At 41.6% G+C, this 144179-nt stretch overlaps 1 protein-coding gene across 1 annotated transcript; it reads right to left on the bottom strand.

Annotated features, from left to right (window-relative positions):
• Positions 1-7653: 7653 nt before the first annotated feature.
• Positions 7654-113484, bottom strand: fat4 (FAT atypical cadherin 4). The gene is made up of 17 exons (XM_078260055.1): positions 108223-113484; positions 60828-60959; positions 54679-54940; positions 53595-53945; positions 49874-50796; positions 48004-48178; positions 36366-36546; positions 32941-33191; positions 28246-32595; positions 26590-26694; positions 25903-26210; positions 20844-20929; positions 19298-19477; positions 18715-18839; positions 16131-16348; positions 12969-13230; positions 7654-10386 (listed from the first exon to the last, which is right to left on the bottom strand). Exons 1-17 carry the CDS (start codon positions 113323-113325, stop codon positions 8477-8479), a joined length of 14922 nt encoding a protein of 4973 aa, XP_078116181.1. The 5' UTR covers positions 113326-113484; the 3' UTR covers positions 7654-8476.
• Between the last annotated feature and the right edge of the window lie 30695 nt (positions 113485-144179).

Below are 144179 nucleotides of genomic sequence, written 5' to 3' on the forward strand. Positions count from 1 at the left end.
AAGTCTGCAAGGGAGCTGGGCGAAGAGGGGATCAAGCGTGCTTCAAGAAAACGAAAGATAAAAAATGAAATCATTTAATAAAACATAGTACAAATACAGTACAAATTGTGTCTAACTGAGTCTGGTCTGGTAGAGTCTGCGCCCGCTGTTTTTTTTGTAAGTGGTCACAAGCCATAAAGGTTGGGAGCCACTGGTTTAATATTTAGCAATGCATTGTGTTTAATGAGATTATCATGTGTTTTAAGTTAAAATCTTAATCTGTAAAGTAACTAGTAACATAAATTACAAATACTCCGGGCGCCTGGGTAGATCACCTGGTAGAGTGCACACCTATAAATAGAGGCTCAGTCTTCGACGCAGCGGCCCTTTGCTGCATGTCATTCCCCCCCTCTCTCTCCCCTGTCAAGTCTAGGCTGTCCTGTCAAAAATAAAGCCCTAAAAATGCCAAACAAAAAAAATCTTTAAAAAAATACAAAATAATATGCAAATACTCAAGTAAAGTCCAAGTATGAACACAGACTCATGAGTCAGTGGTTGAGACGCAAAAACAATTTTTCACTTGGTCAAAAACAAAATAAAAAACAGGCAAGCGATCATAATGAACAAAGAAAAGCCTGTTGACAACATAGCAAAGGAGTGAGTGCTGGCTGGGGAGTATTACTACGTTCATAGACATCGGAGAAACATTTTTCCGAATGAAAACGTCACCATTCACGTCACTTCCTGTGGGAATCAGAGGTGGGAAACTGGAGCTAGATTTTGCTAACCGAGTTTCCCAGTTGGTGACGCGTTGTTGACAACTGACGTTTGATGTAGGCGACTTTGGTTCACTGAACATATTTCAAAGACAATAAACTGTTTTATTGTGGACAAACGCCTCTGTCAAGAAACATACACAGACATAACATGTTTCAAATTATTCATAAATAGGCTCATGTATAAAAAAACACCACCTTATCCGTGTCCTTTCCTGTCCGTTGTCCTGCAGATAACACAAACAAACACCTGTCCATGTGCTGTTTCTATGCTCGTATAAGAAAACAGCAGAAAATCTTTTGTTATTGTGGCCTCCATGTTTTCACACACCTGATGCTCTAGGCTACGGCCAACCGTTGGTGGCAGTCATGCAACAAGTTGTTATGCCAAACGCCAATATAACAGAAGAAGAAGAACACGCTTCCCGACCATGTGAACGCTGGCAGTCGGAAAAACAACGTAATCACAGGGGCGGTGCCTGATATTCCCAGGTGGCATGAACGCAGCATATATGTACAGAGGCTGATGACAAATGTGGAGCAGGTGTGTAGACAGGTGAGTCCACAGTACACTAAGGACAACTGGTGGCCAGGTGAGGAATAGCAGGGTCTAACATGACAGGAGAGGTTAGTGCTACATTACATACAGGTGCTGGTCATATAATTAGAATATCATGAAAAAGTTGATTTATTTCAGTAATTCCATTCAAAAAGTGAAACTTGTATAATGTATACATTCATTCCACACAGACTGATATATTTCAAGTGTTTATTTCTTTTACTTTTGATGATTAGAACTGACAACTAATGAAAACCCCAAATTTAGTATCTCAGAAAATTTGAATATTGTGAAACGGTTCAATATTGAAGACACCTGGTGCCACACTCTAATCAGCTAATTAACTCAAAACACCTGCAAAGGCCTTTAAATGGTCTCTCAGTCTTGTTCTGTAGGCTACACAATCATGGGGAAGACCGCTGACTTGACAGCTGTCCAAAAGACGACCATTGACACCTTGCACAAGGAGGGCAAGACACAAAAGGTCATTGCTAAAGAGGCTGGCTGTTCACAGAGCTCTGTGTCCAAGCACATTAATAGAGAGGCGAAGGGAAGGAAAAGATGTGGTAGAAGAAAGTGTACAAGCAATAGGGATAACCGCACCCTGGAGAGGATTGTGAAACAAAACCCATTCAAAAATGTGGGGGAGATTCACAAAGAGTGGACTGCAGCTGGAGTCAGGGCTTCAAGAACCACCAGGCACAGACATATGCAAGACATGGGTTTCAGCTGTCGCATTCCTTGTGTCAAGCCACTCTTGAACAAGACACAGCGTCAGAAGCGTCTCGCCTGGGCTAAAGACAAAAAGGACTGGACTGCTGCTGAGTGGTCCAAAGTTATGTTCTCTGATGAAAGTAAATGTTGCATTTCCTTTGGAAATCAAGGTCCCAGAGTCTGGAGGAAGAGAGGAGAGGCACAGAATCCACGTTGCTTGAAGTCCAGTGTAAAGTTTCCACAGTCAGTGATGGTTTGGGGTGTCATGTCATCTGCTGGTGTTGGTCCGCTGTGTTTTCTGAGGTCCAGGGTCAACGCAGCAGTCTACCAGGAAGTTTTAGAGCACTTCATGCTTCCTGCTGCTGACCAACTTTATGGAGATGCAGATTTCATTTTCCAACAGGACTTGGCACCTGCACACAGTGCCAAAGCTACCAGTACCTGGTTTAATGACCATGGTATCCCTGTTCTTAATTGGCCAGCAAACTCGCCTGACCTTAACCCTATAGAAAATCTATGGGGTATTGTGAAGAGGAAGATGCGATACGACAGACCCAACAATGCAGAAGAGCTGAAGGCCACTATCAGAGCAACCTGGGCTCTCATAACACCTGAGCAGCGCCACAGACTGATGGACTCCATGCCACGCCGCAATGCTGCAGTAATTCAGGCAAAAGGAGCCCCAACTAAGTATTGAGTGCTGTACATGCTCATACTTTTCATGTTCATACTTTTCAGTTGGCCAACATTTCTAAAAATCTTTTTTTTGTATTGGTCTTAAGTAATATTCTAATTTTCTGAGATACTGAATTTGGGGTTTTCATTAGTTGTCAGTTCTAATCATCAAAAGTAAAATAAATAAACACTTGAAATATATCAGTCTGTGTGGAATGAATGTATACATTATACAAGTTTCACTTTTTGAATGGAATTACTGAAATAAATCAACTTTTTCATAATATTCAAATTATATGACCAGCACCTGTAGAGTGAGAGATCAGGGGACTTATATCAGATGAGGAGAAATCTAAGGAAACTGGGATTGGGTGGGTTGGACCAAGAGGGCTTAATTTAGCTGATTTATTTTTAAAATATCAAAACCAGAGGTAGTTTTAATCCCATGTGTGTCCCATAGTATAAATAGAAACTAAGTTAGGTTATACAAATTAAACCTAAGTTTAGAAATTGGTTTAAAGCATCAATTATTGTTTTTGGGGACACTTAGGTGCAGTGGAACAAGCTGTAAACACAGTATTATTCATGGTCACTGTACTGAGTTGAAATTGGGAACAGGTTAGCAAACAATTAGTGTGTTTACACATTCAACAGACATTGAGCAACATTTGCATTCATTTGGAGATGTGTTTCAGGTTACCTGGATAAATAAATATATTTCCTTCACTGTCGCTCTGAGTTGGTCTCGACAAACCCTGAGGGAAGCATCAGGATCTTTAGCTGATACCTCCTTCGCAACTGATTGCTAACATTGTCTGTCTGCAGATTGGCGCAGGGCAGATAGTGTACAGAGGGTTTTTAGAGCTTTTTGGGCTGAAAACAGGGTCGTTGAGAGCCATAAGACTGAACCAGATCAGTAAAGGGCCATTAAACCAAAACAATGAGCTTAAAGATGCTACAGTGCTCCGTAGATATGAGAGAAAATGCAGAGTCGGATGATGAATCTCTGTGGGTTTGTCACTACAAACGACCCATTTCACATTTCACATTGTCATTTGACCTGTTGTTGATATAAAAATATTATTAGTCCAGCTTTTAAGTTTTAAGTTTAACGAAATTGTAAAATAAAACATGATTCAATCCAAACTTCAAGTTGATCCTGGCTGGTTCAACCCACCTACAGGGTAGACTCCTGTGTGTTGCTCATCAAATCCATCCCACAAGTCATTGTAAACAATTCCAACTTCTGCCTGGCCAAAGCAAAAGAAACCGGTGGGACCAACTGGGAGAGTCCTCTCTTTCCCAACGGAGCGGCCGCTCTGCTGGTTGCCAAACACAAAGTGAGATAACCAGCGCTTAAGTCAGCAGCATCTCCCCGAATTAGAAAACAAAACAAAACTCTGAAATTCGCTGAGGCAGCAGAATGTCACACATGGGATGAGAAACAGATGGGTTTGCCTCTGCGGAGCCTGACAGAGCGACTCCCCGACAGCACAGTGACACTCGAGCCAGAGGTCTCATGATGACGATGTTGTCTGTTTAGCATCCATCATACACTTCTATAAATGTTCTCAAGCTGGTGGCAACCAGAGCCCTGCTTAATCCCAGCCACTCGATGCTGGGGTAAAAACCGCAGAGTTTCACAGTCGGAGAGGAAGAAAGGCACTTCTTCAAAGATGGGACAGCCATTGTCCTCACACACACACACACACACACACACACACATACACACATCTATCTTTTTCTTTCATTTCTCAACAGCTCCGACTCGCTGGAGCTTTCATGTGTGTTGAAAGGCACCGTCTGGCTGCAGTACACACAGCATTATGGAACATTTCTCGAAGACGAGCTTCGCAGCTTTGATGCACATGTGAAAATGTAGAGCGACCCCAAGATCGGGTGATAATTTGTGGAGCGTTACAGTAATATTGTTTCACATGTAAGCCCTCAGAGGATGCAGCGGTGATTTGTCCATCAAGCTACAGAGCCATGTGACGACTCTGCTAATGAGGAGAGACATACTGAGTGGTCTGCTGGAAGCTGAGGATGTGGGAGTATACTGTACAGGGGCAAGAGGTGTGAATACTCTGACCCCTGACATTGAAAAATAGTGACATAGGCCATTTTGCTTTTATGCTTAGCCAGAGTGCTGCAAGGCTTACTATGCATGTAGGGACATTACCTGTTACCTCAATGATAGTCTATATCCACGACGTTCCACTTCCGGGATTGCTCCAGTGCCGCAGGACATTCAGCCGGATCACGCTCTTTTCGCCCGGATGTCCCGTTACCTTCCGCTTTCTTTGTGTTGGAATTTTAAACTCTGAGGACTATGGTCAACTGCTCCTCAGATCTCTGCAGGGTAAATCCAGACAGCTAGCTAGACTATCTGTCCAATCTGTTGCACGACTAAAACAACTTTTGAACGTACACATGTTGTACCAAAACAAGATTGTGATTGGTTTAAAGAAATGCCAATAAACCAGAGCACGTTTTTCTCCCATTCCAGATGCTGTGTGGACAAGCCAGACCCTCCTCCGCAGCGCTGTGTAGGAAGGTCTGGCAATGCGAGACTACCTTAAGGAAGGCTTTGCTGAACTGCACAGGTCCAACTTGACAGTTGCAATAGGCTTGGATGATACTTGTTGACCGTTTTCATTTTTTAAGGTGCACTGGCTGCTTCTAATGTAAAAAATTACAGCTGTAATTGTGAGGAAAATCTTTTTTGGGGATCAGGAATGATAACTTTACCATTCAACGGTAAAATGACAAATCTGCAAAGGAAATCAGCTAGAGTAAAGGAAAATGAATTGAATTAAGATGAAGTTCACTCTCACCTGCCTGTTTGTGCACATTCACAGTCAAATCAAAAGTCGCTTAAGGTCAACAAATGAGAGAGTGAAACATGTTCTTTGTTCCAGCAATGAGTGTGCTTTTAATTATAAGTAATTTAAGTGAAGCTCAGGCAGGCGCTGTAGCTGTATGAGGACACTGGGGCTTAGAATAATCAATCTTTATAAACAAGCTTTCGGGAGGATTTTTGGGGAAGAACTTTCTGTTTCAAGGAAGTCACTCGCAGCTCAATGCCACATCCTTTTATAAATACTGGGGAAACTCTTAAGTCAACATGGAAATCATCTTAATGGGAATTGTGTTTTGATGACATTTGTGGACTCAGAGGGGGGAAAAAAGTCAGCACTCCGTAGGAGCTCCATGGGAAATTGAACACCGGCTTTTTCACACTTTCATTCAAGATGAATATGTTTAGTGTGGAGATCTGCTGAACACATTATGGCCGACTTGTTGGCACCACACTTTTTGAAATCACTTTGTTCCAAGCTGAACTCTGCTTCTTCGTGATTTTATAAAGCACAGACATGAAAAAAAAATGAGAACCGTAATCACGTGTGTTTGTGCGCTGTAGCATGTTTCTTGTGTCATTACTAACACAAATAGCGTATTGCTCACTGAAATCGCGCCATTTGAGTCGACAGGAATAACACACGCTGTATTTTTCTAAGGGCCATGTCCTACAATGTAACATGCAATGTTCGCACTTAAGATAAATACTGCAATTAATCCTTAAACACATCATAAGCTCCTCTGCCATTCGCTGCAAGTCCAGCAGCCATCTGGGTAATATCCAAAAACAGCACTCCCCCCCTACTCTGCCCCCCTAAAAAAGTCAGAAAGACAGATGCATGTCGGTCCTCATGAGTGTTTTACATCCTACCATACTGTAGAACAATGTGCCCTTTGTGTATACAAGCCTCTCCTGCTTACCTATTGGGGGGGGGGGGGGTCGCTCCTGGAGTTGCCTCTGCCTGATATCTTTCAGATTCTGCCATGTCACAGCAGAGAAGATGCTGTGAGGTTTATTTGAATTCATCTCCTATTTACTCGCCCCACCACCCACCCACGCTCTCATTATCATTGTGAGTGTTATTATTATCTCAGCATCAGCATGTTACAGCCTTCCCAAAGAGGCTCCGGTCAACAAAGCTCTCTGCAGGACCGAGCCCCTCCGAGAGCTCCTAGTAATTTACCCAGATTCGGGCTGTCACTCTACGCCGGGTTCGCGGCTCCCTGCGTTTTCTCTCGTGGCCTCTCTCCTCTTGATGACGGAGAAGATAAGCATGTTACATACCGAATCACTGAGCTATGACAAAAAGGGGTTCTGCTCAATAAGCCAGATGTAAATAATTGTTGAAAGCAATATAGGGCCCTGCGTTGCGGAGGCCGCTTGATGTTTTGCTTGGCTGTGTGCGAGGTGGCTCAGTTTCATTCAGTCCTGAAATGCCTTTTCAAATGTGTTGTTCAGGCCCAGTATTATTTAAAGACTGCACAGAGTGAGCCTTGAATATAAAATATCTTACCCCCCAAATGATTTGGGATGGGAGGTAATCTGAGCTTGAAGGTGACCATTTTAAAAAAACTGCCAACGCTTACATGCATCTAAATCAGTTGCTTAACACTGCAGGAAAGAAAACGTTTCGAAAGCAGCTTTTAAATAAATACTTTTTTTTATTCTGTTATTGGCTTTTTACAGGTACAAAGCATACAACATGTTATAGTTTTATCAAAAGTGGAAAATACTGATGTTACATATGTAACAAATGTAAAAAATAAGTCTTCAATCTTACTTTCCCCGAAAGTAAGAACAAACATTTCAGCATATGAAAATATCCATAAAAACACAACTTAAGTAATTTAAGTTAATAAACAGTACAAAAATGTAGAAACCATATGTGTCAAAATAATTGGACAAGGACACCAACAACAAATGACTCCATGATTTCTCATGAATTAAAAAAAATGTACACATGTTCATAGTGTTTTAGTTGGGGTCATGTTTATAGGATCCATACATCATCATCATCATCATTATGAAACGCTTGGCTGGTCAAAAAGAGCAAATCTGTGACAAACAACACTATTCCCCCCCCCTCCCAAAACCTTCTCTCCTACTGAAGGCCAGAAAAACAGAAGAGGAGATGTGCTCCCCCATACTGAAATCCTCAAATGTCTGTAAGGCAGGGGACTTGATTAATCCTCACTCTTGGAGCGTTTAGCCAGTCTTCTGTGAGAAAACACACCAGGGCAAAGACAGAGAGAAAATGGTGGGGGGTCTGCCATACCGTGCTAGCAAAACGGCATACGTACTTTCACACCGAGGGCTGCGGACTGTCACCTACAGGTGCAGTCAGATCAAACACACATGCTTCCTTTTAAGTCGATTAAAAATTGACCCCTAAAAAGACGGAGACCGGGAGTTTTCTTTTGCTCCACGGCCCGTTGGAATTCTCTTCCTGTGAGTGTTAATATTATCTACCCTCTTATCTCTCAGCTGTAAATGTGACAGACGTTTTAGGAACGGAGAGGCAATACTGGTAATACAAAACAGAAATGTTTGATCAAGATAATGTGAATGGAGCTTTGCAGTCACTAAATTGAAATCAGACATGGATTTCTTTTTTTGTCTTTTTTTGAGCCTTTCAGTGTCAATGGATACTTTGTAATGAGGCCTCAAAGGCATGAATGCTCAATTGTACAGTTGACTCTGGACCTAGAAAAGACTGGTAAACTATTCCAAGGTGGCTAATGACAAAATCTGTCATGTTACAGGTGCCATGTTTCTGCCTTACTGCATTGAAAGTCGTCTTATAATTTTTTTATAACATGAAAAAAAAACGTGTAGTCCGATGTTCTCTTGAAATATACAGGTTTTTTTTAGAGAACATCACCATATTCTACAACATTGTAATAAATAGTCTCATACATATTGCTCAGCTTCTCCTTCGTTTAGAATGGTAACCGAGCCATCCCCACTGTTCATTTCAATGTCTCTTGCTGCCGCATTCTCGGGAAGCAAGGCTAAGTCCTTGAACACATCTACATAATGTCCAAAGCCGGGGCCCCAGTTCAACAGATTGTCCCAGTTGAAGCCCCCAGCTTGCTGGCCCAGTTTGTGGGGCAGGGTGTAGTGCTGCTCAGTAGGAGGCATCTGGGGAATGCCAGGCCCTCCTTCTGCCCTCCGGCTCGAGTACCGCCTCTGCTTGAGCCTCCCACCGTAGTCCTCGTCGTCAGCGTCTGACTCGTTGACTTGCGAGAGCTTGGGAACTCGGGAGCTGTAAGACACCGGCTTGTCCCGGTCATACTCCATCTCTGAGCAGGTGAAGGAGTCATGTGAGTCACTTTCGGAAGAGGACTCTGGGGCAGGGATGCCATCAGCGGGGTTGCGGACCCTTGACAGCGGCCTGCGGCAGTCCTCCTCTGAGCTGGAGCGCCCGTGGTCAGCGCTGCAGATGCTGGGGTTGCGTGGACGCGGAGTGTTCAGCCGCTCCACTTCCTCTATAGACAGCCCCACGGGAGGCCCCGTCTCCAGGGGGATCTGCTCGATCGGCTGCTTGAGCCGACTGCCAGGCCTGGATGTGTGGCTGTGGCTGGCCATGGTCTGCGGACTCTTGCTGCGCCTCCCCAGCCGGGTGGCGTAGTTGAACATGGGCGGTGGCTGGCACATGTCGTTGTGCAGGTCCAGCGGGCTGCCCTCACGGCGAGCTAGGTTGAGTTCTCTGGTTGGAGTGTTTCGGTAAAAAGAGGAGGGCTTGGTGAACGGGGCTGGAGAGTGTCTGGAGAGAGGGTTTGGGGTGGGGCACGCTGAGTGGGAGTGGCTGAGCGGGGTGGACCGCAGTGCTTGGGTGTACTGAGGCTGGTAGGTGTAGCTTGTTGCTCCGAGGGGTAAGGGAGACTGTCGGGCGAAGCCCAGCGGGCTGTGTCTCTGGATGGAGAACTTGGGCGTGTGGCTGCGGAACTGCTTATAGTGTTGGATGATGTCTGCATCTGAAGGGGCGATACTGCTGGCATTATCTATGTCATAGTGTTCAATGTCTGCCTCTGGGCCATTACAGGGGACGCAGGGAGCACTGGGGACGGTCTCATTGCTGTGGGGAATGTCTGTTTCATCATAGATCAGATAAGGGTTCTCCCTCTCAATGATGTCCGGTTTGGGGTTCCCTTCTGGTTGTTTCCGTACCGTCATGTCATCTCCGTATGGCGGGATGTTATCTGGGTCATCGAATGCTACGTTCTCGCTACCCTTTTTCTTTTTCTTCTTCTTCTTCTCCTTGGGTTTCTTCTCCTTGGCTTCCTTTGGCACTTTGGTCTTGTTGCGGCCCTTGCAGTGGTTGCACAGGATCAGGCTGAGCACCACCAAGGCCAGGACGGTGGCACAGCTGCCAACAATAGCAGGCACTGCCCAGATGGGGAGGACCATCGTCTCCGCTGTTGGGCTTGGGCTGCAGACAAACCCGCCGTTGTTGGCTGACTTGCAGACATTACCCTGAGGGCATAGGACACCCAGACAGGCCACCAAGGTCTCACAAGTCTTGCCTGTGTAGAACTCAGAGCAGATGCAGGTGAAACCTGAGCGGGGGTCCGGCACACAGCTGCCATGGTTCTGGCAGGGATTAGAGCTGCAGTCGCCAGGTGGAACACACTGGTACGTGTACCACTGGTTGACGCACATCAAGCCGTCCCAGCATGGGCTGCTCTCACACAGGTTGGGACCTCTGCAGCCGATCTTGACAGACGAACTGGTCTGAGTTAAGGTGACAAGGCTGTGTTCTCCGGTAAATGGCAGGTTCTCCCCATTGTACTTCACATAAGCCAAGCAGCCGTCGAAACCTGTAAATGAATAAGAGAGAAAACCAGTTCAGATAACAAGAAGCAGCCATAAGCAGCTAACAAGGACATAACAGTGGCCTGGAGGGGAATGCTTTCCGATTGCCACCAGACTGATTGGTTTTTCAAAATGTCTGCCAACCCATGATCGCTTCCTTGTAAATAACAGGAACTGGGAGCTATAATCAGAGCTAAAGCAATTTTGTTTAGACTGATAATTGGTTCAAGCTTAGGACAACAGCAAACAAAAAAAAGAGACATTTCTTATGGAAAGCAGCTCCTCAAAACAAATGCATGATTTTAAAATCAATCGCTTGCCATTTTGAAAGAAATATGAAATATTTTCTAACAGAGAATCCATCATCAGAGCCATTATAGCTTCAAGACAGACATCTGGGTTGGATGAATGTCTCTGTGTCTAATTTAATCTTTTGCTTCGTGTGTTGCCTGACAGCACTGCCTCACCGATGTAAATAGATTTTTATTGAATTTATCCCAGTGCAGATTAAATCCATTTGTGCCTTTTCATTATTCCTAAAAAAAGTGAGTACACAAAAGAACCCGACTGTTCAGACACACACTGAGGTAAGAGTTGATTAACAGTCTGCAACAGATCTGCATGCTCAGAATATGTTTGTTTTATGTATGCTCTGGTTGTTATGTAAGAAAGGTCAACAAATAATTCAAATGGCTCGTTTTTTTTTTTTTTTTACCATATTAGTGCATAGTATTAGGTTAGTTTTTCCCTTCCCTGAACTTCTAAAATTTACTGTGTTGCATTACCTCCCTCTGGAAACCCCCTCTTTCACCTTTTCCAAACTCTTTCCCAGCTCATGTTAGAGGAAATCTGATCTTTGATTTAAGTCTAAACTCAGATGAGAGTCCATGGAAATAGGACCAAAACACCAAAAGTTCTCAAAGACGGGCGTTCCAAGATAAAGTCAAATTAAATTAATATTAGTTATTTTGTCCATAAATGATACTCTGAAACATGTATTCAACTAATGTGAACTCACAGCAGCTAAATCTCAGCAGCTTCAGATAGAAACAGATCTCAGGCCAGTTTCACAGAGTCTTGTTGGACGGCCACCAAATATGGTCAGCACTTTGAGCAGCAGACTATCAATTCATTTGGGGAAAAAAAGAAGGTTTGTACTGGGTTTATAAAGGCTCACACGAGCATGAGTTCTCTGTCACAGATAACTACAGTATTTGCATGTGCACACAGGTAGAAGAGGTTTCCATAACATGTGAAAACACTGCTGCGTTAGTAATTTACAGTAGGTGAAGAGTGGGCGAGTTGTTTTGGTCAAACGCCAGTTTTTGAAAGCTTCAGCATTTGTGTTTGACACAGCACGTAAATACACATGTACTGTACATTCATAGAGTGTACATTCATCAAGGGTTTGACTGTCATAGTTAGTTTTGGAGAGAGCAATATCCAAACTGAGATGTTTTAACTTTAAATATGACACATCTCTTGTCAAAACTACAAAAATATTTTCTTGAAAGGGTAGAAAAGCCTCTGAGACAATGTTTAGATTATCATCGGAAACTCAAACTGTACTTCAGAAATTCTTTATGGTAGGCTAGAAGCTAGCAGCTCCTTTAAAGGAACACGACCCACTCACCACATATATTATCAGATACGCTGAATTTACACTGAATTAAAAAATGACATCATGTCCATTATGGGCACAAAATATATGATTTCCTTGGGCACTGCAACAATCTCTCTTATCAACTCTTTGTGTAAGGAGCAGTTGGGGGGTTGACTGGCTTGCTCAAAGGCACCTCAGGTGTACCCTGGAAATCCAGAGTTCTTGCGAGAGCACAATTTGAATTTGCTCAGCGAGTCACTCTGGCATTGATTAATGATGCTCATTAACTATGCTCTTGTAGCCGTGCTGCACCAATTACATCGGTGTATCTGATATAGGTGGGCCAGAGGTGAGCTAAACAGATGACGACAGTTTAATCTACCAGTTAGCTCCGCTGGTAGCTAAGCGTATGGGACTCTAGATACGTCACCATGTGTATTGTTGTGATTGGTCATAGTGTTATCCAATTACGTGCAGTGAGATTTTCAAATGCATGCTTGGTGCCGCCCCTCGAGTTGGGCCATTTTCATTACTCAATGCCAGACCCTTAACCTTTCGGATTTGGGTCTGGATTTCAAGGCTACATCAGTTGTAGTAATGAGAAGGGAATCTGCAGATTATTATTATTATTATTATTTTTTTTACAGTTTTCCAGGTGATCCAAAATGAAAATCTGGGGAATTTAGTGGACTTGTTTTGTTAACATTCTGAGTTTTATTTAAAAAAAATAAATGTATCTGCGTAGAATCTGCGGAAAATCCGCACAATAATCTACGAAAAATGTTGCGAATTTGTCCGTCCACAGATTCCGTGTGGCCCTGGTGATGAGGGAGACGCTGACGCTCAGGGATCACACTGGCAATCACAAGCCAGAAAATAAGGTTTTTTAGCACTCAATTATAGACAGAAATTACCTGATCTGATGACCTACTATCCTAATCCTCCCCAACCCAAACACATGATAAATACACCGTTGAGCCTCACCTGCTGCAGTTTTCTGCTGAGCAGGTCCGGGTGGGATCCCGCCCAGGGAAAAGATTAAAACGCTGAGTCCTCCAAAGTCCTGGGTGGCATGCTGGATGACCCTGGGGTGGCTGCCGTCTACCTGGAGCACCGTGGTGGAGCCGTTCTTGATCAGCTGGAGTGTGTGCCACTGGCCGTCTGACAGCACCGCCTCTCCCACGGTCCGCTCCACCTTCCCCCCGACGCCCGCATCTGAGACGTAGTGGATGTTGCCGTTCCTCAGCTGAGAGAAGGAACAGAGAGTAAAGTATAGCGATATGTCTCGATGTTGAATTCCACATTAGACATCATATCATAAATTAGAGATGAGTAGACAGACTGGATAAATCCATGAATCTGCATACTCTTATAATTCTTAATTTCTTGCGTAAAGAAAATAATGTTCCCCGATGAGTCGCATAAACTAGGGTTTAAAAAGGAAGTGTTTCAGATTAATGCAATGACTTATGTCAGCATCAATCATGGGCGATGAGAGGAAGTCTTCTCTCAGTCTCCCCAAAACTACCACCACACTGCTTTCCGAATCTGATGTTGAGGTCAGAAATGCAGCCTGACTCTCGTAAATCTTCCTCCCGGCGGGGACATGCTGCAGTTAATCATGTTCTCACGACTTGTGTTCAGCTAATGATATTCAGCCAGATGATGACCAGAAGCTTGCTTACAACAAATTCTGAGAAAACATGCTCATTCAAACGCCCACTGGTGAACCCCTCTTTCCAGAAAAGAGAGGACACAGTGCGTCTTTAAAAGAAATGAATCAAGCTCACTTTGGCATGGACGACAAATGTGCAGCTCACACTGTGTATGGTAATCTCATATGCGTACTCCCCACTTTCGATGGAAAAGTAATCCTGTTCTGCTCTCTTTTCAAAACCCCCCGAAAAATCAGCAATGATAAGTAGCTTCCGGAAGAATTGATTTAAAATGGGAAAAGCGGAAAGCTCCCCAAGCCAAAGAAAACTAGGTGCTCCAAGTCTGGAAAACCAATCATGAAGTTTATCTATTAAACATCTTTAAACAAGTTTTTTTGTTTGTTTTATATCTCAGTATATATAGTTCAGACTCTCAACACATGTACATACATACAGTATGTATTCCCATGCTGCTCTTCTTTTTTAGGTGTCATGGTACTTATAACACACTCCACACTGTTCAGGAAGCTGTGATGGTGATTCGATGAGCACCAGAAGCTGCTCCGAGCCGGAAAACAAAATCATAAGAGAGAAAGTCTGATACTAAAGTGGGAAGGGGTCGGTGGTGGTGAGGATGAAGGGGGGGCCCAAAAGGAAAATTGAAGAGGATGAATGAGCGCTTGGGCCTCTTTGGGCAGCTGCCCAGGATCAGTCAGAGGGAGGGGGTGCTGAACAGGATGAGAGGAGAAAAAAAGGAATTAGACTAAAGGGAGGTGGCTGAGAAAGACCCATAGAGTTTGCCTTTAGTAGGCGAGAGTGTGTGGGGTGGTGACTGGTGTTGTAAGGGGTGAATCAAAGTAAGGAGAGCTGAGAACATGTACAGACACTTACGTGTGTACACCATCCTGTTCTAAGCTTATATACAAACATTCCGGCCACCTTTCAGTGTCAGCTTACTGTATGTTTGCACACACACAAACCAACGCACGCTCATGACTGCAAATGCTTTTGGTGATGCAACAAATCATCTGGCAGCCATATTACAGAACCTCAGCTCTGTATGAATGGATGAGCCAAAGCTGATTTGTGTATTGGCACTGACTAGAAAGTAATCATGATCTAATTATGATTTGCACGTTCCCTAATGAGCCTTCTAAGTCTGCAAGTATGGCTCGTGGCTGATGCTTAATATTAACAGCGGCTCCTCTGCAAAGTTAGCTGGCTAATTAGCAGAGTCACAATGCCAAACTAAGCTGAATCTTCTCCTACAACTTGTAGTGCTTTTAATTTGGGGAAATGCCACTATGTGTACAAGGGGACATTTCCTATGCCACAGTATCCAACATTTGAATAGAAATGTACCTTAACAGAAAGTTCACGGCGCATTATTTTGCGCTGAGCTGAACGGGACCTCAGTGATGAACGTGGTTTAAGGGAGAATTGTGGCTGAGTGTGTGTTCGAGTGTTAGTTTCTATTACTATTCTATTATTGTTTGTTAGGAGCTTTGTCTTCCACTTTGAGGAAAATGTCTTTGGCTTCACACAACATTAAAAACACTATACTACTTATGGGGACCAACAGCAGGAACACATTAAGTACTGGGCAGGACCTTCACTTACCTCAACTGAAAGAGGCCGGTATTTATAGTTTGACAAGTGTATTTTAATATATTTTAGTAGGAAGCCATCCTATTCTTTCATCTGCTCCTGTTGGTTATATTAATTTCTTGTTGCTGTTGTGTGCTGATAATGAAAACTTCCTCCAAGGAACACTTGCAACAGTTCAGGGCTTTTCACTGCCTTGAAAGGCTTTTATTGTGAAACCACTACCTGAGGTGCTGCGTTTCATTATTTAGAGGTGGTCTGAGTCTAATTGCATAACAGTGCATGAGAGAGAGAGAGAGAGAGAGAGAGAGAGAGAGAGAGAGAGAGAGAGAGAGAGAGAGAGCAGTGTTTCTGTTAAAAATAGAAAGTATACAGGTATGTATACGAGTATCGGAATGAACATTATGATGAATTTACCATGTGAGCCAGTGCAGTACAGTCTGGATAACAACGATAACAATACTCTTAACAATATTCTGCACTATGTATAGTTATTTTTGTATTTATCCGTGTCACCTCCTACTGTGCATTATGCCATTCCCTATTTATCGGTATCATATTCATCTGTATATCTGTATATGTTATCCCCACCTGTATATAAAAGAAGGGTTTATAGTGTACATATTTACCATCTATTCTTTTTTTTTCTATTCTGTTCTATTTTTTGTGTATTTTTCTCTCCTTTATATATTTAATGTGTATTTTTTTCTTTTTTGTTGTGTTGCATTGAGCTGCTGTGACGAGTGAATTTTCCTATTGTGGGGTCAATCGAGTCTATCTTATCTTATCTTATAATTTTCATACAGACAGCAATTATTTGAAAATGTATCTTATGTTTCTCGGAGTGCTGCCACATGTCACCCCACTCTCACTTCCTCTCTCTCACCTTCACAGTAGTGTAGTTGCTGCTCTCCTGCACATGCAGCAGAGTGCCGCTCTTGCTGCGCGTCCTGAACTTGACCTCCAAGCTGCTGGGACTGGCGGGGTCAGAGGTCGCGCCCTGCAGTGATTGTCTGAGAAGGACGTCACGTTTAGGGCCCTGCTTCAGGGAGTAGTCCAGACGGCCAGTTCCATCCAGGGACAGGGCAGTGTCTGCTGTCATGTCTGTGGGAGTAAGATAGAGAATATCCTCAATCCTGTCTGACTTCACAGACATTTCACAGGCAGTTGTAAAACTTATATTTCCACTCCGGTGCTGGCGGGCCCTCAGCGCCAAATGATTTTCCTAATCTGACTGCCATAACCACAAATTGGTCCTTTCATTATCACCAGTGGTTACAAATATCTGCCCATAAGTGAAAGATATAGGTCAATGCACAGAACAGCCTGTGTGCCATTGAGCTTGATATGAGTTTTGTTTGTTTGTACATTGTAAAATGATCCATGGAATTGAAGTGTTTTTTGTTTATAATGATTTCCATTAAAACTATGTTTTGTGTTTGTGCCATTGTCCTTCTCCCTCACCTAAAATGCTCTTGAATAGACTGCTCAGTGCAGTACAGAGCAAAATTGTATGGTCATGGAATTTGCGGCTGGATTTAAAGTGAAGCAACGCATTAAAGTGTCAAAATGTTGTGGGAAAGCAGTTCAGTGAATCAGCGATCAGTGGATTGTTTACATCTGTGAAAACATTTTGCATAAAATTCAACTTTGGTGAACGCTGACATGCAAATTTGTGCAAAAAAAAAAGATTGCCGACTTGAGCGGAAACCTAAAGCCAGAGAGTTGAAAACGTCGTATCTTAATTGCTGCGTTGGACTAAGACTTATATATAGTATAGTATACACTGTTTTTCACAAAAAGACATGTGAGGGTACTGTTAGGATAATTATTTATCAAAGAATAGACAGAATCACTGAAGTTCTTCTCAAAGTTCATTTTTACTTGTGCAAGCAAGGAGTCAGTTACTAGCCTAGAAATCTAGTCGCACCCTAGTGGCAGCAAATGTAATTTGCAGCCAGGGTCAGTCTAGCAACTCTCCGTTGGCTTGCGAGCTGGAAAAAACAAATTTTGGTCATGCCAATCACATTGTGTATAGAGTTGCTTAACATAAGGATGGCAGAGTTGTGACGATTCAGCGTGAATTCCCTGCTACTTGACTTGGAGTTAAGCACTGAAGTCATTCTTAAAAAAGGAAGATGTGTTTGGAGTTTTGACGACCGTATATGGCAAAAGTTTAATCTATCAACTAGCGTTGCTCTGGTTGGCTATGAGTGCAGAGGGGATTTGAAAGACAACCGTTTATCCCGCCCCTCGGATTGAGCCCTGCCAATGGTGAGTTCCCAGACCCAACATCTTGATGTGGGTCTGGCTTGTCAGGCTAGTCAGTTACAGCAGTCACAGCAAAGTATATACATGACTGAAGAACCTTCAACAGCAGCTTTTCTTATGAGTAAAATGCAGTCATAATACAAAAATCAATGTTGTGTCTTATCTCTGGTCAGGCAGGACATCTCCTCTGCCCTCAGGATCATTCTGTTCTTTTCACATGGTCAGGATTATCTCGTGAGAGCGAAAAAAAAAACGGTATTTTGTCTTAGTTGTTACCATGCAAACAGTTTAATATTAACAGAAAAGAAAAGAGTAGTCATCATTTTCTAACAGGTACAGATCCATCTTTTTGATAAACTGGCTAGTACTTCACCAGCCAGCCCTGCAAGAAGTCGCTGTAGTCACCAAGCTTCTAGCACCCTATTTTGCTAGAACGCAAGGATAAAATTCGCTAAGCCACCGGGGCTTTGGGATGGGTAAAACTGACTAAATTTACTGTAACCACAAGACCATAGTCAAGATGACTGGCAGCGTCTAAGTCACACCACTGGTATTATGGCTCAAAATGTTGACATTTCTTATAAACCTCATTGCTTCCTTCTGAGAAGAGGGTGTTCATTCCCTGTGTCATTCCCTGTACTTCCTGGCATCACGTTCATTTTCTCTTTCTTTCCTGAAGAAGAAACACATGACTGAGAGACTACGGTCCATTTGTATTAGAGGGAAAGTGCTGTGATCCTGTTTCATGCCATAAAGCAAAGCAGCAGATTTCCCACAAGATCAAACCAAATGGCAAACAAAGAAAAATTAAGTGTGGATGTTCCCAGACGTCTTGAGCAACAATCTTGTTCTCAGTTACAATATGAAAGTTTCAAATATAAATGTGCTAATGATTATTGGTAACATTGCTTAACATACTGTTAGTACAGCACAGCACCTTAAACAGTCGCTACATGTTTCTGGCAGATTTCGTGAATCTCAAAGGTTTCTCAGACTGTTTCAGACTCTGACGTCGATTATTGATATAATGAAACACACAAATGCTTTACAATGAAGCTCAGAACGCAGTGATGTGGCCTATATTAAGCTACATGGTGCAGTTTGATGACTCATGAGGGAGAGGAATCATAAATAATCATGATAGAATATTACTTAGTAAGTGCAGCCTCAGCAATAAAACTTCAAAGGCATAGTCTTACATTTCTCACAGAATTTGCCAGTGAAACCATCTACGCACTGGCACTGCTGCCAAGACCAGTGGTCCAAGCAGGTGCCCCCATGTCTGCAGGGGCTGGCGGTGCAGGCTCCTTCCAGTCTTGGACATCTACAGACACAACGACAAACACAACGTCAGTTTGACAAGTCAGCCGCACAGTCGGCAGCCGGGGGGTCCGCCGAAAAAAAGAAACTTAAAAAAAAAAGAAGGGGCAGATGAGCCGTGATTTCTCTCCCCGTACTGCAATACAAACAACCCATAAAGAACCCCAAGAGAATTAGCATATTAAAAGATCTGTTCTCGCCTCACTATTCACCAGCAGGACAGAAAAGAAGAAGAAAAATGTCTGGAGTTCTGCAATTGGTTTCCTCCGTCAAAAATCTGCCATTTGTATAAAAAAAAAAGAAGAAAAAAAAAATCTTTAAAAACTGTCTCGAGGGTTTGGGAGTGTGAACAGATGTCCCACAGCGAGAGTCGAGGAGGTTAGAGAAGACGGACAGATGGGAAGAAGAGGGAGATGATGGAGAGAGGGTGAAAGCGGGAGTGGAGGGTGGGGGTATGCAGACCTGTCAAGAATGCCACGCGATGCCAGCGCCTGACTGGGCTCCAGCGGGCGGCCGTTGACGGCGAATTCCATGATGCAGCCGACAAAGTCGTGGGTGGCGACCTGACCGCGCCGATGAAGGACGGGTTCTATTGACCTGACGCCTCCGACCGAGAGCCTGTTGGGCTGCACGTCCAGGATCCTGGACACACACACACACACACACACATGAACCAAAGCACACAAAGACTTAAATGCACACAGGCACCAAAGTACATATGCACAGAAATCTAAAAGCTTACAAATGCATTCAAGTATGCGCATGTGCATGCACACTTGCACGTGTGCACGCATGCACGCACACACACACACACACACACACACACACACACACACACAGAATGACACTGCAGGTCAGCGAGTTTTACGCAACTACATCGTCCCAAGACCCTTACAAAATAAACCTTCTGCAGACCTCTGTGGCCCTTTTCTATTTGCCAAATCACTCTCTCTCTCTCACACACACACACACACACACACACACACACACACACACACACACACACACACACACACACACACACACACACAAAAACACATGTACAGTGTCAAGTGTTCACCCCACAAGGCCTGGCTCAGAGCTGTGTGAGGCAATGAGCATCCAGTAATTTAATGAAGTTTTACATCATATATTGCATATTTACAACAGATGACTTCATGTTTGCATTGTCATTGCACAAAAATGTATGAGAATTGCATCTTACTTGTTAAGCAATCTGCTTTCATTCAGATAATTTGACAGTCAGGCAGTAATAAAATGAGCAAAAATGAAAAAATGAAACATTCTATTCTCGCTCTGAGCTGCGTCAGATGGAAAGAAACAAGGGAGACCTTGAATGAACGTTTTAGGGTTCAAGACTTGGTATTGCTGAGCTCAGCTTCAGGAGCAGAATGAACCTCTTTGACAGAGCCAAACTCAGAGGTCACCACCTCAGTGGATCATAAGATCAATCTGAGAGGCTACCAGATGATAAACAGGATAGTTCAGGAGAAAAAACACCTCTACTACAAAATAATAGGATTCATTTTTTATCATACTTTCACCTGATCTTTTTTTTTCCCTTTTCCTTTTGAATTACTAGATCATTTTACCTCTTTAAGCCTTTTTAAAACATATTCACCTAAAACAACAACAAAAATCACTCATGTCACCAGTGGGAAACAGCCAACCAGGGACGAAGGGTCACAAGTAGACATAGGTCATAAGACAAATTCAAATTGTTGTCAATTCATAGTGTCAGAGTGCTATATTCAAACAATAACTACAAATTAATTCAGCTGGTGTGTTCAAACCAGGTGCAGAAAAACTATTGGTTCTGTAATACTTTCCATTATTTTGCCAGACGTGGGAAATTTTATTATGCATTGAGTTTTCCAAGCCTTGGACCTGAAACTTTCAACACTATTTTAATGTATACAGTTGGATCATAGAAGCAGAACATCTGTGTACTAGGTGTGTGTGTGTGTGTGTGTGTGTGTGTGTGTGTGTGTGTGTGTGATTTACTTACCAGTCAGTGTGTACTGCCACATTGCTCACAGCACAGTAGCCTGGTTCATGGTCATCTCCACACAGATCCACAGTCAGGGATGCAGCCTACATGATGATAGAAACACACACACACACACACACACACACACACACACACACACACACACACACACACACACACACACACACATGCATGTCACGTGTGATTGTCTTTAAGACTAACAGCTGTGAAGTTGCACTACCTCAGTCAATGATTGCTCATTTTAGACTTCATTTTTACATCTTTGACTTAAAACAATATCTGGTAGACTGTGGTTGACATAGTTGGTTGCAGTCACTCTGTTTCTCCCTCTTTGTAATCAGCGTCATGTGGGAATGAGTGTCACTTGTACTGGTTCAGTGCAAACACTGTCACGGTTCACTGTTCTCTTTCAAATGTCGCTCAGTTAACTCGAGTTTTAGTTTTAGTTTCAGTTTCAGTCAAAGTCAGTGGGTAGAGCCAAATAAGATCAGTTTATTGGGAAAAGTAGACTTATGGTGGAGTTGCCCTCTTGCTACTAACTGAGGAAATACAGGCTTGCAGCCTAGCTGGGCTACTCTATACTGTAGATCTAACAATAGCTAATCTAGTTAAATAGCCAAATATTGATCAAAACAGATATACGATCATTTTATTTTGGGTCGTTTTCCGTTTATTTTGAATGTGGGAGAAAACCAATTGTTTAAACTTGGAGTCCTGACAACTGCGTAATAACAACTTACAATTTTATCTGATCTCAACACATTTTCTCTTCTTTTTTTATGTGTTAGAAAAGTCAATATTTTTAGGAATCATGTAGAACATAGATGCATGCTCATTTATCAAGGCAAAGAACAACAAACATTAGGTAACAGTGCTAGTATATGGATTTTGTTACAGAGCCAGAATAGCTGTTTCCCCGTTTCCAGTCTTTGTGCTAAGCTATGTTAGCTGGTGGTGGTACAGTAGCTTCATATTTAGCATAGACATGAGAGTGGTATCAATCTTCTTATGTAAGGCTTTGCCAGTAAGCAAAAATGTATTTCCCAAAATGTTGACATATTCCTTAATACATTGTGAAAGATCTAGTGAAGACTACAATGCATGTGTCACAATGAATGACAGTCACAGAATGTTACCACATATGCGTGTTTATGCTTATTTTTTGATGTTTTGACAGCAAAGGAGGACTGGATTTAAAAATCCTCAAAGCATCTTGTTTTGCAAAATTATTCCCTGTCTAAAGATCTTTTTATTGTGTGCACATCTTTTGGATTAAAAAAACCCATGTTTCTGCCAGACTAAATATCTTCTTGTGCACTGCAGCATAACTTTCACTCCAGGGTTCTGGTTCAACCCATTAAGGGTATTTCAACCGCTACAATTACTTCTCCCTGAGTATTTGTGTAACTAAGTTCGGTTGTTAGTGTGAGCTTTGTCCACCACATGGTATATAGGCCAATTCTTTTTCATCAATTCATCACAGTGGTTGATGGGAGAGTGGCATAAAAAATGCCATACATTACTGCAAAACATTTCCTAGTTCCTGTTAATAGTACTAAAGCTTTTGTCCAGATGTGGATTATTCTGTTGCTCTCTCTGTGCTCTGAGAGGGAATGACCCTTCTAGGAAGAAAAGAAATGGGCTGGTGAGGAAAATGTCCGGAAAAGTGTGTGAAAGTGTTGAAAAACCAGGGCAATCACGCTCCACCTCTCCTGGATCTTAAGTAAACACGGACCACACTGGCCCGGATCTCCGACACAAATCATCCAGGAGAGCATGACCCCGCCAAGCGCGCACACACACACACACACACACACACACACACACACACTCACAGTAAACTTGAGTCACACGCAAGTCAGACACATGGACATGTACACAGAACCAAGTCAGAGTAAAGCACACACACGGTGACAACAACAAGACGAGGAACAACATGAGTAATTTTTCTCAAACACATTCGTGAGTCTCTGAAGCGCCATAAAAAAAACGTCAGAACCACATCAACATTTTATTAATCTCCGGTCTTTTCCTGTGATCAAAGGCTACTACAGCCATGACTTCAATACAATGCACTCACTGTCAAGTGTCTCACACTGTGGTGGAGAAAATATGTATCTCAAGAAGACCCTCTTGGAAATTAATACCGAAAGTAACACGAAAAGATGAGGAGCGTGTTTTTGTGCTTGGCTAACACTTAATGTGAGGAAATGTGAAGAAAGCGCCAGTGGAGATCATTGTTTTCCCCATGACTAATATAATGGAGGATTGCTCTTTGTTGTGGTGCAGGCACTGAGGAACTTCTTTTACGCATTTGTTTTCTGCTTGTTTCCAGGACAAATAATTTGGCTAATCAAAAGCTTGATGATTAGCTGCTGATGCTAATCATCTACCGCAAGTCCTGATCTGTCAAACTACATTTGCAAACCTCATTCATAGAAGATTTGGTTGTTTGTACTTAAAACCCTGATTTCAAATAAACCAGTTATGCTCTTGCTTAGATGTTTTTAGCTGTGATCTTCACATTTACTGTCACATGATTGTTGTTACTGTCACACTAATTGTAATAAATGTAATTTCACCAAATTTTCTCTAAATTTAATTACATTTTCTCCTACTCTCCCCTGTGGTATACAGCCGTGCAAATAGATTTGTTTTTTTTGCAGAGATTTTGAGATTTCTGCCGCCACCCCAATGGGAAAATTGATTATTCTAATGGCCATATCTCACAAACGACTCATCTACAGGTGGACTTTATCAAGTTGAATCAAGGGTTTATGGAAGGTTTGTACAGGTAAGGTAGGTAGGTTTGCTGAATCCAACTTGGAAGCTCATGTAAAAAACGTAAAGGGAGGTTTAGGATGAGACTACATAAAGGTTCTTGTCCAGTTACGCAGGATGATCCATAGATGTAGTGTGTAGTGTGTTAAGTAGTTTTAATTGGGAACTATTGACCATCAAATGTGCTGTTGTTTTAGGGAAAAAGTTCCAAACGTCAAACAGACAAAGTTGGTGACTAGCTGGTGAATACATTGGAGCATTTATTAGGTAAGACGACAGATATTTCCCTCAGGAGGTGGTGGAGACCGAAACAGAGCTAAAAGGAGAGAAAATATTGGACTTATATTCACCAGGTGGACTTCAAATAAATGCAAATGATGCTCTGTCTGCTGGATGTGTAAGTATGCAACTGTTTGCTAATACAGTAATTATATCAATGTCTGTAAGGTGATAATAAATCCATGTTGTGTTTACAGCTTGTTGCAATACTCCCAAGCACATGGCCAAAAACATTAATTTAATGAGTGCAGGTTTAAGCAGCAAAATTGACACAAAAATGTCACAATTTTAATGATAATGTCAGTCTACAGATTCATCCCATTTATTATTAGACACAGTACGCTCACGCCACACACTGGCTGCGTGGCGTGAGCGTGGTGTTTCTGTTGCGTGTCAGTTGCGTGGCGTTTTCTATGTCTTTGCACCAGAAACATGTCTGACGCAGCGCTGCTGCTGCTAGTCTTGTCTGTACACATGTATGTTTCCCATTGATAAACTGCACTCAAGCTGTAGTATACTCCATGTTAAACATAAATATATACTGATTTGATTACAGCAAAGACAACGTCGGCAGTATTGACGGCAAAATAGGCTACAGAATATTTCGTTCTGTATTGACAGGTGCAATATTTTAAAATCGATAATTATTTATTATTATTTTTTAATTTACATTTATATCTGCATTTATGTCAAAACCTAGAGACTTTGAAACATCAACATGTCATTTATTAATGTGTATTTGTGTCAAAATGACATATAAACATATTTTCCTATTCTATTTTGTCTGGAAACGCTTCCAACACGCTTGTGTGTCACGTGAAAAATAGGTGTCGGTTCTATTTCTAGCATGCACGCGTTTTCGGCGCGGCTCGAGCCGCGTCTGAGACGTGCGTGTCACGCAGGCAGTGTGCAAGCTCTAACCTGTTAACATGGGAGCCGAAACGCCACGCACCCAGTGTGAAGCCGGCCTAACACAGCTCCTGTTGTACTGTGAAAAAAACTGTCTGTCTTTTATTGCATTTGACAATTGAACAGATTTGTGCGTTGATTATAGTCATGATTGGAACAGTATCTGTGAACTTTCTGCTCCCTCTGATTACTTGGAGCCTTCATGACAAAGCAGTGCATGACCATATCCGTGGTTTCGTGGTGTGCTTTAGAAATTGGCTCAGAATTCAGAGGGCAGAAACTGAGAGCAGACCTCAAGCCTGACCACTGAAATGACCCGCAGCACCCTCTGCAAACATAGTGATCAGGTTTACTTTACACCGCCTGAGGGAGTTGGCACTTGAGGCACGACATACACACATTTCTGTTTCATTCTTCAAGAACCCTTACATGACCACCTCTGCATAATATTCACAGGGCACTATATGTAGACAGAATCACAGTTCTCAACGTGTGCTGTATTCCTTTCCATCCCTTCACTCAGCACCAACTCAAAACTGACAATTTAACGATTTTACCAGCTTCCTTTGAAACTCTCAGCGCACGGTGGGAAATGACAGATTTGAAGTCCAGCAGGAGAGCTACATTATAGAAGCTTTGACAAGGCCTGGTTGGATTTTTTTCCCTCTTTCCTTGCCACTGCATTGCTGGCAGAAAGAAGCCTCTCATTCAGAGCACAGGAGACAGAGTTTCAACCTTCAGGGCCATTTTGGATCCTCGTATTGTAAATCACAACGAGCAATAAAATATAATTACAAACCATGAAAACCATAAGCTGAGCTACCCGTGGTTTGGGGGAGTTTAATTATCATCTGATGGTGCAAAAAAGAATATAAGGCGAAATTTGGATGCAGGTTCAAGCTATAAAAGCACAAGACATAAATGCTATTGATAGTGTAGCACACGTAAGTCCATAACATGTGGCATTTCTCAGATATTCTGCAATGCTTTTGCTATTAAACCAAATCAATGAAAAGTTTTCAAGGATGCATGATGAAAAATGTTTAACGTGTGAGCTAATTTCTACCATAAAAATAGACGTTCTTACCATCCCAGCTCTCCTGGCGATGACAGTGTGGAATATACCATCTGAAACTTTTATCATGGTCATCAGTTTATAAGTTCCACTTCCCAAGTTGAAGGAGAAGCGCATCCGTCCCTCGAAAATCTCCAGTGCCAGGAACTCCGCCTTGTCTCCAGTCTGGTTATCGTGGTTGTACATAAGCAGTGCGTTGCTCTTCAGGGTAGCAAACTTGATATATATGTAGTTATTGTTGGGATCCAGGGACGGAAACTCCATGTAGGAGAGCTCCTCAAAGCCATAGCTGTTAAGCTCACAGTGCTTACCGAAAACCCCTGAGGACAAAAACAGACGAAAATAGGAATTAAAGGAAGCCAATGAATGATTCACAGTGCTGCTGTAATAAAAATATCTACAGATAAAACAGAATCTTTATTGAGCGATATTATAAGTTCTGTATTTAGTAGTAACAAAGCAGAAATCTCTACTGTCAGGTCTTGCATTTTTGAAAAGTTCTTCTTTTTGCTTATTTGATAGCAGCAATATGAAAAATGGAAACACAAAATGAAATGACAGTGTCCACTTTTGTTTAAATCATAAATTAATAATGGCATCATTTTCTTTTCTTTAGGGGGGATTGCATGTCTGAAACATATTGCGTTTCAATTCACCAGGGCTCACTAATACACTAAAAACTTTCCTACTATTACTTACCAAATGGACAATGACAGTAATATCCATCCACCCGATTCTGACAGGACCCGCCATTAAAACAAGGGTTACACTCACAGTGATTGATGATGGAATCACACGTTTTGCCTGGGTTCACAGAACAACACAAATTAAAATGGATGGCGTGGCAGACAACACAGGGAAACCTTGAGGGGAACACAGTTCACTTTCCCCACGGGCCAAGTCATGCAGGCCTTTCATCACCTCACAGCTGAGAAATGCACTGCAAAAAAACAAAGATCTGGGCTCCAACAAACCCTTTAAAGCTGTAGTGAGTTTTAAAATCAGATTTTTTTTTGTTGAAACAGCCATAAAATAGGAAAATGTAATTTCATCTGTTTTAGTGCAGTTTCACTTATTCTAAAAACTGTCTTGACACAAGTGATGCTATTTTGGAATATAAATCACTTGTCCAAGATGACATCATTTGATTCAAACATCTTGAAACTCGGGAAAAAAGAAATGATCTCACTCAATTGGCAGATTCTTCTCACTAAGAATAATCAGATTTTCAAACAAGTTGCAAGATCAAATTATATTTGAATAAGGCTGTTTTTTTTGCAGTGCAGAAAGACAAACAGTTGCAATGTTTATGAATTTCTGTCACATATACAGGCAAACATCTACATGAGTTGAAAGGTTTAACATCATGAGAAGGAATGTGACACCGATAATAAAAACAAAAATGGCTTGGGGCAAGGCAATAAATGATCCAGGCATGTCACAATACAAAAAGACTGACAATGAACTTCTGCAAATATATTTTAGGTTGTAAATCCTGAGACAAGTTGCTTAATGGAGATTGATTCTGCTGCCAAAAAAACAGGCAGGGAAAACAGGAAGTTGAGAGTTCACTGTGAGGGCATGCAAACTACTGTAAGTCAGTAGGTGCATTTCTCCACAAGAGTCATTTATCTTGATGAAACCTAAAAGATTTGTGGTAATTTTTTATTGTCATAATAAAAAGGGAAAGTAATGACTTGACTTGAGGCAAATCACCTGCTTTGAAAATGTCTTTCAGATGCTGCAGTCAGCCCCTGGACAACATGTTGGATTCAAATGACTGTTCTAAGTAGTTCCACTTAAAATCCACTCCCCTTTTATCAAGGGTAATAATGCAGTGTATTCATTACATTTCCAAACGAAAAGGCCTGATTGGATCTTTTATAAAGCTGCTCATTTGTCAAACAACTCAAAACAGAGTCAAATGAGAAATCCTTAGTTAAGAAATCTAACTGAAATCTAACTTCAGATGGATTAGAAGTGTATCTGTGTGTGGTCATAGCTGCAACACATGAAGGCACATAATGAAATGTGATATTGTTGAACTGTGTATGGAGTCTACACTCAAATCCTAACTAGGGTCAGCTTTGCATCATCTTATTTATTAAAGCAAACATGGCAGGCTGATATGCATCACAGCTGATACCCCCCAGCTAGTAATGCAAAAAACAGTTTTTGGCAGCCATGCTTGTATGCGATGGCTACAACACCTCTTGGAAACATTCAGAAGCAAATATTTTGTGTGAGTGTCAGTGTGTGTATTGTGTGTGTAACCACGTGTTTTTTCACCAAACCTATCATGAATAACTGTGTGGTCAGACATAAAATGTGACTCCTACATGTATAGTACAGTACCTGCAAAGCCGGATTTGCAGAGGCAGTTGAAGCCACCGGGGAAGTTCTGGCACAGCGCGCCGTTCTTGCAGGGATTGGAAAGACATTCGTTGACATCCCTCTCACAGGCCATCCCGGTGAAACCTTCAGGACAGGTGCAGGAGAAACCCCCCACCAGATTGTGGCAGGTGCCGCCGTTGTGGCAGGGCGATGGCTGGCACTCGTTGATGTCTGTCTCACACAGAGCTCCTGTGTATCCTGGCCTGCAGCTGCAAGCATAGGGCTGCAGGGGGTGGTTGGAAACAAGGATCACTGGGACACTTTCTTCTGTCTTCATATCAGGCCCGACACTGAGACGCCTCTTGCAGCTGCCTCCATTCTGGCATGGGTTACGTGTGCATGGATCATGGTCCACCGCATCTATTTGCACCCCGCTCTGTCTATATAAAATTTCTTTGATACTCTGGAAGAATGTGGCCACACCACTGGGGTTGACATATTGTCCGTGGCCTCGTTTCACAGCTGCCATTAGGAAAGTCTGATTGTTGAGTTCAAATGCTCCATAAAGGAGCACCCCTGTGCCTAGTCCTGCTAGCTGAGAGTTGGCAATACGTAGGAAGCTGAGGTAGTGGTTGGTAAGGAAGCTTTTGACTCCTTGAGATTGAAGTCGAATTAGTATGCTGTTGTCCACTGTGGCATTTGTGAAACCCATGAAGAGGACTCGGGCTGTATTGCTGACTGAACCGTGGACACCATCACTGCTACGGACAGTTAGTTCAAAAGTTCCATCTGTTGAGCGGGACTTAGAGTTGAGGTTACATGTTCCAGTTGGGATATTAAACAGACCGGAGGATGGGGGAATAAGGGAGCAGTGAAACCTATCCTGAATGTCAGGGTCTTGGGGTTTGACATCTCCCAAGGAACCTCCAGGAAACATTTTCCCAAAGTAGTGGACAAAGATTTCCATAGACCTAGGCTCTGAAGGATTGTCATTCTGATCGTTTATTTTTACATGAATTGTTCCTGTGGAGGACATTTGAGGCACACCAGAGTCCTTGATCACAACAGAGAGGTAGAAGTCACTAATCTGTTCCCTGTCGATCTCCCGACTGGTGGTTAACACTCCAGCTTGACTCAGGCTGAAGTAGCTGTTGGCAGAGCCAGAACTAAGAATGCTGTATAGGAAAGGGCCTTGATTTGGTGGTAGATCTGTGTCAGACGCTGTTAGTGTTGTAACTGCAATGCCAGCTTTCTGATTCTCCATTACCTCAGCATAGGTGGTTGTCAAAGTTGGACCGTTATCATTGATATCTTCCAGGTTCACAATCACGGTGGTGCTTCCGGTTGCAGGAGGTGTGCCAGTATCCACAGCAAGAACTGTTAGATTATACACAGGAGTTGTTTCTCTGTCTAGCTCTGCAGCCACAGACACTTGGCCAGTTTTTGAGTTGATCGTGAAAACATTCTTATCAAACTCAGGAGCAATGGAGTATGAAAATCTGCTCCAGCTTGGGACAGAGTCTGAGTCCTCAGCACTCACAAAGGTAACCAGACCGCCAGGTGAAAGTCCTTCACTTACCTGCACATCATACAGTTCTTGGGTAAAAACAGGAGGATCGTTGGCATCAAGAATTGTGATGTTAACAAACACTTCGTCAATATCTGCCCCGCGGATGCTTCCTACGTTCTTTGCCAACACCCTCAGTGAAATCTTTTCCTCTTTCTCACGATCTAGAGTACCTGTGACATAAATCTGGCCTGTTTTCTTATTGATGCCAAACCCTTTCCTTCTGCTCTTCCCAAAAATGAGGTAGTAAACCACTCCATCATCCCCTTGGTCTCGATCACTGGCGAACACTTCCCCGACCACTGTGCCTTTTGGAGCAGCTTCAGAAATTTCAAAGTAGTACTGTTTTGAGACAAAGCGGGGTACGTATTCATTGGCTCCCTTCAGCTGAATGTTGACATTGGCGAAGCTGCAGCGCTCCTCATCTGGGACATTGAAGGCCTTTACTGTTAAATGGTAGACCTGCTTAGCCTCATAATCCAAGAAGCCCTGGGTGGTGATGGTGCCCGTGTTCGGGTCAATAACAAAGAGGTCACTGTCTGATGACTGTATCACATAAGCCATTACTGCGTTAGCTCCCGAATCACGGTCTGTGGCGTTCATTTTTATCACAGTGGTGCCACTGGGAACGTTCTCCTGCACAATGGGGAAGTACTCATCAGGATCAAACACAGGAGGGTTGTCATTCACATCAGTCACATGTACTGTAACGGAGACATAGCTTGTTTTTGCAATCCAACCACCATCAGTGGCTGAAACTCTAAGCTCATGTTGTTGCATCTCTTCAAAGTCCAGAGGGTGAGCTAGGGATAACACTCCAGTTTTACTGTTAAGTGAAAACAGACCCTTTTCGTTGCCTGAAGTTATATTGTAAGCGATAAGGCCATTCATTTCTTTGTCTTTGTCTCTGGCAGACAGGGTCCTTATTGCTGTTCCGACAACAAGGCTTTCAGGTACAGTAGCTGAGATTTGGCTTTGCGAGAACTCAGGTGTGTGGTGGTTTTCCTCTGTGACTGCAATTCGCACGGACGTTCGTGTCGACAAAGGAGGATTTCCTCTGTCATTGGCTGTGATGTCAATGAGGAAAAATTTATTCATTTCAGATGTGAGGGATGAGGCGACAGTAATCCATCCACTTGTTTTATCTAATTTGAATTTACTTGAGCTGTTTCCTCCTGTTATTAAGTACTCAACCTCAGAATTAAGGCCAAAGTCTTTTTTGTCATGAGCTACAACCCTGATCAGTCTAGTGCCAACCTTGACACTTTTAGTGACAGGAGTAAAGTAGCTAGGCGAATCAAACTCAGGGGGATTATCATTGCTGTCTACAATGTTTACAATTACTGTTGTTTCACTCATCAGAGGCTTGACTGCCCGGTCTGAGGCTGTGACAATGAAGCTGTGGCGATTTATATTTATACTACTAGCGCCTGTGGAGTTCTGATATTTTAAATGCTGCTTCACAAATATCTCTCCAGAGCTGGCGTTAATTCGGAAAAACTCAGCCTGGGACCGAATGAAATAGAAGATTTTGCCGTTGGATCCTTCGTCAGGATCTGTGGCAGACACCTGTGTGACCAGGGAGCCCACCTCAGTGAGCTCAGGGTAGTCCAGATAGTAAGAGGGACGACTAAATCTGGGGGCATTATCGTTAATATCCGTTACAAATATAGTGACATCTGTGCTTACTGTCCATCCGGAGTCATGGGCAGACACTTTGACAATATAATGATCTGTGTCTTCTCTATTGAGTGGCCTACTTATTGTTATGTCTCCTGTGTTTGGATTTATATTAAATGGAAGGCTGGTATCTGTAATTGAATATCGGCTAATGGCATTTGAGCCAGCGTCCTCGTCTGTGGTGGTGACTCTGGTGACAGTGTAACCCACTGGGGCATTTTCAGCCACTGTAGCACTAAAGATCTTGGAAAACCTAGGAGCATTGTCATTCACATCCAGTATGTTGATTAGCACTTTGACCACTGTGTTTTTGGGTGGCAACCCCCGGTCAGTGGCTTTGACTTTCAAAGTGTACTGAGCCACCTTCTCCCGGTCCAGTGGCCTGGTGGTTCTTATTTCACCAGTTGCTCTATTAATGCTGAAACTGTTCTCCTTGTTGCCATCAATAATAGCGTATTCAAGCTGTCCATTTGGCCCGCTGTCCAGATCTACAGCGGAGACCATCAGCACCCGCTGAGGTGAAAGGTTCTCCAGTATCTCAGCATGGAAGGGGTCCTTATCAAACACTGGGTGATTGTCATTCACATCCAGCACTGTTATTTCCACTTTCTCATACGAGGAATAAGGTGGGAAGCCCTGATCTCTGGCTTCAATCCAGAGAACATATTTCTGAATGTGTTCATAATCTAGTGGATGTCTGATAGACAACTCGCCTGACAGCTGGTCAATATGAAAGGCATTATCCAGGTTGCCGCTGGCGACGTAATATGACAACGCTCCACCCCTCATAGAAGACCCAGTCACCGTTGTAACAACATGGTTGATGGGCTGGCTCTCAGGGAACGTGTATGCATGCTCCTTCAGTTTGATGACAGGGAAGTTTCCTCCAGTAACAAAGCGGACTGTCACAGTGGTCGTGTCCGTTTTGGGGTTAGCTCCGCCGTCTTTTACTCGTACTGTAAGGGTGACTTCTGAGCTTCCAGTTAGCTTCTCAATGGCAGTGATGGCACCTCTGACGGGGTCGATCTTGAACCTCTCAGAGTTGCGCCCTATCAGGGAGTAGTGCAGCTGGGCGTTGGAACCTGAGTCCTCATCAGTGACAGTAACAGCAAAGACCAGGGACCCTAAAGAGATAAATGAGTTTTTGTGATAATTTTTTTTTGTCTTTTTCTTTTTTAAGATGCTGACAATGCACAAACCTGCTGCATATACACATATTTATTATTAAATAAAACAAGTTATTTCTTGTAATTATAAAGCTTCTTTCAATATGTTGTGTTCTTCTTCTTCAATCAATTTGAGACTAAAGTTAAAGATATGTATTTTTTTTAAGCTGTGGATGGCCTTTGTGAACAAAAGCAGAAGTTTTCTTTATTATGCAATTTACTGACAATGAAGGGAACCTGGTCTAAGAGCACAGAAACCTTGAGAACAAATAGTTTCACCACCTTTGAAAGGCATGTACAGACCTGCTGCAGTAGAGGCGGGTATATGGGTGACGTAGGGGTGGTGATGGAAGCGGGGAGGGTTATCGTTGATGTCAGCCACCGTCACGGACACAGTGGCGGAGCTGGACAAGCCCTGGGGCTGCCCTCCATCTGTTGCCACAACCAGCAGCTGGTAATTAGCCCTGTCCTCTCGATCCAGCAGGGAGCTGGTGATAATCTGTCCCGTAGCCGGGTTGATGGAGAACTGGCCGTGTCCGCCGGTCAGGCTGTAGCTGTGGGGAAAGATAAAGTAGGGCAGGTTTCAGTGAAAGCTTTGTGAATTTAATGAGTTGAGTTGCATTTTTTTGTAATCAAAGTCATCAATTCTGTCTGTAAGGTCATTTCTCATGAATATCCTGAACCTAGAAAACTGTGGCGATTAGATATCGTAATTTTCACTTTTCATTCATTGCTTTTACTCCTCACTACCATTAGTCCTGTCTGTAAAAATGCAAATCAATCTTCTCTGTCTGTGCCAATGAAAAGTTAAATTTGTATTAGTCAAAAACCCTTCAATAACGGCTTCAAGAAAATGAAAATGCAAATAAAGGGATTTTTCTTTAATGCACCTGCATATATTTATGTTTTTGGTGTTTCAAATAAGTGATTACATTGTGAAAGGACACCAAAACCTATGAAATTACACATAATCACTCTTTCAGTCCATCAAATTCTCATAATTACTTCTTCTCAGTGGAGCTACTTCAATTTCTGCATTATGAGCACATCTTATGTTACAGTGAGCTCATTGTGTTATTACAGGTGTTTCTAATGTAAATACTAACTGTTGGTAAGTGTTACATCAGCCATTCTCCTAGTTCAGCCAACTCAGCCAACTCGCCAGTTTCTAAATTTGGCTGCTGCACTGCCAGTGTCCGAAGGTTATTGTTAAGCACTGTCACAATGTGGTCTATAGAGGGCACTGTTTCAAGCTTCACAAAGGACATTTAATAGAACAATATGCCAAATAATGGTCACCACATTGTCCTGGCTTGACAGCAGATCAGTTAGTTAACTGAATAAAGTATCCAGTTTTATAATTTATCAAATGCAGCCACTGTTTTCTGCTTCACTTCACACACTCACAGAGAGCCACTGTGGTTCAGGCTGGATAACTCCAGAATCCTCTATTGGATTTATGTTAGTGAATTTAATTTATGTTATTGGGAGACATGGTATTTATAAAAGAAACAAAAAGATACGAAAATTCAATAGCTATAAAAAAAAAAATACATCACATACAATACAAATAAAAAACACTACAAGTACAACTCTTCAGGACTGAGGGGCCACAGTCTTTGGCTTCCAAACTAATATCATGTTTCACAAGCAGGACCCAGACACAAATGTAAACTGACACATACACGTACACACCAGTGCATATTTTGAAAAGGCTTCTTAAAAAAACATACCCCTCCAGAGATGGGACGACAAATTACAGAACAACTGTGAAAGCAGAGTGGATGCAAAGCTTATTTGGACATCATCAACAACATAAACTGTCCACAGCTCTGAACACAATCCAGAGACAAGTTCAGGTTTGGGACTTACATTTAATGGGCTGTGAGAATCTAAACTAATAACTGAAGGTAACCAGTTCTGGTCTCCATTAAGGGCCTAGAACCCCCTGGAACCCCTGATGGGCACAACTCATACTGTCATAGACAATTAATATCCTCATTACCATGTTTTGGGAAACTGGAGCGCACTGTGGTACCCCCCAATGTGCAACCAGTGGGGTTACTGAGGAGAGAGGAGGGGTTGGACTTGAGTCAGTGTCCGGCTTGAGAGAGACCGGCCAGAGGCTCTTACAAGCTCCCCCATGGAGCAGGCTGTGTGTGAGAAAAAGCTGTCGTCCAGCTTGAGAATCGCGTCCCAAACAATATGTTAGGGTGTTGACTAAAACTCTACACTCTGCTCCTAAACGCCTGTCAACAACCGCAACATCGGCCTGGAATTTTACAAAGCTGGTGATGAGGTAAAACGTTTCACTGACGGCGTGAGGAAAGCCAAAACCCAGTCCTGTTTGGACCTGAAAGGATATTTTCACAGCAGGGAATCAAAGCAAAGTAAAGCTGACCTGATTAGTCACAGTAGTTACTGGAACTACATAGATCTCCTCCTAGTCCTATGCACACAAAAGATTGTATTCCTGCGTTAATCTGTCTAATAAAGTACAATTTGACATAAACCGCAAATTATCTCCTGTTTCCTTTAGAAGTCCCAGGGAAAAAGATCTGTCATCTGTTATAGGTGTATGATGTTTCTTCTTTTTCTTAATGAAATCTAAAGAGATTTGAATGCAATTTCAGTAAAATATTCACTTTTGCTTTGTCTCTTTAGGAAATGACAAAATCTAACATTAAGATTGTATTTTAGGACAATATCATTTGTGTAACTATTTTTGTTGATCATTTTATTTTATTACGAGGCCCCCTTTTAAACTAGTCCGTTGCAAACACTGCGTATGCACCTTGAATGATTAGAATAACTAGATCAGTCAAACCTATTTTTATGTATAAATTGGATTAAAAGTGCCTTCCAGAGCAGCAGAGGCCTATGAACTGAAATGTCCCCAGTTCGACTTCGGTCGTGAACATTTGTTGCATGTCGTTACACATTTTCTGTTCCAACTATCTAATAAAGCAAAACATTCCAAAGACAAAGTAACCAGGTCAAAAGAAAGAGAAAACAAACAGACATTTTAAAGGGGAACTATGCAGTTTTTTTTTTTAGCTTAATTTACCTTAAATGAACAGCTTTGGAGTCATTGGAATGGTTATATGACTTTTTTCGGGTTGAATGGTGGTCGTCTCGCTCCCCCCTAGCGCCTGTGAGCTGAAAAACCACCCTTGCAACTTTGGGCCGGCGAGCCGGCGGCCTCAGCGTCAGGAAGTATCGCGTGATATCAGGTCTCGCGATGCAACGAATTGCTTCACGGCACTGCACGCATACGCCCATTCAGGAACCGGCTAACAAGGTAGCGATGAAGTTTTTCACACTATTGTCATGGCAGTGCCGGCAAAAAAGAAGCAGAAAGCCAGGAAAGCATTGTCGGAGGAACAGAGAAAGAGGAAACGGAAGACTGACTGAGCGAGGAGTCAGACACAAGTAAACATAAGAGCTGCCAAATATCTATTCTGAAGCTGTAGGGGGAGCTCTATAGAGAAACCTGCGAGCAAAAAGTGAGAAAATAGCGAAGAAATGGCCAAAACTGCATAGCGCCCCTGTAAGACATGAAGCATGTCTTTTATGAGGGTCAAATGTTTTCAAAAGAATAAGGAGGTAAAATCCTCCAAAATGAGGGCCGTTAGACTGTTAGTTTTCAAAAGTATAGAACTAAAAATAAAAATGATTAAGAAAATAAGTGTGAAGGAACCAGAGAAGTGCAAAGGCCAAAGGAGTACCTTATAACACCATTTACGCCAACATCTGCATCAGAGCTGTTGACCAATAGGACATCCGTCCCTGTCGGGGCGTTCTCCATGATGGTGGTGTGGAAGGCGGAGGAGGTGAAAACTGGGACATTATCATTCACGTCGTCCACCAGAACTGTTACAGTCCCCGTTCCGCTCAGAGACGGAGAACCTGGAGGTTAAGGGAGAAAAGGAAAAAAACTATCAAGTGACAATAGTGGTTTGCTTTTCCTTCAGTAAGCACACTTAAAAGAAGTGAAGGAGAAATAGCCTCAATGGCCAGCACAGAAGCAAGTCATTACACTTTCCATTCACATGACAGACCTCAACACGGAGAATTTTCTAACTGACTGAATTAGGAACTCCTTTTTGTGTCACAGCGCGCTGGTAAAGGGGAGACAGTAACATGTGAGCGGCATTAAGACTCCCATTTTGACTTTAAGACACTTATTGTACATGACTTGTCATTTGCAGCGAGATCCACACTGAATCAAGTCATACTCCTGTGAGGGATCAGCCACAATATTCCTGCTGCATTTAATGCAAGCAAATTTCTCTGGCCACCGGTTTGGGTTTCCATCGGTCTTACTGCCACATCAACACAGTGCAGAACACATCAAAAGGGCTCAATGTCTCTGAAACCAAATATTTCAGGCGTCCTTCCTGGGGGTCTTGGACACTCATAGATTTAATTTCCACAGCGAGGTATCTATTTTAAGATGCACGCCACTGAGCGAGTTAGTCTGTGGAATTTGAGTGAGGAGAAGTGCTATTTTCAGCAAAAATCCAACCGTTTTTTTCTCCCAGAGCGGGTGACGAAACAGGGCTTGCTGGACCCTGGGGGACGGATTTAAATCAATAGCAGATGAAAATGAGCCGCAATGCAGAAAAACCTGAAGAGAAAAAAAGATTCAGACATCTGCATTGCTTGAGCTGGCCTTTATAATCCATCCTTAAATGGCACGCTGCACAGCCTGATATATATTCCAAACATAAACACAAGTTCAGTGTTCAGTTGTTTCTGAAAGTCACAATATGGGATTTGGGGACATCTTTAAAGACTTGAAGTTATTTTGAGCTCTTCATGATTTGCATATGTTTACATTGCTTATCGGGACAGAGAACACCTGAGGATTAAGAAAAGATGAGATCTGCAAGCTGCATGAGGCACTTTTCCCACCTTTAACTTGTAGTTGTTCCCTCTTGCAGCTCTCTTCAGGAATGTATGTGAATGTGTCAACTATAATACACCGAATTAAAAACATACACAATCCCTAAGCTTGTGTCCTCTGTGCCTGTGTACTCAGCTGTTGAAAACATCAAATGCTTGAACTTGCGTACCATGGGGGCCTGGATTAATAAGAGATAATAAAAACACTTGGACGGTGGCCACGAAATATTCTCTCTTAATGCGGAGCTGTACAAAATCAAAACATAAGGAATCTGAGAAAAGAGGGTGTTGAGGGGTGGAGGGGTCAGAAAAGAAAGCTTCAGGGACGCTATGGCTCTGTTGCTCAGCCAGCGTGGATTGGGTTATAAATATGATCAAATCAGGGCAACACACTTATATTTTGTGCCAAGTCTTCATTTGGAAGTCAGATGAATTATGACTGCTTTCTGTCATACTGTAAGTCACTAAGATAGTAAACGGGAAAAAGAGCACTGTTGAGAACTTTGCTTTTAGACACATTGAGACTTTATGGATGGCAATGACAGCCAGTCTAAAATATCTCAACAACTATTGGATGAATTGCTGTAAACTTTGGTATGAATATTCATGGTTCCCAGAGGATGAATCCCCCTGACTTGCTGGTCAGTTTTCAAAATCAGTGCTGGGGACACATTTTGGTTGGTACCAAAAAAGTATGGAGGCATACAGATATATCCACATTTGACAAAGCGTATGTGCCAGCAGGGTAGGACAAACAGTGTCCAACCAACCAATGTCGTTGAGAAAGAAATGAAATTCCCTACAAGCTCTGCGGCTGCTGGTAAATTGCTGACACTAAACTGTGACCTCCCTGTGGGCATAGAGGAGAAAGAGGATTTTCTTTAGAAGATCAACAAATTTGAACATTATTGTGGGGTTCGGAGACCACCGCAGCTTTTTACAGGAGGGCAGGGGATTCCTCCAAAAATGAGCTTTGAGATAGTTTACTGTAACATCACTTCACTGCCTGGCTTGATGATAATAAACAGACATTCAACCTTAAGCTTGTCATGGATCCAGGTTTTCTGGTCAGAACAGAAGTGGCTAACATGCACGTTTAGAATAAACAGAGCTGAATTCTAGAAGCAAAATAAATAAACAATTGTTTATCCCAAAAGAACACCAGAAACCATACAACACTAATCTTTAGTGAGTCATTACCAAAATGAGTCATGTCCTCTGCCCTTCCAACTAAGACTTAACTGACTTTTTTTTAAAAACCTGTTTATATCCAAATATAGGCAATGTTGAATTTTGAGGTGATTATGTATTTCCACCTTTACAAATATTTGTGATGAAGAGGATTCTGCTTATAAACAAAATACTCTACAAAATCGTTGGCAATTCATACAGAGGACACTTTGGTGTCAAATGCAAGCGGAAACCCAATCCAGGCATAAAATGTAAATCGTAAACCACGATTGACATTTTATGCCTGGATTGGGTTTCCAATCCCAATCCCAATCCCAATATGCATCTTCACAGGTCTATTATGTGATCAAACGACCACAATATGTGGCTAAGTGCCCAAACAAATGCAGTCAGCAGGATTACTTAATCATCACTTGGTTGCGGCTGGCTAATCCGCCTACGCTTGAGCCTGCGGTGTCACACATTCAACGTGATTGGATTGACATGAGTCATCATTCAGGAGGTTGTCATGGCAACAGATTAGCAGAGCTCCAGCTCCTCCTCAGCTGATCCTCTTAATTGAGGAGCAATCCAAGTCAGCAAGGTGTCTGTATCACTTTAAGTTAACCGGTGCGGAGCTGCTGCTGCTGCCAGGCAAAGTGTGTGTTGACAGTCAGCAACTCACTAAGACTGTTGTTGATCAAAGATGTTCTGTGCAGGCTGGAGCTGCCGGGCTCATAAATGGCTCTGGGAGCTAAGTGGCTTTGTCTACAAAATCCAACAGCTCGTACCGAGACTGAATAAATGAAGAAAATATTTGGTTTTGAACATCGTGCCAGCTGCTATATTTTTCTGACCAGAATGCCTTCTGTTACACAGTGAGTGTGGTTGTTGCATGTCGAAAGCATTGTTTCCCTACTAAGAGCGGAAGCAGGCCAAGCAACAAGGCTAGCCCTGTGTGTGTGTGTGTGTGTGTGTGTGTGTGTGTGTTTGTGTATGTGGAGCACACTGCCCTCCTTCCAGGCGTTTCACTGCTACACAGGATGTGATGTCACAACCTGTTTACTGCCTCAGGAGAATGAACAACCTCCTCCTCCACCGCCACTTGTGTGACCTTTGACCTGCATTGCGTCTGTCACCAAGCGCATCAGGGACTCTAAGGCACAGGACACTGTTACTCCAGCTAATCCTTAGTAAGCATAGAGCAAAGAGAACCCAACCCCCATTGTGAAGACCTAAATCACGCTCAAATACTTCCAGAGCCCCCTGATGCTCCTCTCTGTGACACTGAACCTGTGCCGACCCCGCTGTCGTCGACAGGCCTTGGTTGAAACGGGGCATTTTTCTTGGTGTATCACTTCTTGTAGCATCATGTGCCTCTGTGCAGCCTCAGGACGTGCCTTCTTAGCATCCTGGGGCTCACTGATATCACATAACCCCTGGCAGCTGTTTCCCCCCAAAACCTGCTGTCCAATGTGTAAATAGTTCAGATGTATCTTGTTACATCGTGTGGGCTGACAGATTTAGCCGTCAAGGAACACTATATCAGGCTAACACTATGGCAGGTATGCAAATGTATGTAAATGACAGTTGTTTCAAATAGTTATGGTGATGGTGAGACATTCTTAAGATTCAGACGACGGCGGCTGCTAAATAACAGGGTCAACATCGCAGCTGAGTATGTCGTCTGTTTCCGATTCTTAAATTTCCACCAAATACCAAACCTGTAATAGTAAGAAAAACAAACCCAGCACACTTTTTTATTATGTAGAAAATAACCTCCCATCCCCTTCTTCTTTTTTAGGAGGGAATGACTCAACAGGAGAGGAATGCTCTGTAAGAGTGCGGAGAAATGCCAGCATCTCCTCCAAACGGTCTTTGCTGAAATCTGGCAAAGCCCAGGGAAGAGTGTCAGGGTCAATGATTTAGACGACTGCAGCCGGGGTGGGTGTCAACTCGTGCGCCATGGCTCAAGCAGAGTAAGCGGGGGCGCCGGTGGGGATATGGTGAGGAAATATGCCTAAATCTGGCAGCGTACAATCTGGCCCACCGCTATGCGACAAATGACATAATTTTGCCATGGAAAGAGAGCTGGTGGAAATTTGCAGCGGGAAGTCAGCTGCCTACCGGTGGCTGCCATGCACTGTGGTTAGAAAAGTATTTTTTCCATTGGCAAATCCTGTCCCCAGACCCTTGATTCTTTTTCTTTCTACATTTCTACAGTAGTTTTCTAAATTTGACTTTTTTTTTAAGTTTGCATAGAAATCTATCCTGTTGTATTTGCCTGTTGTGTCGGCTGGCATTTGAAGGTACAGCATTCATGTTATTAGACTCCATGAAACAAAGCCATGCAGGTAAATGTTAATCAAAACATACACAGATAATTGAAGAGATCACTGAATGAGATACAAAAACATATCCCGGTCACTGTTTGTGCATGTTCGACAGCAAATAACTAGTGTTTACATTCTTATTACCATACCTCTAATTTGTAAATCACTTGCTGGCCAAAACAGATAAGTCAATCAATGCACTACCTCACCTCAGATCTGTGCCATGAGCATAATCTTATTCCAGGGGTTAATCTTAGGTTACTTAGGAAAGCAAACTGTCATGACCCAACACTCCTCTCCTGGTGATTACAGCCTCACATCACCTCTATTTACCTCACGCTGAGGGGTTATCAACATTATCGCTCAAAAATCAGCACAAGCTGTGTACTTTTACACGAGCAATTTTGCTGTGGCTAGAAAATTGTTTTGGAAGCAAATGCCACTCATCGCTCACAGTCCAGACGAATGCATGTGTGTATATTTGATCCAAATTCATCTTGGTTATTATTGCACACAAGGAAATGGGGTTTGGAGCCAGAGAAGCATGCTCCTTCAATCAGTAAAGAAAATAGTTGACCTTGTGGTACCGTGTTTCCATGAGTCGGTTTTGCCCTTGAGAGCTATGCTGGAGTCACTGAGCTCTGAAATGGTATGGATACTATAAAGGATAAGTCCGAGCTAAGTCCGGGTGATAAGCCTGTCTCCAAGACTGAGGGTATTCTCCATGGGAACACATCAGACTGATGGTATTCAGATAACTGTTTTTCATCCTACGAGCAGCCATTACACTGTGGGATAAAGTAGACAGTCGCTGACGTCAGTGCACCTCATTTCACACAAAGCAACTGAATCCGCCGGGGAGCTCAAAGCGCTCGAGCCACACGAGGATTCCTCCTGGCTTTAATTGAATCTTGAAACACCATTTCCATTTAATTAAATGCAGCACATTCCCTTCAGATCTGGGAATGACACAGTTGGGGCAGTGACAACCAAAACAGAGTCCTCTGTTTGATATTTCACAATAATCCCAAAGACCTTAAAGTGCTTGTTAAACTGGCGGTGGGGATGACATTCAATTCTGTGTGCTAATATTTTATTGCTTAATCTGAGCTCAGATCTAAGAGGTTTGTTTCAGCGTGGATATCGTATGGAGAAAATTGGAGAACTCCGAACAACCCAAAAATAATTGGCATCCAAAATAACAAGCTTTCAGGACCAGGAGACTAAACTAGACCAGCTGACCATCTGTTGCCTCCTCGTCCATCCTGAAGATCCACAGACAGTTTCCACTGTAAGCCTCTCAACCCAGAAAGTATTGTCTAGCACAAACATATGGCAGGGTCTAAGCACCTTATTAGTGTACATTACCACGGGACAAATCACATTAACCTCCAAGAAGGTGCCGTGGCCATACTTTCTGAACTGGAGGGGGTACAAATGCATGTGTTAATGACGATTAAGCGACCTGTTTTTTGACCGCTGCAGCTGCTATGAGGGCGCACACTGCTGTGAGAACCTCGCAGGGGGTTGATTTGAAGGAAACAGCAGCACCCACCTCCTGGGAAAAGCTGCGGGTTGCCCCAAGTTGCTTAGTCTAAGCCGTGCTAAGAAGCAGGTTTGAGCGTCTCTGCTGGCACAAATGATAATCTCTTCCTTCAATATATGACTGACTGATGTTTTATCGAAAAAAAACAGACAAACATGAATAAAGCTGGGATGACCAAACAACCGGATTCATTTAAGTGGGAAGTCCAGGGCAGGTTGACTTAGGGAAGACGGATGAATGTGTAAATTTATTAGACAGCCCATCTGTAGCCTGAAGCTTAAGGCTAAACGGTTAATTACGGTTTATGGACTGCGGCTAGATTGTGCTCTGAAGGGACAGCGTAAATAAAACACATCATTACTCAAGGGGGAGAGAATTGGCGGCCATCAAGGCAAAATTGACATTTTTCTGCCTCTGAGAACCTGTTGCTTTGCAACAAAGCTTCTTTTAATGCGACCCTGTCCAGCACCCATGAATGGCCTTGGCGGAGCTGAGTGCAGGGTGCGAGCTGTCCCAACGCACAGTTTGCCAAACATAACAAAGTAAACAGAGGTTTTCTCACACTTAACAAGCAAGAGAGTGAAAGGGATATCTGAGTAGAACACTCAAAGCTGGTACCCGGTATAAAAGGGAAAATAATATTTCTAATGAGACGGCAATCTGAGAGGCATTCGTCAAATTAAATCAAATGTTATACAGCTCGGCAGTTATTTATGGAGTGCCGCGTCTCACTGCTTTTGCATAATTTCTTCCCCATATGTTACGGATAGGGTTTAGCGGTTTGCATGGCAGGCAAGGAAAGGATATCGACAGACACAAAGTGCTGCTTTTTCTCATATTTTAGGGCCTGTGGTGAAATTTAATGAAGTGATGTGCCTTTTGTGTTTTTAATACAATGGTGCTTTTATTTGCTGTGTTGTTGAATATTTGGAAATCCCTATTAAGCAGTGCATCTGTGGAACGTTCTGTAACTGTTTCCCATTTTATGGGGACACAGCAATACCAACAGATCATAACCAGTGTGAGAGGTGAAGAACATACACTGGCAGTATAACTCGCTCATAATACAACTCTATAATGTTCATACGTCGGCCATATAAATCTGAAATATGACTTTGGAAAAGTGCTCAAGAGGGGAAGCGTGAAAACCTTTTTACACACTGATTTCATCCTGCAAGTTAGTTAAATAGAAAAGCAACAGACACAACGAGTTATGATAAAATTGGCTTTGCGAGAACTTGATGTGCTAGTCAGGGTCCTCAGAGAAACACAGCAAATAAACATCATTAAAAAATGCATCTTGCCAGGATAATCATCCAACCCAAACCACCTTTTTAAAAAAAACATTACTTACCAAAGCCATTAAACATTGAGATCGAGCTATTGTTAAAGTGTACCAGGGAGTGGAAAAGAGAAAACAGGCGATAGGAAAAAACTCTGCAAGACCACATTGTTGCTGCACAGTTTTTTAAGAGCTAATCCAGAATGTTACTGCTCTGTTAAAAGTTCATTTGAGGAACCTGATATTTTATTTGGCTATGTCCTGTGTTGCCACTAGACTGCAGACTGGCTGAAACCTTCAGCATTGGACCCTGTTAAAGATTTATTGTGGCAAGCGTTGGACAGTGCTCTAGCATTGCCCTGGCCACGTTTTAACACTGCCTTATCAGTGTTCATACAGGACTTCATTTGCTCTAAATTTCCATTTAACTTATATGCCAGAGACTTACTTAGATTTATCCTCAGGTTACATTTTATTTCTTGTTCTTGTTCAAAACTTGATGACAAGAGATTGACAGATCATTATTCAATTAGTCAAGTCAGGGGGAAAAAACCCCCCAAAAGACTAGAGGGTTTATATACCAGATTCATGGGAGCCATTTAACAGAATAAAGGATCCTTCTTTTATGTAGGGATGGTCATTAAAATTCTTTATCTGCTAAGCGGTCGTTTAGCGCCCCAAAACTTCCCCTCACCCACCAGATAAAGGCCATATACAAACAGCGTGGCACTATGGAACGATGTGCTGGAGGGATGTGAAAGACATGGGATTTCTATGCGACCGTATCCGCCATAATAGGCATGGGCCAAGGGATTTACTGTGCCTTCCCTTTAATAAATGTGACCAAACATGGTGCATGTAAATGCACCCCGAGGACGCTCTCACCACCACACGCAGACAGACTCACACAAAGTCAAAGGCAACAGCCATAATACACAAACACAAATGCACACACTCACACAAATACAAATGTATAAACGCACATAAAAAGCAAAGAATACATGCATGTGCATACAACCGTGCCTGAACATACAAACTAGTTTCAATTTACTCGGAATTTTCCAATAGGTTTTGGTGACTTTTAACTCAATTTCTCATATATAACATCTCAGGCTTTTTCAACCAAGGGATGTTGAGCTGAGAGCACTTACTTCCAACATGATCTTTGATGTTAAAATCCAAGAGACGCACAGAAAAGGAATTGTGAAAATAAATAATAAAATCCTTAAAACCCAAATAAAATCATTACAAACTCACCCATAAATAGAATAGATAATTATCCATATAAAAAAAAAAAAAAAACCTAAACACAACAATAACAAACATCTAATTGATGCCTCGGGAAACTTTTCTTGGTGATGAGTCCTTAATAACTTTGCACTGTAGATAAACCCTGACCCCTAAAAGTCCCTCTTGCTGTTCCATCATCCAACAATATAAAAAAAAGCTTCTGGCAAAAGTATTCGCTTATTGAGAAAAATTGTTTACACAGAAAAAGGTGAACCCAGCCAGTATCCTTTTATGATGTAAAGTACTTCAATGTATGTACACTGAAAAGAAGACAACTGTTTAGAAAATGGAAAGAAAGAATGCTATCAAACTGAGATACTTTTAGCACTCAGCTGCAAAAACACACACAACACCAGCTGCCAGATAAATAAAAAATATATTTTCTTCAACCACAGATGCCCACTTAAAGCTACTCCATAAACACTGAGTGGCAAAAGTATGTTACTGTTTGGCTCTGCTGGAAATCTTATTGTTTCACATGCTTCCATGGGGGCATAACTTTTGTGTTGCTAAGCAGCGGCTTACAAATCTGATCTGCCTGCAGCTGATCCCAGATGTTGGCCCGGCGTTAAGATCAGCCACAGACCCTGCAGCCCCTTATGTCTCCCGCTTTCTGCACAACTTGTTAACTCAGAAATGCTGCAAACAACTTTCCATAAACATGGAAATTAGAGAGAGAGAGAGAGAGAGAGAGAGAGAGAGAGAGAGAGAGAGAGAGAGAGAGAGAGAGAGGAAACAGAAATATCGCAGTTCTGATCTTAAAGTTTCCTCTCAACAAGACACCTTGTAAAACACCTTTAAGCAGCTTGTAAGGATGCCACATTTTAGGTGGCTATGCATGGATTTTCAAATAATAACGTCTGCCAAATTCTGCTGCTCTCCCGGGCCAGAATACATTATGTGAACCCACGCTTTTGTTTCCATCCATTTCATGACAGATTTCAGTCAGCACAGCAGGCAGAGAGGGTCCTGAAGCTCTGTTTAGGCTACGATTAATGAGTTTACCTTTGCTGAAATGACTGAAAAATGTCACAGTAGGATGGACAACTATGGCACAATAAACAGGCACACAGCCCTGCCCAAACATGGGGAAGTCCGTCTTTGATTCATTCACAAAATAAGTTTTACAACAGCTGAGAACTTAGAGCACATTTGTCTTATCGTAAGTCATGTTGCACTTTAAAAAACACAATCCTATTCTGCTCATGATAAACTGTTTGCACAGTGGCTGCTGCAGTACTACCAAATATGACAGAATACAAGATGTAGCTTAAGTCCTTGTCTGACAGAATAATATTTTCATACTGAAGTCTTGTTGTGGTGATAAATCCTCCTGAGTTTTTTCTCTCTCTGTTACACAGTGTTTCGGAGTGGAACTAGTCAAATATGGCAGTGCAGGAAGGTAAAGACAGACGTTAACTTGTTAAGATGAATGTCTGTGGTTGAAAATGGCTCATGGTAGACAGCAGACTTGGAGACATGTCTGCACCATCCACCTTCAACATTTCCTGCCAGATAGTGCCTGGGAGAACCATTTCCCCCCACTGTCTCAGCCGAGGCCTCAAAAATGTGAGAAAATGCTGCTGGGTAATTTGGCCTGTACTATGATTATGGTTTTTTTTTTTTTTTTTGGGATATTTTGATATTCTACCCCAAATCCCTCTTTCTGCCTCTTACCAACATTGTACTGAAAAGTCCTGTCTAAATATTTTGGAATTGTTGTCAGGGTACTAAATATGGACTCCTTGTGAAGCGTACGAAAAGGAATCGAATCCTAATTAGTATGTTCACTTGTTGGGCAACTTTGTCCATGTGGCACAAACCTCTGAGGAGTATGTGAAGCAAGAAAATCTTACAAAGCATGAAGAAAAAATACACTTCTTTTGTTAGTTCGGCTTCTGAAAACGTGATGCTGTTGCACAGTTTTTTATTAATGTACTCTAAGTAACCTAAAATGTAACATTCTCCCCCCACAAATATGCAAATGAGTCACTGACTACAGTAGATAATGGATATAAAGCTTAAATGTGTTTATGTAGTATCTAACATTTTTTTACAAACAAGACACGCAACATTGTCTCAATTCTCACCAAAGCATGTGCACAGTCAAAAATACACAGCGTTATGAATGCTCACATGGTCAGTCCAGGAATGAAACAGAACCACCCTCAGACCATGACGGCCGTGCCAGAGCAGCTCAGGGAAACATATACTTAACTGGGATACCATGTGATTTGGCTGCAAAGGGGATACGCATGTACTCCGTTAACTACACATTAACTGGCCTCTATGCAATAACAAGTTAACCTTTTATCTGGCTATAACAAGCTCAACCGCTGTATCTAAATAAACAGAGGATGCTGTTCAATCGAACCCGCTGAAAGGACTTCTTAGGGGAATAAGTCAAAAAACACCCACTATTTTGCAAGCTAAAAACTCCCGAATGTTTAGGTTATTGTGCCACACAAAAGGAGCACTGTGCACACTGTGAAATCAAAATGCTGTTTGTTGACATTGCTGTTAGTTTATGAAAATATTCTTTTTCAGCTTGGTTTTGGCAGGCTGATTACAAAATGTCTTGCTTTGCTAAAATTCAACAATGTCCATGTAAGGCCATATTACACGGTGCTCAATCAATCCTCACCAGATCATCATGAAAAGTTGAACAAGTAGAATGTGGTGCGAGTTCAGACATAAACAACTGGTTTTTGGAACACTATAAACTGAAACACAATACTGCAAGGCCAGCATAAAATCATCTTTTACTACAAAACGGTCAAACATTTCAAGATGCTATCAGCCTCACCCACAGCTCAAAACTTCCACTGCGGTCTTACCTGAGTCGGTGGCTGTGACCAGCAGGATGTATTTCCCCTGAGCTTCGCGGTCCAGAGTTTGGGTCAGGCTCAGCTGACCGCTGGAGGACAGGCTAAACGCGCCCTCGTCATTCCCACCACTGAGCATGTAGCTTAGCTGGCCGTTGGCACCCTGGTCATCATCTCTGGCAACAACCTAGAAAACACAGAAACAAGCTTCTTTTGAGATTCAGGAAATCAAACGTCTTTATCTTCTTGTACAACAAATGTGTTTTTCATTTCCAACAGCCGAACAGTTTGTCTGGAATAAACAAAAGAACTGGGGAGCTGTAATAGCATGGCAGCAGTGGTGGAAAGTAAGTGTACTTTACAATTTTGAGGTACTTTTACTTCTGTGTTTCAGTTAAAAAATGGCAAAAAGAAATAAAAAATACAACAAGACTATGTAACCTTTGAAAGAAGACAAACATTCTTCTTCTTACATATCAAATGTTAAATCCTTCCGCAATAAAACATACTCTTGCTCACTTCAACAACACTGTGTTTTGCTGCTGCTGCCTTACTGTATTTGGTCTGTTATGACCAGTAGTTTATGTTGGCTAATACTGGCAAACTACATATTGCTGTTAAATGGACATTACTGAGTCCGGTTGGTGACTGTATCTACTTGGGAAATGTGAGCGCTATTCAGCAAAGGTTCCATATTCTCACTTTAAGTAAAGTACCTCAAAATTCTGTAGGTACAGGTCCTCTTGAGTCAATATATGTATTTACTTTACATCACTGGAGACAAAAATGTGCCTTTGGGTTGTATAAATTGACTTAACTTGACATTTCTGTGGATTAATTGACAAGTGATCTCTGAAAAGAGTAGTGCAGAAACACAAGCGCAATGGCCTATAAGTGCCATACTCACCAAACCAAATAAATCTAATTCTTTCAGTTTTCTAGCAGTTTCACCGTTCATTTTCTCTTTCTGGATGTTTTTTAGTGGAGTATTCATGCGAGAAATATGTTGCTTAATGTACACAACCAAACATAGCTGGTAGTAACCATGCTGAGACTTTCCACTGAAGCAGCTAAGGGGTTAATTACCATCACGGTGCTAGGCGGCACCTTGGAGGTAATTGTTGAGGGACGGAAGATCATTACTTATTCACTTTGTCTAATCAGACTTTCCCAGGTAATCGACAAAAACAGTGAGAATGAAACTAGTAGTCAGTCTGACTTTTCCCCTCGTGCTGCAGCATTAAACTACCACATTTCACCGGTGTGCCCAAATGCATTGTGGGCCCTTCCTGTCGTGCATGCCGCAGACAGGCACAGCCAGGTTAGCGCACAGATGTGTGTTCTTGTGTGTCAAAAACCCACTATGTCTGGATCCCTTCCCACCACATAACTGTACCCTCATTTCCTCACAAGGTACACAAGCGAGAGAAAATGGAATTGTGCTGTCACTGGAAATCAGTCCTTCCCCTCCATTTTTTATAAATGGCTCATTTAGTCATCAGGGTGGTTGGGATGTTAATTGCCTTGTCATGCAATTTAGCCCAGTTTCATATTTCGGTGAAATCCTATCAAGTGCTAATTGTGCGGAGCAAATTGCAGTCATATATCACTTCTATATCATTTCAGTCACATATTTGCCATGATATTTAGCAAAATAAGACCACCATGGTAAGTGGTTTAGTGCCATGATACAGCTCACATACCTGCACTTATTAAGTTAGTATTACTCCAAATTTGTTTAAGGCATTAGCTTTCAGAAGTCATTCAGAACACTGCCTTCTTTAAACTGAGGACGTCCTGTCTCTGAATGTTAATGATGTCCTAACTGCTCATATTTAAATGAATGTGTTGACAAAAAGAAGAAAAAAAACAACATACTGACCTGCAGGATGTTTTTTGGTAGGTTCTCTAAGTTCTCCTGAACATTGACAGTGTAGGGAGAGAGCTCAAACACAGGTGAACAGTCATTGACGTCCAACAACACAATGTTAACGGTTGCACGGTCCACCCTGGGGCTGCTGCCTCGGTCAGCTGCTTGGACCACCAGTGAATAGGATGAACACGCCTCACGGTCCAGCTGCTTGGCCACCGAAATCGCCCCTGTAACCGAATCAATCCTGAAATCAGAGTTGGTGTTGCCTCCTGAGATAGAAAACCGGATCTGCCCATTGGTGCCTTCATCTGCATCGCTGGCAAACACCTGGATGACATCAGTCCCAGTCAAGGTGTTTTCCTCGATCTCAATGTCGTAGATGTTCTGCGAGAAGCTCGGCGTGTTGTCGTTGACGTCCAGTACCATCATAGTCACATCCATCGTTGAAGACAGACGGGGATCCCCTTTATCTGTAGCTACGACTGTGAGGGTGTAGTTGGAAAGCTCCTCGCGGTCCAGTTCCCCAACCAACCTGACGTCTCCGTCGATGGTACCGATGCTGAACTTGTTACCGAAAGGTCCTTTGAGGGAGTACTCAACGTAGCTGTTGGGTCCACTGTCGGCGTCTGTGGCTTGGGCAGTGAACACGACCGTGTCCACCGGCGTGTTCTCCTGGATGTAGGTCATCCTCTGAGAGGTGAAGGCCGGCGGGCAGTCGTTTACGTCCAGAAGAATGATGGACACCTGGGCAGCACTGGTGAAGCGGGTCATGGGAGGAGGAGCCAGGTCGTTGACTGTGATTACCAGGCTGTAGAAGGACTGGATTTCTCTGTCCAAGGCCTTCTTGCTTTGGAGGACTCCTTCCTTGCTGATGACAAAGTGGCCCTGGGGATCGCCAGATGCAATTCTGTAGAGGAGCTGAGCATTTTGGCCTGGAAAACATGCCAAGAGGGAATCAGAAGGCAATAATAATTCAAAGTAAGATTTCTTTTACAGTGAGGTTTTAAAGCTGTACACTGGGTAACTACAAAACATTTTGATCTTCAGCAGCCATACTTTCTGTTTAGTAAACTGTTGGGCTGCAACTGATTATTTTCATTTTGGACTAATTTGCCAATCACTTTGTCAATTATTCTTTCAATAGTTTTGTCTATAAAGCATCAGAACATAGCAAAAGATGTCTTTTAGAATTTCTCACAGCCCAAGGTTACATCTTCAAATATCTTGCTCTGTCTGACTAGCAGTCCAAAGACAATGTCCATTTACAATCATGCATGACAAATAAAAGCATAACATCCTTATTCCTAAGACATTTTGTATTGTTGCTTTAAAAAATGACTAAAAAGATTATTTGATTATAAAAATAGTTTAGTAATTTTCTGTCAATCAACTAATCTTTGCAGCTCTAGTTAACTGAACGCAGCATCTTCAGATGAGAAACACATGCAGTCAGCCTAAAGTGCTTCAGACCAAAATGTACTATAACAAAGACACAGCAGATGTACTCTCTAAGATTTTAAATAACATTTGTATTTTGCTCCCAAGGTTAAATATTTTAATATCCCTAAATGGAAAATTGACAAACCTGGTACCAAAATTGAATTTGGGCTAATAGGAGGAATCTGTGGTAGGGCAGGAATTAAGTGGGATGGTCTTTCCTGTTAAATCTCCTATTTTGTACAATCAGGCAGAGAGTTTGGGTTTATTTTAACAACAAACCTTGAAACATACAAGAAACAATTTACTGCAGTATGACACTGAATAAAAAAATAGCCAGATAACAAACAGACAGTAGAGGTTGAATGTTGGTATTTTTGACTAGCATCCATTGTTCCCGATGAGATTGTTAAATATGCTGTATGTGTGTGTGTGAATTAGGCACTTATAGGGGTTATCTACATCAATTTCCACAAATTGTTCATGTGCAGCAGCTGGAGCTCTCTGACTGCTACTCTTGTCCTCCAAGTAGACGATCCATTCATGTAGCATGACGGATTGCTATCAAAAAAGAAACACCACTGCAAACTACTTCCGAAACTGATAGTGCGGTTCTGCCATTTTTGAAAATCCCTCACAATTGAAACATTCATTTAAATGAGATAACTACAGTGTGACTGAGTGGTTGGAAGCAGTAAACTATCTATCCTTGAAATCGGGCCTAATCCGCAGCACTGGAACTTGGGGTTAAAATGATCTTAAATTGAGCGTCTGTAATTCAACTCAACGGGGTATTCATATGGAAAGCGCCGGCACCTTCCCACACTCCAGAGTGTATTTACAGTACACAAGTAATCCCTTATCAAAAGCTTGAGTGCTACTTCCATCTGAGTTTAGGCTACGCCATCAAAAGACAAAGTCTTCGGGGTCGGGGGTCAGGGGCTTAGGAAGTGCTAACAATGGCGTTTTATTTTGACAGTGGAAAGCTGCAACTATACGGTATATCTGAGGAGGACGACGCGGTCAGATTATGTGGACAGTGGAGAAAGAAGCCAGACTCTGGTTGAGAACTAGGCAGCGTATTTCCCAGGAATGTAGGTCACAATAACCACATTAGGTCTGGGTGAAGCGGTAATTACAGCGGAGGAGAGTAGCGGTGACTGTTCAAATACCACACGGCACTTCACATACACGAAACCCACCACCTGAAACGCAGAAATAACTCAGGCCACTTAATCATACGGTGAAGACGTATTTCATCAAGTCATTTATGCACGACGCAAAATAAAAACGAAAAATAAAATGTAGGTTTGAGAGCTTCTGTGTAACCAACTGTCATAACAAAATGACAGGCCTACATTAAATTAATCTTCTATGGCTAACTCACACTTGATTTACACAGTAGGAGAGTACACTACTGCTAAAAACATTCTCAAAGAACTGTTTTCTTTAAATATCCTGACATCTCTGGGATATTTGACCAGAGTTTAACTTGATTTAACTAAAAAAAAAACAAATCTATATTTTTCTTTCACTAATACCGATACAATGTATCCTGATTTTGCAGTGTTGCCAAATTTTTCTAAATATAGCATGCTGATAAAATAAAAATAGAAATCTCATCTGAAACCTTGTATAGAGTCAAATCAGTGTCAGGATTTGTTGTTTTGTTTCTGATTTTATTGATAGTAATGTTTAATGATTGTCAATTTGTCAACTAACGTCACAATTAAATAAACATATATCTACAATATTAAAACATCAAGTTGCAAAAAGATTAATAAGTACATGACTAACAGCAGGTACTTTTCTGAATTTTTTTTATTGTTACACAAATGATAAAAAAAAAGGAAATAAGCTATGAGCGATTCAACAGTGGAATATTGCACCTTGTATATATTTATTGACTGTATATTTCTAAGAGCTGGATCTACATATCAGTTTTTTACATATACCTACATATCAGTATTAGTATATGTGTGAGCATCAAAAAGAAACCGCAGTTAATGTTTTTATTTTAACTTCTTTCTTGGTTTTCAGTTAAGTTTAGTTTTCAACATCTGTTATCTTGAAATTATGCTTCATGTCATTTCTCAGAAAAATACCCAGCCAAATAATACAAATGTTTGACGGATCACTGCCAAAAATATTTGTTTGGGTTATGTTAATTATGTTCAAAGCAAATATGGCCCATTTCATTCATTAGCTCTGGTAGTATTAATAGTATTGTCGGCTCTAATGTTTATCTTCCTTTTAATTCCGTCTCCCATATAAATGTCCCACATGTACATACCATCATCAGCATCACTGGCCCCAACAGTGACAATACTGGATCCAGGTGGCAGACTCTCCGAGACAGACGTGCTGTACACGCTGGTGTTAAAGATGGGCGGGTTGTCATTCACATCCAGGACGTTGAAATACACTCTGACTATGCTGGCCTGCCCCCCGCCGTCCCGGGCCTTTGCTGTCAGAATATAGTACTGCTGAGTCTCGTAGTCCAGAGGACGCGTCACGTTGAAAACTCCCGTCACTGGGTTCAGGAGGAAGGTCTCGTCCTCGTCTTCCTCCTCCAGCGAGTAGGTGACCTCTCCGTTTACCCCTGAGTCAGAGTCGCTGGCCAGGATCGCCGCCACGATGGAGCCTGCGAGAGTCAGAACACAGAGGCGAGAAGTTAGACTTTACTGCCCTAGAGAAAAAAAATGACTTTAATATATCTACAGGGGGTTATTAGGCCTGTTTATTAATACCAGTGACTCAGTGATCAGTCTGCCAGCTTTGCTTTTTTATTCTCACTTGGCCTGTTACTGTTTTGGAACCAAAACTCTTCCAATCATTGGTATTAAACTGAAGACATAGGGATTAAGATAATGCTATACCAGTGCCTATACCAAGTGTTTTTATTAGTACTTTACATAATAATATCTTAATTACATCTTCACTTGGCATTCTTCTTTCATTTCCAAACTTATTGTTTATCTTTTTTGTGAATAAAGCGGTGAGAGTAAAAAAGGAGCTGTGCCAGAAAGTTGTCAGTATTATTTTAAATCCTGCTGGTCGCTGATAGATTTCCATATAAATCAGATATCAGTTACTGTCCCTTTGACCTATTAAACTCTTAATTTCCCCCTTAAGGAAGATACAGAGGATTTGGGAGAGCTACAACAGTCATATAAAAATGTTCTTATAAAAAATGCTCTATTAAATTGCTACAAAGAAGCTGCTCCGAATAATTTGAGGCTCTTGATGACCTTAACAGAGTTCGGTCTAAGGGCTTTTGCAGAAGACAAAACATTGCCTGTCTGAGTTTACAATGTCTACATTCTTTGCATGTTAGTGTGTATTAGGTTGTAATTGGATGCTTCATAAGATCTTACCTGGTGCCATGTCTTCGGGGATATCAAACGAATACGTTGCACGGGAGAACTTGGGCGTGTGGTCGTTGACGTCTTTGACGGTGATGTTCAGCCTCATGTCAGACGACTGTTTTCCATCGTCTGCGCGCACCAGAAGGGAATATTTTGAACGACGCTCCCGATCCAGCTTCTTGGTGGCGATCAGATCACCAGACTCAGGGTCAATCCGAAAGCTGTCATCTGCCCCACTGATGATGGTGTACGTCACAAGAGCATTGGGACCCTGAGGTGAAGAAAGAAAAATGTAATATTATAGCTTGTAACTGATCACAGCTATATAGTAACCTGAACTCAACTGAACTTGCATAATTCAGTCTGCATGTTTATAGCACGAAAGCATAAACTTAAGCAGAACTGTGGAATCAACATTTGTGTTTACATCTTCATTGTTTCAAAAAAAATTTAAGCTCATTGCAGGCAACAAACCAAAAGCCAAATTTGAAGTCAATATTTGCTGGCTACGTTTTCTAGAGCATTGTTCCAACTCTTTCTCAGGGTTCAGAGTGAAACAGGGGCCAGTAAGTTAGATGTACTTTGCTGAACTCAGAGGAGGGGGAGAGCATCGTGATTACAAGTATCAAAGCAACTCTATCTGGTAGGAAATCACTTTACCACCCTTGTCTAGCATGAATGAAACCATTCTTCACGTAGACCATCCATAAAGGAAAAGGCTTGTGGTTTCAAAGAGGCCATGCTACAGATCGCAAATCAAGACAGAGACATCAACAGAAGAACAGAAAACGTATGTAGAGTTATTATACCCAGCTGACCTGCACAAACATGAGACAAACTCCAAACTTCATGCATGTCTTTGATCAAAAAGGAAACACCCTGCACAAGCACCCTGAGTTAACAAGAGAATGTTGACGATTCACTGGAGAAACATCAACTCTGAAATTAAAAACTGACAGGAAAAAAGAGAGGAAACTTTATTGATGTCATTAAAAATATAATAAATCTCCATCTTACCAAGTCCTAAAAGTCTTGTTTTCTTTAAAAAAAGAGAACACATATCTCAGTGCAGTAACATTATTTTACCCTGTTTCTAAATACAAATCAACGAGTTTGCAGAATTTGAAGCTATTGAAAGTGTCAGTAAGTGACAGTTTAAGGTGAATTGCTGCACAAATACAATGAAAAAAGTTCTTGATTCAACAAAATTCTTCACATAATTGGACTTGTTTGGGGCAGGGGTTAGGATTATGCCACTAAAATTGTTTGATTTCTTTGCTAGTTTTGAAAAATGATTTTAGCAGTGCAGCAACTCAAAACACCTAGGCCACTTTAACCTCTGACATCTGTCAAAAACACAAACTACTTTTACACATATTAAATCACATAATCTATAATAAAATGTATCATTCGTATGGCTTATCATGAAAAGGACAGGTCACAATAGACAGAGAAAAAGAAGCAGAAGCTGAATGGCAATGTTCTAGTGAGACTCCCTCTCAGTCTTTGAACTTTTGGGGGGCTATAGTGTTCCTCTATAAATGCAACTAATAGATCCTCTGTTACCTTGGACAAGTACAAGCGCCATGACGCATGTGCTAGCTATAGCAAGAGTTTTTGGAATAGGAGAGGAGGACTGAATGTAATATGACAACTGAATGAGCCTGACGACAGAGCCTGACATTTATATTTGTGCCGGGGACAATAAGAGATCAGACAACTGTATCACTGTGTGTCTTCTGCCAAAAAGAAAAAGCAACATCAAAAAGTTACAGCTATTCAGTGAGATGAAGCTCTGGTTACAGCCCGTTAAGAGCTAAGCTAAAAGAGACTCTTTCAGCTATGTCTGATGTTTGTGTGCTTCTTTTTGATCCTGATGGGACAATGGAAAGGCTTATGTAGAGAGGCGTTCCATTAAGCGGTTGCTCTATCTGCATGTCGATACATTTACTGCCTTGGTGGACAATGGTGCTCACATAACAAACTATATTTTACATAAACGGTGTGCATGCAGTAATGCTGAAGGGTAACATTAGCACTCTGTGTCTCACTTCTCACTTAATCTTTAGTTTTCAGGCATGCATTTGCTAAGCACGCAAGTTACATCTTCAACCCCTCCTGAACAATTGAGCACTTTGCTTTGGGAGCACAAGTGCTGCTATTTTTTTGCATTAGCATAAAGTTACACTTTTGACAACTCCTTGTTGTTGCGTTGCTCGTCGCTGCTTAGCATCTTTGCCTCTCTGATGCTAGTGCCTCCCTGTGTCAAAGGTTTCTGATGAAAATGACAGACATTTCTCTGGTTCTTGAGGCACCAATTGTTTATGGTTTCGTTGTCCACTGCTGTGAACTGAACTTAGATTGTTTTGCCTAAAAAGCATTCTTTTTGAAAAAAAAACACACTGTATGAAATGGCAAAGGTCTAATTTATAAGCAATAAGTAAAAATGTAGATAATAAGTGATAATAAGTTTTAAAAAAAACAAGTATTTAAGGAGTAAATATGTCATTATTTTACACATTTTGGTGAGTGAAGAGAACAGAATGAAAATATGTTGTCACAAAGACAAATGACATATTTTCTTTCCCTTTTATCTTTAAGTGCATAGGACTTTGTGCATAAATGTTAATGCTCCAAAAAGTCTAGACAATGTGGTTGTTTGCCAAAAGATTTAGACGAGAGTCAATATTGTAAGGCCAAGTTCATGACTTGCTCTTATCTCTTTCCCGTGGCCTGTTTTATGACGGATAAAACCTCAGACTTCTTGACCCTGTCTCTCATTGCATTACCAGAGACCTGGTCAGCGATCCAGGCCCAATAAAAAAAGACCGAGGGAGACGAGAAGGACGGAGCGAGGCTCCAATCATTTAAGGGCCCTGCTGTCATCTATCAATCAGTAGCTCCAGATCTGGCAATCCCATCAGCCACCTGGGCTGCAGTCCGGAACCCAACACCCCCGGATCACCAATTAATTTTCTGATAGGGTTCAAAAGGCAGAGCGAGGGAGGTGGGAGAGGCCGAGCACGGGGTCCATCTAGGCCACAGTCCAACACTCACACACCTATACAAATTATGAACACAGGCATGCATTTATACACATAAACATATCTACACTCTCATGTGTAATGCGCTAATTCCTCTCTCTTTCTTTACTATAAACTAGCATAAGTAATTAAGATTGTAAACACATGCATACACTTACACACTGGTTGCCCTCTTGACCTTAACTCAAGAGTTTGACTAGTTAACAGCTTTTGTTGGGGAGGGGGAAGTGTACCAGAGCGTACCAGACTGGAGCAGAAGGAAACTCATTTAGCAGATGAGTGGTTTTTGGGAGCAAGCTGTTTCTATGAGAAGTGAGAGGTGTGAAGCAAGACAGCGCCGGCAGGGATAGTGAGCTTCCTGTATGCAACAGCAACGAGCATGCAAGCCAATCATAATACAGACTCATGAAAATCAAGCTATATGTTGTCACTGAGAGCTCAGCCATAAAGCCCTTAAAAAGGTAGAGATGGACTAACCGGCTGCACTTACTTTACTTTACTTTGTGAATCTGTTTTCAACACATTCATAACTGCAAAAAAGTGTCTAGAAATATACGTGTGGTGGGTGTGTAAGCCTCTGGAACACATTACTGTTAATTTTGAGGCTATGCTTACTTTCAGAGACCTCTCCTAAAACAGCCATTGTTATGTTTTTTACCTGTAACATATTTTCCACACAAGGTCAGAATTCTATAAAACATTCACAGTCTTTCCAAAAGCACAAAGGGCAGCATTTTTCGTTCAAATGAGGTGAGAAACATTTTCAGAGAGGCCAAGCCTGCAATTAGAAAAAAAGAGCAAAGTTCTATCTTGATTTTCTTTCAACTGTACTGCAACCTCTTCCTTCTTTTTGGGGTGGAAATGGGTGTAGCGAAAAACGGATGCGTAGAAACAGCATTTTAATACCCTCACACATGAATCCCACATGTAGCACTGTTAAATTGGATGGGATCATTACGATGTCTGAATTCAGCATGTCAGCTGGCCAACAGCTTGCACTCTTGGCTACTCTGCACTGACTCACACATGTGGCTTTCTCAACAAGGGCTCCAATGCGTTCCGTACGCGTAACTTAAGTTTCCTGCGTAAGGATGTGGGCAAAGACTTGGCTGGCCTTATATCTGGCTCCAAGTGACTGCTGGAATCAAGCACAGGATTTTATTTAAGCAACCTATTCATGGCAGCAATGAAGTTTGAGGTAAACATCTCTAGAATCTGTAATTCCAAAAAAAGGCTTCTCTACATTCTCTTCCAGTGTCTCTACGTTTTCCTTTTCATTTGAATCCCTGCCTGGAAGCAAAATGTGGCTTCTCTTGAATGAAAGTTCTTTTAATTGATCATTTGGGAAGACTTATATGCACACGTCTGTATGCAAAAATGAACGCTTAATTATCTCCAAATTACTTAAAGCCTAAAGTTTTACCTTACGGCTCAGGCTAATACTGAGATGTGAGGAAAAAGTGACCAACTGCACAGTTTGATTTCAATACCATATGCTTACAAGATCAAAGCTGTGACTACTTTGGCGCTAAAAAAAAGAAAAATAATCAAATAAAGTCCTTAAAATCCCCCTACTGAAAAGACTGACCTGCCTCCAGGTCTGAGATTTACAGTCAATATAGTATTCTGACAAAAGGAATGGCCAGAAGTGAGATTTTGTACGACTTTTCTCACATTCGGAATCCGAAGACGAGGGGGCTGAGGCAACAGCTGTGCAATAAAAGACGTGTGGCCTCATAAGTTAGCATTAAATTTGAGTCCATATTCTCTCCTTTTAATCTCTCTCCTCTCTATGGCCTGACTTTTTCCATTCACTTCAACTGTGTCCTTTGGCTTGGCTGGGGGACCGCAGACCTTGGAGATGCCGGCAGGGCCTACGTTTCGCTCACTGCAGGATTTAATGTCCATATCCTGCCTAAAGCAGCTAAAGATGGAGCTTTTAACTAATTGAGAGTGATCTCGGTGATGTAATGTGAACTATGGGGGCCGCAGAGGGACTATCAGAGCGACAGGCCGAAAAATCTATCGCTAGCCATTCTCCTACAGGCTCTGTGACACTAGTGGCCTCAAGGCGTCTCAGATACCGTCAACACATGAGACAGAGAGGAAAATTCTGTGTATGTGTGTGTCTAGAAAAGAAAATTTATGAAGACAGATTTATTCAAAGTGGTCTATGTGTTTGTGTTGCTGTGTGTGGGTGAAGGAAGCACAATCTTTCTTGATATCACCATATTTTGTTGTCCACCAAATAGTCTATATTGACAACGGTCCACTTCTCGGATTGTTTAGGTGGCGCAATATCAGCCGGATGTCCCTCTTTTTAGGTTGGATGTCCATCAGCTTCTGCTTTCTTTGTGTTGACATTCTATACTCCCGTCGATTTATGAGCACTATGGTTAACTGCTCCTCAGATCTCTGCCGGGTAAAAAAATTGGACTATCTGTCCAATCTGAGTTTTCTGTTGCACGACTAAAACAACTTTTGAACGTACACATGTTCCACCAAAAAAAAAAAAAAAGTCCTGAAGCTATTTTTCAGAGGCACCGTCATTGTGTCCGGGGACGATTGTGATTGGTTTAAAGAAATGCCAATAAACCAGAGCACGTTTTTCTCCCATCCCGGAATGCTGTGTGGACAAGCCAGACCCTCCTCAGCAGCGCTGTGGAGGAAGGTCTGGCAATGTGAGACTATCCAACTAATAACTATCACCTCTAAAACTCCTCCTGTGCCTCCCCTTCTTTATGAAATACCCTCAATGGACAACTTATTATTGTTCTATCTATTGCTCATACGCACATATTTACTACCATGGTCTTAATATAGTTTTAATGGCTATTCTGCCCTGAATATTTCCAATGTTTTTTGTGATGAAAATGGTCCAACGTAAAGATACTAAATGTCGACTTAGCTTCATTTCATTATTGACAGCTGCATTGGCCTCAAAATCTCATTTGAATCTATAGTGGTTTCTACACAGTAGGAACAAAAATTTAAAGCATATTTTCAATTCAAATTACTCCCAGGATATCTATTTTGAAAGCAGTGGAGTGGAAAACGGGCACAGAAAAGTACAAAAACATTGTCAGACTGAATAGAAACTGGGGGAGCTATTACCTTGTCTGCATCCGTGGCTGTTAGCTGCATTATCTTGAAGCCATCTCCAACGTTCTCCTCAATGGTCACATCAAGAATATCATTAGGGAAAACAGGCGGGTTGTCATTGACGTCCTGCAGCGTAATCTCCACCTGCAGAGGAAGAATAAACACCACAGTTTCTGTTAAAGCTTTGCCAAATTCTGCTTGCTACAGCTGTTAATATTGCTGCAAAAAAAGAAGAAGAAGAAAAAAGCGTCCATTTTCTTGGATTTCAGATGATGAAGAAGCTGCACAAGAAGGGGAAAGTTATTCTCTGATTCCAGAGAGACTGGAGAGGAAAAGCTGTGAAATGATGTGATGAAGTGTAGTATATTGACTTGAAAGGTCAAAAACTAAGTAGACTGAATTATTGTTTTTCCAAATATGTAGGCTATTTAGATTTAATAGTAGAAAAAGTCTGCCCTTCAAAGCCAAACCCAACAACTACATATCCGGTCAACACTGCATTAAGACCAGAAACCTTTAACATCTGTTCTGCTATATAAAAATATTACAACATTTGAACATTTTTGGGAAAACAGCATGTCAAATTCACAAAAAAATAGAGAGGTCAAACCCAAACAGAAGGGGTTAGACTCTGGCTAGTTACGGCTAGCTAGTGAGATAGCAAATTTACCAACTTTCACCTTTAATTGAATAATCAATGTTGATTCTCCAACACCTTAGTAATTAAGTTTGTTAAACCACATAAACAAAGCAGTGACTAAATGTAATTATAATGTAGAGAAAAAAGTAATACCAGATAAATAAGTCCTACAACCTGACCTAGCTTAGCAGAGTAGCAGCAATGCTAACTGTAATGTTAATCATTGTAGCCTCTGTCTGCACTACGGCTAGTTAAGGCTAGCTGGTGATTATATATCCATGAGCTGATGAGATAGCCGTAGCTGAATCTAATTTACCCACTTTTTCCTACCTGCTTCCACATTTTGATGCTCCAACTTGAGTTTGTTAAACCACATGAATCAGGCAGTAGCTAAATGTAATTATAATGGAAAAGTAACATTAGAAAAACTAAAAGGTAGGGAACTAGCCTAGCTTAGCAGAGTAGCAGTCACTGCCATCTCTGTCTCAACTCAATTGAATTCATGTGATTTACGGTGGTTAAGCTGCCTTTAAATCACATGTCTAAACTTATTTAATTACAGATTTGTTTATTAAACTAGCTCATTATAGAAGAAAGTCGAAGAAGAAACAAGAACATTTGTTTGTTGACATTAGTAGTACTGTAGTACAAAAAGGAGTACCGCTCCAGATACAGTACCTACATGTTGAACTAACACAAACTAACATATCTAGAGAACTGCATTGTGGGTAGAACCCATACCCCACTGTCACTGGAGCTCGTGGAAATTGTACAATCTACAAATTGACTTGAGGCTCTTTCCCATAGAGACTTACAGTGAGTGTAACTGTAGAGCAAACTAACTGCAGCTCAGGGATTTTAACTTTCATGTCTTAGAAACCAAAATAAACACACATTACTGTAGACCACAGACCCCCCATGTGCATAAACCTTGTCCCATATAGTGAGACTTGTTCTGATAACCTAAATGTATTACAGGCACAGCAGTGGCAGGAGTGAAACCTATGATTAGATCAGTTGTTTACATAAATTATGTGATTTCAAGTAAATCAAATTGACATTTAACTTTTCCTCATTTTACAAAAAAGATCCTGTGAGCCCACTTAAGGATCCCCAACGGTTCTTTCACCACACTTGGAGAACCCTTCATCACCATCCTGGTTTGCTGTTAATATACAACAAGGCCAAAGTATGTAGACACCTAGCCACCTATAGCAGGACAGAGAAGCAGTTACACAAGCTCAGCAATGCAAATGTCTGAGGGTAAGTGGAAACCCTGGAGACAGTGAGAGTGAGACATTTATGGTGTCAGATGTTCTGTGTCTAGTGTGGCGATATTACAATTTCACTCAATCCCACAACCTAAACTGCGATCCCCTCCGCCTCATCCACTAACCCAAATATGCATTTCAAAGCCAGTAAACACGGCTCGCTGTTGAATCATAACAGACATTTTGCTGCACATTCTCTGTTTATTGACTCTATAAATATGGAAAAGCCGTGTTTAAATTCTCCAGTGATAGGATCTCCATTAATGTTGACAGTGATTATGGTAATTCTTGTGCCATGCATCACAAGCTACCCCAACCTCTCTTTCACAACCCGCTGAAACACACAGGGATGAAATGAAATAGGAAATGGGAAAAGAACAGTTGTCAAAAATCCACAATGGGTGCAGCTTTTTGAGGCAACAAGAGTTTCCCAGCAGGCATTTATAGAGCAAACAATAGGCCTCAAGGCCGTACAACCACAAAGGTGGGAGGTCAGATACAGCAGCCTATTCATACCCAGCTATTGACAGGAAAAGCAGACTTCATGTCCCACAAATCTGCTTTGCAACCAACAGTAGCAGGAAACTCTTCATAACGGCTGCCACAGACTCCTTTTGGAAAAAGCTCAGTTCATTAAAGATGACCCAGAACAAAAAGCTTGAGGGAGACATAGCTAAAATAGTGTCAGAGTATGGCTGCATAAAACATGCTCCTTGTTGTTTACTGCTATGACACTGATTGCAGCAGGGCAAGTCTGCAAATCTCATCAATTAACACCCATTCATCTGATCTGCTTGTGCCAGGATGAGTATGTTGTCCACTTATTGAACCGACTGAGTTGGTGTCTGCATGAGTGGAGATAATTACAGAAGAACAAGACAGGTTATGTACTGGGCACCAGCTATGCAAAAGTTGTATTAAACAAGCCACAATGACAGCGGCTCTTGACTCAACTTGCGCCTGAGCCGAGGGACCGGGGCAAAGTCAACAAACAATGAATATTTATCCCCCGCCCTGTGTGTCCCCTTGATGTGTAAATAATGCAAGGCCCACTTCTGAGGAGCAAACTAATTAGGGTAGAAGTGCAGTTTTGAGAAATAATTATGCCTCACGCTTCCAGTTTGCATTACCCAGGCTCCCACTGGACAGGAATATATCAAAGAGCTTTGGTGAAAAATTCATTGGAGGAAGAGGAAGCAAGGTCAAGAGGGGGGAGGATGAGAGAAGCAGGATGAGCGGTTTTGTTCCCTCTACCTTGCTGTGGTGGACCCAGACGCCCCGGCCGAGGCAGGTGAAACACATTAGTTTACAAGGTAAAAGATTGTGTTTCACGAACTACTGTTTCAAGTTGCAGGTGGTGCTAACTGGCTGCCAGGGTTTTATTATTTATGGGGAGGTATGAATGATTCACGCGTCAAGTGGTTCCTGAGCGCTGTCGATTATGAGACCTAAAGTGATGGAAGGTATTTGTCCAAGAGGTTGAGACTGGAGCTCATACTCAGCAGTGATACATTAATCTTTTCACAAAATTCCCAGAGCGTATATGATATATGCCGAACTGACAGGTGGGATAATTTAGATGACTGAGTTTATGTTATGTAATCTAGTCTCCTTTATCACTCATAGAGTTTAAATTTAAAGGCTCTGTTCACCCATATTACAGAAATACACATTTTCCCACTAACCTCTAGTAATATCTAGCCATGTAGATAGTTTTGTTTTTATGTGCCGAGGTTTTGAGATATCTGCAATTTCTGTGGTGACCCCAATATAAATGGGAAGAATGGATTTTTAATGTGCTCAAAGCAGGAGAAAATACATCTGAAAAATTCAACAGCAACTTGTCTTTCCAGTAAAAATGTCCCAATTATTTTGAATAATTCACTGACCTCACTGGAACTTCCAACCAAAGAAATTGTCCATATGAAAGCTGTTGAGGGAGAGATCTGCGAATTATGACCAAAGAGTAACCTTGTAAACATTGATTCTGGAAAGACAATGTGCTGTTGAGTTTTTTCAAATGTCATTTTTAATGCCATGAGGAGCACAAATGAAATTCCATTAACCTCCAACGTACTGGGGTGGAGGCCTAAGTTTCAAAAGAGTATTTCTTTCTTATTAAACTTTCTGTGTGGCTAGGGCTATTTGAGAAATGACTGTGTATGTTTTTCTCATTTGGGTGAACTAACCATTAGAAAGCATCAAAGTGTTGCTGCATCATTCATTCTCATTTTGTATTACTGACAGCCCACATCTAACCATCTTTAAAATGACTTGCTTGTGGAAGCAAAGCAGACATCAAAGTACAGACATTTACCTCAAGAGTAACAGAATACACCAAAAATACTTCTTCCATCCCACCACACTGTAATTTCCGAAGTGAGAAGAAACAGTTCTGGTTACAGCTGAAGGTAAAAGCATCACCTGCATGCCTGAGAGCAAACAACCTTCGCCATTTTTCCCCACATCTAAAAAGTGGAAGTAGCACAGGTTTTCATATGTTTCCACCTTAAAACGGCTCATACTTGCAGTTATGCCAAGACCTCTGCAGACAGACAGGCAGGGGGAGAAGTCACTGCAGGAGCAAACAATCTATTATTTGAGCACAATCCCATGTAGGCTGCACATATTTCGTCAGTTACCTACTCAGTTATTTCCAATAACCAGTAGAGGGTCTGATTAATTAAGTGAAGAATGGTTTGTATTACAGATGAGTAATACAGTGCATGCTTGCTCCATTGAACACCCTGAACATCTGAGTCAAAAGGTTGAAATTCACATCATTAGCACAGGCTACATTTCTTCCAAAGCAGAAAAAAAGTGAACTCTAGTGCAACTGATGCAACAGTTGGCCTGTAAATGTTGAGCTCATCTGATCATAAAAATTGGAGCAGGGTGCGCCTCCTGCAGGAAACTATCATTTCAAAATGTTTAAATGTCTCTATATATGCTGTTGACGACTCTGGGTCAAGGGTTGGGGGAAGCACCGACTTCCAGCACTCATTATAATTGGCCTCTGAGATTGAACGATTCCACTTTGCATCATCCATTTTTCACTGATGTGCACATGAGTCCGAGTTGGACCTAGTTTGTCAAAAAACCTGGGATCACAAAGCAATTCCAAATATAACACTTCATCATGGAGTCAGAGCCAGAATCATGTGCTGTTAAAAGAAATTAGTCAGGCTTTGGCGCAGTATAAACAGCTAAATGGCGCAAAGGAATTTTTGCAATGCCATAAAAGACAGTCTTTGAAACGTGCTGATTCCACTACGTATGATAAATAAATAACCAAATCTAATCCAATCTGAGGTATATGATATATATATTGTTTACAATGACATGATGGTTATCTAAGGTTACATTGATCTAATGCCTCAGCTGGGGCCTTGTGTAATGTGAGGACTGTGACCGAGTCGAAGGCTGGTACAGCTTGGGCTGGTTAGCAGAGTATTCCGACAGAAGCAAAAAAATACAAACGCTCCAATTGGCGTGCTTCTCCAAAGGAGCATTAATGTCATCTCTGGGCCTTCTCATATGCAGACGGAGAGGTTATATCCCTTCCAACCGCTGACTGTGAAACCTTTGAAGAACCACTCCCAAGCAGGTCAATAAGAACGTCGCATAATTCCCACAACTGCTTTAACAAAGTATTTAACTCCAAGATGTTTCTAACCAACTCCCTGCACATTGGGAAATCATACTATCATACTACCCCCAAAGTTCCTGCTCTATTTAAGAGCCACCATATTGTACAGAGGAATCTGTCATTCTCTCAACTTTGAAAAGGGATTACCGACCGACGTAGAAAAAGCCCAGGCCTAGGTCTGTGTTTGCCTTGCTTAAGCTGAAAACCGTATGGCATGATCCAAGCACATCTGATGAATGCTCTGCTATGTAAGAGGAATTGTAAAGTGCATGATAAAACGCCACATTCAACATAAATAATTCCCTGTAACTCCAGAGATATGCAGACAAAGACCATCATTATTTCACTTCATCTTCACTTACTTCTCTACCTCTCCTTGTGGTTGTTTCAACTGTTTAGATAGAATGTCATAAACTCTTGGCTCCAGATTTATGGGAAGTTAAAGAACGTATGGGTTCTGTGGGTCAAAGACACTGGTAAAAGTGCCACCTCAGCTCTGTCTTTTAACAACAAAAGAAACACAACTAAAAGAATGAAGACATGGTCAAACCGTACGGTTTCTTTAACACGTGTACAATCGCAACGGGCTCGATCTGTCAAATAAATGCCTGCAAAGTCATTCATCTTCCAACCACAGTCATCAGGCTCTGCAAAGTGCAAGCGCGCTCTAGAGACTGGAATTTGAGCGTGCCGGAGATGGGACTGTGCCCGGGAAAAAGCAGACAAAGCTGGACGTCAGCCAAACCTCAACGCACTGTGCAGGAGAGAAGTCAGGATACGATCATATCCCCCTCAAGTTCCCCCAAAATATTCTGCAGTCCCATGGAAAGAAAAAAACAGAGCTCAAGTGAGTAAGAGAAAGAGACAGACAAAACAAAACAGGGCAGCCTGCAAACCATCACAAAGCACCTTGGCCTTATATAACCAACCAAGGGGAGAGAGAGGAGAGACAATGTCGGACAAGTGGTTTTAATAAAGGGGATCACGGTCCTCTCGGCGGACCACTTCACCAACTGTTAAAAGATTGTTTGTCTACAGCAGGACCCTTCAAGCCCCCTGCAAACCCTTGCCAAGCAAGATTCCCTCTGAGCATTTCTGGTGAGACATATAATCCAACAGAACGAATAACCCACCAGGTCATCTGGACCAGTCTATTGTTTCACAGAGGTTCTGGGTTTGCCGACATCTCTGCACACAGGAGAGTGGAAACAAATCATGATGGATTGCCATTTATAATGGTCCCGTATCCGGCCATGAGCGGTGCAAACTGGGGTTCTTCTTCACTATAAACAGCCATAACTCTTTCCCCTTCATTCGTACCTGAGAGAGTTAGATGGAAAGTTTAATTAGACCTTGTGCAAGATCAGAGTAGAGCTAATGGAGGCGAGACAAGATTTAGCTCGCCTTGAAGCCCGAGCACAATTCAAAGCCATCACCGAAATTACCATAGCCTATTAAATGCTGCGTGTTCTGTATCCCTGGATTAGGAGGTTAGAAGAACATCAAAACAAGCATTTTGTCCTTGTGAGATGAAAGATAAAAAACAAAATAATTAGCCTATTTGTGAAAAGTATGCTTTGAAGATGTAAGGAAAGAAATGTTTTTTTTTCTTCTTTTTTTATCAGTTATCTGTCTTTTTAAGGACTTCTTTAAAAAATGGAAGGAGACCAAAACTGGAGTCAGTCGTCTGTCCGTATCCGTGTTGGTGCCACTGACTCTGTGTGAGTCTACAGCCTTATCACTGCGCTCTCTCCACAATTACCTCCAATTACGGCATTCAAACCATTCAGACCATGGAAAGGAGATAAACTGAGAAACACAACACGTTGTAATTCCTCATAAAAACACTCAAAATAGATTTTAAACCATTTCTGGCACTGAAAACCTACAGATTTGATCGGTATGCCATTTTTTGAGACTTCACACTGTTGCTCCTCTACATTTCAAACCAAATATTATACTTTTTATTTTTGTCCTACTTATGATGGCTGTATTTACCACTTACTTTGCTAAAAAAAAAAACATTTTGCATTTAACATAAGATAAGCTCATTTGCAGTTTTCAGATAACAATATCTTTTCAAGAGCTGCCTTGTGTTAAACTTGATGTCAACGCATTTTTACAAAGGACAAGAGGTACTGTAAGAGGATGTTTTCCAGCATGTAATCCTTCAACTGATATGAAAGAAAGGAATATCCCCAAAATTGGAGATACAAACTTAAGCTTTCATCCGACAGCTGCAATATAACACATTGCTACAGTTTAAACTTTCCAAGAGTATAATGAAGTAGTCAGACTCAGCGCCACCTGGACCACTTACAACATTAAAAATATAGTTTACAGAGGAAGTAGGTGTATTTCACTGTTGGATCACATTTGTAATGGAGTACTTTTCCCAATGCATTATCTATGTACTTAAATAAGAGATCCGAGTATTTCTTCAAGCCAAAAAAAAAAAGTAATATTATTGTATACTTTTGATGCAAATTTGATGTGATTTGTCTGAAGCCATCACAAATATATATAAGACGGGGAGATTGTTTCAAATGGCCCAATATGTACTCTCAGGCTTTGCATGAGTGGAATTTTAACCGATAAATGCTAGATCTAAGTGATATCAGCCATCTTCCTCTAAAGCCAATGTTTCTTTCCAAGACTTCTGGAAGGTTTGCGAGAGGCTTTAAAAGACTATTATGGCATATATTTCATAGTTGCTGTCAACCAATGATAAATGCATGAGATTTACAGGAGCTGGGGGGGGACGAAATACGCATTAGCGAAGCATCTCAGTCTAGATTCAACCTTATTTTTAACAAGTCATGTCAGTGATGACATCCTCTTCCCTGCAGTGAGCTAATTCCTTAACCTAGAAATCTAAGTTAAATAATTAGCCTACTGTAATGATGTTTGGCACTGATTTGATTATCAATTCATTAGATCTGGTTTCCATTATGGTTGGGAGTTCAGAAAGCATCAGAGGAAATGTTGTTCCCAGACTTTTTCCTGTCTACTTGCTAGTTGCTGACAGGGTTTCAGGTTTTAAATGTGTTTTATTTCTAGCAGGTCAGGTCAAACACAAAGACCTGTCTTTTGAGGGTATCCATGGTCACTATAGTGGCACATTATTAAGTAAGAATGCTCTGCAAGTCACTAAAGAACGCCAGTTTTCATCCAGATCATAAAGTTCAATTTTAAATTTAACTGTTGAACTAAAGTTGAACTGAACACATCATCACTGGCTGGCAGAGTTCTTCGTGAAAAAAAAGTGCTGAGGTGAGAATTGAAAAAAGATGATACTCAACTGCTGTTTACTTTATTTAACAAGCATGAGTGGAGGAGTGGAGGACAGCGAGTAAGGAATGTAAGTGCATATGTGTATGCGTGTATATATGTAGGGAGGTGAAACCGGCTTTAATCCAAAACAGGAGTCGGATTGTTGTGTGAAAAGCTCCAGACACCACCAGCAGCCCCTGTTAATGTGAAAACCCCCTGAAAACATTAATGTTGGGAGGAGAAACATGGTGGGGGTGGGTAGGGCGTATGTGTGTGGGAACAAGAGGTGATGCAGTAGTCGACCTCGTCGCTGACCTGCGCTCCAGAAGGAAGCCGACTGCCACCCAAAGCTCCTGCTGATCAGGATAACTTGGAACAATGGACAGAAGTTTATATTTTACAACTGCAGTTTGTTGCATTTTGATGATGGGCAATTCTGAATGCACTTAAAGTAATAGTTTGCCATTTTGGCAAATATGCTTGATCGAGTTCTTACTGAGAGTTACATACGATAGATACCACTCTCATGTCTGTTACGTATAGAGCGAGAGAAGATAAGTTAGCGTAACAATTTCATAGGGCAACAGTCTCTCAGCCTGCTTCTGATTACTTCTGCCCCTAGTGGCCAAAATGATTAATGCAGTCCTATATTTTGTATACAGTGGCTAGCCTAATCAAGCTCTTATAAATAGTCAACCTGGTTATTCCTGATCCAAATACCCTTCTTTTTTTTTTTGCTTCATCGCCAAGAAAGCTATTGCTCTTTTTGGCGCACAATACATCTGCCGTGGCTATTTATGCCTCAGCAGGAACCAGCTTGGCAAGAAATCCTGATCTGAAGACATTCTGAGGGGCAAAAGAAAGAAAAAAATGTCGGAGAAATGTTGATGAATTTAACATGCGGTGGCATTAAAAAGACTTCTGCCAAATGACTTGACAATGAGGGACAGTTTCCCCCTGCTGAGGCCATTCATGGAAACAGACTGGAGGGCCCTGAGATAGCCCTGCCTCTCTTTTCTCTTTCTCACCCACAGATACAAATGGATGAAAATGCAAACTGTGCACCAATCACACGGAAGCCACGAGATGCTCATTCATACATGTGTGATTGTAAGACCACCACTCCCCCTGTCATACCGCGCACATACCTCCACAAGCACTTCCGTACTACAAGGAGGTCTTACAAAGCTTCACATGTTTAACTCTCGCTTATTATCATGAAGATGGGCTTTTAAGAAGTACCATCCATCTTAATTAACAAGCCATTTGTATGCACTTCAGTCTCCCAAGACAAAATAGCATGGGAAGAAATCCTGTGGCCAAAGACGAATTCTAGGGCTCTAAGACATCATTAGCGGATTAAAATAAACTTCAACGGCCTTCCCATGTTGCCTGCACATTTCATTATCTCCCACTGTTCACGGCAATTCCCAGCTTCGTCCTTTGCGTTTTACGGATGCGATCCAAAACTTTCTCCATGGAGCGAGAGCCCATTCCTTTAGAGTTCCACATAATTTGAGGCACTCTCTTCATGATTTACGGCCCGACCGTTACATCAGTGCCTCGCTGTCTGTAAGCAAAAGCGACTGACGTATAGAATGTCGTTCTGTGGCTACTGAAATGAGTGAATATAATTTCTGCCTTCAAACGTCAAGCACGAACAAACGTCAGCCTCAATATTTTCCCTCACCAGTCCCGTGGCTAAATGGCTCGCAATAAGAAGAGCTGTTGAAAGATCACTATTTTAAAGTGGTTCAGTTTTGGCAGATTTCTGGCTTTCGAAATGGTCACTTCACTGGGTGGTGTGTGAGTGTGAGTGTCAGAGTGAGCGGACACAAGTGTATGGGGGTCTTCCCATGGGGCCTGTGCCTGCAAAACAAAAAGGAAATGTTTCAAAAACAGCCTTATGGGTAATTCGCCTTCACAGCCATCTCTTTTTTCTTTTCTTTTTTTCCTTTTGTCTGGCGGCACGCTTGAACGCAGCTGAATAGCCAAGAGACAATTCGTCTCAATTCTCCATTCAGGAAACCTACAGAGACTATTAATTGTCAACTCAAAAAGGCTCCATAGACGCCCCATGAGAGAGGAAGACTTTTTTTTCCTCATACTCCCCTCCTCCTTTCTCTCGGTCTCTACTACCATCCATAACCCCTTTAGGTTTTCTCCAGGGTTTAGAGGGTCAGCGCACGAGGTCAGAAGGTGATGATTAATTCCTCTGAGCAGTTGCATTGTGGGAGCCCTTGGTTACTCTGCGGTCAAAACCCCAGTTTAGCACAACATTGTCATTTGTTATTGACCTCTCCTGTAGCCCTGACATGTATTTTGTGGATCGGTAGAAGAAAATCAGAAGAAGGGACGGCTTCTACTTCATTTTTATCACTTCTAGTTTAAATAAATCCATCCTTTTACCAAGAAAAGAAAGAGACAGACGGCCCAGACAACAAGACTTGTGGGCATTTGGGAATTTGACAGAAATAAATACTCAGACAACAAAAGAGCAATGCTGTCCTGACTTTGGAAGTGAAACCAGCAATCAGCAATCACTCAAACAAAGGGCTTCTTAAAACGGTGAACACCAAAGTCTGACAAAGTTGGTGTTTACTAGCAAGGAAATTGTTTAGTCTAGCAACAGAAGCAAAAAAAAAAGAAAAAAAAAAAAAAAAAAAGAAATCTAAAGTAATTATCAATATCTGTCTCTATTATCGCAATGCTGGGATGAAACATAAGATATACAGTATATCCCAAACTCACGCCACACCCAGGCAAGCACACAAACAGAACTCTGACAAGTGGCGTATTAATTCAACATTTACACAACATTTTAAACAATGCATCCAGGAAAAGGCGGATTGTGTTCGGAACCATGATCTGTATGAGATATGTTTAGACTGAACAGCTTCGGATAACAAAAATACACACATTTCTTGTAGGATAACAAGCAAAGGGGCAACATCTCAACCTGAGCACATACAATGTTATAAAATCAGATCTGCTTTTATTTTACCGTCAGTGTATGGGACAGTTTTAACAGGATGCCAACGATGAGTCCTTGTAATGAAAACAATATTTGCCCACAAACAGTCAGAACCAGTTTCATGATTTTTTGTTGATTCAGGGAAAACAGCCGTATGACCACAAACTCTGCCAGTATCCCTACCATACAGCTGGTATCGACGCCATGTCAAAAAATCAAAACAATGGTTTGACGGTTGCACGTCATCCAGGGCAGGAGGGAAAACAAAAGCTTCTAATGTCTGAGCTGGAGGACGTCTGGCCGCTGTCAGTCAGTGCAGAGAAGAGGATTTAAGTAGGGCTGCGCTGGGGTAAAAAGGCTTACAGTGTCACATATGATCTAGTCACAGACAGGAACAGTCACCACCTCCACCTCCACTCGTCCAACACATCCCACCCCACCACCCCCCCCACCTCACCCCACCCACCCACCGCCAGGCCCGGTATGCATGGACGAAACCAACCACTTTACATTGCGGGATAAAGAGAGAAGGGGGTGTGAGAGAGTGGGAAAGGGGAATGAGGGCAGCAATTGAGAGACCAGAAAAAAGACAAGTGAGGCCCTAAAGTCAATTGGGCCTCTTGTCTCTCCTCTGCTTCTTTTCTCTCCATACTCTCCCCTCCTCTTACCCTCCCTTTCTTTTTCTCGTGAATCCCCCACCTCCACGCTCTCTTTGAGTCCTTGTCTCAGCTGTCCTGCTGGTTTTGTTCCCAAAATGTCGGGCCGATATTGGCTGATATGACGGATATCCTTTTCTCAAACAAACCACAAAAAAGTTGTTGGATGACCAAAGTCATTAAGATTTATACCCTGGGGACTCATGGGATGAATGTCTGGTACAAAATTTCATGGCACTCCATCAAATACTGTGAGGTATTTCCGACTGGACCAAAGTGGTGGACTGACCGACCCAATGACCAACAATGCCATGTCCGCAGCCAAAAACCCAACCAATAAAACTCCTTTTAAACAATCCCACTTTCCAGCATTGGATCAGACTTGTTTATTCATTAGATTGATCCCTCATTGTATTATGTCCTGCCTGTACATCCTGTCTAAACAGGAACTACATCACATTAAGGAAGTAATACAATTTGCTGTTTGAGATGCATGAAAACAATTCAATTATAGATGGATCCCTAAATAGAGCATGATAATGAAAAAAATCAGCAATACCAGCCTTCAATATCCACTGTCTGTCAAACTAAAGTCCTTCACCAAGCCAGTCACTACCCGTACATGAACATCCCCCATGTCTCTCTCTCTGTGGGTCTTAATTCCTGTTTCTATTTTTCCACTGCAAGCCAGCGCTCCTCTTTCATTTGACATGTAGCTCAGATTTCAAGTAAACCCAGCTCTGGGCCATCACTGTTTATTCCTAACTGTTTAAACAATAGCTCAAGAGTTAAGAAAAATAATGAGATATTTTAAACAAAATAAATGCTCCTGTATATCTCCATTCTGTGAAATATAGCACACCAGACTGTCACACAGCGAGAAGTTTATTTTCTGTTACGGTGATATGATTTCCATCTGACATGAAGCTTGGTTCGTCAGTGAACCATTGAATTCTCATCTTTCTACCCAGGGAAGGGTTTTGCTGAGCAGACATTCAAGTAGACTGCTTCACATTCACACAGTTACACACATTCACACCTGCTGCTCAGTGCAAGCGCAGGCATAGTCCTACTGTTGGCAAACGAGACGCTCTGCTCGAGCAGTTGTGGCTTGAATGAGTGGGTAAGTGCCTTTCTCAAGGGCACCTACATGTTATTTATTGAGGAGGTGTTTCTCATTCAAGTTCTTCTCCCCATGTTCTTCCAGCCTGTCCGGAGAACTGTGGACTTTCTGGATGTTAGTCTTATGAGCATTTTTTTTTTTCTGATAGCATTAACAATGTCATTGGATTAGCTAATCGGTCAGTTTTTCTTAGATAATAAAATAGTTGATGAAGAGGGACTTATTGAGTTGTTTCCTGTCTCTTCACTCTACATTTAATGTTATTTTTATGTATTAGTGAAAAAAAGGAACCCCTAAAACTACACTGTGAAGCTAAAGAACCATTTTCTCCACCGCAAGTAGCTAACTGGGAACTTAATCGCATATGACAGAACAGTAGTCAAAAAGAAATGGAACATAAAGGCATTTTGTAACTCATTTATAGTAATAATAAAAGCTAACTAAGTACATTCTTTACCTTGACAGCTGCAGGCTAAAATGGCTTGTTTGAACACTGGACGGTTATGGAGCTAGCTTAACTAGCTAAAAAGACTGCTAGCTCTCCTGTCTCCACTTTGGGGCTTTGGTCTAACACTACTTATCCAGTGTAAAATGGATCTTTGTCTCTATCCGTATAGCTTTAACTCAATGAAAAAAGTATACTTCTGAGGAATGTTTTCATAGTTAAGACTTCAAACTGCCTTTCAGTCTCTCTAACTCTTTAGCTACCGCCTCTCTGTGTCTCCACAATGTCTAGGAATGCCTTTGCATAGCACGGTAGCCCTAAAACTCGGTAGGCCAAAAAAATCTCTCCAGCCTAGATGGTTTGGCCGGACAGCAGTGGCTGTCTAACTGAAGTTAGAGCTTTTTTCTGTTTTGGTCCAAGCTCCATGCAGCATTGTGTAATTCCATGATTCAAACTCATTGGGCTGCGTGAACTTTAATTGAGCAACAAGCTGTTAATCCAAGAAAAGAAAATCGACTAATCCAGATTAAGGTCAGCCAGACGGGGAATGGAATTGTCAAAAGCACTCCCTGGCCTGCTGGGCACCTTTAAAAATCGGGCTCATTACTAGAAAGCCAAACATGCTCAAGTGAAACAAACACAGAATGGACTGCAGGGGTTTTGTCGCGCCATGAGAAGATTTTGACATAATCTTACACCAGTGACTGCCTTGTTTGTTTGTTTTCTGCTAAACTAAGGATCCAAATAAGGAAGAAATCAGTATGAGAAAAGTCTGACTGGACTGATCCATGAGTGGAAATTTAACAAGAGTTGTAAGGGGTCCGAGCAGATGGAAGGTTATTTGATAGCATAAGCAGATGAGGTTGGCATTGCTTTCACTCTCTTATCTTTTGCACATAGGCAAACACACTTTCTCACTCGGTACTCTCTCTCTCACAAAAACACACATCTTGACCTTATCTGCATTTCAGCATCTCTCTGTGTTGACAGGCAAAATTTGTAAATAGTTCTCCGTCGCTCTGGTGACAGTCCCATTCTCAGAGAAAATTGCAAGATTAAGTCAATTCTGTTCACCATATCAATGCAACAGCGGGACATTTCTTTGGGCTCACACAGTGCTCAATGAATACCAATAAAGTGTGTGAAAAGTATAAAAAAAGTGAATGCATTAATACAGCTTATACACTCAAAGGGGAAGAATCGGCTTCAAAAAACAAAACTAATTCATAAAATGTGAATACGGTGTAGATCAATAATTGGTAACACTTTACTTTAGGTCCCTCTATTTAGCATTTATAATCAGTTCTAGCATTTCTAACTCACTAGTTGTATGCAGCTATAGTAAGTGTTTATCAATGTACAGTATTTGTCAACAATCATAACTTTTTTTATGAAGAGATTTACTACATCATCATTGATGTCTATTAAATACACCAGCATCTGGTCATTGATGTCCACAGGAGGTTTTAGTTGTTGACAACTACATTAACACTTAAATCTGCACACAACTACATTATTATTACTGATTGCTAAAAAAGGTGCACCTAATAAAAAGTGTTTCCCAATAATCATGAATCAATGATAACTATATTCCCTGCTTATTTTGGAAGGCAACTTCCCATTTGCTGAATACTCAAAATGGTCCCAGTCTCCAGCCCTGGATTAGTATTTTCAATTCAATGATGGAAGACCAGTTGAGACACTGGCAGTGGGACATTTTTCACTTACAATGGATAAAACACATCCTTCACACATGTAATGCCATTCACAAATCCATACTGTATATGTTTTTTTTCTTCTTTTTTTTTTTACAGTATTATGTTTTTGTTGTTTTCTTAGAGACCTTGTACTGCTTCAGGAACAGTTCTTGTTGTTGATGTTGTGAACCTATTAAGCCCAGTAATAAATAGTATGTGCTATAGCCTACAAATATACAAATAAACTTGACTTTAACATGAAAGTTCATTCTTGACCTTGGAAATAGTAATTTGACAAAAACTGATAAATTATGACTGATCAAGGATAATTTCAATGTTCGTGTTATTAATTAATAAACTTGGTTTACTGCCTAACTGTGTCAATCTGAATCACTGTGGTCCATTGTAGCTCAGCAATTAGACTATATCATGCACACTGCCAGGTTTATAAATGTCCCGTGGTGCTGTGAGGTGCTTTGGATTAATCTCTTGAACAATGACAAATGGCCAAGTGCTGTATTTTATTTCTTTAGCTAGTTCCCCCCTGGGATGCAGTAATAACCACAGAATGTAAAGTATTTAGAGCAAGTACATGTATTAAAGTAATGTAGAGAGACAAACCCAGGCCTTGAAATGTAAGTTTATAGTTTTGTACTATTGTAGTTCAATTAACATGGTACTTTGTGGTGCTGGTCCATATCACAATCAACTTAAGTCTTGAACTAAAAGCTACAACCATTTGCAAAATTATTTATTCATAGGACTGATCTCTTCTTTTTTTACATCTCTTTCTGAAAATAATTTGATGGCTTTACGGCATGTCAACAGATGGGACTATTGCTTGATAATTTACAGCTGAGGATGGTCAAACGGTGTTCCAGAGGTGGACATGGATAATGCATCCCACACTTTATCCCATACAGCACTTCTCCATACACCGTTGAGTGATTTCAGGTGGGACTGGACTCTATCATTTATTCACAATGTCAATGGGGGGGGGGGGGGGGGGGGGTAAACCAAATTTGACTAGGCAGCTGTGTTTGTGAAAGGACTATTTATCAAAAATGGGGAGTGATATATGCTAGTCACTCTGCGCTAACCCCGACTCTGCGTGTGACGTCTCATCTGCGACCCGTCTCATCTGCAACTGTTCTCAGAGATCCATCACGGCCTCAAAGACAGATACGCAGCACTCGGCGGACTCTGAAATTAGTGCATCAACAGCTGGGGAGACCATTAGACACTCCTGGGTGTTGGCTTCATCTCTTTTGTTTAAAGAAGGCTGAACAGCATGGACAAATACAGCACACTAATGAATGGTGTCTGTCACTGTTAGTGGGGACGCCTGCGTGGGAGCCGGGGAAAGTCTTTGAGTGCACAATGTGAATTCTGGGGCAAAAAAAGACAAGGGAGAGGGCTGGAGCGACGTCACACAAACTGTGGCGAGCCGTTTGGAAAATCTTATTAAGACGTGTAATTTTTGCAGATGTTCATTATACTTTGGCTAGGGCTTAAGAAAATAAGTGGTATTACAGTTTTGTCATTTGTCTTTGGAGAATAGATCACTGGCTGAAGCCTTGACTATGAGCTATTTGAGGCCATTGTAACGTATGCAAGGCAATCAAACCAAAATGTGAACGTAATGTGGGCCTGATGAATACTGTGTACTTTGTGTGCATTCAGGCTCACTTTGGAGAATTCAAGTCACTGAATGGGTCATGGTACTGTGTGTGTGGCCGCTTACAACATTTGGGAGCCCAATTATCTGCATTGATACCAAGTCCACATCGATGACGTTAATTCACATTCACACTGCAGGTAGGATCCAAGACAGTGACTACGGTGAAATAGTGAGAGTGTGGGAGTCTGAGAACTGTCCACCTTATCTTAAAGAATTAAGATAACCCAGAAGTGAATCACTCAACATAGTCTGAACCTAATCTAAGTACTGGCTGACGTATTCTGCATTATCTCACCTACACTCACACGCCAACATGCACACACACTCACACACGTATGAAAACAAACACAGATTACAGATGCCATTTATCCTCTATAAGTCAAACTGAGGGCAGGGTACGGTGCATGCGCAGATGATAAAACCTTTACCCTAAATGTAGTTCAGTCTGCTTTTAGGGGATACTGAGAGAGATAAGATAGTATTTGCACCGTGATGCCATGGCTTCCAAGAGAGTGACAGTGATCTTTTTTTTCCTTCTTTTTCTTGGGCAGAGTTCAACTAAGATTGTAAATGTAATCCATCCAAAAAGGAGTGCACTTCTCTTTGCAACTGGCTCCCCTCGATGTTGTTATTGGCAAACGCCCTGGAGCTGGCAACTGAAAAGAGTGATGCTATTTTCTGTTAAACACTCTCCTCTTTCTTTTTTTTTTTTTTGTTTGGTCTTTCTTCTCATCTATTCCTGAAATGTTATACAGTAAATATGTTGATTCTTTGGTCAAGTGTGGGCTAGAAATCGAAGGCCTGTAATCAGTTTTCCAAACCTCTACGCCTTCGCTTGGCCAGGCTGTTCATTTCTATCTTGATGACACTGTCCAAAGTTGGTTCATGCTTAAGTATGAAACATCAGGGCTTCCAAATCCATGCTGCTCTATTATGGTTAAAAAATGGTCAAAACAGGCCTGCTTTTTGTTAAAATTAAATCTAAAGCAGCATGAATACAGAGTATAAAAAATGATACTTTCTCTCCCAGCATGATCAAGATCTATTCGCAGAGTATGGCGATGTCAAATTTAAGGGTACTACATCTTCATCATTTTCCACGCATTCCCCAAGTGTAACACAAGTGTATTTGTGCTGCCCATAACCTATGACATAAAAACGAATGGGATAATTAAACCACTATTGACACTAATTAAACGTTCTCCAGCATCCAGATTTAGAAGGTAAACAGAGCTGAGCCAGACTTAGTTCAAACTGTAATCGACTGTGGCCATTGTGTATGTAAATCAGCTTTACGACCAGTATGTGGGATTTATTACCTAACCGATGCTACTCACCACTGGATGCTATATGCTCATATTAGCTATATGTGTGAAGATTAACAGGAGCGAATAAAAGGTGTAATGCTCCAATTCCGCACATGACTTTTCAGAAAATATTATTTGAAATTCATGGAAAGTTTGGACACAACAGATGGCTTGATTATCAAACAGCCGAATGTTTAAAATGGAGAAAAATAAGCTACTAACCCATCTGTTTACCTTGATGTCAATGGTAATTTAGTCAGGGGAAATGTGACAGTTTTTCTCCATTTCAGAACAAGATGCTTCAAGGGACGAAAAGCTTTCAGCAGACTACTTTTACAAATGACTTGGAATAACTCAACATGGAAAAACCCCAAGTAAGGAAGATCTGAGATGGAACCAAGAGTTTCCAAACTCTACAGTACTTCTGCCATAGGAATAAAGAGCACGTAGGAGAAAAAAAAGAAGAAAAAAACCTGATGAGCAGCTGAGGCAGAAACATTGCAAAATAAACCAATAACCCTGCAACCCTGTTTTATTTCTATTCCATTGCCTTTTGCATTAGGAACTTGTGGACATGTGTAAACTGACCCCCTTCAATATTCCTCCACAATTCCTCCTTTTGTCTTTTCTTCTAAATAAGGCAAAAAAAAACTGTACCAACAAACATTCCTGAGTCACAATGTGATCGAAACAATACCCAGTGGCAATGCTTCGTGTCGAACCACTTCAGGCCAGACCTGACCGAGGCGACACAGGGCTGAAGCAGGTCGTAAAGTTAAGTCAGCAGATGAAGGGAAGGAACGAAACACAAGGGTGGGGATTGTTGGAATTCTCACAGCGCAGCCAGCACAGCTTCCTGTTATTTGTTTTGTAGTAAATGCTGACTCTCAGGGGGATATGAGTGACCGTGATGCTAGACACAAGTCGCGGTCTGTCCTCTGACCGCCGTTGTCTGAATGGGTTGACGTGTGAGTGAGTGTGACCGTGGGTGTGTGTGGGTTAACTGTGGACTTGTCTATATGTCAAGCTGGGTTTGTTTGTGCTGTTTTTTACAATTAAGGTCAGCTTAGATACTAGGGCTGTACGATATGAGGAAAATATGCAAAATGCAATAACGTTAACTCAGTTCTGCATTTCTGCTGCTTTCAGTATTCTGCTAAAATACAACTAATTGCTTGGTGAATTTGGAACAAATGAAAGGAAATCATTTGCACACTGAGTTGAATATAAACCACTAAATACAGAATGGCAAATAAAGTGCAATTTTCTATTGCCTATTTTCTTTCAACTAACACAAAACATCTCTGAGTTTCTTTCGTGGTCTGTCGTAGCCTTTCGCAATGTATTTATTGTTGATTGTTGATATCATGATGCCGATAAATATATATATATATATATATATATATATATATACATATATATATATATATATATATATATATACTGTGCAGCCCTATTAGGTACAAGTTAGTTCTGGATTTAAAATGGTTTGAACATGTTACTGAATGTGTTCTCCAGACTCCACTTTGTACACAAAGACACTGAAGAGGTTAATGTGGTACTGTCAATATTCTTATTAATGTATGACACCATACATTCCTTCCTTTTCTTCCTTGTTGCTGTTGTAACACAGAGAGCACAGTTGCAGACATAAGCGCATGTTTCATTCCCTTTCTGAAGAAGCTATTTAGTGGCATTTACTAAAAATCTGAGTAAACGTGGTTTCCTGCCACGCAATCAATTAAACCTCAGTATTGAGAGAGTGTGTTCAGAACACAAGAATGTGAAACAGTCTAACATTATAAACGCCTACAGCATGCGCCACAGAATAGCTGGTAATAAGTAAACAGGGCATAAAGAGAAGCAAAAGAGGCTGCAACCTCCACTGCTCTTGTTTATGTGGCTGCATGAGTAAGTATATCACTATATTTACCAGAGAGTGATTTGACTTAACTGACTCAACAGCGTGAAAGAGAGTCATACAAGTCTGCTGCTCTCCTCCATCGGAGGCTAATGGGCCGGGACCTTTCCTCGCCTCATGATCTGGTTCTGCTCCTTCTCAGCAAAATAAGAGAGAAAGTGGAAAAAGAATGGTAAATTGAGAAAGAGAAAGAGGCAGTGAGAGAGACGACAGAGTAAAGAAAAAAAGAGAGAGATTGCAAAGGAAAAAAGTGGTAAGGCCAAAATAAAAAGGAGAAAAAAGAAAGAAAAAGTGGAGAAAATATTAAAATGCAAAAGAAAAAAAAAAAAAAACGCACAAAAGGAAGAGAAAGCAGGAGAAAGGAAACAGAATAGAAAGAGATAACATGAAGAAGTAAATAAGTAAGAATACTGAGAAAAGACGGAACGAAAGATGAGGACAAAATAAAATCAGGACAAAGTAGTGCAGTGAGAACCGGCCGTGGAGGACTCAGCAGACTCCACGGCGTGAGTTTTATTGTCCAACTACTTAATTGTAAATAACAGGCCTCAGCGATGTGAACGACCATTCATACGCCCAGACAGAGTGATTAATCCATGCTGGGCATTGGGAGAGTGTGTGTGTGTGTGTGTGTGTGTGTGTGTGTGTGTGTGTGTGTGTGTTTGGTGAAAGAAAGAGAGAGAAAAAAAGAGTCGGGTCTTTCTTTCCCCGTCTCTATCTCACAACCCTGCAGGTCCTAATTGGTTAATTTCATAAACTTTTCAAAGGGGCGCTCACTGAGGCCCTCCCTTCCTTTAATTGAAAAAAAACAGGACCCGGTTTAGCATCGCTACCTGCAGCTCCTCTGTTCTTTGTTGCAGAGGGGGATGAGAGTCAGACGGCGACCGCGGGGGTCCCTTCACAGAAATACAGCAGGCAGATAATGGGCACGCCGCTCGGGGCAGTCAAGCTGGAGCTCTGCGCACGGCATGAAGCTGGTCACTTCCCAGTGTTTTGTCCATCGGAAGAGTCCGTGACCTGCTCATTATTTCATTCTGGGGTGCTGCCGTGATGCCACGGCTAACAAGCTAGTCAGGGAATTGAGGATCAGATGTGGTGCCTTGTGAGGTGCTTTTGGACGCCACACTGACTGTTTGGAAATATATTTAGTTTCATGCATACTCAAGTCACTCATACAAAAGTGCAGGATCCGGTTGCGAAATGTTCAAACTTGGCCTCGTTATGTTGTAAATATTAGTTACACATCACTGAATTAAAATAGGTTGCACCACATACATGACTATGACTCTGTGTCCTTACACCACTGTCACCATAGTCTATTTCAACGACCTTCCACTTCCGGGATTGCTCCGGTGCCGCTGGAAATACCGCAGCATGTCCCTTTTTTTAGGCCGGATGTCCGTCACCTTCCACTTTCTTTGTGTTGGCGTTCTAAACTCCGGTGGATTCATGTGGACTATGGTTAACTGCTCCTCAGATCTCTGCAGGGTAAATCCAGACAGCTAGCTAGACTATCTGTCCAATCTGAGTTTTCTGTTGCACGACTAAAACAACTTTTAAATGTACGCACGTTCCACCAAAACAATTTCCTTCCCGAGGCTATTTTGCAGAGACACCGGGGCTCTGTGCGGCGCTTAGCGACGCCCAAGATGATTGTGATTGGTTTAAAGAAATGCCAATAAACCAGAGCAAGTTTCTCTCCCATCCTGGAATGGCTGTGTGGACTAGCCAGACCCTCCTCGGCAGCGCTGTGGAGGAAGGTCTGGCAATGCAAAACTACCGTCACCATAAAAAATGTATATTCTGTCCATTCACTTGGTATCTGAAGTGACTCAGATTTTAATTTTGGCCTACTACATTAATACATTCTTGTCATGCAAGGGAGTCATTTGGCTTCATGCTCAAAAGTGTGAATGTTTATTCACCCGGGAAGTTGTTTTTTCTATATGAGGCTGAAAATAGATTTGATATGCTTGAAATAACATTCAATGAATGAAGCATAATTGTGCATTACCAAAACATCCAACTATAATCACATAATAATAACGGCATTATATGGCCGCCTTCGAAATTGGTGCAGCCAGACATTGAAACGTCTACATCAGTTACTCTGCCCCTGGAGTACCCAAGAAAGTGGTGCTCTTTTGGAAGAAAGGCATTTTGGAAACCACCCTATCATAGCTCGGGATCAGAGTCCTGAAAGTGTTTTGCCCGTAAAATGAGCAATCGAGCTGAGGCTCTGAGGCCGTGTTTAATCTCCCCCTCCACGGCAAAGTAGACCCTGCGTGCACTGGTCTGGTCCAGGTAGGAGATGCCATCGAAGCCCCATTTTGTTGCATGCGACGAGTGCACTGCTGCTTTCCACCCACCTTGACCGATTATTCTTTTCATTTATTTATTTATGTGATTTTGCACTGCAGAATTGAGCTTTTACGAGAGGAATTTGAGCCTTTGTACGGTGGAGGGCCCTTCACAGCAGATAAAAACTCAAAGTATAAACATGCTCCCATTAGGGAACTGGCGGCCAACCAGCCTTTACCTCAAAGGGAGCTGCGTTATCTGCAAAGCGGCCTCGGTCTGGGTCTGAGTGATTCACTGCAGGGACCAATACAGAAGACTTTGAGATGAGCCAGGTCTAGGTGCAGCCGTGGCGTAAAGGCCAATCTGTCTCCATAAAGTTGACTTCTTCGCCCGAAATGAAAGAACAATCGGTGTCAGCATGCTTGGATCCATGTGTATCTTCTCTCAAAGCAATGTTAAACTTGCTATGTGTGAACTTTGCGTTTTAAGTGTGCATTAAATCAATAAGTATGAGCCTCACGGACCATTAAGCGTGCAGCATTCTCATGAAACAGCAAGACACATACCTAAAAAGACTGAATTTCCCTCTGGTGGCATTTGGCTTAGAGCTGTTTCACTTAAGGGTTGATAAATATTGTCCTGGGTTTGGTGCCGAAGGGGATTTTAAATCGACCCCTCCCTGTAGTCATGTGCAACACTAGAGGTACTGTACTGCTGCTGCCATCCATCAGCAGTTTACAGTTCTATAAAAGTGTTGCTGTGTCTTATGTCTATGTGCCTATCTGTAAATCAGGTATGTAGAAGACTGACGTCATCAGTAGCTTAAGACTAGTAAAGCAGCAACTAAACCTGAAACAGTTTCATAAATAATGTATATTAAGAAGGTAAGGTGGCAATAAAAATGGAGACTGGTGCACCATGGGAATGATGTCCTGCTGCTGAGGGAATTTTGTATTCTTATACATTCTTAAGGTTTATTTAAAGATTTCAGTTAGATTCAAAAGCATAGAGGTTTGTCTTGTAGTTGGTTTGAGAAGAGACAAAGTTTAAAATAAAGTCGCAACACGAACTGTAAAATGAGCAATCAGAATAAAATAGTTTGCAGGATGTGTTTCAGAGAGGGAGCAACACAAAAAAGAAAAGAAACACAAACATTCACATCTGCAACTTTCTTTCATCTCAACTTTCCGTGCCGGTAGCCATGACCACTGTTCACATTTGCATTTACATATACAACTCTGCAAAAGCTATCAAATTTTTTGCTTATTGAGGCTGCTTATCAGTTGCTGTTCCCAACCCGGCATAAATACCGGGGATTAAAGGACTTCAAAAGTTTTTGAGGGTGTAGAAGGGCGGGGGGAAAATGTGGGGGTTTGTGGGGGGGGGGAGAAAAAGCCGACATGATGAAAAGGAGTTGGGGGCCCATAGAAATGCTAAGGAAGTGGCCCTCTTTTTTTCCCCCCAAGTTGCTCAGGGGTAGGAAGTTCCCAGCTTCGCCACTTCATTAATTCATGCTATTTAACAAGCCGGATTGTGGTGGGGCTTCTTCGGCCCCCTTCACACTGAAACCAACAACAGTGCCATCAGTAACTGACAACCCCCCGGGCGGAGGGGCTATGGCCTCCGGGGTCCACGTTGCAAACAGAGCCACGGGAAGCAGAACCTTGCCATTCAAAAGTTCAGCCTTTATTTGTCATCCCTGGTTTCTCCCCGCCATACACATCCCCAATCATGGGCCTCCGGGGGTGGACGGAGGATTGGAGGATGAATCTCCCCTGTTTCCTATTAGGACAGAATAGAGGAAGGGGGGTCTGCTCATCAGAGGAATCAGTATGCTTATCCATAACTTCTTAGCGTTTGCTGACCACAGGGTTTGTGAGACGCTGTGAGAGGAGGAGGAGGAGAAGGAGGAGAGTCGAGGTGGCAAGTGCCAAAAAAAGAAAGAAAGGAAAAGTAGACCAAATCATCCAAACTTTTGTGGAGTATTTTGCTATGCTTTTGTGGGTAAATGATTCACGGAGTGTGTTCTCGTCCAGGAGCAATGAAACAACCAGAGCTCTGTTCAAAAGAAATTGACAGTCTGTGAAAAATGCACCAGCACAGGCTTATTTAAAAAATTATCCACAGATAGAGCTGATTATGTCCCAAAGGCATTCATCTGCCTAGAAAAAAATAATGGACTATACTGAACTTTTTATTAGGTAAATTTAAAGATGTTAATATGTTCAGAGACTCATGAGCCTGAGCTATTTAATTCAGAGTGATCACAAATTGACAGAACAGGAAAAAAGAACAAATAACATATGTTGAACTCCCCATTAGTCAGTCAGAACTGAAGATGCCTTTTGGATAAAAGGCAAACCGTCTTTAAGAATGGTTAGCTAGTCCAGTTGCCTTTGCTTATCACAAAGAACTACCATGACCTGGATGACTGAGAACCTTCACAGACAAAAAACAACATAGTTTTGTCACGCAAAAGTATTTTCACTTTCTGTAATCTCTCTTCTAGTCTTAGAATACAATGCAAATCAATAATCCTGCATGCTGTATCCTATATTCAAGTTCTTAAAGATGAAGCTAAAATTGTGAAATGATTGTGTCTGTAATGTTTCTTATTGCCAAAGTTATAAATCACAATCTAAAGTAAAAAATAAAGCATGTTACGGAGATTTATAAGAGATCAATAGACCCGTTTCTTTGACAGACAGATTCACAACTGGGCAAGTAATTAAAGTCAGGAATGTACAATGACAACACACAAACAAAACAGAACATGTCACCACCATACAATACAATACTTAACGGCTGCCAGTTTACAAGGTAACATTAGTCTCTCAGACAATAGTGAAGTAGAATAGTGTATAGATAGAAAATATATACACATCTCTTACGTGTCTTAAAAATACTACTTAACTAAACTAGATTTTCCCACCGTGAGTTTTACTCACACAGGAAACAGGGGGAGCTGATCCATAGACAAAAAAAATTATTTAAATGACAAATGAAGTCTAATAAGGTTACGAAGGAATATCAGTCACTGTTGGAACAGCTCACAACTCCAAGACACAAGACGCAATTAGTGTTCACAAGTAGACATCACTTCTTTTTAAAACTCTCTGTACTGAATATACACTGTGCAATGATAGTGCCCTATTATAATATGCTGCACATGTGGGTTTCATCCAACAACAGCTTCATGCAAACATGTTAAGAACTCCCAGGGAAGCCTCACAAGGACATAAGCAGACAGATCATCACAGCCATGAGGGGAGGCTTGTAATGTAGCCTAAAGAGACCTGCATGTGAGGTTTACTATGATTATGGATTGAAAGCTGGGTTATCCTCTTGGTGAATTATTCAAAACTGAACTGCGTTAATGCCTATTTGAAAGAATGTTACGCAGAATCCTTCAGCTCCTGCCTGGGCCCCACATCACTCACCGTGCCTGAAGGTGTTGAAATTGGGGGTTAGATTCCCATATCTGTAACCCTCAACCTCTAAATTTCACTCTGCCTCAGCTGTTCCACGATCTGCTCATTTATTATCTTACACAACCGTCGAGGGACGGCGACTGAAAATAAACACTGCGTATGGTGCTATTTCGTCAAGTGACATTATCTTGAGTCTGTCATCTATTATGGTGTGACCATAATGAATCTGGGTTATGGAGTATATGGATGATGTCTTCTCAAAGCCCATTTAACCCGGCCGCAAGCGGACGAGATGGGGGAAGACGGTACAGTTTGCGAGTGGGCGGCTGCAGGCTCCGATTGCAGCTCGGCCTCGTCTCTTAATTGCTAATACAGTTATTAAGGGATGCCAATGGGGAGACCACCGGGGTAGGCTTGTCCCTGAATTATCACAGTTGCCTTTCAGGGCCGTGGAAATCCTCTAAAGGCCAGTGATTCAGTGTCACACAAGGCTTTTATCGTCGTCCCACTGGGGCCTGGGAGGATCCCCACTAAGTCCCACAAAGCACCACACCAACCTCGCGCACACAGATACACACATATGGACTTTGTTCGCACGTACGTATAAGAATCCATATACGAGATGTGACAGTTGCTGTATAACAGAAAACACAGGCAGGGATCATTTTCTCAAGCTGTGTCCCATCTCCATATTGCATTTAATTTCAAATAGTGTGTTTAGAGCTAAAGAATGATAGGTCGATTCATTGGTAAGTCGATTGTCAAAAGAAAAAACTAATTGGCAACTATTTTGATAATCAATGAATTGCTCGAGTCATTTTTCAAGCAAAAAACGTAAAACATTTTCAACTTACATAGTCTAAATGTGATGGTCAACTGAATAGGTGGCATGATGGTTATGACATTGGGCTTTAGGAAACTGTGATGAACTGTTTGTTTTTTTGTTCTTAGATTTATTATACCAAACAGTTAATTAATTAATTGAACAAATAATTGGCAGATAAAACGAATAATGAACAAAATTCAATACTCATTCATTTCATTGAAAGGAGACAAAGTTACGTACGTAAAATGTCAGAAAATGCTATGAAAATCTGTTCATAATACTAACTATTACACAGTATATCTTAATGTTATTCTACGCAGTATAGAAGATGCAACCCTCTGTCTTTTCTCTGAATCTGCAATGGGATAGGGCTGTTTAGTTAGGAACATAATTGCAAAAGACATCCAGAACCTTCTAACGAGCCAAACCGCCGAAGCTTCATACAAACAAAACACGGATCCGTCTTTGGAGAAGACAGCTAAAATTAATGGGACAATTTCATTTTAAGAGAGGTCATCTCTTAGCTGAACTAGATCTGAGCAGAATCAAAAGTGCTGTTTATTCTTCAGATGTACACAGAACCGAATGGAAACGTTCACAATTAATACATACACGTCTCCTCCTTGAGTAAACTTTATTCCCATTACCAAGAGCTAAATGTATCGTGACAGATGTAAAAAAAAAAAATAATCTACCATTTAAATGACAAGCCTCTTCTCTCAAGCATTTGTCTCCATGTCTCAGTTTTAAAACATTTCCCAGGATGGGACACATCTTTTCTGAATGAAGTCATGAACATTAAGGACGCCCTTGCACACATCAACCTCAATTTTTTCAGTGTTTTTTTGTGCGTTTTCCAACTGGCTGATGACTTTAACATACACGGATGGGTAGAATGGGTAGACGCTACTTTTTTCCCCTTAGCCAAACAAGGGGAAATGCCTGGGAATTACCTGTTGGACCCAAGAGATCTTTGCAAGCCCCATGCCAGTGCAAAAGGGCTGCAGTGAAAACACTCACTTTAACAAACAAAGACAGAGGCAGCTTAGGTCTCCAGGGCAAAATCCGCTCATTAATTCCACTTAGCTCAATTTTGCATGGTTTTCACCGAGCACTGACGGACAGAGTTTCCCACAAAGACATCATTGAGACATCTTCACTTCTGTGGCGAAAATCGTTAAAGTTTGATAAGCCTACTGTCACGCTGCTGGAGCAGAGAAACTGCCACTTTGACCACCAATTTGGCAGGGAGCAAGATTCCGATCCGCCTCCCCTTACGACAACCAAGGCTCGAAGAAAAAGACTCTTTAACACACTTTTTCCAAATTAAACGCAATATGCCATTACATCTGATTGCTGGAGTGGGCTTTGCTCAGCTGGGTTAAGTTAACCATCCAAACGGTTCAGTGCTTTTTAATGTGACTGTGTTGCCAGGAAGGACAGCAGCGCTCAATTAATTGTCAAAGGGAAAACGGAAATCCTGCAATAGGAGTTTCTAGGACAGTGCGGTCAATAAGCTGTAAAATGAGATGGAAAAATAAAGATGCAATTTTTAGGCTGAGCTGATTCATTCTGTCACAGTTCATTACTCCTTTCCTCTAATTCTGCCGTGTATTGTTCCATCGGAGTCACTGATAAGTAATGGTGGAACAGACCAGGCATCCCTTTGAAGGCAACACCAGGCTTGTGACATCTCGGCTTGGTAACACGTAATCTCAGCGGTCCCAGGCTGTGCCACTATTAGCATGGCAGCAGCCGGCCGGCCTCTATGCTTGCACAAACCTCAGCTAAATCTGTCTGATTCTCATCAAACACAGAGAGGTGGAGAGCCCAAGGGGGAAAAAAACTCAAGCCTAGACTCAATACAGACACTGCACCACACAACTCGCCTGGCAGGCAAAGCTGTCACTATTCAGTTTACTCCAGTCCTCCAAAGAGACAAGCCAGCTACGAAAACAGTCTGCTGGTGCATTGAATCACGAGAAGGAGTGAGGGTACAGAGGAGGGGAGAGACAGGAGTGAGGTAATCTCAAGTGAATGGAATATGATAAGGAAAAAAAGTGTCTTTACCAAAACAAGTCAAGAAGACAATTTAAAGGTTTGTTTTAATGGAGTTATCTCAACTTCTTTGAGGACTTGGCAGTAGTGGGTGAGATGAATCCTTGACCTCCGTGTCTGCAAAGCTGCACTTCTCCTCGAGGGGGACAAGATGTTTTTTCCACCTTTTGTGTGACCCATTTTTACCACCTCTATCAGTCCACTACGTTCGCATTTTTACCCCCCTCCCCTGCTCGCCAAAGGGTTTAACCTCGGGTCACCACCAACTTCTTAATCAGTTCAGCACATGACCATTCCTTTCAATCCCCACATACCAGGAGAGAAGCACTCCCTGATACAGTAAATTACGATAAAGAGCTCACGACTAAAAATCGAGGGACCATATCCCCATATGAAAGCAGGGGCCCTGATACATCAATAGACAGATTTGGGTGTGGGGTGGCGGGGAGGGGCTGCGAAGCACTTCTCCAGAAAATCCACACTTCAAAAGAAGCCAGTATTAGATTTGGGGGGAGGTGGTGGGGGGATTGGGTGTGTGGGATGTAAGGAGGATAGAGTCCCTCTACAAAGTCTGCCATGCCAATCCATTGTGGTCACCAAGAGAAAAGAAAGAAAAAAGAAGAAGAAAAAAAAACTGAAGGGAACCAAGATATTAACGTGTGTGTTCACAAAAATTCTTTGAAGGATACAGGCTCCGAGTTTCAAATAGCCTAATGGTTACCAGTTGGCTTATCATCATTTTGATGTCTTGAAACTAAAATGAATGGACTGTGATCTCCTACTGTCAGCGCTGCATGATTTCTGAGTGTAAGACTTTCCATTGTGTTCTCATTAGGGTGCTTTCACCAAAACGTCGGAAATATGGTACTGGAGGTAGTGTTGACTGGCTGTCAAAGGGGGCCAGGGCAATTTCCTGGGTTAGCCTAAGAGACTGAAGGTTAAAGGTCAAAAAGTGCTCAGAAAGGTTGGAAGCTAAGTCAGGAGGGGTTAGAGTTCAGCCTCCGCAGTTGTATTTCTTTTTCCTGCTCATAAACCCACGGGGTCACCCCCCCTTCTGTTAAAATCACTAACAGCAAAAACTAGCGGGATCACTTTACGTCCCACATCATCTTCTCTAATTCCTTTGGTTTAGCGTGTTCTTTTCATCTATGTGGAAGATTACACATTTAGCCGTAATAAAATAAGCATGCCGTGCAATTTCAGACCCTAGGGTTATGTCAGGCGGATGACAAATTAAAATGGGTCATTTTTGCCTTAAGTTCTGTATCTGTTCGTATGTAGAAATAACAAAGCGATGACGCTTGAAGGTCAAGATCCGGACCGAGTTTGCACCAAACAGCGCTGCACTGCATTCTTCAGAATCAAATCAGGTTCCAAACTATTTTTGGCAATCCTTGACAATATATTAGTTGATGTTTTGAAACACACTGGAAAACACACTACCAGAAATGATTCCATCCTTCACGCATACTGGACGTCTGCCCAGACTAAGCCCACATACAGTATTTATCAGGAGGGAAACAGAGCCAGGGCTTTCTTCAAAGAGAAGACTTGATAAGAGTGACCCGATAACCTACAACCTAGACGAGTGTACTACACACTCTGATGAGTGGCCAGGGCTCGTTGGCTGACATGAACTTGTAAAAACAAGAGCAAGTGCTTGAGAGCAGGACTTGACCAGTATTGAACTTGTGTTTTATGAAGATGTTTTTGCAATAACAGCAGCCAATATGCTAATATATTCTGCCGTTGTTTAGAATCTAGACTATATTTTATTCCCCTAGTATTTCAAGGTATAAAGTAGCACAAATGGAGATATGCAATTGAAGTACCACAAAACTGTACTTAAACGGGAGCACGTGAGAAACCGTATCGAAAGAGAAAAGTGTATCCTTAGTGATTAAGAAATTACACTGATTATTACAGTAAAAAGCCAAAAGTACGAGTGTAACCCCTACTTGAGAATTCTGGTGAGGCTCCCTGTTTGGCCCATGACAGATACAAGTGAAGAGCACTCTTCTGCAAATGAAGATGACAAACAACCTCTGCACTCACAGGCGATGGGACTCAGAGGGAGGGTGTCAGGGGTCAGAGAATGAAACGGCAACACCTCTGCAGCCACTTGACAGGATGAAAAAAGAGCGGGAGATGGGGGCGGAGGGGTGTTTGAGAGAGGGTGGGAGTAGCACTTGAGGCCAGAATGGAAGACACAAGCCTCCCAGCAGCAGCAGTCAGAGGCAAGGGGACACAGGGGCTACTGTTCCCATTGAGGTCTTTGTCTTCCAGGCGCTCTCTTGTTTTTCCTCAGCAAACCGTGGGTACAATGAAGGCGGCGTGCTCCCCTCCCCTCCCGCAAAGGGCTGTCAATACTAGACCTATCAGACCCTGAATGGCCGAATCAGCCTTCCCATGAAAATCAAGTCAATGACCTGCTTCCCCTGGCTCTCCTCCTTGTGAAGTGGGTGACAGCTATAATTTCAATAAGTAAAACAGAGGGAGAAAGACAGAGAGAGAGCAAGTAAAGAGTAATGGAGAGAGAGAGAGAGAGAGAGAGAGAGAGAGAGAGAGAGAGAGGGGGGGGGAGTTTTCTCACATGTTGCTGAGGGGACTTTGCCTCAAACTCGGCATCCTCATATAAAATGCATTAATTCCTTCGCTGTGAGCTCACCGTAAATGATTTGATTGTGGCCAATTCGACATAGTTTTCCGAGCTTCCCTGAGCGCCATTAAAAAAAGGAAAGAGAAAACATGATGCTGGGAATGCTAAGACAATTTTGAACCAAACATTTAACTTCAGCCTTCTGACCCAATCAAGTGGAAGAGAAGACAGGCTTTGTCCACCTTGGCCCATCCAAGAAAAGTTAGCCAGGGGAGGGGGGAGAAAGGAGGAAAAGAAATGTAAGGATTTTGCCAAGCTTTTGTCACGCCTTAAGGACTGGCTTAGTCAATTGCTGTCAGATCAAGAAGACAGAAAGGAAAACAGCCGTGGTTGCCTTATATAAAAAACACTTTCTCTCGCAGCCAAGTCGGGAGAGTCTCCATAGACAGAATTACACAGTTACTTTTAAAGGATTTGCATTTAAAAGATTGCGTACAGGCCTGAATGCGGGTCGTTTCCCCCGTGACCATAGAAACACAAGAAAAGGTGGAAAATTCAGTCCGCTGAACTTTAAACGACTTTATTAAAGTGTCACTAATCAGACGTGAAAGACACAAGGTTTTAGTGTTTGGGCAAACTTACAGAAAAACTAAAAAAAAACATAATGACCTGTTAAGAGCATTACTTTGAAAAGCCTTGTTGATGTCCCATTCCATAATAAAGAAAGGACCATTGCTCACGTCAGGAAAAAAATTAATACCCAAAATATTCCAAGAATTCGACTTAAGCATTGTGCTGAGGAATTCTGATGTCAGGCCATAAAGGTTATAATAACAACCCCTTAATAACTGCCTCTTGTATCATTTTGTAATTTTATAAGAATTTAGCACAGTTTTTGTCCACATTAAGCAGCATATGCCTTTACATTTAAATACAGGATATCAGAGCCTCAATGAAAACAAGTATTTTTGGATCCAGACGACAATTGAGAGAGCCATCGAAAAAGTCACGAGCCGTGGAAATGTAATCTTACACTTTATTTATTTTTTTTTATTTTTTTTTACAAATTACCGATGATTCAAAAACTTTCTGGCATGTATTCCCCCCCCAGAAAAAGACAAATTCCTAAGCAGAAAATTGCTACCATTACAGCGTAATGGGATAACAACCCAAAGAATAATCCCTCGCTAACAATGGTGAGGTTTGAAAAGACTCCTGTGAGTCCTGTTTGGTGTCTGCAAGGAGAGAGCTGCATTTTACAGCCACCAACCGACGATGTAATCGCAGCTCAATGGAAACCTGGAGAGAGAGAGCCTCCACACGGGGGTCTCTATCCCCTCCATCCATCTATCCATTGATCTATCCATCCCATCCCTAAAGAAATGGGTAGACCTCATTTCCATCCGACGCCAACTGTGTGAAAGGGTGGGGGGTATTATGATCGGAAAGAATAAAACCGCAACAAGACAGGAAGGGAATTGAGAAAAGGAGGGGAGTTTGGGGTGGGGGGGGGGTTGGTAGATGAATTAGCATCAGTGCTACATATTAAAAAGAGCCTCTGATCTTCCAGGCTGGTCCTAATCATATACAACCTAAATGAATCATCCCGGGACTTCTCCCAAGTTAATTTCAGTGCAAGAATTAATTAACACGAGAGCGAAGAGATGGATGCAGACAATGTAAACAACCCCAATAATGGGCTGTTGATTGCAAGGGGCTAATTTGTGTCATAATGATATGAATTTGATTTTGTGAACCGAGCAGGATTAATGAGGGGAAAAAAAAACCGCTTTCTTTTTTTCCTTTTTTTTTTTTTTTTTTTGAAGATGAGAGGTTTTCAAATGAGCGTGGAAGGGATGCTGGTACTCTTTTCTTCTTTTAAGCTAAATCCTGAATAATCTGTGCTCACCATTGTGCAATATGTGCAGGAATGACAGATTTTGGCTGTATGAGCTGCAACACTTCTAGTAAGAAAAGCTGCCAACCAATATCACCATTTTGACTGTGTATACGCAAATCTTAACTCTGTAACTGTACATGTACTGTATGTATGCTTTAGCTTTTTGCAATCCATTTTTAAATGCTTGCAAGTCGCTGTAGGGTTTTGATCTTTGGGTGTATTTTTCCTTGTATTCCAGGTAGCCATTGGTAAAACCAATATCACTGTCCTAGGGGAAAATATTTATTATATATGTGCCACAATTATGACAGGATTGTAAAATGTACACAATTGTAAATACTTAGACCTTAGCAGTGTTGTTAAACCCTACCAGAGATGACTTGTTCAACAACACAACACACAGACAATTGTCTTTAGGTCAAACTGCAAGGACAGAGAATACCAACATTTTAATGTATTTGTATTAAAATTGACTACGACAACACCAGGTATCTACAGTAAATTCCACAAATTTAAAATCAGAATATATACTTGGCGTCAATGTCATATCCACTTTGTACTTCAACATTCTCCGTCGTAGTAATCGAACCCCCCTGTGGGGAAAGAGAAGGGGGGCTCTTGTGAGAGACTGGAGTCGTCGTCGTGTTAATACCAAACAGCACCATGTCCGCGCAGCCTCCATATGGAGTCGAACACCGGGGGCAGACGGGGCATTTTGACAGTCAGGGGATCAAACTGGTTCCATATGACCACAGCTGGCATTACTTCAGGCCTGGGGCAACTACGGCTTCCTTACAGCCCGAGCAGAGGTCTCGTGCAAACTCAACTTCGGGGGGCGCGTATAAAGCCTGAGAATAAATCTTGAGTTTCAAAGACGATTCGAAATCTGATGCCCATGCCCTATTACCAGCTGATTTCCATGAGGAGAGTTTCATTCCCAAAGAGGGTACTCGGAATTCAAAAGGGAAAAACCTCTTACTGTAAAGAAAACCTCCTACAGACAAAGCTACTATGTGGAGAATTTTGAGATCAATATCACTGTCCCAAGACATTAAAGAGATAAACAGAGTTATATTTTCCATCTTTGACAGCATAATATGATGAAATCACACATCAGGCTGGAGAACACTTTTGTGAATGAGGTTCCATGAGTGTGTAGGCACGTTTCTCAACAGAGTGAAAACGCTTCATAAAAGAGCACCAAATTGTTGGTCTCCATAGGCAGCCGACGAGGGACAAAGAGAATATACCGCACTGTTTTACGGCTCGGCCTGCAGCGAGGCATGATGGGTAGTAATAACCACATCATTACCAACAGCGCCTCAGCCTTGTTAGACGTCAGAAGAATAAAGGAAGCATGCAGAGTTCACACTCGGGCTGCCAGTCTACCGCGCTGTCGGACCCTGTCACACATTTGCTCACATGTACATATACACAAACATTTATCGGCCCGATGAAACACAATCGCACTTCCTAGAAGAGTATATTCACACAAACACACACTTAAGAGACACACATAGCTGGTTGTTTAGCTGCCAAGACGAGAGGCACCGTTTCCGCTCAAGTTCTGCCAGGACGGGGCAAAGGTCACTGGGAAGGCTCTGAGAGTGTTGCTTTCCATTGGATCACTCGCTCATTATCAAATAACGGCATCAAATGGCACGAAGCCTCTGCAAGATCATGTGTAAATCTGCAAGAGGAGGGATTAGCACCGAGGCAGCTGGCGTGCTGGATGGCTGCAAAGACACATGCCTGCTTTCTCCATATTGATACACGTCTGGGATTTCTCTTCTGTCACTTTCTGCCATCTTTCTGTTAAAAATGTTGAAGTCTCTAACCCCGTGCCGTGATAACCCTGGTGACATCACTAGGGTTTGACTTGACAAAGCTCCTCCGGAGTCCAGAGCCACGGAGACATAATAATGTCATCAAAGATAATTGTTTTCATAGGCTGAGCCTGCCCCATGATGGGTAACGTAATATTGATGTGTACAGTCAGTGGGGTTTCCCTTAAAAATCTCATTTTCTTAAAAATGAAAAAATCTGCCAGTGCAGAGAAAATATAAAAGATAAAGTTTCCAAAACAAATCATCAGCTTTCAGTATTTCGTAAAACCAAGATTTATTTTTCTTGATTCTGTGCAGCTATTTAATCTTTCTTGTTTCATAGATAGGCATCATTATAATTTTTTATAAATGTATTAGAAATTAACTTAATTAGTTTTAATATTCTTACTGCACAGGAGGATTTTCAATTATAGAGAGAAATTACTTGTCATTTACAGATTTTTGCAGTGGAAAGAGCATGTTGATGCAGATTTTGAGGGAGCTCCGTATAACTTGCATGTGTTGTGTTGTTGTACAACACAACACATGCAAGTTGTTGCTCTCTCTCTCTCATATACCCACAGGCTTCTTTACTCAAGTCTGTGGACCTTAGTGCAAGTGAAGCCCCAATAGCAGCAGGAGATAGAGACACAATGTAATATCTGATCACCCTCCATGTAATACCATAAGAACACAATGTCCTGGGAGGGAGACTTCATTACAATCTGTCCATCAACAGCAGGCCAGCAGACAAAGTTTGGATGATTCTTTTTTTCGGTGGGCTGTTTTTTCTTCTTCTTCATCTCGGGGAGCTATACGTGTCAGTGCCAGAGACGCCAAGCATGATAACTGCAGAAAAATGAGGAGAGGGCGCCAAGATTTGGTAGATTGTGCATAAAAGTATGCAAGAACAGTACGGTTTAAGTCTGAAAGCATGTACTGTTATATGAAAATATGCATGTGAGCAACCAGACACACATGTACACACACGTACACACGCACACACTCACACACACACACACACACACACACACAGCACATAGCACATAGTGCGTCTCACTATCTTTGTGGGGACCCGTCATTGACATAATGCATTCCCTAGCCCCTTACCCTAACCTTAACCATCACAACTAAATGCCTAACCTTAACCCTTACCGTCACCCTAACCATAACCTAATTCTATCCCTAATCCTAAAACCTAAAACCACGTCTTAACCTTCAAACAGACCTTTAAAGTTGTGGGGTCCAGCATTTTGACCCCACAAAGCTGTCAGGACCCCACAAGTATACTGAATTCCCTGTTTTTGGACCCCATAAATATAGTTAAACAAGAACACATACACACACACACACACACACACACACACACACACATACAGCAAGCAATGCACACAAAGTCAGAATAGCCCAGTGTTTGAAAGAAAAGACCATAAAGTCAACTTTCAGAACAGCACTTTGTTAAATTACACCTCAACATCCACACACAATAGAGCCTGGTGAAATAAGGCCACTTCATCCATTTGCATAGGAAAATCACAGAGTGGGCAAAAAAGAGAAGACATAAAAAGAGTAAAAATAGCACACTGTCAACGAATGTAATCTAAACCAGAGCTCCAGCTCAGAGCTCAAAAGAGTCACACTTTCCTTTCGTTTGCAGCTTGAGATATCACCAACCTTAATAAAAACAGAGCCAGGGAGGGCAGCTCAGGTACCCCAATTGTGAGTGAGAGCCTGAGACACGTTGACTGGATGCACACATCGCTGCCCAGAACCCTTACCAGCTGCTTTCAGTTAAACAGGCCCAACTAGAGAGGGGAGAGGAAGGCCACATTCACCAAAATGGCTAGCTATTTCAAGCCAGGAGTTGTTTCTGCTCTCTGTTTCTGACAGCAGATCAGTTGTTCGAAATTTGTGTAAACACAGTGTTTTGTTTGCTATCCAGGGCCAACGCTTGCTCCCTGCCATGCAGAGTCTGACAGTATACCATGCAAGATGGAAATGTTTGAATGCAAAGCTTGCATCCAGTGTGCTCTATGATATTTCAGTGAAAAAAAAGAAGATGCTTTAGGATTATTGCTTTGGAAATACAGAGCAGCCGCGCCAGCATCTAGCCGACTCTGATCCAAGAATCTCCTTGAATGAGATAATAATCCTCCAGAGTGAGGCTCATGCTCTGCAGTTATTGTCTTGGTCACCACAAGCTATTTTCCCGAGACGTTCCACTGGGCTACGTGCTCCAACAACCACAGGCTTTCTGCAAAACGACCCATGGGAGGATGATGTGTACACGCAATTCAACGAGCAGGGAAGTCTGTGTGTTGAGGAGGTTTTGTATATCAACAACGCTGCACAGACACACCTGTCAGTTCAATAAAAGATATAATGGGTCAGTTCACCCAAAGGACAAAAAACCCCACAAACTTTCCACTTATAATATCTTATAATGCAGATTTGGCATTTGGCCAGTTTTGGAAATATCTGCCTCCCTTAAAGTAGAACTGGATACAGAAATCTCAGAGGCGGATGTTTCAAAACCTGGGCATATAACCCCAAAACCAACTGCATGTATAGATACCACAAGAGGTTTTTTATTTAGGTGAACTGACCCTTTAACCTGATGTTTTCTTTTTCATTTTTCCCCCTTAAGTAGCTTTTAGACAGCATCACGTACGCTCTGTAAAACGTCTTTAAACCCAATACTTTTTATGGCTGCATTATTGCAATACATGAGAATGTCCAAGGTGATTAGCCTCGTGTATTTGGCATTTTTTGGAAACTAAAACCTTCACTGGAATTTAAAATAAAGTTCTGTGGTTTTGAACAATGTTCAGTGGCCCAGCATGACTTTGGAATTAATTGCCCACCGCTGGGTTGATGGGGCTTTAGAGTTAAATAACACTACACATTTACTATACCTACCTCTTTACAAAAGAAGGGTATAACGGATTTGATTTTGTTTTCAAAAAGGAACAAAACAGCTTTAATGAGGGGAAAACTCCATTAGATCACATTAGATAGGTCAATGGATTTTCATTGTCCGAGCCAAGGCCGACAAGCTTTCAAATGAAGGGTGTGCACAGAATTACGACTGACACTCTTAAATGATTCACAAAATCTAACAACTTGCATAGAAATTGAGTGCTGTATAAGTCACACAGGGGACATTTTGAAAGCTGAAATATTGCAATTCCAAAATTGAAAACAGCTGCAAATCGACTGTGGCTTGGCTTATTTTTTTGAGTTAAGACCTGCACAGCAGAGCAAGCGAGGAGAAAAGATTTTGAAAGCTTGAAAAGTTGCAATCACAACAAGAAAACAAGAAAACATCAAACTTAAGGCGCTGCACAAATGCTAAATCACAGTATGGTCATAACCTCTTAATAAAGTAAGAGTGTGTGCTGCACACAGCGAGAGCTACAGTGGATCTCCTGATGGAAAACTCATAAAATAAGAGGGGAGATAACAATAACATGGGCTCTCGCTCTCTGGTGCCAATCTATCTTTGCTTGTCTCCCGCCTCTGACACTAAAGCCCTACTCCAGCCCTCCCTCCCTTGCTTCCCCCCCCTCTTCCCTCCCCCTTTTTCCTCTCTCCATCTCCCATCTAGGTCCTAAATTATCCGTCCCGGCTGTGGGAGATACCCCTTCCTGCCTGTGGTCGCTCGTCTTACTGCAAGCTGTGGAGATGAGGTGTGTGTACGTGTGTGTGTGTGTGTGCGTGTGTGTGTGCATGTTAGAAGAGTGCATCCAATGCAGAAGCGCACATCCTATGTGCCTTCTCGTTTGATGTCCCTGGAGGTGGGACGATCTGTGAAGGAGGTGACCGCACTAAATGTCACTTTGGAGGTGCCGTTGATGGACGGCCAGCGGGAAGTGAGATGTGCAAAAGAGCAGGAGCGTGCTCTTCTTTTTATCTTTTTATAAGACAGAAAGCAGAGACAGAGAGAGCAAGAGAGAGAGAGAGAAAGAGAGAGAGAGAGAGAGAGAGAGAGAGAGAGAAAGAGAGAGACAGGTCAACGAGGCAGCACAGTGAAGTTCGAGCTCTGAAAACAATGGAAATTTGCTATGTGTGTTTCTGCATGTGGATGTGTTTGAGTGTTTGTTGATGCTAGCGAGCTCGGTAAGTCACGTGTAAGAACAAATCATTCTGTAGCTGGGATCCATTATTACCGCAGAGAGTATCTGCCAAAATCAACCCTCCACTCTCCCTCGTTCTCTCTACCTCCCTTCGTTTTACAAGTGAAAGTAGTGGAACATTAGTTTTTTTCAAAGCTGGAAAGACTTGGGCATATTTTATGGTCCCTTCATAGTCAAAGCAGTGCAGAGAAAGTGATGAAGAAATCTCTGAGATGTAGTCATACTCAGGCAAATCTTAATTTCCCTGTGTAGCTCTTGCTCAGGGAAAATGTACAACGCAAATCATAGCTATACCTGATCATTCCCACTTCAACTACTCCCAATCAACCTTGCTGCGGTTGAGTGACTACAAAGCTCGGAAACTTTAGATCACAGCTTCTGATGGACCTGTCTGAACTCCCTCCCTCTCTGTACAAAACGGTTATCGGCTCCCTTTTGATCACGCCTGATTCTGTGTACCAAAGGAGAAAGGCATTCCAAGCGGAGATTAATACTATTTCAGTCGCACATTTGGTCCGAGCATGTGTGCCTAAGACAGAGGAATGACCCCTCCCAAATGAGGCATGACAATCAAAGTCACAGAACAAGAGAAATGTATCTCTGATGTGAAAATAAACCTGATGATGCAAAACTCTGCGGAGCATGCCCAGCTCTGGCCACATTCATTTATTATTCTAACCCAAGGCATTGACTTTGCATGAGGCAGAAAGGGGGCAAAAAAAAATAAAAAACCGTCTGCGGACAGTCAACCGCAGAGCTGAAAGACTTTTCTTTTAATATACATGCACATTCCCTTTATAAACATAATTTAGCGGCAAACCGAGTTTAAAAATAGAGAGTGTAAATAATTTTTGTTTTAACCTGTTTAGAGTAGCAGCAGGGTGGAGTTACCACTCCAGGACAATTCAGTTTGCCACAGAAGACAATGAGTGCTACCAAGTCAAGACAATGTGATTGAAATCTCAAAGGTAATTTTGTATACTTTCACTTGAGTTTACTTTTACTACACTTAACAAGATTTAGATTTTTAATGACCCCTGATCTAGGCCTGTGTATTGAACATGGACAGAAGTGTGTCCGCAGCAGCATCAAAGTGCCAAGTACCAACAGCTGGGATTCAGTGCCTGGTCAGATACAGAATTGTGGGTTAGGGTTAGATATTTTAGTTCCTGATTTAAACCAAATTTTAACATTTTTCAAATATTTCATAAAGCAACGTCCTATAACTGCTTGTTTATAGGCGGCATTTACTTTTGCTCTCCCGACAAGATGTCACAAGGCAAATCTGAGCGGTCACTAGATGAGTTTGAACAAGAAAGAAACTCTATTTCTGTTACCCCGAAATTATGTTTAATGTTTCAGACTTTCCTCTAATCTTTTTCTTTTTTTTAGATTATTGTCAATTGCTTTGAAGTTCAACTGGTCACAAGCAGACCTTTCTTAATTTTAAAAGGGTCATAAGACAAAAAGGTTGGGCGTCACCGATCTAAGGTACCTGAATAAAAGTTTCATTTTAAATATCAAATATCATTAAAAAAAAAATACATTTTAGTATCTATATCGAAAAGCAGGCATCAAACTGGCAGTAGTACTGACACATTTCTAACAATATCCAGCCCAACCTAGGTCATGAGAGACTCTTCTTCCTTCTATACTGGTTTATTAAAGGCATCATGTATGTGTATGACATATTTCTAATCACGCACGATACAGTCTTAAACTTGAACATTTTGAATCTTAAGCAGGTTAAAACAAATGCTCAACATGACACACAATAATGTGACTTTATGTTGGCGAGAGACTTTGCCATGGATAATGAATTGCACTCCTCAGTCACTTGAGCAGGTAACCAGCCATGTACAAAGATCTGAATCTCTTCCGAAAACCTGCCTGGTTCGTCAATGTACCGAAACTGACTGGCGAATTGTGGGATTTAACAGCCTTTGTGGCTTGTGGCCAAAAAAAAGTTAGTTTTGCTCTTTCATAACGAACCTGACACTTGGCTTAACTTTAAAGAACGTGGCACAGAAGAACAATATGACCCTGCTCCTGACCTCTCAGCCCCGAGTTTGACAAATGTGTAGTGAGCTGTGCCAGTCGCTGCTTTCTGATGAGAAGAAATATCAAGACATGGTGAAATGTGAGACGGCTTGTGATACAACTACAGTTAAAACTTTAGAGACTTAAAGCTATAAGAGCTCTGTAGAAAAACACAAAAGCACAGTCACTTTAATGTTCATCTGAAGTGGTCAAATGTGCTGAAGAGCAGCCGTAACTGCTTTACACTTTTCCAAACAAAGTTACACTGTGCCACAAAATAAATGGAACAAGACAAACACTAACAAACAGTCTCATGTAATAAAAGGAGGACATAAACCGCTGGCATCATGGGGCTCAGTTTGAATCTGCAGAATAGCAGTCGCAAAGTATCCCAATGATCTAATTTGACAGTAACATAATCATAATAATCTAAATGAAACTGAATTATTTTGACTGTGGCTACCATTTAACGTTTTCCTGCACTTGAGAAAGAGTCTGAAGTTGTGGTCAGTGTGTGTGTGTGTGTGTGTGTGTGTGTGTGTGTGTGTGTGTGTGTGTGTGCATGCGTGTGTGTGTGTTTTTGGCAGCATTTGCTTGCACGCATCTATGCATGAGCGAATGTTTATCCAACTTTTATGGCAATTGTCTCGTAAAAAACGGACGGGCGCTCTGGGACAACGTGCACTCCTCGGCACCGGCTCACCCACAGGTTCACCCGGAGCGACCACCTACCAGGAGGGTGAGCAGATGCTCACCTCCACAATGACCATTTCAAAAAGGCGTGTCCAGACGAATTAATGCATGAATTATTACCTTGGTTACGGCCGGACTGGACTGTATCTCAAGCACATGTGCACACCCACTGAGACACACTCGAAAATTCACAATTAGACCATGAATTACAATACACAAGGAGGCAGTTTGTTCTGCATCATTCGTCTTCCAGTTGTTGTAAAATGTCCCTTCTGAGGATCATGAAATTTTAATGCTAAGCTTGTGTATGATTTGAATGTAATCAAAACTGTATTTCTTTCTGTTCGGTTTGCTTCGACAAAGAACACTAAATGCTCCGCTTAGGGGGGGCTATCAGTATCACTGTGACCTTTATCCGGAAACTGTAGTCATCAATATTTCAGTTTTTAATAATACTCTCACGCACAGATACAAATACACACACAAAAAGCAGCATCCGTATCATCTTGTCCAGCCTTGTCTTGTACACGACCTTAACCTCCCTGCCTCGTTTACCTGGCTGGCTTCACAGGTTTTATCTCATCCATCTTCTCTACAACCTTAATACCGCCTCGGATGTCCTAATCATATTTCCCTTCATGTTGGAGGAGGTTCGGGATCACCAAAACACAGAGAAAGCAAAAGAGGGAATGAAAGAGAGACAGAAAGAATAGCAAACTTTCAAGTTGGTTGCCAGTGGGATTTATGAATCAGACTGATCCACAACACAGAGAGAGACCCAAACAGGTTCCCGGAGACACAAAGCAGGCAGGCCGACACAAAAGAGTTGCAAGGACACAAAGATATACAATTTAACAAAGAGAAGGATGAATACAACAGAGCTTACATAGCAACACACAGCAACACTCAAGTCTGTATCTGCCATTGGAACGATCATTCCCTGACTGTGATGTCCAAAAGCTCTGGACAGGGAGATCTCTTGCTCCCACATGCTTAGGACATGATCAGGAGCATTAACCTTGCCTTTTTCTTCCCATGATTCCTTGCAACGGTGCCTGTGTCTGGCCCTTCCAGGACCCTGTCTTAAAAGGTTTCCCCTCCACCCCTCCTTTTCCTTCATTCCCACAACTCCCAATAACACCGTCTGACATGTCCAGAACCCTCCCAAGCCCTTTTCTTTCTTCAATTTCACAACTCCAAACAGCTCTACCGTGCATCCCTCACTGTTGAGGAGAGGGGAGGAAAGCTGGCTGACAGGGGCATCCATACACACTCCTAAATCTGCCATGGCAAGACGCTGGCACAGACAAAAAAATAACAAAAGCCTCCCGATCTGCAGCCGGGGCTGTGCAACACTTTATCTGCGAAGGCAAAACAAAGGAAGGCCTGTTGAACACTTCGACTGTGTTTACTTTCAAGGGGGAACAATGACTTTAAGAGGAAGGGGTAAGGACTGGTGTGGCACTTGAGGGCCTCTCCTAAAAAACAGCACTTCATTTTGATTAACAGTGAGTTTAAGAAAACAGTTGTAGCAGACGGGGTCTATAGGAGCTGGAGGGATTGAATGTGAGATGGCAGCTGAAGGGAAGATTACAGAGGTAAAGAAACAGAGATAGTTGTGGTGGCAATGCAAAAAAAAACTAATCTCTTTTTTTATACCATGGTTGTATTTCTTTTTAAAAGGAATACTCCACCAAAAAACTATCTTTTTGAGTAGGAAACAGGTTTTGAAAGGTGGCTCTAAAAGATTTGCAGCAATTACATTTGCGTTTGTTGGTCGCAAATGACAAATGTAAACAGCTGAAAACCTCAGAAACGTATGCTGCTATTCAGATCCCAAAAGACCAGACTAGTCAAATAAAAGTCACAACTAGATACTTTGGAAAACAAACTGAGCCTACTTTTGAGAAGATAAAGGGCATATTGGTTCTTTTTGTTTGCCATGAAAACAGAATCACCATTTAACTACCCATCATCTGCCAAGCCACAAACTTTTCAGAGTCATATTTTAAGCCTACAGGTTGTAAGTGTTGTGTTAAATGAATGAATTGTTTTTTTTTTCCTTTATGGTGGTGTATTCTTTTAAGACTTGCTGCTATGCCTTTTGGCTTTAACCTTTGCATTGTTCCCTTGCTTTTCTAGTATCATCTGCAACTAAAGAGCATTCTTCTTGGAAAATCAACATATGAACCTCTCTAATTGGCTAATAGCTTTCAAGCACTTCGCACTTCTGCTCATACCCCAGTCAATGACGTGCAGGTGTTTTGTCCTCAACATCTCACAGTAAACACCTACTGTCACTGATTAAGTTGTGGCCAAAAGTGTAAACGATACTTGGAAGTTTCAGCTCACGGAGGGAAGTGTGCCTAAGGTGATTCAGTGTGGATTTACTCAGTATGAGTTATGGGGGGAAATGCTTCTCTTCACCTCTAAACGAGGACATCACAGGATGCGATGAATCAAAACTTGGAGTGAAATATATTAAAAAAAAAAAAAACATCCTCCTGAACACTGTGAATGGAATTTGGATTCCCCAACAATAGATGAATCTGCTGCCAAGAGATTGTTTTTTTTTCAGCACCATCTTTACCTGCATCAGCTATTAAGAGGAAGAAACACAAAGATTTCTAGGAAATGAGGTCATTTGCATGACATTCCAAACTGACACTTAGAGGCTGCTGAAGTAGAATAACCAAATATGATCATCTAAATTTCTGGAAAAGCATTGCACGGCCGCTAACTGGCTAAAAGAAATGCCCATTGCACATCATACATGACCCAGATGTGAGATAAAAGCCACACACAGTCCTGTAATGACAGATATAATCAACACTCACTGACAACGGAACATTCTAAGATGCCAAGAAGGTCAGGTAAAAAAAAAAACCAGCACAATCCCCTCTCTCCCCTCTTTTCACTGCAGACCCAGCAGGGTCCTGAGTTGTTTAAGATCACAACTGTCGATAACACAGGTCCAGCCAAATTCTCTTTGTTCGAGTGTATCCAAAACATCACACATGCACATGGTGCATAGAAGAAGAAAAAAAATGCCAACTTTCCCTCATGCATCCAATCAATGGGGAGAATGGGAAATGGAGAATGTGAAAGGGTCACAACCCCAGGGGTGGAAATAATCCCCCAGTTGCTACCGGGTATTTGGTGTATAAACACTGCATTGGAAAAACATTATTCTAAGTCTGAAGGTTTACACTATTGTACCACACAATCCTTTGAGATCCCCATTGACAGAGGACGTACAAATACTATGAATATGACCATTTGTGTTATTTAAAATATAGCCATGAAGACGACCGCCTGTTGACTTTCAGCACAAAACTGGTCTACATTTCCAAATGTGCAAGGTCATTTGAATTCCTCCAAGTTATTAGATCTCACGCTTCTCAAACTGGAGAGACGGACTACTCAGCCAGGTGGTATGGTAAAGTCATCTTTCCAAGGGGTGAGAAAGTTCAAGCTTAGCATGAAACCAATCTAGAGTTTAAGGTTTGGGAACGGAGCACTAAATTCTCTCATTAGGCCGACAGTAGAGTGTGCAGGAAAGCAGATTGCCATCTTCGCTGCAGGCAAAGTGAGAGAACATTTGATATTCCCATTTGGCCCGAGCAAACCTTTAAGTTAACTTAAACATGATTTTGCCAAGTAATCCTTGATTTCAATAACGTGCGAGTTTGTCTCCAAATAACTGATTGCTGTATTAGATTTCACTCGCAATATTTGCAGTGGTCGAAGAGGCATCAATAACAACTGTCAAAGACATCCCGCTAATCTTAAACTCTTCAATCATCTCACATCAGGCATTTTTTGAAATGCGGTAACACAAAACCCACTTCTAAGAGGAGAAAAAGCTTACACCTTTTTGTTTTTGCTCTGACAAGTCAAATGGATATGCATTGTGTGTCATCAAGCCTGTAATAACATGGCATTTCAAGTCCTGGTTTAAATTTCCAAAACATATATAGTCACATTTGTTTTTCATTTAACTAGCGGGGAGGCCTTAGCCACCCAAAACTGGGTTTAGGGTTCCCGCATTACACTTAAGAGAACTGAGCTCCCTATTTCTTTAGGGAAAGCCTGAAAAAGGTGCATCGCATAATGCAAACTCAGTGGACAGCTTAAGTTTCACTCTCTCTGCCCTCAGCGTCTTTTCACAAAGTCTTAAGAGGTCACCTAATTTTAATGGTCACTTATTGCCTGTGGAGCAGTTCCCGGTGGTATAAAAAGGTACACCAAGACCACCCCAGTGCCATAACAGCCGCAGGCTCAAGGGCTCAAAGTAATACTGGCTCTGATGATGCATACCTGCACTGGAAGACCTTATGAATTACCCTCCTTTACATTTCTACTTCAGACACTGGGGAAACCATCATGGGCCTTGAACCTGAAACAGCAGCCCTGAATGATTTATGTCTACAGTGGGGAAATTAAAAAGTTTTTTGATTTGTGCAGTTCATATCCGCTGATAAGAATATTTCAGTCCATGAGAGCAGGAGAGGAGCTTGTGCAGAAGACATGCAACGTTGACTGCTCAAATAATAGGGGAGACACATTCAAGATGAATTGTTATGGCCAGTATGATTTTGGAAAAAAGGAACAAAGTTATCGTGCCAAAGAACAAGGCCTTCTTACTTATGTCCAAGAAAATTATGATTTAATATAATACAGAGCCATGCGTAAAAAAGGAATTTAATTAATGAGCACACAAATGCAATAGGTGGCTCTGTTTTATGTGCGACTTGGACAGTCCCACTCCCCATTTTTTTCCAGTTCAAAACTTGATCTCATTACACTTACTCCATCCAAATGTCTATAACAAATGCCAGTGGCTGAGTTCATGCTCTCTCCCTGCCAAAAAGATCAAATAGACCAATATAGTAATATAAGGAATATACGGTGGCTTTCCAGTACCTGTAGAGAATAGAAACGTCAGCAGTGTACTAACCTCAGCACGCTGTGTTCTGGGCTGGCTGGCGTCTGTCTCGATGGCGTACACATCCACCAGGTAGAGGTCAGAGCCTTGTTCTCGGTCCAGCTCCGCGGCCGTCTGTATCACTCCAGTGTAGCGGCCGATGGTGAAAAGGCGTCCCACTGCTTTTCCACCACTGCGAACTGCCACAATGAAATACTCCACTTTGGTCGCTGAGCCCCGTGGGCTTGAGGCATCCAGGGAGATGACGTTTGTGCCTGGCGGCTGGCCCTCTTTGAGGATAGTGATGTATTTCGGCTGGGAGAAAACCGGCCCATCCATCCCTTGGAGGATGATAGTCAGCTCAGTTCTGGAGGTCTTGCGGCTGGTACCGTGGTCCGTGGCTGACACTGTAAGGGTGTACATGAGTCGGGACTGTACCAGCTGGGAGGCCAGTCGAATATCTCCGCTGTACCTGTCCATGATGAAAGTGTCAGAGTCCCCTTCTACAAGCTCGTACTCTACTTCTCCATTTGCCCCCTCATCGGGGTCAAAGGCCAACACTGTTGTCAGGATGGAGCCAATGACAATGTTGGGCTCAGCCACAAGGGCATTCTGGGACATAAAAGTGGGAACATTATCATTCAGGTCTGTGACCCATATTGTGACATTTTTCAGGGCAAAGCGGCGGAATTCAACTGGAACTGCCTGGTCAGTGGCTTTGATAGTCAGCTCGAACAGATTTGAAAACTCCCTGTCAATTTCCTTGTTGGTGTATATGAGCCCGGTGCTTGAGTCAATGCTGAAGTGGCTTCCCCGGGGAATCTGTTGAACAATGGAGTACTCCAGCTCCCCATTTATGTCTGCATCTGTGTCATGAGCTGTGATTGTCATGACGGAAGCTGAGAGAGGGAGATTTTCGGGAATGGATTTGAAAATATCACCAGGCGTAAATATTGGAGGATTGTCATTAAAATCCCTGACATGAATGACCACAGGTATGGATGAAGAGCGGGGTGGTTTGCCATTGTCCTTTGCGGTGATGTTGAGTTTGTAAAATGACTGAGTTTCAAAGTCCATCTTTTTAACCAAAAAGATGCTGCCGGTGTTGGGGCTGATGCTGAACGTGCCGTGGTTGTTTGTGGCTGTGATGCTATACGTTATGTCTGCGTTCTGACCAGAATCTGCATCAGTGGCGGTCACTGAGGCCACCAGCTCCCCTACCCTCATGTTCTCCAGGACGTCCACAGACAGTGAGGATTTAGGGAAGGAGGGGGAGTTGTCATTCTCATCCAGGATGCTGATACTAAGCATACAGGACGAGGACAGGGGCACAGTTCCAGCATCAACAGCTATGATTTTCAATGAATAGGAGGATGTAGATTCATAGTCCAGCTTTCCTACTAAAGTAACCTGTCCAGAGCTGCTATCAATAGTGAACTGTCCTTCCTCGTTACCCTCAGAGATGTGATAATGAACCAGTCCGTTTTTGTTCTCATCCACATCGGAGGCGGAGACCCGCAGCAGTTGTGTCATGTTTTGAGCTGACTCTGAGATGGAGGCCTGGTAAATGTCTTTGGTGAATTTAGGCAGGTTGTCGTTGATGTCTTGAATGTAAACTTGCACTTTGGCCTGGTCTCTGAGGGGCTTGGGGAGACCCTGGTCCGACGAGACGACCACAAAGCTGAACACGGCGGCGCCTCTTTGTCTCATGAGAGACTCGCGATCAAACTGCAGCGTGCTGGTCAACTCCCCTGTGATGGCGTTTAGCTCAAAGTTGGAGTGTGGAGTCTCAAATGTATATCTGACCTCACTGTTTGGACCGAAGTCCTTATCCTCAGCAAAAACATGCCCAACTAGCGACCCCCTCTTCTGCTCTTCCTCAAAATGAAACACATAATTGGTGCTGTTAAAGAGGGGACGGTTATCGTTTACATCATCTAGAATCACACTGACATTGACAGTGGCACTAAGCGGCTCCACAGCACGGTCTTTGGCTATAACCACTAAGTTATATCTGTCCTGTATCTCCCGGTCCAGCTCTGCTTTGATGTACAACTGCCCGTCTGGAAAAATGCCAAACACATCACCTGTGTTGCCACCAGCTATGTCATACATAATCTCCCCATTAAGACCAGAGTCTTTGTCGGTGGCCTCCACTTTGAAAAAGCGACTGTTGACAGGCTCAGACTCCAGGATGATGACCTCATACGATAGCTGGTCAAACACTGGCGAGTTGTCATTGACGTCATAAACACTGACGATGAGGATGAGGCTGGAGGTGTGCTGGGGGACCCCCATGTCTGATGCTATGACCTCGATGTCGTAAGAGCTTGTGGTGACCTCCAGCGGCCCGGTCAGCGTGATGAGGCCGTGCTTTTCATGAATATGAAATAGGCCTTTGGGGTTTTGTTTGAGGCTGTAAACCACCATGCCATTTGTGCCTTCATCAGGATCTGAAGCTTTGGCTTGGAATATGACATGGCCTGTGCTCCAGTTTTCCACTGCACTCACATGCTCCACAGCGTGAATAAAATTAGGGGCATTATCATTTAAGTCCTTCACAGTGATGTTAACAAACGCCTCTCCTGTGATCTCCCCAGCTCTGGCGACAACTTTCAGCTGATAGAAACCCTGCTCCTCTCTGTCTATCTGGCTCGATGCTGTGATCTGACCTGCACTGTTCACAGCAAAAAGCCCCCGCTGGTCTCCTGAGGTGATAAGATATGAAATGTTTGTGTTCAAATCTACAGTGGTGGCTGACACAGTCCCTATAACTGTCCCAATGCCCACATTTTCAAACATGACAAAACTGTACACTTTCTGGCTAAAGACGGGTGGGTTATCCTGTGTGTCTATGACAGTTACAGTCACTATGGCCTGGGTGTGTGAGCGCATGCCGCTACCATCTGCTGCTGTCACCTGCAGCTGGTAAGCTGTTTTCTCTTCTCTATCCAGGGGCACAATTGTGGTTACTTTCCCTGTGTTGCTATTAATGAGGAATTTGGAAGCATCTCCAGCTGTAATTATATATTTGAGAGTGCCATTTCGACCCAAATCGGGGTCTGTGGCTGAAACGGTGGTTACATAAGCACCCGAGGGCTCGTTCTCTTTCACATTGGCAAAATACTGCACAGGGTAGAAAACTGGCCTATTGTCATTGATATCCCTCAGAGTGATGTTGACTTTTCCTACAGAGTGCAAAGGAGGGCTGCCTGCATCTGCTGCTTGGATGTGGAGTAGGTATGAGGCCTGATCCTCCCTGTCTAGCTCCACGGCTGTGCTTAATCGCCCTGACACGGCATCCAGGCGAAACAGCTCCTGGACACTGTCTGGAGTCTCTGCATCAAATGAGAACCTGATAGTTCCATTGGCCCCGACGTCGTCATCTGAGGCAGACAGCACCACCAGCTCAGTGCCGGCAGGAGCATGCTCCACCAGTGACACATGGTATGTGCTCTGTGTAAATGTGGGCACTTGGTCATTCACATCAGTGATGTTGACTATCAGTTTAGTGTAAGAAATCTTGGGCTGCAGCCCCTGGTCTTTGGCACTAATGTTAAGCACTATTTCAGATGCTATTTCCCTATCCAGCAAAGCGGCGCTGGTAACCAGACCACTGTTTTCACTGATGGAGAACCAGCCCAAAGCGTTTCCAGACACCAGGGAGTAGCGCAGGTTGGCATTCTGCCCAGAGTCCCCATCTGTTGCAGAAACCCCTTTAATGTAGCTGCCTTTTGGTATGTCTTCACTGATATCTACTCTGTACAGAGTTTCCTGGAATATGGGTGGGTGATCATTGATATCATTCACAAAAATAACCAGACTGGCAAAGGAGGACCTAGCCATAGGCTTGCCATTGTCTGAAACAGACACAGTCAGGTTGTAAGAGGAAATTCTCTCTCTGTCCAACACACTGGCCACTTTGATCAGACTTAAATTAGGCACAGGAGACGTGTGCACTTCAAAGTGTCTCTGCTCGTTGCCTCCTAAGATTGAAACAGATATGTTACCATTAGCTGTGGGGGAGTCTGAATCTGAAACGGTGAGTAAAGCCACAACTGTGCCAATCTGTGCATTTTCATCGACAGACGCAAATTTAGAAGTTGTGGGAAAATACCTAAACTTCACTACTGGGTCGTTATCATTCACATCTAAAAGTTTGATTGTGGCTTCTGTTCTGCCTGACAGAGAGGGCACCCCGTTGTCTACTGCATGAATAGTCAGGGAGTACTCTTTCTTACTCTCGTAATCCAAACCCTCTTTTATAATAATAGTACCTGCTTTGGGGTCAATTTGGAAAGGTGTTCCTTCATCTAAGAAGTACCTGATTTCAGCATTGGCTCCCTCATCCTGATCTGACGCTGTAATCTGCAGAATACTAGAACCTACTGCTGCATCCTCAAAAACACTGGTTTGATATTGATCTTGATCAAAAACAGGGGGGTTGTCATTTATGTCTTGGATAGTGACGTTTACTTGCAGGTAGCCAAACTTTTTCGGCTCTCCTTTGTCCTCCACTTCAACCAGGAGCTGGTAGAAGGGAGTAACTTCTCTGTCCAAGCCTCCAGTTGAAACGAGGTGCAAGAATGCCCCCTCTCCACTAGGATTGACTGTAATATCCAAGCGGAATTTTCTCTGCTCGTTGCCTTTCACTATTCTGTACGTGGTGTGATCAACTCCGTTACTTCCAATGTCCGAGTCTGTAGCAGTGTCCAGAATCACTTGCCTGCCGCTGCTGGCATCCTCCTTAAAAGACACGACAATTGACGTGTCTGGAAACACCGGGGAGTTATCGTTAATATCCAAAACTACTATCCTGACCTCAGTGGGGTAGGTGGGTTGGCTGGATAGCACCACGACGTTGATGACATCGCTTTGCAAAACCTCTCTGTCAATCACCGTGGAGGTGTAAATGACTCCAGTGGTGCCGTTAATTGCAAAAAGTTTGTGGTTCTCACTGAAGCGGTACGTGAAGCTGGGCTTGGTCTCTATCGTGCCCACGTAGGTGCCGATGGGCTGCTCTTCCAGGACCTGAAACTCTTGACGGACTTGGCTGGATGCTGAGTACCGGGACAGAGTCCACAACATGAGTAAAATCAAATGAAACCGGCCTAAGCCCCTACCTGTGAGCGCCATGGTCAGTTAGCCAGTCCGCCTTTCTCAGACAGAGTCCATGCCTATGATGCATCAACTTTACTGAGGTCGCTCGAGTCACTTAAAGCATTGTATTCCAGCAAAACGTGCAGAGAAAACACCAGCAGCAACTCTTTCCAGTTTCCACAGTTACTCCAGAAGTGTTTTTATCCTGCGCAGCGCTGCGTTTCAATGCAAACACAATCCTCTTGAATGGAGAGAATGATTCCTACAGATCAGGGGAAGTTTCAATTCCACTCCGCATAAAATAAAAAAAGCATTTCAAAACGGAATCTGACAATCCCTTGAGAAAGACAAACACAAAATAAAAGTCCCTGGCTCCTTGGAGAGGTGTGGGGGGAAAAAAAGTTTATCCAAAGTTAGAGCGCAAGTGAGCGGTGTTGAAGTGCGAGCAGGCGGCTGAGCCTACGCACCGTCCCGTGGAATAACGGTGCAGGCGCTTCAGTCATATTGTGCTCAGGAGTCCCAGTAAGTTAGGACAAAGCTGGAGTTCGACAAAACTCCCTCCCATCACTGATCCCATTGGATAGCGGTGCTCCTGCCCGCCCTCCCACCGCCGTTCCCCCACCATTGTGCAGCGCAGCCCGTTGTCTCCGCTTGGGGAAGAGCATGTCAATCAAATAAGACAGGTAACGGTGCCCCGAGCGCTCTGAACTACGCCACTAACCGATTAATGTGCGTTAAAACGGTCCTAATGAGCCCAGAATATGAAAGTTATCAGAAAACATACAGATCCAATGTTAGAATTCTTGCTCAGAATAAATATTTTAAAACAGTAGGGGGAAATACTTATGAAAAGTTGCTTTAAAATCACATTCGAGTACCATTCGAGTGTTTGGCATGTTATTAGGAGTAGGCTTTAATAATGATACCCTTAAAATGCCGTACAAATATGAGTATGTCTAGATGAACATAATTATTTGTGCTATAATTTTCTGTGGAAACAACCCTTTATTCAGATATAATTGTCTCACTCTGTTGGCTGATTCATATAATGTCCATTGTAGATTGTCATTTTGGAGCCAAATTCTGGTAGAATATATATTTCTCAATTATAATTAGGTGTCCAATTAAGCTTAGCTCAGCTCCAGAAGTCATAATAGCCAGTGAGATGTTTGCATATAATGGAAGTTGCAGGAAGCTTCATATGTGTGGGTAAGTAGCTCCATCTAGCGGCCAAATGATAGTACCTCCAACCAGAATATATTTCAGTAAAGCTTTCAAAAGAGCAGGAAACATAACTTTGGTGCTGTGTGTAGTAATTCTAGTAGTAGTTTTTTTTTTGTCTTTAGGCACTTTTCAACCGTGTATGTAAACTGTGTACTGATTAAGAGTATGATCATTCTGGTAGAAGTTTTTTTTTTAAATGTAAAATTATACTCATCAATGTATTAGTTCTTCCTGCTGAAAGGTGAGATGAACCATGTCACCAATCTATCCAATCATAATTTTGCAACACACACACACACACACACACACACACACACACACACACACACACACACACACACACACACACACACACACATATCAACACGAACAGTCTTGTTTGGTACGTACAACACAGAGTATCACTCTGCAAATTATAAAATGGAAGGGGAGTATCATTGTTTTTTCTGCACAGCCATCATATTCTCAGCTTGAACATTGCAGGCAGACATGAAATGACAGCCGTTTTCATGTAAATGTACTTTTCCATGAAAACCAGTGATTAAATGTTCAAAAAACTTCAAAATATAAAAGCTTATTCATCTTTCAACTTATTTTGGCACAACCTTAAGTATACATGTTAAAATATGACACAGTTATACGCATGCAACATTCAGGGTTGGGATGGTACAAATACAAAATGATATATTGGTCAAATACAGTATTTGGACAAATCAAGGGTCACAAAATTTAACTTAGCCTACTTTATTTTCATTTTGTATTACTGTCACTGGAAAATTGGACATTCTGGTGACAGCTTGTTGCACCTTCCCCCTCACCGTCCATTCTAAATGCAATGTATACATGTTTTTAGCTATTTGAACTTTACTGAGCTGTCTGAAGTGACACTAAAACAGTCACTTTTTTAAAATGTGTCTAGTCATGCAAATCTGTCTATCCATTATGTAAATATTTTAGTAAAAAAAACATTTTTGTATTATCTATTTCTGCTGGAAGAACAGTGCACTTTCACATTGTTTTTTATTATTTTACACGTTAAAAATATTGTCATTTTAGGAAACATGGATTCATATTTAGTCTTTCAAACCTGTCCTGCACCTGCAGTGTTCAAATCTCAGTTTAACTTTCATAAAGAATAAAAAGAAAGCCATCAGGATGTAGAACGAAAGCAGATAATAATCCTGCCGTAGTACTATATTTAATTACTTTCCCACAAAAGACTAAATACACAGGTCTGAATTAAGTGCTTGCATGTGAGCATTAATTGTACTATATGTTCATTGACTACAATGTGGGAAAAGACATAATCATGTGGAATTGCATCAATCATTTCTATTTATGATAAATGTCTTGTGGGATAAGGTTTGGTCCAGGTCAAATGAGTTCATTGAAAAGTCTAATTGCAGTAGGAAGAACTGTTTGAATGTCTACGTAGATGATCTGGGAAGTGAGCTGCTGTCCCGTGAAATAGTATTAGGGAGCATAATTACAACCCTCCTGGTTTTGAGAGACATACATGTTTATTCAGGTTTGGTATTTGACAATTTGTGGCTTCCGTAATCAGGCTGTTGGCTGCCTGGTCGTTGAGGACATGAGTCAACTCATGTAATCGAATTACAGAGTAGGCTGGACTGGTTGGTAGCTGCTCAGCCTGACACAGATTCAATGTTTGGTAGCAGACAGAGCATCAAAGTAGATTACTTCCCCCGCAGGAGACGTTTCACTAACCTGATTACACCAGCTAAGCCAGGAGCTCTCAGGATGCTTTTGATATAAATATCAAGTTGTTGTTATGTTTGAGTTAATTCCCTTTTGCTGACTGATGGTTCCACTTGCTGACATTGATCTAAGCACTCATTTGACATGGAAGAGATGTTGATCTGATGGCCTACACCGTCATTGAAAACACATGCAAATACAGTAGCAAAATGAAAGTTAAGACAACTTGTGAAGCTGTCTGTAAATTAGCTTTTACTCAGATTGTTTGGATTGGCATTGATCTTAGCCTTGTCTGCTAAGCATCAAATACCTGTCAAGAAGGATTTATAAAAGTCCTATTTCTCTCTCATTTTCCTTTGTGTCACCATTCTAATCTGTTGCCACTTTGTGACATACATTTTACATCTTTTTTAGAACCGTAAGCTCTCTTCCCTATTTGAGCACAGACTTAAAGATACAGTAGTGAAATGGGGTGGGTCAGTCTGTCATTCATTAACATTTTGATCCAGAGCACACCATCTGGACAACTACTGGCCAGATTGCTATTAAGCCTTGTATTAATTATATTCATAGTTCTCAGAGGACACTTGGTGACACTTGTGACTGTTCGTCTGGCGTCATAGTCATTTCAAAATCTCAGAGGCAGAGATAGTGCAGTTCAATTACTTATTTCCTAGTCTATATCGACCATGTTTCATTTACGGGATAGTTCCTGTGCCCGTCCGGAGGTTCTGCCGGATGTCCCTCATTTCCCGCCGGATGTTTCTCACCTTCCGCTTTCTTCGTGTTGGCATTCCAAACTCCGGTCGATTCGGGAAACATCCTCTGAGCTAGAACCGACAATCAAATTCTATCTCTTATCTTATTTATCTATCTTTTTTTATCTATCACACACTCGACAGCCATTTTAATTCCAGAGCTCGCCTTCCTACGTGCACATGTTCCACCAAAACAAGTTCCTTCCCGAGGCCATTTTGCAGAGGCACCGTTGCTGTGTCTGGCGCTTAGCGCCACCCAAGACAATTGTGATTGCTTTAACCCTTGTGTTGACTTCAGGTCACATTGACCCGTTTTAAATTTTTGTTTTATATCAGAAAATATGGGACGTAGAAATAAGTGCTGAAAATGTGTAGAAGAAAAAATTAAAAAATGTAAAACGTTGGAAAAAGCAAAAACAAACTGTGAAAAAAAGGCGTAAGGGAAGGGAAGACAGGGTTAATGTCAATGCCAATAAACCAGAGAACGTTTTTCTCCAATCCAGGAATGTTGTGAGGACTAGCCAGACCCTCCTCTGCAGCGCTGTGGAGATAGGTCTGGCAATGCGAGACTAGTTAGTTCTTAATATGTAAGGTGCAAAGGCTTACAGAACTATGAGGCAGGCAAGGGTTACAACCAGTGAGGCAGTCCAAAACAGGAATGCAAAGTCCAAACAATCAGGCAGAATGTCAAACTGGCAGAAAGAGACAGCAGGCTGGAAAGCTAGACGGAACACACTAGACAATCTGGCAGAGGCACAATGTATCTGGGCTGGTAGGGAGTGGCTGATGAGGGAATGAGGTGCAGCGATGGGTGCTGGAGCTCGGGTGAGGTTAATTAGGTGTTGCAGGGCAGATGGGAGTGGCAGGAACTGGAATCAAAGGAGAAAGGTCTGAAGGCATCTGGTGGACAGGTAAAGGATAACATTAAAGGGGCCTGGGAAAATGGAAATGGCTGAAGAGAGGGACGGAGAGGCAGAATGAGCAGGAATACATACAATGGAGGCAGACATTGTGACAATATGTTGTGGTGGTATAACAAAATAGAATGGAAAGATTACAGCAAGGTTTACTGAGCAGATTCATGCTCCTCCGAGGATGTAGAGTACCATTTCTCTTCTGCGCACTCTACGAGCTTTCCCTTTATGCCACCTTCTGGCTGACATGTCAACTATGCACACAGAATGCCCTATCTCCTATCTAATTGCCAAAGTCTTTCTCTGTTGCTAACCACACTAAATGTTGTTCTGCACATCCAATTGATCTCACCTTTTTTTAAATAAAGTACCTCATTATCATAAATGCATTCACAGCACACTTATTTTTTTTATTATGAGTATATATCATGAAATTTAAGGAAACCAAAGAGACAGAGCTGAGATTAATGAGTCAACCTCTTTTTAGACAAAATGTTACTGCTGTTAGGGACACAGTTTGTATCTTACCTCTATCTTCTTTTGGCACATGCCATGCTTCCATATACATAAGGAGCAATTTTGGGGGTTGAAGAACAGCCAAGGATCAAACTATCAATTCTACACTAAATGGGGCATGGTTAGCTCACCTGGTTGAGTGTGCGCCCCATGTACAGAGGCTCAGTCCTTGTTGCAGCAGCCGCAGGTTCAGTTCCGACCTGTGGCCCTTTGCTGCATGTCATCCCCCTCTCTCTCCCAATTTCCTGACTTAATCTGTCCTATAAATAAAGGCAAAAAAATCCTTAAAAAGTCTATCTCAACCACCACTTCCACAAAGATTTGGTGCAGGCAGCTTTCTCTGCTGCAACCCACGTTGTGATTCGGGCTAATCAAATGGTTGGATATTTACATAAAAATAATGGTGCTTTCAGTTTAAGGTCGGTGCTTGTAAATTAATCATGCACCAACTGAGTAGTTTTGTTGTGAGTCATTTGAGTCTGGGAAATTACTTTTCTGAGGCTGTGCAGAAAGCTGCATTAAAAACAAGTTCATGAAGATGTTACAGTAAAAGTGAAATGAAAGTATCTCTGGCTCAGATGATAACCGAACGTGGACCAGGCAGACAGATGTCAGATAGAAATTTGAAATCCCCTCAATAAGATTAGTTCAGACCATCAAAGGCTGTTTCCTCCACTCTAAAAAGAAAGCTCAGCACAAGTATACAGTGCCTACTCTCATAACATCTATCAGCATATTGTAAAGTCAAAGCTCGGCCATAAAGATCAAATGCAGGAGTCAATGAGAAGATGAAGGGCTGCAGTAATCCAAAGCAGCCATTCATGCACCATGCTCTGTCTTCTGTGAAGTGCACGGAAATGGGATCTAACCTGAATGAACTGATGCAAAGGACAATCAGGTTTAAACTTGAGTTGAGAGGACAGATAATGAGATGCTAATCGTCTTTTTAATTTTGTGGCACGCAGCTTTCAGGGTCAGTCCTGTCTCATCCCTCAAGGGTCGTGGAAGAGGAGGGTAAATTGGTACTTTATTTAAACAAATTTTTTTTTTTACAAGCAAGTCTGTGGTTTCAGTCTCAGGCAACAGTAGTTTAGTTGAATAGAGCTACAAAAAGGTTATTGTATGCCTTGGGGAAGTAAGAGCCAGCAAAACAACACTGCCTTCTTTTCTAATAACAAGTGTGTGAACGACCAAGCATTAATGCTGACAGTGGGTCTATTGCATGTCTGTATTTGTTTAACGTGCTTCTGGGTTTTAAATTGTCGTCCTAGTTTTCTGCAGCAGTTTTCCCAGCGACCCCTTGTTGCAGAGTCTAATGTGAGGACCTGCTGTTTCCTAGCGTGCTCGCCTTCTCCCAGTTTCCATCTCCCTCATCTGCTCACGCTGAGAAAATCTCAGCGCAAGGAAATAAATATCAATCAATAAACTTACTCTTGGGTACGTTACATGGGCGTTGTATGAGATATCGTTTGCACCAGCATATGCCAAACAGTCATTCATTTTGGGGTGGAGGGCCAAATATTGCAGCCATGTTGAAATGTAGAATTACAGAATACAAATCTTTTGACGAAAAGACGTCAGAGAGGTATTTCAGTATTTTCTCACTGGAGTGAGTCAGAAGGGAAAAGGGCGTGATGATGACATGAGATGGAATGGTTAACCCATCCTGGCACTTTAGAGCCACAGCTAACTCACTAATGAAGCTGACAATACAGTATGATCTAACATCTGACAGTTGAAGCAGATGACACACTATGGCCAAAGGTCTGTGAACACCCCTGTCTGTTGCATGTCTGGTTTTCCTAGTTTAGTGTGGGTCAACTTGACTGAGCCCTGACTTCAACCCTATCCAACACCTTACGGATGAACTGAAATGCCCACTATGAGAGAGGACTTACTGCCTGACATCAGCAGCCAAACTCACTAATACCTGTTTTTGACCAAATAGTTCCAGAATCTATTCTAGCAACCAGAGAAACTACTGTAAGCTAGGAACTAGCATTTCTGCTCCTTTTCTCTTGTTTGCACAAATTTCTCACCTGCGTGATCTTTTACAGTGCAGGTAAATATGTTCTAATCTGACGTGCCAGATGGTTGGTAACACAGAACCTTCTGAGAAGCCGTCATTGTAAACTCTTTGGGAAAGGGAAGGCACTTACCTGGCAGGTAAATGGATGAACTGACCTGTCTATCACGTCTGCCATTGTTGTTTTAAATGAACAGTCACGGCTGTCACACACACCTAAACCCTGCCTGTAGTTGAGTTTCTCCTCACAAGACACTAATTGGTTCGGTCCGCTGCTGCTCGGATAGACATTAACGTGTTCAGTACACAAATCAATAGATTCAATAACGTGACCATTTCACGAACTGCCATGAGACTGGACTGCATAGTCTTGCTGTGATCACAAAAGATGCTTACCATTGAAATACATTAGTTTAAAAAACGTGCTGGCCACCACGAAATAAACGAGAAACGCGTCCGTGTACATGAATCAATAGATTAAATAACGTGACCATTTCACAAACTGTCGTGAGACTGGGTTGGTTTTAAGACATATAAAAAACATTATTTGAATATTTTTTGTCTGATATGGTTTTGCACGCAAAAAAAAAGTTTTAAAATTACATTAACTCCCACTCCGTCATTGAAACATCCAGAATCTATGAATATGCTGATTAGTTTTTCTATTTTGAAAGTTCAACTACTGGACACAAGATGGCTCCTACTTCACTGTAAAGTCCATTCTCAGTGTTTCAAGTTTTCACACTTGTGGGTGTTGCAAACAGGACCATTATTGGCTTCCAAATTAGTTGCAACGTCACAAAATCCTGCTTGTCATGTCTTAAACTCAGATTTAAGGGAAAAGAAACTTTCCTCCTCAACAGATGGATGTGAAAACAAACAGCCCTCTAGTGACAAACTGCACAGCCATCATTCTGCACAGTGCAGGTCAAACATCCAAGTGAAGTAACTATATTGCGATGCACAATTTTTGAATGGAGGCAGACTTTCTTTTGAAAGACTGGGTTTATTTTTGAAAAATGTCATTTAATAAATAGGGAGTGAAAGAAAGATGTTGTAAAACATTGGAGTAAATGCTGGCCACTCTACATGCAGTACCCCCGCTGAACCACAGGTGTCACTGTTGTATAATTACAAAACTCATTTTAACTCCACAGTAAGAGTAAAGAATGCAATTTTTTTAATTCATTTTTTTTTCTTCACAAAACTGTTTATACCTCAGGACACAGGCCTGTTTAAAGCAGAATAATGCTGATGGAAAGCTGGAAAAAAAACAACCAAGTATTTGCATGAGAGTCCAGAGGGGAATGACCGGCTCTCTGCCTCTTCTCTTCATAAACCCCTCCAAAATAGTATTGCAAATATGTTACGCTATAAGCACAGAGATTATTAATATTATGAACTATTTATTATTCATTTTGCAATCAGTGAGTCAACAATGACATGTTGAATGTGTCATAAAAAGAATTAGCCTAATTAGAAAATTATGTGTTTTGTTTATTTTCACAAATGTTTTTATGCCAAAGTGGTCACTGCTGTGCCTTCGACCAGCTGGGCATAATTGGATAGTGACACATATTGCCATATATTTACATGAACATGTTGCAGAATAATACATAGGCTAATTAAAACTGAAGATGATGAAACATCAATCAAAACCTGAAAGGATGTTGATTTGAAGGTTTGTACCAACACAAGCCAGTGAAAAACAGCATCTAAATTAGGTTTCCAATGGCTAATATTGGCATAATTAATGAAAAAGGAAACTAAATATCTGATGTCTGAATTGAGTTGAAAACAGTTGCCTAAACTGTTTTCATATGAATTTGAACTCTGCCATTATAATGAAATGCTTACCGGGAGAGATTCTCATCTTCAGGTTACACAAAGAAAAGTCTGAAGTAACTGAAGTCATTTCAATAACAATCTGACATGTGAAAGATACAGAATTCAAGATAATAAAAAAGAAGAAGACTGTGCTCTTTGAGTCCTTTGAAACTAATTTGAAACTCTACACTAAGGCTGCAGAGGAGAGTGAGGAGGACAGTTACAAGTTGCAGCATGTGGAGTGCGGTGATGTTCATCAGACCAATTTTCCAATTTCACACTCTCACTGGACCCCCTTTTTGGATGTCCTTTCAAAACACAGTCCTGAGGTGTGAGAGTTTGCCTGTGTTTCTTTAAACACCCTGAGGTGCAGGGGACACATTTAAACAAGACAGATGTGAAATCAGCAGTTCTTTTTTTTGGTAACTTTATCATACAACATTAGAGTTTGAGAGTTGTATGTCTGCTTCACTATGTTTTGACAAGAAAACATGAATTTAGAATTAAATTTGAGAATGACAGAAGCATTGCATCCATTATGTGTCTAGAATAGAAAGTCACATCTGACATAAACAGAGAAAATACTCATATTTGATTGGCTGGCAGATACCTTACAGTCACACCACATGACTTTCATGACTGAAATAGGTTAGACAACAGTTTTAACCACCTTGATTAAGCAAGAAATGCCTGCTGTGAGAGCCAGCTCATGCTAGTACTAACTGGGAAAGCCAGCCAATGCTACTGGGTTCACTGCAAACACAGATAACTGGTGTCAAATAACAATAAACATTTAGTTTTAGAATTTACCAGCAACTATACCAGGAATAATTTAGCTAATTTTCCTCCAGGCCTTCTCCTTTTTACCTCAGTCTCTGTACAACATTCAATTGGAGTTGTATAAATGCCACTGGCACAGCTAGCAAACTGTTACTATTGGTTTGTCCTCCATCTTGAATCTCTGTTGACATCTGGGACACTCAACACTGATTGGCTTTCATGTCATGTGACCTCACATGAATTTTTGGTTCAAGTTAAGACATTTTTCAACTCTGCCACTGTTCAAATTCCATCCACTCTCTTCATTTGACTTCATATGCAGTTGCATTAGCCAGTGTGCTTAGCATTCAGGTTGAACACAGCTTAAGTCAGTGCCCAAACCTGTAGGTATCCACAGCAAAAGCACTTAATACTGTTGCTGCATGCTAACAGTTAAGCTAACTCTCACTGTTGAAAAGGAACAAACCATTAATTAAACTAACTCCAAATTAACTTAAATATATTGATGGTGGTTTAAACACAGATTCTCTTTTTTTCTGTGATAAGCAGCCATAGTATAAATGTAATATGCTGTTGTCCATTATTGTTATGTATATCACAATAGCTTATCAGGTATAATCACTTATTTTGCCTGAATTAGAAAATGCAGATAGCCTATGAATGTATTGCATAGTAAAACATGACTGTTTTCCCCTTTCTAGCTGTGAGGTCCTACTCCTTTTTTAAGGCGTTAAAAATGTACCTCATTTAATAAACCAGCTCCCTCGTCACAAATAAAGGTAATGGCTTGGTAAAAACTGAAATGAAGGTATTGTGTACCATATCAGCAGGGGCACCAATGAAAACATTCCAGTTATAGGAAAGTGTACTTAGGAAGGTTTATGATGTTGGTTTAATGACACAGGCTAATAGGAGATCTGAACGGCACACTGGGTTTGTTGTCAAACTGATGGCATCTTGGGTTAAGTACTAGTTGGAATCCTTGCAAATGCTAAGGTAATTCACTTAAGCCGGGCCTGATTGCCCTTTTCAGATGTGTTCATATTTGAATGCACTGCCTCGTGTAGAGTGAAGAATCAATGCGCATTGACTTGATTTCAGATAATACAGTGTTTCCTCCAGGACTGAGCTTTCACACGCAAAAGTGTTTTACTGATGAAATAATCTTCGCTAAAAGGCACAAAAGCAATTTCTGCAATAACATCATAACACTAGACTTGATGACTATGGCATCATTGTCGAGGCTTATGGGACGGATTAGGGTTATAGCTCAACAAACACTGCCTAATTGTTAACACTACACATGCTCTCAGCGGTGGAAAGGAACGTTTACTGAAGAACAGTGCTCGAATACAATTCTGATTGGACTTTTACTATACATAGTATTCTTCATCACATTTTATAAGGAAATATTGGGCTTTTTACCCCACCGCTACATTAATTTGACAGCTATTACTTTGTAAAAAAAACTACAATAAGCAAATCAAGCAAGGTGTGTTGTTATAAAGCACATTAAACTAGACAACAGTGGACCAGATAATTGAAACTAGTTGCACCTTGACAACATTAAAAGCTGATTAAACATGAATGCATTACTGATAATTATCCATTGTAACAACATAAAACTGAAATAGGCCATTATGTCTGCATAGTACTTTAATTATCCTAATACATTTTGCTAATCTTACTTAACAATTGATTTTGATGGCCTCTTGTGGCAACAGAACAAAGCTAATAACATAACACTGGTCGTACTGTATAATTCATTTATAAAGTAGTTTTTTCCATTGACAACAGCTGTCGTTCAGATGGCTGTAAAACCAACACAATGAGCAAAAGTGACACCTTTAACCCTACACATATACTTAAGCAATTGTTAATAATATTGCTTGGGGAAGTCGAATGCAAGACGTTTACTTGTAATTAACTATTTTTACCATGTGTTATTACTTCTTTTAATATATTTATACATTTTTTGTCACTTAGAGGCAGCAGAAACAAGCTGTAAACACAACACTGACACATTCACTTTATAAAATTGATACGTGTTAGCAAGACGCTAAAATGTAGCGCTGAGGGGAGCTGCACAGTGGGGTGATAATTATCTGGGGGTTTTTCACTACAAGCAACCCCTCTGTCATTACACAGTTATTTGATCCATTTTTGATATAAAAACTATTGATTAGTGTAGCTTTAAGGATCTGAGCACTTCTTCACCCCTGCAGCATAGAGTGTGCAGCGCTTATCTATTTACTCAGATGTGAACCATGCAGTTCTGTACAGTGAAGTATGTTATCCTCTGTGGCCACGTGAGAGCCGTGTATCATACACAGATAAAAGCCTGAAGCTGTCTGAGGAGAAGTGTGTAAATCTTTCACTGTACATTAAGCCACCTCTGTAAATGCCTCCCGCACTTCTATTATTACCAGGGGATAGATTTCATGTTTGTCAAAGCAGAAAATAATAGCTTTGAAAGTGTTATGTTCCTCCATGAAAAATGTGATAAAAAAAAAAAAGCTCTGCTAAAATGTGCTGATGGTGGGCGAGCGCGGGCTGTACTTCCCACAAGGGAGAGGGGGTATCCCTTGATTTGTGTCCCTTGATTCAGCGATCGCATATCATAAATGGTGTCACGGTGAAGGGAAAAAAAGAGCAGAGGTGCAGGTGGATCCGTGAGGCACCCCATTAAGCAAAGTTTAACATCGTGGTGGTGCCTAGGGATTCACTTTATGAATAAAAAGGTGCTTTCAGACTCAGGCCTTTGGCTATTGCTAGAAAAATAGTTGAATCAGGATTAAATCTATTTATAACATCGCATTTCCCATGCTCGGTATGAAGCAAAATAAACGTCTGTCTCCTGTATGATAAGCTAGGAACAACATTTGGACATAAAGGTCTATTTAGCCAGCTAGAAAGAGAAACGGAGATTCATTAGGCTGCAGGAAGCTGGTCCTGAAAGTTGGCAAGCCACTGCAGAGAGTTCCACTGAGGTTGGTAGATGTTCTGTAATTTCCGACCCCAAGCTAATCTGTACAGCATGGTGTGTGGTGAGAGTGAGATTTCCACTCGGGGCGGGGGGATGACAGATTCGTTGCATTTGAACTCCCTCATGTCTTCCTTGTCACGTCTGTAATTAAATATGTGCTCCCTAGGAGACAGTGGGGTTCAGGGTAATAAAAAGCCTGCTTTGCAAGCTTCCTTTCTTTCCTTTCTTCTGCTGTTTTAGTTTGTGTTTGTCGGCATAGTGACAAACCCCCAGACACGCTTTACATGGAATGTTAATGCGTGCAAAGTTAATATAATGTGCCAAAAACTATCTCTGCTCAAACCAGGCCACATGAGTTTTCATGCAGCTGAACAATCTTGTCTAATCTTAACTAAACGACTCTAACAGGCTTCTTCTTTCATAGAACTCAGAATGCAAAAGAACATGTGGAAATATGGGGGACTGTATATTTATTCAGCAAAGGTTGTTTAGTTTTGCCAAAAGTCATCTGGTTTTCAAATGACTTCCGTTAAATATCATTCGTTTTCTCCATTTGTGACATCACAGCTCTTGCGTTTTATTAAGTTAAGCAATAAAAAGGCCCTGCTTTATTCTTCTAACAGAGAAATCCATCCCTAGACTAGCTTTCCATAATACGCTCTATAAGTTGATGATTATGAACAATTTAGCCCATATGTTTTCAAATCTCGAACAATATGTGAAAGGCTGTGCTTGTGTTACATGTTTTAACAATGAAAGTAAATTAGGTTTCAACAATGTGTGCCTTACAGTGCCCCCAGCATACATAACTGGCCATAAATCCATTTTTATCGCTCCTGCATTCCTGGGGATGAATGTCCTCTCTATAAAGCAGTATTAGGTATCACTGTGCAAACACAAAACCGATGATATCTCCTCCATCACACGCATTGCTCATACAGTATCTTTGTGATCAGGGTTGAGGGGTCGTTTTCCGCTGAACGCTTATCTCATATTCCATCTGTCTTTTCTAACAACACAAGAAGCAGCCAGTTTCTGATTCATCGCCCTGCTTCTTTTGTCAGCAGTTTCATACAGCGATAATAACCATGTTAAGCTTTTGTGTTTCTTAAGCATGAATTACTGTCTCGAATGTACATTTCCCAATGTCTTTAATATGCTTGAACGTATAAAAGTGTGTCTTAATTTTCACCAGAGTGGAAAATGAATACTGGTTCTGATATTGTCATTTCAACAGCCGTTTTATGATCTTATTTCAGATCTTATATGTTCTTTCCTTCTGCATGAAATGACTGTACAGTATGTGCAAGGAAGTGGCATACATTCCCCGACAAACTGCCCAAGCCCAAACCGTATCTCAACTTTCATCAGACTGGATAATGCACTGTGGTTCCACTCTGTTGCTGTTGAGATTGCAGTTTCGAAAAAAAAAAAGAAAAAAAAACAGTCTGAGGGAAATGCAGTGTTTATCATATCTGCCCTGATGCCTGCTGTGTCACAATGTGGATGCTGTGCTTCTTGTACACACCCTCAGGCCGTTTATCACACTTGTTATGATGGACTTGGGTTTGTGTTGTCAACCCTGCAAATGATCTGTGACTGAGGCTGTCTCAGAGCCCAAACATGCTCATACTGCATAGAAATAGCATTATTTTCCCATTTCTAAGAATCACGCCCCTTTTTTGATATCATTTACAGATATTGTTTCTGATACAGCTTTTGTTCAGTCTCATAATGGTGTTCATTAAATTTACTCACAACATAACAATTATCATCTTGTGGCAATCTGATCAGATGTGTGGCAGGTCATATCACATGCTTACAATTGTGGATGTGTATTCCCACCTTTGAGAAATGTATAGTAGGCTGTCTGAACCAATGATTTACTTGTTTATTGTATTAGACCCCTGCCAGCCAATCAACAATCTGTATGTTTGTCACCATGGTATAAAGGATTTTAATCAATTGTATTTTTTTATACAGTTAATAATTATATTATGGATTGTTTACTAAGCAATACACTAGGAGCGCAAATGGACAGTATGCATGAATCAGCAACTTCTTTGCCAAGCTTTGGTAGCCTGGTTTCCGAACTTATGAATCACTGCTCACATCCCAGATTTTAGTGAAACAATAAGTTTGGTGTTGTGCGCATTGACAGCTGTTCAGCCCAGTTAAAGAAAGAATCAATCAAAGACCAATAAGAGCTTTGTAAGCGGGATTGAGAATAGGGACGACACCTTCCTGTGCCAGAGCCAGAAAAATAGCTTAATTCATTACAAATTGTGAAGGAAAACGATGGCCACAAAAGTAGCAAGCCGCTGTTCAGTTGCTATAAGTTAGCTGACAGGAAAAAACAACTCCTAAATCGTCTTGTTTCTTCAATCATATTGAAAAACTGCTCTGAGCAATCACAGCTTTATCACTCATTATTGATTGGTTAGACCAAAGTTTTAAAAATAATCAACATTAGCATGAACAATACAGTATGTCATACTCAATCATGAAGTGAAACAAGATGGCAATGCAGTCTGATAATCTGGCTAAAGATTTGGGCTTACAGTGAAAAGTTCTGTTACTCTGTTTCTCTAAACTACTTTAATTAAGACTAGTTTTTTTGAGCCATTCAGAGACATTAGGGCAATCTTTAAAAAAAAACTGTAATAATTAAGACTTTTCTTATCTAATCAAGCTTCACCATTTCAACTTGGACAAACAATATGAGTTTCATTGATGAAATAAAGTCTTGAGCTGGTGTTTAAATCAGCCAGAGGTGTGGTTTTCCTTTTTCTCTGCTATAATGTGGATCATTGTTTGAGTCCTACCTATTTCCTAACATCACTGCCAAATTATTCCTCCATGACTAAGGCCAGTTCAGAGCTGTCTTTAATGGACACATTTGGGCCGCAAGCCAACAGTCATTTCAACTCTGCTGCGCTATGAAATGACTCACAATTAGCTCCATTGAGGTAATTGAACTGTCAGCGCACTAATCTCTGGCTTTTTCATATAATTAAAGGAGATGCTTTCAGGGTGTTTACACAAAAACATGATCAGATTTTTGGGAACAGTGGCCTTGTTCATGAGCGGGAGCTTTGTGTTTGATCCCCCTGAGGCTTCAGAGTGTTTCAGAGACTTGATGGACCGTGTGGGGAGACAGGCCACCTGCATGAACCAACCAACCGCCCTCTCCACCTCCACCTCCACCCTCCCCCAGGATGATGAGGGCGGTGGACGGATGAGTGTGACTAAGTGGTGCTGACAAACCATTCCTCGCCTACCTCTGTTTGTGTGTGACTGGAAACAATATGCATATTTGTGCTGTTGTGTGCAAAAGGCAGGATTTTAACATAGAATTGAGTATTTTATATTGTGATGTTGGTACTTTCACTTACAGTATGTAAAGGATCGGAATACTTCTTCTGCACACCTGAAAAGACTGTGTGTATATTGTATAATTTGGCGGCAGTTGTTGGATTGTTAGTCTCGCTTTGCCAGACCTTCCTCCACAGAGCTGTGGAGGAAGGTCTGGCGGAGGAAGGTGATAAAAAAGCTCAACACTACAAGCTCTTTAGGCTATCACTCTTCTTACAGCCACATTCACACCACTTCATGGCACGACAGGGCTCCACAGACCTGTCTCACCTATTTACAGATGTTATGTTAGGCTATTATTGGACAAATACTGTTGAAATGAGAAACTTTGAACCTGACCATGGTGGCAAATAAATATGTTATAAATTATAATTATAAATGGAATTATAACAATAACGTGACTATTTACGAACTGGCGTGAGACCGGGTTGCAACAAGAGAAGAGATGGAGGAAAGAATAAGAGGGAAAGAGAGAAGGAGGACGGAAAGCAATTTAGTTGAGAAACGTAGGAATGAGGAGGAGACGAGGGGAGGAAGGACAGGAGAGCAAAGGATGAAAAGAGAGTAGAAAGGAAATAAGAAGTAAAAGGAGAGCAAATGAGGAGAGGAGAGGAAGGATAAGAAAGTAAGGAAGTGGAGAACAGTAAAGAAGGAGAGGAGGAAGGAAAGCAAAGAAGGGCAAAAGAGCAAAGTAAGAAGGAGAGGAGTATGGGGGAGTCTGAGGCCGAAGGCTGGATAGTTAGCTGTTGGATTACCTTACTGCCCTCAGAGTCTGTCTTTGTGAGGGCGGCTGGTTGCTGGTGATTGTTGTTGGTGGTGGTTGTGGAGGGGGGTTAGGGGGGTGAGACAGGACCTGTACCTGTGACTCACTGGCCACAGGTGTCAATCACACTCCCCCCCGCTGCCAGAGGAATGTGGCAAACAAGGCCGTGTGGTCCCAGAGACCTGCAGCGAGCTGCAACCATAACGGCGGTCGGAGCAGCAACGTGGCGGCTGAATCAGACGCTCAGCTACTCGCCGCAGTGCAGGTAACACCTGGAGGTGATGAAGACAGAAAAAAACTCTCTACCCTCTCAGCCCTCTATCTCTGCCTCTGCTGTGTGCTTTTTTAGGAGCTGTAATCGTACACTGTGTCCTCCTGCCTGCAGGCAATGTGAGCAGAGGTTATTGTTCAGTCATCTAACAGCGCACCTTTCTTCCTTCTCTGGTTCCACTTGAGCACATTCATTTGTCGAGTCTGAGACATTTCTTTTAAAAGCCACTATTTCTAAAACAGACCTGCAACAAATACAATATTTTTCACCTGTTTGATGGGATAAGCAAATTGTCTAATAATATACTATTTGAAGTTGCAAATATGTCATTGTTCAAAATATCAACACAGCCTGTTCTCATGAACCATTCGTTCAACAAGCTACGAAACGTTAAGCACTGTAACTCCAAGGATTCCACGTTTTTTTAATACTGTTTGCACTGTTTGCACCACATTGACGGCCCATGTATAAGCGTTAAAACACAGGACTTTCAAGCCAGGGAGCGGAGTTTGCTTCCCGGGGGAAACTAAAGAGTTTCACCCAGGAAATGTGTGTTCCTTGGGAATGTTTTAATCCAAACCACGACCTTTTTCCTAAACTTAACTAGTTGTTTTGGTGCCAAATCGTAACTTTCGTCGCGGCAAAATGCTCATATTTTGTGGACAAAATGTAACCGTAATCTCCGCCGAAACGAGCGACAGCTCGCGGTGCTCTGTACCCGGCTCAAAGTCAACCATTTTCGGCTAAACACATCTACTAACTGCCGCTGATACGACCGAACTGTGACAGAGGTGTGTAGCCCGCGTCACGAAGCTCTGTAGCGACTTAAACAACTAGCATATGCCGCTCGGAGTCATGGAGTTCGTAGCCAGTCGGCTTCACGTGACCACCCGGCGTCATGTGACCAGCAGGCAGTCTCCTAATTTTGTAGGATATCATCCATTTTGGTGTGCATACATTTTTGTACAATATCATATGGACTCGTTCATGAGAATGCATTGGAAAAAATGTATTGCCCAGATGAATTTATGCTGCATCACTTGCCTCCATGGGCTGTACCATTGAGGACTTGGAGGTCATGTCCATTGCAACATTTCTTGGAATATGAGGGTTTAAAATTCTATAATTACGCATATTACATGTGTTGTTTTAAGGCTGTTTGTTATATATTATATTTCTTTCAGTCCTAATGTATTAAATAGTCATAAAATGCTACAGAGTTTTATAATCGGTTAGTCAAGAATGTCTTAGGCAGGTTGCGTTGGACTGGGGAAAGTTGGACCTCCATAGTTCTAAAATCTTTGCAATGGCCCAGAGGAGTAGCACTGCTAACTACGACGACGCGACCCATTTTGGCTAGCAAAACTATGTTCGATTCAGTGCGAAAATGAATGGAAACACCTTAAAATGTCTCAAATCTATTCAATATACCAATTTCACCGCAAAACAGCATGTGACGTCATTACGCACAGGTTTTTATCCGCTTTAAAGCCATTGGATGAAAACACAATTTCACCGGCTTTATTCACATGAATATTTTTAGTGAACTTCAGATAAGTCGATTGACAAGTGGATGGAAACTACTGACTTCTGTCTTTACTTTGGCTACATAGCAAAAAAAAAATTCTTGTTCGTTTATACTGTCACTTTACAACGGACAAGAAATCTACTGTAATATGACGCAATCACTTACATTTTAGTGAAGCAGGAAAAACAAGGAAAAATAAACAAAAGTACAGAAAATGTGGCTCCTCACAATAGAAAGACTGCAACGTGTCGCAGCTGCATCTGGTGGACACACACACTTAAACACACATACACACTCGAGCAGAAATATAAATCGAATATCCAACTCCAACCCATCTAATACCTGCACCTACAGTACCTACTGATATTGTTGATTATAGCTCTGTCTCTACTTGTGTCATTTCTGTCATGCCACCATGTATTGTTGTTCTTCACTTATTGAAAGAAGAAATAGAAATCCTGCACAGCGATTAGTGGTCTTGCTGTGTTGCAGCTCTGTGCTGCGGCTCACCCTCAGATGACCTCAGACTGGAGAAGAACTGCGGATGTTCACTGTGTGTCTGAACATTTAGCCGCTGTGCTTTACTGTCTGCTCTCCTCAATCTCCTTCACTGCTGTTTTTTCTACAATTTGTGACAAAAAAGGGGAATTTGAATTCATGAGTCACAACATAATATAGATTCAATATAGGCTTATATAATAAAAATAGTTTTTTCAATATTTTTTCTAATAATGTGTTCTTTTTATTAGTAAAATCTTGATGTGGAACCTTAGTATAAAAATGTACCTGCAGGTATGATCAGATAAATACTGCTCATATAGTTGCTGAAACAAATGAAGATGGATTTAAAGCAGCACTACTATAGTTTATTTTACAATGTTGTTGATTGTATGCTATGGGTACATCTGTAGTTAACTTTTCTCCATTTATTTGGCATTTCTTGAAGGTTGTGCACTGTGATAAATTAGGTTGTGTTATAATTTACAAATATTTCATTATTGTCTCACAAACTAATTATTCAGTAATTTTAAGCATTTTGTTTTTCATATTCCTTTTAAATATTCCTTTGCACTGACAGTAAATTTACTCAAATATATATCTGCTCTTTGCAAAAAGTGTTCTTAAAAATTAAATTATGTAAAAATTAAATGAAAAAAAATTGAAAATGAAACTCAAATGGAATTTTTTTTAAGCTAGAGGAATTCTATTTTTTACTTGAAGATGATGAAATTCAATGGTGTAATTGAAATAGTTCACATCCCTTTTCTATTTTTCTTTCAATCAGTCTTTTTTTTTTTTTCTCGAGCAAAAAACATTTAATGGGTTCCATCCTTTAAAAGGTGACATTTTCAACTTTATCAGAATCAGAATCAGAATCAGAACGTTTTTTACACATACAAGGAATTTGTTTTGGTGTTGTAGGTGCATGTCACACATTCTGTAAAATAAGTTAAACAAACAGGTTAAACAGAACAAACAATATAAGTATAAATATATATATATATATATATATATATATATATATATATATACACACACAGAATGTATTAAAAATAAGAGCGTAAGAATTAAGATAAAAAGAGCAGATTAAGTACAGTGGCATGTAGAGCCAGAGGTGGGGTGTGGAGAGAGTCAGGGTGGTTTCCGGGCCTTGTTAATAAGGCTAGTGGCAGAGGGGAAAGAACTGTTCTTGTGACGTGAGGTTTTGGTCCTGATGGACCTCAGCCTCCTGCCAGAGGGGAGTGTCTCAAAGAGCTGAAGTCCACAAACAGGATCCTGGCGTAGGTTTCTGCGGAGTCCAGCTGCCGGAGGATGTAGTGTAGGGCCAGGTTGACTGCATCGTCTACAGACCTATTGGCTCTGTAAGCAAACTGCAGGGGGTCCAGGAGGGGGTCAGTGATGGCTTTGAGGTGAGAAAGCACAAGGCGCTCAAAGGACTTCATAACCACAGAGGTCAGGGCGACGGGTCTGAAGTCATTAAGTCCTGTGGTCCTTGACTTCTTGGGAACAGGGATGATTGTTGAGGACTTGAAGCAGGCTGGCACGTGGCATGTCTCCAGTGAGGTGTTGAAAATGTCTGTGAACACTGGAGACAGCTGGTCAGCGCAGTGCTTCAAGCTGGATGGGGAGACAGCATCCGGTCCAGCAGCTTTCCTGGGTTCTGTCTCCTGAACAGTCTGTTGACATCTTCCTCATTGATGGAGAGAGTTGTCACTGAGGTGGGTGGGGAGGTGGAGGGGGGGACCTTTAAGGGGGGGGAGGTGGAGGTGATACACTGTAGCTGGAGCTGTTGGGAGGTGTTGCGGGGGATGGTATCAGGGAAGACCCTTTGCTGGGAGGTGTTGAGGGTGATGGTTACAGGACTGACCCATTGTACATCAAAGCGACAGTAGAACTCATTAAGGTTGTTGGCTAGGCGTCGGTCGTTGGTGGAGTGGGAGACTTTGAGCTTGAAGCTGGTGATCTGTTTGAGCCCTCTCCAGACAGAAGCAGAGTCGTTCGCTGAGAACTGGTTTTGGAGTTTCTCAGAGTACCGTTGTTTAGCCTCTTTCACCGCCTTGCTAAACTTGTACTTTGCTTCTTTAAGTCTGTCTTTGTCCCCACTCCTGAACTCCTCTGCCTTATCCAACCTTAACCTTCTGAGTTTGGCTGTGAACCAGGGTTTGTCATTGTCAACTCACCCTGGTGCATAATGGAACACAGCAGTCCTCACAGAAGCTGATGCATGACGTCACAGCCTCTGTGTACTCATCTAGACTGTTGGTAGCAGTCCTGAACACATCCCAGTCAGTAGAGTCCAAACACGCCTGGAGAGGCTCCACAGCTACACTGGTCCACTTCCTTGATGTCCTCACTACAGGTTTGCAGAGCTTAAGTTTCTGCCTGTAGGCGGGGATCAGGTGGACATTGACGTGGTCAGATAGTCCCAGTGCAGCATCCCTGACTGTGGTGTAACAGTGATCCAGAATGTTCTCCTCTCTGGTCGGGCATTTAATATGCTGTCTATATTTAGGTAGTATATGAGTGAGGTTCCCTTTATTAAAGTCTCCAAGGACAATAACTAGGGAGTCCGGGTTGGTCCACTCCACACACAGTATCTGGTTGGCGAGCATGCGCTGTGCGACCTGCACGTTGGCCTGCGGCGGGATGTAAACACCGACCAGAATGAATGAATGGAACTCACGGGGTGAATGAAAAGGCTTACAGTTTATGATGAAAGATTCCAGGTCAGGAGAACAATGCTGCTGGATCACTGTCACGTCGTTGCACCAGCCGCTGTTGATGTAGAAACAGATTCCTCCACCTTTAGTTTTGCCGGAGAGGTCCGTGTCTCTGTCCGCTCTGTAGAGTTGGAAGCCTGCCAGCTGCAGCGCAGAGTCCGGTATTAATCCACAGAGCCACGTCTCCGTGAAGCACAAAACAGTAGATGTATGAGTATGAATGAACAGAATCGATACAGGAATCAGCAGATCAATCACTACTGAACAAATTCGTTAGTTGCAGCCCTAATTTATACATGATGAAAACTATCTATTGCATCAAGATAATGTGTCCAAAGTGGTAAGAAATATAATGCAGCCAGCTGCAAATGACATTTAAAAACTTTACATGTGAATGACTTCCAGGCTTTTATGTAAACAGTCAGCCGAGTGTAGCTCAGACGGTCAGACGGCTGCCAGAGATATCCCTCTCTCAGCATGGCAGTGACCTTACAATATGCCCATAGAGAGATTGTGTGTGTTTTCTCATTTATAGCTATATGTTTTTATTTTCACAAAATAGACTGCTGTTAGCTGTTGACTTCCGAGCTAAATCAGTCACATTATCAAGCCATTTTTGCCAAGGTTGGATGTTACAAAGAATTCAGTAAAATGAAAACTAAACCTTGATCGCTGTGTGTGTGTGTATGTGTGCGTGCGTGCGTAATGCATTCTCATAAGATACCGTAAGAAAAGTTATGCACAATAAAACGTATGATATCATACAAAAACTGTGTGTGTGTGTGTGTGTGTGTGTGTGTGTGTGTTCAATTATTTTTATTAGGAAACCCCTTGAGATGTATCATCTTGTTTTTGAGGTGGTCCCAACATATATCACATTCATTACATTACAACAGAGTAACAGGAAAAAAAAAATAACAGAAATAAAAATAGAACAATAGGACAACGTACATACAACATGTATGTACGTGTGTGTGTGTGTGTGTGTGTGTGAGTGTGTGTGTGTTTGTTTGCCATTTGTATTTTCTCTCTCTGATTGAAGGCCTGATAAAAGCAGACAAATCAGCTTGCTTGAAATTCAGGTTACGTTTTTTCCCGTCTGTCCTCGGTTTGATTATCGGGGGAAGATTGCCACCTGCAGATTTCCTGCCTGTGTCTACATGCATGGCAGCATGTGGGCGCTGAGGTATAACTGCGACATGTCCGTGTTTGCTATTAAACACCTCTGTTCCTTGTAAGTGCACGTTTCCTACTGTCTGCATGTAAAAAGATCCAGAGAGAGATTTATTCTGTAATGCTTTGCCTCCCATCTGAAACGAGCCTGTATTTCATTCAACCTGTTCAAATATTTCACATCCCACAGTATGAGATATGATTATGAATTGTGATTATGAAGGATTTTAAGGCACACCCAATAAGGAGCAGTTCTTTTGGTCATTTTGCCAAGATCTATATAGTCTTGGCTCCTGATTTTCTCCGTCTGCAGTCTGCTCTGAGCTGTGATGTGATTTTTATTTTATTGATACTTTGGCACATGGTGCTGTTTTCATTGTTTATATATGTCAAGTATTCTGCTGTCTTGGCCAAATCTTTTTAGAAAGAGTTTAAATATCAATGCAGTTAGATCAGGGAAAAATAATTCTTTGTGTACTACTCTTGGACAAGTACACGTAGCCAACAGCATGTTTATGTATGTGTTTTGGGGGATTTCTTTCAACATTTTAGACCCCCAGGTTGGGAACTACTGACATTTAGCACATTTAGATATCATTTTCTTTCTTTGAAAAAAAAATGTAAGAATGGTCATGGAACATACAAACAGAAACACCATCTAAATGTAGGGGCCTAATATCAAAATACCCTTTTGCCATTATACTCTGGAGACACTGAACATTATCTATCTAGACAATTTGGTATGATAGCTGGAAGGAAGTTTACAAAAAAAAAAAAATTTCAGGTGTACATACAATATGAACCCTTCTCCATCCAGATAGCTACATCACAATGGTGAGTATGTGATGCAACATTCAAAATAATGGGTTTTTACTCTATAGTGCTGCGTTATGAACATCTTGATATTTTCTTTGTTCTTTCTTATCATTGTTTCAAGTATCACTTTCTTACAACATACAAACAGGAAAACCTTTGTGAATTTCTTTTTGTTGTCGACTTATCCCTGTGGCTTTACTATTCTTCCAACTTGCGACCATACTGAGGGCTAATCTTTGTGATAAGGCACCAAGATACTTTCCTGGTGTATGTAGCTACAGACCTGAAATCTAGCACAACAAAGCTTTAATTTAGGACTCAGCACTATCTAATCTCTGTAAAGAATGCAGTTCAAACAGCCTGCCAGAGCCGCAGAAACACTCAGCAATCTCAGTGTTTCAACCACAGTTAAGAGACGGCACTAAGTGCACCACACGGAGGGAGGGATCAATAATTACACAGCAGCTGTCCTAACAGCCTGCATGTCTTCTCCCCCCAATGTCTAATGCAGCAGTGAGAATAATCAAAACATCAACTGTTAGGAGATCTGGCACATGTCAACTTGACAACTGTTTGTCATTTTAAATGTTATGACAAAATGACAAAATGTTTAGGGTCACGTTTCTCTGCATCTTTTCCCAGTATTTTTACAGCTGACATTGATGCCTGAGCTTGTTTTCAATAAAGCAGAGTGTCCTCAGCAGTGGAGATCATAATGAAAAACACAATGTTGGTTAAATGTTTCAATGAGAGATGTGTTTTCATGATGGAACGGAAACAAATGATAGCAGATTTTTTTTCATGTGAAGATGGTATCCATCCATTTTAGAACAAGACTAAAAGTATATTGATTGATTAATTTGAAATTGATAATTGTGTTGTTTGCTGTGTCTTTGTGCCTTAAAACTTTAAAATGTGTCCTGATGAATGTGATGAAGATGAAACCACTTGATAAGAGTCCAAGGGCCCTATCTTGCACCTGGTGCAGCACGGCGCAAAGCCCGACGCAAAGCCCGACGCAAAGTCCGACGCAAAGCCCGACGCAAGTGTCTTTGCTATTTTAAGACCGTCCAGCGCCAACGTTGTTTAAATAGCAAATGCACCTGCTCCCATCTTTGCACCATGGGCGTGCTGGTCTTACAGGGAGGTGTGTTCAGGTGAATTCTTGGCGTATTGCTATCTTGAGGCAGCGGGAAGTAATCGCACCATTGACCAACAAAAACCTGGTTTAAAGTCAATAACGCAGCATTTCATTGTTATTTTAACAGCGCATTAGAAAAATGCGCTTATGGTTTATGTACACACACACACACACACACACACACACACACACACACACACACACACACACACACACACACATTACAGTGAGTCATCAATCCAAGGACCAGGAATATTTGCTGCAATGTTTTGTTGCCGTCTGATCGCAATATCTTGTGTATAAGATATGGTAGGGAATGGTCGTCGCGGTCCACCACCTTGGACAAGGTTAAAATAACTCAACAAATATTAGATGGATTGCCATGACATTCTGTACACACATTCACGGTCCACAGAGGACGAACTCTCGTAATTTTTCCTCCAGCACCTTGAGGTCAAAGCATGAGCATGTTAGCATGCTGATTCAAATTTAGCTCAAAGCAAGGGGTGGATAACCATCTGTACCAAATCTAAGGCAGTTTGGACAACAGATGTCAAGATATTTGGCTCTGGACCAAAATGTTAGGGGGAAAGATGGTCAGACTGAGTGACCACCTTGCCATCATTATGTTCTACTCAGTCAATATATTTGCAAAATGGCTCTCCTTGTATCCCGTTCCTGAAGGAGAAAAACAGAAACGCCTGTCTGTGACAACTAAACTTAGCTGTGGAATTCCCGTTCCAGTTTCTGTAAATAATTTTGTCCGCAACTTAAATCTGATCCTAAAATCGAAACTGAGAATGTGGACACAAAGCAATCAGAGTTACGATTAAGTCAAACATGTGATGACATGTGCAAAAGGAGCATCCTGTTTTCTGCGCAAAACATAACATTCATTTTTGCTGGGATTGTTATAAATCAGCGGCAGCTTCTTCATGTGAATGCAGTCATATTGATACGCATATAGATTAATAAATACTATTATCATTACTGTAAGTAAATGTTTTTGTCTAATTCACTTTCACTCCAGTTTTATTTAAAGCGCTTGTGCGGATTATTATTCCCGTAAAACTAAATGATCTCATTAAAATTTAAATACTTGAATTATCTCATGCAAGCTTAATTTTGTGCTTGCTCCAAAAGCAAACCACAAATGAGATTATAGATTTTGGTTTGATCCTTGCAAATGATGTAAAAGAATCTTCATTTAACCAGCAATGTTTTTATTAATTAAGCAGGAGTTTAATGTAAACGTCATATCTGACTAGACTCCATACTTATAATAAATATAACAATTGTTCAATCACAAGTAAGCACAAATAATTGATTGGAGCATACATATAAATATGGATTCAAAAAGGTTGTGACAAAGTCTTAAGGAATACCTTTTTATGTTAATGAAAGTGTACAGTATTTGTGGTTTTACAAAGATCTCAATAATCAGATAATCAGAATGGATTTAATGGAAATGGATGAGGACACACGTATATATGATAACCTCACAAAGGAAGGCCTCGCTATCGAAGGTACAGTATCAGCCGGAAATGGACAGACAGAATATTAGGAAAAATGTGTTTGCTGTTGGGAACGTATTGTTTATAATAAAGTAATTTCTAGGAGACCGGCTTGAAAGATGAGACGCAGCGATGATGTCTATGACTAAATGGACCAATTCTCTGATTTTAACTTTTTAATGTGGTGGCAATCTACTAATAAGACTGTAAAGTGATAGAAGACGTTTTTAAGATAACTGCACATTAAGGCTGTAGTGCGTAGTTTCTTTCTCCCCCATGAGGAATTCTAAGTAATGACAACAAACCTGTTGGCACGTCCACATGATACAAGCCTTCCGTGATCATGCACAGCCCCCACCCTCCTCCACACAGTTGCTAGTAGTCAAGGAGGACACGGAGGATAAAAAAAAGATGGACTCTTCAGAAGAGGTAATTATCTTCACTTAAGTTTCTGCACGGGAAAGTCACCGGACGACACAATCTTCTAAACATCTTTTTAGCTGTGACTGTCCTTCCTTTGCTGTACCTGGAATTGCTGCATTTTGGCTGCTGTCTGTAGATTCCTTCATGCACAACTCGTATTCTTTCTCATGTTTCATACGCAAATGTTTTAACAGCGGCGATGTTGTGTACTGTTTGGGGTCCTTGCCACCACGAGACAAAAATGGCATTGCAAATTGAACATGTAGCTCGACTTGAATGGCCTTCTTTTGACTGAAAGTACTGCCAAACAACAGTTTTTCTGCTCACGAGTTTCATTTTAACTTTCTCACAGCCTACTGCATTGAACGGTCCCCCTATGTAATCACCTTCCCGTAATCAACGGCGGCGTCACTACGTCGACGAGCGTACCATGCTTAGTGCAAGCGTAGGGTTCGGTTCTGTGGAAAAAATGGTAGAAACGGCAGAAACCGAACCCTGTCAAAAAGCCCAATATTCGGCCGAATCCAAAGCCGAATCCTGGATTCGGTGCATCCCTAGTCTCCTTTGAGAAAAATTCATAAACCAAAAGGAAGAAATTTATATTTTTGTTTCATGATGACGCCCCCTATTGCATTAATTCGACAAAATATCCGTCTATCATAGCTTTGGCTGCTCAGCTGCAGCCCATTAAACAGTATGTGAAGGTACCTGCAAATGTCTGGTATGGTCCTTACTCTTCAATACCAACTAACTAAAGACACACTGTCTGTCAATGAAATGTAGGCTTAAGCAAAAGTTTGTTTACTTTATTTCTCGTTCACAGTCACCGACATGCCCCTCCAGCCATCTGAGAGAAAAAGGATTTTGTCCTATAGATGTGTGACTTTGTGTCTTGGATTACTGTGTGCTGTCCTGTTGGTTGGTAACATAGGACAGTTTATCTTATATATTTATTTGTTGTCACTGAAAATATGAATATTTATTTAACAACTGCCAACTGGCCTTGAATGTTCGAAGCCAGGTGATGTTGTAGACAATCACAGAAAATAAAAGGAGAGAAAAAACGATAATATTTTCATAACCCAAATCTAAGCAGATATAACTTTTTAATACTAAGGTAAAACAATGGCTTAAACAGAGGCAAATTTGCGAACACTAAGTCACATGTTTGATACAGCACAGTATACTTTACGCTTCTTTTCTGTTCATTCTTAGTTGTTATTTTAGTAAATGTCTTTACTTATTATCCTTAGTTACACAAGGCTGCCTGTCTATGTTTGTTTTACTGTTGGTTTTTATGAATTTATGTGATTTTTTGCTTTAATTGTCAGCTTTTAACCAGGTTGATGCCTCAGTCTGCTGTATCGTTAGTCTTTATGAACTGTATGCGGCTGCTTGTCCATGTTTGCTTTACTGTTAAATGTTATCTGTGACTGCCTGTTTGTCTGCTTCAATTGTTAGTTTGTATGTCCATTTGATAGTGTTTTACCATGTGTGTCATTTCAAAAAGCCTAACCAGGGACATGATGGCAAATTAGCCTACAGCTAGAAGTCCCACATACATTGCATTGGATTGCACTTTAGATGTAACAATGCCTATAGGATATGTACTGTCTGACAAATAAACTGATAAAATAAATTAATAAAATATGTTAAGGGGGGGGTTCAGTTGTGTGTGTGAGGTTTCAGTATAGTATGTGAGAGTATAAGTTTTCACTAGTGTGTATGAAAGCATTTCAGTAGAGTGTGTGAGAGCATTTCACTTGTGTCACTATGTGTGTGAGGTAATTGTGAATAATATCCCAGATGGTCCCTCATACTCTAGTACTACTTCTTTTCAAATGAGACTTAAAGTTCTCATATTGTGCTTTTTCCCTTTCCTTTATTGTGTTATATATCTTTTTTGTGCACTTTATAGGTTTACAAAGTGAAAAGCCCAAAGGGACTTACCATCTCCAACAGAAAACACTGTTCACAAACTGCTCCAAACAGCTCTATTGTAGTCCAGCCTTTACTTCCGTGACGAACGTGCGTCACTTTGTAACACGTTATAATGCTCGCCTAGCTGCTAGCGCAACACGGTCTTACAGCACTTCGTGAAATGGTCATGTAATTTTTTATCTATTGATTTGTGTACACCGACAAGTTTTTGTTGTTTATTTCGTAGTGGTCACCACGAAATGAGAACACAGAAGTACGTGTGGTCAGCACGTAATGGGAACACGGAGGTTGGAGAACGGGGAAAGGAAACGTCACACACGGGAAATGATCCGTGGTCTCTGGGGGACGCGGTCCGGTCTCTAGGGGATGCGGGTTGGGTTTAGGAAAAGAAAAATGGGGAAAACAGATAGCTCAACACACAGGGTGAAAAGAAGAGCTGCAGCAATGTGCAGTACAACAAAAATATGGTGTTTTTTGAAAATTAAACCATGTAAACCTATTCTGATATAACCTCGAAATACAATTATAAACCTGAAAATGAGCATAATATGAGCACTTTAAATCAAAATAAAAATTGGGTTACAATCCTTTCAATCACAGTTTGGGTCAGAAACACAAGGTCAGAGCAGTTGAGAAAAAGAAAGTGGGTGCTGTAAAAAGCATTTATGTCTCCGTTATCTTGTACATCATGATCTGGGGGGGGTGACCAGCCCAACAGCTACAATGAGAACCAGGACTGTGGAGAAAGTGTGCAAATGTCATTGGGAGTGGGAGATTGGAACGATGATGCTTGTTCTGCTGATCAGAGCTTTATCTGTGAGCAATAAGATCATAACTATTTACACAGTTAATCATGGTGTGTGGCTCTAAACCGTGGTTCTAATATATATTTTTAATGTTTACGTTGTGATCAAGATCATGATACGTTACCTTGTGATATTCTATGTTCGTGTATTGTCTACAAACCCCATGAAAAGACAAAAACCAACAATGATTTGATGTTACTACCAATTGTTTTCCTTCATTATCATGAAAACAGAAAAATGCAGTTTATTTTAAGTCAATGTCACATACCAGCCTGATCTCGCAGAAATATGTGGAATGACCACACCACGTCATCACCCTTTTAAAATTACGTCCCCACACTACAGTAACAGCTCCAAGTAGGTTTTTTTCTTCTTATTTTGTAATTTGGGTGACTAGACAAAGCACATGTCTGGAAACATACACAAATGACCTGTGCACCCATTGTTCTGTCAAAATCATCATATTTTTTGTTGCAGAGAGCCAAATCATAGAGATTTTTTTTTAGACATATAGACTTTAATGCAAATGTCTATTAATGCGATTAATGCAAATGTACTATTTAGCTGATGATTATTGATGAAATATGAATTGCTTTGTTTACTTTGTTGTTATTTGTTTGTACAAAAACAGATCTTTCTATCACTGTCTCTATGCTACAGTATTTTGTGGCTTTCGGCATAGCTCTTTTATTTTTTTTAGATGTGCATGCAAATTGTTATCTGTTGGATTGATCTATTAACACTTTTGGCCTACTCCCCCTTAAACCTACAATATGTAACTTTCTGCCACTAGGGGTCTCTCAACCAAAACAATGGATTGTAAACACAGACGTTTGATGACGTAGGGAAGTTGCGTGGAATTATGGGAGTTTTTATTGCTAAACACTATCCTTGATTAGAATGCTGTTGACGGACGAGTTTACCCATTCAAGTTTATTCACGTTATGTTTATCTTTATTCATATCATGCTAATAAAATTGCTGCAGTTTCCCCAACATAATTACATTTTTCTTGATTCAGTCTGTATTGGTAGCTGAGCAGTTAGCTAGTGAGCCGTCAGGGCTAACATTAGCGGCTAACGTTAGCAGGTTTTACCACACTATCACAGTCTATTTCACATGCCAATGTCACCTTTTGGATTGGATTGGCAGACGGGGGTGTGTTGTAA

This window comes from Sander vitreus, chromosome 10 (genome assembly GCF_031162955.1).
Source record: "Sander vitreus isolate 19-12246 chromosome 10, sanVit1, whole genome shotgun sequence".
In the NCBI taxonomy this organism is placed as follows: Eukaryota; Metazoa; Chordata; class Actinopteri; order Perciformes; family Percidae; genus Sander; species Sander vitreus.

Excerpts from the sequence above, each read along its gene's own strand:
- fat4 (XM_078260055.1), bottom strand. The coding sequence starts at position 113,325 with ATGGCGCTCACAGGTAGGGGCTTAGGCCGGTTTCATTTGATTTTACTC. Across the intron at positions 54,941-60,827 it reads CAGCCACGGATGCAGACAAG|GGTCCCAATGCTCTTGTGAC; the intron begins GTAATAGCTCCC and ends TCTTCACCTCAG. Across the intron at positions 50,797-53,594 it reads GGCCAGTGATGCTGATGATG|GCCAAAATGCTCAGCTCCTC; the intron begins GTATGTACATGT and ends CATGTTTTCCAG.